The sequence below is a fragment of the Megascapheus bottae genome, chromosome 19, assembly GCF_031878675.1.
Source record: "Megascapheus bottae isolate mThoBot1 chromosome 19, mThoBot2.hap1, whole genome shotgun sequence".
NCBI classification, from domain to species: Eukaryota; Metazoa; Chordata; class Mammalia; order Rodentia; family Geomyidae; genus Megascapheus; species Megascapheus bottae.
In genome coordinates this window covers 28743639-28887817 of record NC_143527.1, presented here as the reverse complement: position 1 = coordinate 28887817, position 144179 = coordinate 28743639, and the positions used below count along the sequence as shown (strand labels likewise).

At 36.7% G+C, this 144179-nt stretch overlaps 1 protein-coding gene across 1 annotated transcript; it reads left to right on the top strand.

The window, feature by feature from the left end:
* Positions 1-93657: 93657 nt before the first annotated feature.
* Positions 93658-143878, top strand: LOC150049768 (putative Polycomb group protein ASXL2). The gene is made up of 4 exons (XM_090353274.1): positions 93658-93737; positions 125975-126057; positions 143486-143536; positions 143729-143878. The coding sequence occupies exons 1-4, from the start codon at positions 93684-93686 to the stop codon at positions 143850-143852; spliced, it is 312 nt and encodes a 103-aa protein (XP_090209400.1). The 5' UTR covers positions 93658-93683; the 3' UTR covers positions 143853-143878.
* Positions 143879-144179: the final 301 nt, after the last annotated feature.

Sequence of the window (144179 nt, the reverse complement as noted above, 5' to 3'; positions counted from 1 at the left end):
TGCATTTCTTTTATGACCAGAGATGTTGAGCATTTCTTCATGTGTCTATCTATAGGCCATTTTTGTTTCTTCTTCAGAGAAGACTCTCTTTAAGTCTTTGGCCCATTTTTTAATGGGATGGGTGTTACTTTGGAGGTTAGTTTTGGAGTGATTCAATTTTTTGAGTTGATATATTTTAGATATGAGGCCTTTGTCCGTTGTTTGGTTGGTGAAGATCTTCTCCCACTCTGTAGGCTTCCTGATTAGTTTACTAGCTATGTCCTTTGCCATACAAAATCTCCGCAGTTTAATGCAGTCCCACTTATCCAGCCTTTCTCTGATTTGTTGTGATTCTTGGTCCTTATTAAGAAAGTTTCGACCTGTGCCAAGGAGGCCTAGTGTATCTCCTATTCCTTCCTGTAAAGTTTTCAGTGTGTCAGCTTTTACCTCCAGGTCTTTGATCCATTTGGAGTTAATTCCAGTTCAAGGTGACAAAGAAGGATCCAACTTTAGTTTTCTGCAGGTGCTTAACCAGTTCTGCCAGCACAACTTGTTGAAGAGGCTGTCTTTCTTCCATTCTATTTTTTTGGATCCCTTGTCAAAGATTAGGTGGTCATAGGTCTGTGGTTCAGTATCTGGGTCCTCAGTTCTATTCCATTGGACTTCAGGCCTGTTCTTGTGCCAGTACCAAGCTGTTTTGAGAATTATAGCTCTGTAATAGAGTCTAAAGTTTGGAATTGAAATTCCTCCAGCGCTGTTCTTTCTGCTAAGAAGTGTTTTTGCTATACGGAGTCTTTTATTATTCCATATGATATTTTGAATTGCCTCTTCTATTTCTTTAAAGAATGCCATTGGGATATTGATGGGTATTGCGTTGAATTTGTAGATAGCCCTTGGCAAGATCGTCATTTTCACAATGTTGATTCTTCCAATCCAGGAGCATGGGAGGTTTTTCCATTTCCTTAGTTCTGCTTTAATTTCCTTTTTTAGGGTTTTAAAGTTTTCGTCAAAAAGGTCCTTTACATTCTTAGTTAAGCTAATTCCTAGGTACTTTATTTTCTTTGAGGCTATCGTGAAAGGAGTTTCTTTCCTGATTATTGCCCCGTTCCTCTCACTGTTGGTGTAAAGGAAGGAAGTTGATTTTTGAGTGTTGATTTTATAGCCTGCTACTCTTCCAAAGTTTTGGATCAGCTCAAGGAGCTTGGGAGTAGAGTCTATACGATTCTTTAAATACAGAATCATGTCATCTGCAAAGAGGGATAGTTTTATTTCCACTTTCCCTACTTGGATCCCCTTTATGCTTGTTTCTTGCCTTATTGCACTGGCTAGGAATTCTAGTACTATGTTAAAGAGTAGTGGAGAGAGTGGGCATCATTGCCTCGTTCCTGATTTTAGAGGGAATGGCTTTAGATTTTCACCATTAAGTGCAATACTAGCAGTGGGTTTCTCATACACAGCCTTTATTACACTGAGGAATGTTCCATGGATTCCCAGTTTCTCCAGAGCTTTTAACATAAAGGGGTGTTGGATCTTGTCAAATGCCTTTTCCGCGTCTATTGAGACAATCATGTGATTTTTGTCCTTGCTCCTGTTGATGTGTTGAATTATATTAATTGATTTGCATATGTTGAACCAGCTTTGCCTCCCTGTGATGAATCCAGTTTGATCATAGTGTATAATTTTTTGATGAGTTGTTGTAGACGGTTGGCCAGTATTTTGTTGAGAAGTTTTGCATCGATGTTCATCAAAGATATAGATCTATAGTTCTCTTTCTTTGATGAATCTCTGTCTGGTTTGGGGACGAGGGTTATACTGGCTTCATAGAATGAGTTTGGTAAGGAACCTTCATTTTCAATTTCGTTGAAGAGCTTGAGGAGTATTGGTGTGAGCTCTGCTTTGAAGACCTTATAGAATTCAGCTGTGAATCCATCTGGCCCTGGGCTTTTCTTAGGTGGAAGTACTCTAATTGCCATTTCTATTTCAGAGCTTGAAATAGGCCTGTTGAGTTGGGTTAGTTTTTCCTGGTTCAGTGTGGGTATGTTAATATTGGCTAGGAATTCATCCATTTCATCTAGATTCTCAAATTTGTTGGTGTAAACGTTGGAGAAGCATTCCCTCATGATATTCTGGATCTTGGTAATTTCTGTCGTGATATTACCATTTTCATCTGCGATTTTGTTTATTTCGATATGCTCTCTTCTTTTTTTGGTAAGATTTGCTAAGAGCTTGTCAATTTTGTTAATTCTTTCAAAGAACCAACTCCTTGTTTTGTTGATTCTTTCTATGGATTTTTTGGATTCCAAATCATTTTATTCTGCTTTAATTTTAATAATTTGCTTTCTTCTACAGGGTTTAGGGGTGGTTTGTTGCTCTTTTTCCAGGAGCTTAAGGTGAGACATTAACTTGTTGGTTTGCAATTTTTCCAACTTGTTGTTGTAGGCACTTAGCGCTATAAATTTTCCTCTGAGTACTGCCTTTGCTGTGTCCCAAAGGAGTTTGTATTTTGTGTGCTCCTTACTGTTAAATTTCATAAACTGTTGGATTTCTGTTCTGATCCCTTTGTTGACCCATTGGTGATTCAACAATGTGTTGTTCAGTCTTCATGAGTTACAGGGTTTTCGTTGGTGGAGATGTGTGTTCAGTTCCAATTTGATGCCTTTGTGGTCTGAGACTGTGCATGGAATAATTTTAGTGTTTCTGAATCTGACCAGGTTTGTTTTATGGCCTAAGATGTGATCTATTTTGGAAAATGTTCCATGTGCTGCTGAGAAAAACGTATATTGTGTTGGTGCTGGTTGGAATATTCTGCAGATGTCTGTTAGATCTAGTTGTTCTATATAGTTGTTCAGTTCTAAGGTTTCTCTGTTGAGTTTTTGCCTTGTTGATCTGTCCATAGGTGAGAGTGGTGTGTTAAAGTCACCGACAATCACTGTATTTCGATCTATGTATGGTTTCAGTGTAAGTAAAGTTTGCTTAATGAAGTTCGGAGCTCCGGGATTGGGTGTGTAAATATTTAGATCCTTATGTCTTCCTGGAGGAAAGATCCCTTTAGTAGTATGTACCCTTCTTTGTCTTTTCTTACTAATTTTAGTTTGAAGTCTATTTTATCTGATATGAGGATGGCAACTCCAGCCTGTTTATGGGGGCCGTTAGCTTGATAGAGTTTATTCCAACCTCTCACTTTCAAAAGATGATTGTTTTTTTGGGTAAGATGTGTCTCTTGAAGACAGCAGAACGATGGCTCTTGCTTTTTGATCCAACTAGATAGCCTATGCCGTTTAATTGGAGAGTTAAGTCCATTGAAAATGAGAGTTAGGATTGAGATATATTTATTCATTCCTACCATTTTTAAAAGCTTTTATTAGGGCCTGTGTATTGACAGTTCTTGTGGTCCTTAGATGGTATGCTGGTTAGGTGCCATTTCTTTCCCTATATTGCATTTATTTTGGTTTTCTTTGAGAATTCTCTGTAGTGTTGGTTTTGTTGTGACATATTGTTGCAGCTTTTCCCTGGAATGGAATGTTTTTATTGTTCCCTCAGTTATGAATGAGAGCTTAGCTGGGTACAGTATTCTTGGTTGGTAGTTATTTGACTTAAGAGCATGACATATATGCTTCCAGTCACTTCTTGCTTGCATGATCTCTGCTGAGAAATCTGGGGTTATTCTTATTGGTTTGCCTTTATAGGTTACTGAATCCTTTTCCCTGGCTGCCTTTAGGATCCTTTTTTGGTTTCTATTGATCAGTTCGGATTACGATGTGGCGGTGGGATGTTGTTTTCTGGTCAGGTCTGTTTGGGGTTCTAAAAGCTTCTTGTATCTGGATGGGCCTGCCCTTCTGGATATTTGGGAAATTCTCTGAGATGATTCCCTGAAGTATATTTCCCATACCATTGACCTCTTTCTCCACGCCCTCCTCAATACCAATTAGCCTTAAATTAGGCTTCCTAATTGTGTCTTGGACCTCCTGAAGCGCTCTCTCATTTTTCCTAGATTTGGATTGACTCATTTTCTGTTCTTTCTCTACAACAACTAAATTATCTTCAGCCCCAGAAATTCTCTCCTCTGCATTGTCTAACCTGCTATCAAAGCTATCTACTTTATTTTTCATCTCCCTTGCTTCTAATTGCTCATTTTTGATGCCTTCCATCTCTTCTTTTAGATCATGTATGGATTATTTCTTTAGCTCCTTGATTTCCATTTGAGTGGTTATCTCAGTAGCTTTATTTTCTTTGAACATTTGCTGGAGTTAGGTCACCTTTCTATTTGTGGATTCTATGAATTCATCCATCTTTCTTTGAAAAACCTTTATTATGGCCTCCTTTATGGCTTCTTCTTTTTCACTTATCACCTTGTTTATGGTTTCCTCTTGTTCAGCTATGGCTTCCTCCCTTATCTCTTTCTTTATATTTTCACATTTTTCATTAATGATGCTTATCAATTGCATTTGTATAGCACTTGGAAGACTCTCCTCTAGGTTTGCCAGTGACTGTTCCATTGTCTGTTTACATTGGGTGGGGGATGTTGTTTCTTGATTTGACATTTTTCTTGAGTTTCTTGTTCTGCCCATTTGAAAATGGGAGCAAGATTAATACTAAACATGATTCTAGTTTTTCAGATATAACCAACCTAGACCTCTGTAGCTGGCAGACACTAGATGTTCACAAGTTTTGATTGGTGTTTTCACTCTTTCTTTTTGTGCAGTTACAGACCAGTCTAATACATCCATTGATAAGTGATTTATACCCAAAACAATAAGCCTCTCAATCCAATCTCTATTGTCTTTAAGTCCCTCTGAGCCTAGAGAATAATTAAACACCTAGATATACAGTATTGCTCAACAGCCATCAAGTGTAGATCCATGCAGTATAAGGGTTGAAAGACGAGCAGAAGTCCAGAGATAGAAAAATAGAATGAGAGAGGTCAGGGGAGGTACAAGAGGATTAACCTAGGAGTGTAAGAATATTGTAGTAATGAAGAATAGGTATAGCGTAAGGATAACTGATCTAAGTTGGTAAGTAGGTAGCGTATTTGAGTACAAAGTTTGGAAAGTATTAGAATAAAACTTGTGAGTTGCTACATGACTAGTTCTTAGCCCAACCAGTGGCCTCACAGTGGACCATGGGGTGGATCTGCGAGCTTCCGTCTGAGCGAGGTTGGCAGACGTTTTCCTGTGCTGCTTCCAGGGGCGGCCCCAAGCCAAGGGTCTGGGGATTGAGAGTTTCCAGGGGCTCTCAGCAGGATCAGCAGGAGACCTCTCTGTTCCCAGGGGCGGGGCCCAGCTGAGGACGTGGGCTCCAAGGGCGGAGCCGCGCCTTTTTGATTCTCAGAAGGGGAGCTTGGCTGCTGGTGGGCCCTTCAGATCCCTGCTGTGTTTCCCCTGCTTTGTCAGAGTCTGTGACTGTGGGGAACCCCCTCGGTGCTGTCTTGCTCAGGATTCCCAGCTGGAGGATGCTCTGCTCAAGAATTGAGGGCGGGCAGATGCTGGCTCTATTTTCCTGCACACCCTTCCCGCTGTTGTAAGGCAGGGTCCCAGCACCCTCCACTCTGCAGATCCAGTGGCCTGGGAGAGGAGCCTGGTGGGTGGGTGGGAGCTGGGGCAGCTCTGGCTCCCCTGGTGGGGTGCTTAGTCTTAGGGTCCGCCCACTTGTCAGTCTCCAGTCAGAGGGCTGGGGGTTGAGCCCATTTGGCGGGTAGGAGTTGGGACAGCCCCGCCTCCCTTGGTGGGGTGCTGGGTCTTAAGTAGCCCGCCTGTCAATCTACAGTCAATGGCCTGAGGGAGGGGGCTGATGAGGGAAGGGACAGGATTCTAAATTCCTTGCCCCCCTGCTCCCGCCAGTCTTTCTTGGGCGGGGTGGAGGGGTCTGAGTTAAGTTCTATTGCTTGGCACCCGCTCTGCTTTCCCAATGTGTTTGGGGACGCACTGTATTACTCACGCGTCTGCGTCCATCTGCGGGTGTTCCACGGTGGTGGGGAGTCTTTCACTCCCCTCGGGTCTCCACCGCCGCCTGTGTTCTGCGTCTGGGTTCCACTGCTTGCTGTCTGGTTCTGCGTCTGGGTTCCGCTGCTTCCGCCGTTCGCTGGCCCTGTTCTGTGCTGGTTTCTGCAGCAGTTGGGCTCCCGGCCTGGACCCCTCCACTGCCACAGCTTTTCGTGGCTTGGAGGCGGCACCCGCCGCCGCCGCTTTTCCCTGGTCTACCTGTTTTAATATAAATGTTTTTACAAGTTTTCCAATTCCCTTATGAATGGGACAATATGGTTCTTTATGATGGAAGAATAGAACTTCACTGTGTATGGATATCACATTTTCATAATCCATTCATCCACTGAGGATCACCTTGGTTAATTCCATAGCTTGGCTATGTTATGCAATGATGCAATGAACATGGTTGTGCTGCTGGCTTCAGTGTGGTCTATTATTCTTCACTTCCCATGCCCACGTACTTCTATTGAGTGAAAAGTGCTTCTGGCTAAACAAGTAAATGACCAAGTAAGAACCGACAATATTGGATACTTAACCAAGAATTCAAGAAATAAGAGATTACTGTATTTCATACAGATACTTAACAATAACTCTAAGGAATCAAATGTGGTATCTCTACCCAAACAGGAACAGAAATTGGTTCACTTAAAACATAATTATGACCAAATACAAATATATCCAATATATCAGATAACAAAGTGATATACTGTAACAATATGAGATAACCAAGGGACAGCAAAAGAGATGAGAGATAATTTGAAATTGGATAGGGAAGGGGGAAAAACAAGATGAGGGGTAGGGGAGGGGGGAGGGAAATGGGGACCAAGACATGAGAAAGGGTATCAATGTATGTGAATTAATGCACCTCCTATCTGGCAAATATAATGTGACCCTTCTCTTAATTACAATAAAAATATATGAATAAAAACCATAATTATGGTACATTCCTTGTCAGAATAGGGGAAAAGGAAAGAGCACTGCCTATAGTATATGTTCTCTTAATTAGAAAAATGTTTTCATAAATTGAAGCATGCGCCCTCTTTGAGAAATACCTGCCTAAGAAAAGTTGTAGTCTGAAGCAAAAGTTAAGAAAGAAGGTCTTTTTTAAAAGCAATAGATTATCCTATCAACAGTGCTTATAACAGGAGTACTGTTAAAATAATATTACAGAACAACCTCTCCAAAATTTGTCTTATGATGAAATTGAGCTCTTAAAATATATACATACTTATATTATATATAGTTTATGTGTGTATATATGGGCATATTAGTATATCTGAATATACTAATAAACATAATCCTCCTTCAAGTGAGGAATCACTACACAAAGCTTTGAGTATGTGCTTTTTGCTAATTTATCCAGAATAAATGAAAGTCACAGATTCTTCCTCATATAAGCTAAGATTTGCTGTGGGGATACAGAATTATACCAGAAATTAGAATGCAGAGAAAACCACATGATAAATGGGGAATTTATGTCTAAGTCCAGGAAGGGCATGGTTATATAAGGTAAGAGAGAGAGGGACAAGTAAGAAATGTTTCCAAAGGAGTGGCCTCTGTTCTCAAGCCATGAAGTCTTGCAAGTGATGTTGATGTGAAATCCATTATAGGAGAACTTTCAATACTTCATACTAACATATGTAATTATTTAAAATTTAATCTTAAACAAAGTACTTGAATTACAAGTGTAGCTTTAAAACCATAGAGGTATTGAAGTCTCTTCATTTGACTCAACCTATAATCACCAAGGTAAAGTGAGGAATAAATCACATGTGAATCCTGTGCTCTTTTAATTTTGATTGTGCCCAAACATGAAAATATTTCATTCCTAGATAAATGTTTGCCATGTTCACAGATAGGCAGTTGTTAAATTGTACTCTTTGGTGTTACTTTGAATATAGCTACTATAATTTTGTTTGAATCAGTTTATTCAGATAGCACTTAATTAGCATGAGAATGAACTGGAGGCTATCTTCTCTGCATCATCAAAGAAAAAGGATTGTTTTACAATGAACTCTCAAAATTACTGTGGAAATTACAAAGGAAAGCTTCTAAATTTAGCAGAAAAAATGTAATTTGGCACACTGAATATTCTCTTGACTTTCTATCCATATAAGAATTAAAAATAAGCAATGTAAAGTATGTGTTGAAGTGATTCTGGAAATATAATTTTTGAAAAAGTACAAGGTGAAAATAAATGCTTTAGAAATAAGAAGACATTTTTACCTTAGGTTGTTCCTCTTTTTTTCTCAAATTCAACAGATAGCTTCAAAAGTATATCAATAGACTTAAATCAGCATTAACAGAATCTTCTTGGAGTGAAAGGAAGATAGCTCCCTTTACAGCTCAAAAACGTCAGCAAATTCTGCTGCTTAATCTTAACTATGTCGCTTGAGAAAGAAACACAGAAACAGCTTATCAGATGCTATAAATTGTGTCAAAAGAAATCTTGGCACTTTTACCCATCTGTTTAAGTTACCTGAAAAATGTGTTTGTAAGTGAAAGTGACCTTGATGAATTAGATTCTGAAAGAAAAATCAGTTGTACGGTGACATTTTTCTATTAAATAGCAATTTTCATGCTAATACAAGAGTAACCTATTTAGAAGCATACATATTACTGAGAAAAAGACCATAGTGCACATAAATTACCTAATGAGAGACTGTAGAGTATTTTTGTTAACTCAAAGCTTTGTCAGTTTTGTTTGCAAATGGACTTGCCAGATATAAGTTACCATGATTCTAAATAAGGGAAATTTTATTAGACAAATAAACAATTGATTTTTAGTATAAATGTATTATTTTAAATACATAGTTTGTAATTAAGAAGGCCATATACGTGAGGCTAAATGAAAGGACCGCCAAGATAAAGAAACAAGAGCCATATAAAGTGTGACTGTTGTTCTTTATGTACTATGTTATTTCTCATCTTACCTTGTTATCTAATATATTGTATATATGTTTATTTGTTTATTTGAAATAGGATATGGAAGGGGAGAAAAAAGATGAAGGGAGATGGTGGGGAAGGGAAATGAGGACAAAAACATGAGAAGGGGGGGCTGGGAGTTTGGCCTAGTGGTTAAAGTGCTTGCCTACCATGGATGAAGACCTGGGTTCGAGTCCTCGTTACCACATACATAGAAAAAAGCCAGAAGTGGTGCTGAGGCTCCAGTGGTAGAACTCTAGCCTTGAGAAAGTCCAAGGACAGTGCTCAGGCCCTGAGCAAACTCAGGACTGGCAAAAAAAAAAAAAAAAAAAAAAAACCCAACAATCATACAAGAAAAAAAAAAAACATGAGAAGGGGTAGCAATGATTGTTAAGAAATGTACCTTTTATCTGGCGAATATAATGTAACCCTTCTATTAATTACAATAATTTTTTTAAAAAATAAATTAAATAAATACATAGTATATAATTAAACAAATACATTGCTCCTTTATCTGAAATTCAAATTTAACAGTATCTGGCACATTTTGAGAAAGAAAAAATGAAACCTTAACTCTTTCATTTTTTTGCCAATCCTAGGCTTGAACTCAGGGCCTGAGCACTGTCCTTGGACTTTCTCAAGGCTGGAGCTCTACCACTTGAGCCTCAGCACCACTCCCAGCTTTTTTCTGTGTATATGGTACCAAGGAATCAAACTGGGGTCTTCATGCATGCTAGGCAAACGCTCTACCACTAGGCAAAATTTCCGTCCCCTAGACTTATTTTTTAAAACTGAAGTTTATGTCAGGATAATGTATAGAGGTGTTACAGTTATATTCGTCAGGTAGTGGGTACATTACTTCTCAAACCTTGATAACCCTTCTCATGTTTTTGTGCTCCTGTCCCTCTCCCACTCGCTCCCAATCATCTTGTGTTCCCCCAAGATCCAGAAGGAGATCATGCCTGTGATTGAACCTCAGGTTTACACAAACTGAGGGCCCTGCCCTCTGCCAGCCTGTTCCCCAAGATCCTTCTCCCTTGTAACAGGGCTCAGGAGCAGTCGGAGGGTGGGGGAGGCTTCTCTGAACAGCACAGGGGCCCTTACCAAGGGGCAGGAAGGCTGGAAGAGGCAACCTTCAGGTGGACACTAATGAGGTTTCACACGAAGCATGGAGGGCAAAGATTGCCTCCAATCCCTGACTTGTCCACTTGTCTTTACCCTGTTTGTAAACAAAAGAGTAAAATAGAGGAGGGAGGGGGTTAACTCATTGTTGGCGAAGTACTTATTTTACAGGTAGCTCAATGTGAATGTATTGCCATTAATAACTATGATGAAGTCAATGCAAGAATTGTGAATTATAATTCAGATGTGTTTACCCAGTAAAACACTGCATTTATTTTCTACCTTATAAACAGTAGTTCTAACAGTCAGGCTTTAGTTGCTAACAGTCGAAAGGCTTGCCACACATAGAGTAGCCAGAAAGAAATCTCACAACAATGTCAATAATCCTGTCCCTTGAAACTAAGTCAATTCAAGGGTTGCCTTACAGAACCACTTTACATCAGATGCACCTAGAAGTTAAGTTCATTTTTTGGCTGTCTGGACCACTTGTTATTAAGTATGACTTTTCTGTTTTGGCTAGTAGCCTCTTGGCAAGTAGAATCAATAGTCTAAAACAGTCCTATATCAGACTTAACTGTGGCAGGTCAGTCAGTTCCATGGGATTCACAATTACTGGGCTGAGTTCAATTCATCACACTCTAGTGTTCTAGCTCCTGAAGATTTTCTTTTCTATATTGATAGAAAATGTGATGGTGTAGCACAAAAGCTCTTAAGCAATAATGTAACAAAATTTAATCAATTCTGACAAGCTTTGTAGAATAATAGAACATACTACTATTGCCTTAAGAATGAAAATAATTAGTCCTCTATCACACTTCATATCAACATATAAATAAATGGTTTATATTACAAATACTTTGAATGAATTAAAGTGTTTACAGTATAATTAATTTGTCTTGTGCATGACATTTTTAGCTAAATGGACACAGATTCTTTTCTAGAAGATACATTATATTCAAACTAACTTTTCCAAAGCATACATGCCAGCAAAGCCCCCCCCCAAAATTTTCCTATTTAACGTAAGTGAACAGAAGGTAAGAGATCAAAATTTCTAAAGAAAGACAAGTCTTAGTTGAAAACTATCTTTCTTCTAGATGTCTCTTATTAGAATAAAATTTAAATTGGCTCACATGAGCAGATAGTATAATCCATTGCTATTGCTCAGTTATTTTGTACCTCTAAGAAAACTGATGGGGCAGTTATGTAGACTTCTAATTTCCTCTCATTACTTTTTCTTTTTCTCGCTCTCTCTCCCTCTCTCTCCCTCTCTCTCTCTCTCTCTCTCTCTCTCTCTCTCTCTCTCTCTCTCTCTCTCTCTCTCTCTCTCTCTCTCTCTCTCTCTCTCTCTCTCTCTCTCTCTCTCTCTCTCTCTCTCTCTCTCTCTCTCTCTCTCTCTCTCTCTCTCTCTCTCTCTCTCTCTCTCTCTCTCTCTCTCATTTTAACTCTAGGCCTGGGCATTATCCCTGAGCATTTCAGTTCAAGGCTAATGCTCTACCACTTGAGCCACAGTGCCACTTCTGGTTTTCTAGTGGTTAATTGGAGATAAGAGTCTCACAGACTTTTAGTGCCCAGGCTGGCTTTGAACTGTGATACTCTGATCTCAACCTCCTAAGTAGTTAGGATTACAGGCTTGAGCCTCAGGGGCCTCACTTACTTTATCATATTTACTCTGGAGAATGAAGTGCCATGAGATTTGCTAAATATATAAATTCTTTAAACCAAAGAAGAGTTACCCTAGACCTCCTCCTACAACAAGTGTAATTGACTTTATATGTTGTCAAAACAAAGACCAGAGATTCTATTTTCACAATCAAAATTAATGTGACAGGGGATCTTGCAGATCAAAGGTGACACAAAGCAATCAAATTAGAATTGTGACTGAATTATTTTACCTATAGTTTACTGGTTCATATTTAACCCCTCAATTTCTTTATTAAGAAAGATAAATTATTGTAAACATTTAAAAAGTTTAATTAAATATATGAATACCCTGCAAGTCTAGCTAATAACAACAAAAAAAATAAATATAATCTATCAGTATCAGAATACAAAGGTTGCATCACTAGAGGTTCTGTAGAAATCAGTAGAGTGGTAGTGGATTTTTTTCATATATTTTTATTGTAATTAATAGAAGGGTTATATGATATTTGCCAGATAGAAGGTGCATTAATTGACATACATTGATACCCTTTCACATGTCTTGATCCCCATTTCCTTCTCCCTACCCCCATGGTAGTAGATTTTATAAGCAACTTTAAGCTAATGATTTTGACCACATGGATGAAATGTTTAAATTTGGGGGGAGAAACTCTCCTTTTTGAAATAAGGAATCAGATCACCAGAAAGATAGTTTTGTTTATTTTCTCTTTCAGGCATTGAACAGACACAAAAGACTTTGCAGATATAGGAAAGAGAGAAAATCTTGAACTTAATTAATCTTATCTTTTAAACACTTTTTTAAAGCACATTCTTTATTAATTAATATATTTTATTCTTAATTTCAAATAGCATTGAAACATACTGGCGTATTTTCTCAATGTCTTTTGTATATATAATGACATAATCAAAAGATATTGCAACCTTAAATATTGCTAATTTTTTTTCTTGTTGAGATGATCTCATTATGTTGTCCTGAACTCAGAGGACCTTTCATGCTCAGCCTTCAGAGCATCTTGCATTTTAGGTGCATTTGCTGGCTTAGTAGAAATTTGCTTGATGCTGAATAATCATTAAATACTCAGTATAAAACCTCTGTTGAGTAGGTTCTGGGGTTTGAAATCAACCTTTTTGCTTCACTTTACCAGTTGATCCATGCCCTCTGGTTCATTTTGCTGTAGCTATTTTCTCAGATAAGGTGCCATTAGAGGCGGGAGCACTGGCCTCAGACACTAATCCTCTACCTCCATCTGGCATGTTTTCAGGGTAACATCTTGCTGTTTGCTTAAACTAACCATGAATCTCCTATTTCTGCTTCCCAAGTAGTTGGGATTGTAAGTATGAGCCATGTGCATCAGCCTGTGCTTGTTGCCTTTCAATTCACTGCTCTGATCCCAATTTGCATTTTACATAGAAAGTTTATATCTCTAAGAGAAAATCTCAGTGTCTCATTTCATTTTTTATATAGGGTACTGGGATTGTGTTTCTCCATTAACTAAAGCGAAAGGATTTCCACTTTCCTATATACACTGATCTAGACTAAATAACACGTATGTATAGAGAATATTGGAAATGCAAGTAAATAAATAAATACAGGAATTTATTGTGGGATATGTATAGCATTTCTCATTAACTAAATATTTGTGAAATAATTGGGTTATCATTAGAGGAAAAAAAACTCACCTCATGGCCATCATCATGTTTTCCAAGTGAAGGAAAGGTTTAAGCACACAGGAAAAAAGGATTTAAGTAGCTATGGAGAGAGGGTGAACAATAGCTTCTACAATATTTTTATTGTAGAAACAAAAGCCTTTCAAGGTAAGATGATAAAAAGTATGAAATTCAAAACTTTCATCCCCACACAAATAAATATGTTTTATTAATATCTTTAGGTAGTTGGACAAAGGAGTTTCCATTTGACAAATAGTGTATGAATAAAATATATTGTGATCAATGGCAACTCTTTCAACATTCTCAACCATCCTTTTCCTACTCACACTTTTCCTCCCTCTTCTTTTTTTGTAAATTTAATGTTATTGTCAGGGTGATGTGCAGAGGGGTTATATCATCACATGAGAAAGGTAGTGAGTGCATTTCTTCTTAATCGTTGTTGCTCCCTTCCATGTTTCTTTCCCACTTCCTCTCCCCCAACCCTTCCCCAAGTTGTAATTTTTGTAGAATATACTTTGTATTTTGACTGCATTTTCCTACCTCTTTCCCCTTGACCCTAATTCATTCCTTTCAAGTACCCTCTTCTTTTTGCTGAAGTTTAATTTTGGCTTTCTAAGGAATTACACTATCTGAGATTCCCCTTAAATCTACTTTAATTCATGGGCTGGGAGTTTGGCCTAGTGGTAGAGTGCTTGCCTAGCATGCACAAAGACCCAGGTTTAATTCCTCAGTACCACAAATATAGAAAAAAGCCAGAAGTGGTGCTGTATCTCAAGTGGTAGAACACTAGCCTTGAGGAGAAAGCCCACGGACAGTGCTCAGGTCCTGAGTTCAAGGCCCAGGACTGGCAAAAAAATACCTACTTTAATTCAGTCAATGCATTTGTATGCACTGCATACCATCCAACATATATACTTATGAGTTTATAAGCAAAATCTAGTTTCCAAATATAAGGACAAATGAATTCTTTGTCTCTCTTGGCCTAACTTACTTTACTTAACATTATTTTTTTCCAAGTCTTTCCACCAGATTTGGATTACCACAGAATTCAACTGTGGGTTAAAAAGAGTTTTCAGTGAATGAAATATTTGTAGAAAGGAGATGTGGTTAAAAAAAAGAACAAAAAGATGTTGGAGCAATGAGGAACCACCAATATATGACCAAAAATATTATCATCCTTTGGTTTGAAGGACAAGTGAAAAATGAATAGGTAGGTAAACTGATGATAATCTTGGTACCCAGTAAAAGCTGGAAACTATGGAGCAGAAACAGCTACCAGAACTGTATCAAAGCAGAGAAACAAGTTGAAACCAAATCTGGAGCTTCTCTTTCTTCCTTACACCTTGTGATAGGAATCCACTATGGTTTGGGAATTTATAACCATTGGTATTCCTTTATGTGGTAGGCTAAACCAAGTGATTTTATTCCAACCAACAGGAAACCACAAAAATATCTGATTAGGTACCAACAGATTATAACATATTTCTTGCTAGTTATCTCTCTCCAGTCCTGATTTGGATGGTACACCTTAATGCATAGATGGCCATGTTGCACAGATTTATATGACAAGTTGCTACTAGGGATCTACAAATAACCACCACAGAGAAGCTGAGGGTTTCTGTGCAACAGCCCAAGGAACTGCATCCTACCAAGACCATGTAAGCTTGAAAGTGGGGCCTTTCCTAGGAGAGCTGTTACCATCAGCTAGCTGGATGTTCTTTTTGTTCTTTTGAACAGGCTAGGACAGGTTCCTTGGTGTTAGCAACTCTGAGTTCCTGAGTGTCAAAGACTATCATGACAGGCTCAGAGATTTATAACTCCAGATCTTGAGAGCCATAAGCTTATGGCTCCAGGCTTCAAAGATAAACACTTACTACTCTAACTACCCAGGGCAGAATAAGCTCTTGGCTTTCAAAGCCAGTGTACTTACACAAATCCGTTAGTTTTGAGTCCCTGAAATTTGAGTGTCAGGACCCTCAGTTATTATCTCTTGGCAGCTGCCTGAAATGCTTCTGATGGCCATGATTTGCTGTCCTGAATTTTTGTAGCCCTTTGCCTTTCATGATCAGCTTTCCAGTATCTATCATCACTTTCGTATGTCACAGAGCATTTTCTGCTCCTGGACGCTTTCTAGAACTCTCCAGCTACCTTCTAGCTTGATACAGTTAGTACCTATGGCTGAATGCCTGGCATTTCCTCTGATCTTAAGTAGGTCAGACTACTCAAACTGATCATAAAGATTATAGGCAGATAAAAGACCATTTGGGAAAAGTACACTGGAGAATTCGACCACTCTGGCCCTCAAAAGACAGAAACAGATTACCTAGAAGCTAGAACAGGGGAATGATACATGTGGGCTTGGATTACAGTTTCTACTAATCACAGTCCTTCATGTACACAATTTCAGGTTCCACCAGACATAGCCTTACATATGCGCCAGTCAAATACTGGTGAATCAATCACAAGAAGTGCATGTACCAATCACAGATTTTTATTCTGAGTCACTAGGGAGGTACACCTCCTCTTATTCTGACTGAGAATACCTTTTGAGCAGGCTCATAGAGTTCACCTAGATTTAACTTGCTAGAAGTGGAGTCCTTCAAAGCTGGTGCCAATTACCTGCAGTTAGAAAGAATCCCATAGCCTGCTCCCAACAGTTTTTCTCAGTCACAGGACAGGAAACATTAAAGAATACTAAAGACATAGAAGATTCACATTCTTAATAGTTTAATGTTCATATCACCTAACCATATGCTTTTAGGAAAGGTTGGGTCCCTTTGATATGTCTCAGAGAGTGCAAATGAGTCTTTCAACTCTAAACCAACATTACCAGAGATAATGAAGCGGAGATTTATCGAGCCATGCCAGGTTATCTGTGTATATTTTATAGCTGTCAAATTTTGAGCTAAATTGGATACAGATAACTAATAGAGATTTTGGTACCTGGAAATGAGGTGCTCATATAGCAAATATTGGAATGGCAGAGAACCTTGGAACCAAGCAGAAGTTTTGCACTGTTAAACAAAAAAGCACCCTTCCTACCAGCAACAGATCAAAGAAAGAAAGAAAATCTTACTCAAGGAGTAAGTTCTACCCATGAGGGGACAAAAATGATATGAACATTTGTCCTTTGATGTATTTTACTGTTATTATAAAAGGAAATGAACATACTTTAAACTTGAACATATTTTAGATAAAAATTCTACCACATAAAAATTCTTATTATGAATGTCACATCTCACTCATTTATAAAGCATATTTGTCCAAGATTCCCAAACTCCTTATATAGCTATAGCATCAATCTAGAGGCTCATAATATCATAATACTAATCAGATCCAAACATAACTCTACAAGATATTCCTCTTTGGAAATAAAAATAGAATCTATCTGCCACCACGTACCCTGTAAGATACGGAAGGGTCACAATTTCAGAAATGCAATTTAGAAAAGGGGGAATGAAAGATACTATGTAGTTCCTGAGCTGCAACAATTCTAAAATCTACCCAAAGAAATAACTATCCATTTCCCTTATTCTAGGGTACTATGAACTTTGTCTGAATGAAGATCTGGGGATAGCAAAATTGTCTTTTATTCAATTTATAGTTTTGCTTTTGTCTTAGATACTTTAAGCCAAATTTTCTGAAATGTTCATCCTTCTATGAACACATGAACAGCTGTCATTGCCTGTTCTTGAATTTAAAATATTAGAGATCCAGGACCTTTTAGAATTTGAAATATCAGTTGGGCATTGGTGACGCATGCCTATAATTCTAGCTACTCAGGGAGCTAAGATCTGAGGATCACAGCTCAACGCTATCCCAGGCAAGAAAGCCCATGGGTCACTTTTCTCCAATTAAACACCAGAAAACCAGAAGTAGTGCTGTGGCTCCAAATGGTAGAGTACTAGTAGCCTTGAGCAAAAATTGCTCAAGGATAGTATGTAGGCCAAGTTCAAGCATCACATCCAAACACAAAAAGAAAAAAAAAAGGAAAGAAAGAAACATCGAAGCTGCTTCTAGCACAATTTTCCAAAAGGCTATGCAGGCTTTCTGTGTATTAGCTAATTTTCAAATTAAATTCAACTCAGACAAAAGCGATTCTTCTCAAAACAAGTTTTAAAGATATGTCTCCTAAATAAATGGAAATGCTAACTACTCAATTTGATCATTACACATAATATGCATTACTAAATTGTCTCAGTCTACACTACAAATATATATATGTGCACATAATTAAAAAATAAAAACTATAGCAACTATCTAATTAGATCTGTCCTTAGGTATGTTTTTTTATCATTATATCTTTGGGAACATGATATACATACAGTAGAAAGTAATTCCAATTTATCTGTAATGGGCCAAATGCAACCTATAGCTGGAGGAAGATCTCTGGCAGAGAACAGAAGCCTTGGTTGTGAGTTTGGGGTTGTGGAACAGAGGAAGAACTCTTCATAAACAGTATCCAACCAAGGAAGTGTACTCTGTACAAAGCCTTTTCACCACAGCAAGAATCACCAGAAAAGGCAAGTAGAGCCCTTGCCACCAGACAAACCAAACTATCACTCGAAAGTCTCTGAAATTCATCATTTGGGGCCACAATAAAAGCAATTAATCCAAAACCTGCACTCTAAACTCAGAAAATTAACAGTGCATCAAAATTAATTATTACAATGCTCCCCCCCTTATCTGACAAGGATTTCAATAAAAGTTACAGAAATGGAAATGTTAGAACTGGACTGACTGGAAAATATGACAATATTTGGTTTCAAACTCAAGTAGAGTTGATGAAGAACAAAATCAAAGACTTAGAAGATGGTTTAACAGAACCACCATATCTCAACAGAGAAGAAATCAATAGAACCTTAGGAACCTACAGAACAATAACAAAACCATTCAATAATATAATATATTTAAAGGAAAATGTTCTCCAAGTCCAAATTTACTTGTAGAAATAAACCTTGATTTGAGTGTCTGAACCAATGCCAATTAGGCTAAACAATAATTTTTAAAAACCTGTATGAAAACAAAACATACATTAGTCTTCTGAAAACTAAAATGGAAGAAGACAATTTTAGCAGTATCTGGATTCTCGAGATGACAGGCTGCCTGCCCATAGAAAGACACAAGTTCAGATGATTATGCGTTTTTTTACCCAAAACTGGGAAGAGTAATCAGCATATCATTAATGAAGCTAGTTCTCAAATTCATAAGTCTGTTCTCAATGGGAAAAAAAGATGGGCGAATATAGTCATAAAACTTAGTGTCCATATGTAAAAATTGACCTGGGAAACTTGAGGGGATGGGTGATGATGGGGTAGAAAGATGGAAGGGATGACAGTGATCAAGATGTATTATACTCATAACTTGTCATGTTTAATTGAAATGCCTTTGTATTACTACTTAAAACTATTGAAATAAAAATGTGTTCAACAGGCAGCAGAGAAGAGGCATGCCTGTATTTAAATCTTCCTGAGGAACAGGATAGGAAGTCTCTAACATTCAGAATTACAGATTAAGAAGACTAATATGGACAACTCCAACAATTAGAAAGCAGAAATTCTTAAATGGTCATTAACCAGCATGCTGCACAGGGAAAGAACGTAAGGAAGAGAGAATAAAAGGAAAAGAAGGCAGACAAGAAGAGGGAGGTGGAAGAAGGGAGGAGGGAAATATTTTTGTATTATATGACAGAAACACATTCAACATATCTTAATAAAATATTAATAATATCCCAAAAGAAGCCATCAGATTTCATGTTCTTAAAAACATAAACTTGAGGCTTTTGTATTTTTTATTATTCATAAGCTTTGTAGATTAGAATGACGATGCTTACTTATTGTGAATATTAAAATGTTTGTGACTTTAGCTAAGAATAATCATACCACACTACTGTGAAACAGTTATTTAATCTCAATAAAGAAATCTTTGGAGAATGAAAAACAAAAACAAAAACAAAAAAACATCTAATTTGCTGACAGGAAAGAACATTATGTAAGTATGACAAAAGCTGTCCAATTTGAGAAATCCCATGATTAAGAAGAGTGCGTGCTCCATAGAGAAAGATTCTTAAAGGATACAGCTGCAAAGTTCAGAATAGAGGAGAAAATAATGAAGTGTTCATTTTCTTGTAGCCCAGGTAAAACTCTCCTAAGGAACAGCCTTTCCTGCCTTCCTGTTTCCCATTCATTCTGGCTCACAAATCTTCCCTAGTACAAGAATGAGTTCCACGGAGGAGGGTGCCACCCTCTGTTGGGTGTCTGCAATCACAGGCCCAGCGGGAGGTTATAAGGCTGTTTACTGTCATCAGCTGTCAATGCCTGGCTGTTAGATGGTAGCTTATTTGGTCTAAAAACAGGGGAAATGCACACTCTGTGAATAATTTTCACATAAAGGACCATTCCTTCCAATACAGAAAAGCAGACAAAGGCTTTAAGCTTCAACAAAATTAGGAAATGGCATGATAATTCACTCATTGTGAATTGTGGCCAGAAATTATTTTTGTTAAGCTGATGTTCTTTTTTTCATAGAGCAACAGTGTTAATTATTCAGGAAACACAGGTATCTGATTTGAGCTGTCTCATCATGTCTCTTAATTAAACATGAATATGCATTTGTGCAATGTATTTTCATATCTCATGATTTACAGATGCTCCGCAAATGCTTGGAATGTAGTCTTTCATTAACTTTGCTGAGTTAAATGTCTTTTCAAGAAAGAAGCTTTTGAAGGACCAGAAGATGTAAGCAAAATGACTGAACTGTATTTTAATATGAAAAATTTGTTTAATAGAGATGATGACAAAATATTCATGAAGCACAAAATGAAAAGGTTCTTATTTAAATAAAATACTGAGCACTTGCTATTTTTACACACAGATGACAAAAAGGGAGGATAGAAAGCTTTTCCCTCTCAATATAAGCAATAAGGTAACTGCTAGAAATGTAAAAGAGTTGCCTTCATTTAGTTAAAGGAATTTGACATTTGGTAATGGAATGAAAATAGGAATTGGGGGGCTGGAATTCACATATACATTCAGCTACAAATTTCAGTTAGCTTAATGTTACTGTTTTTCAAAAAATGAAAAAGAATAACATGTCATTCATGCAAATTAAATATATTTGCAGGAGCTAGAAGGAAGGAAAGACTATTAAAGAGAAATGATGTTTTCCAAAATATTTTACCAATAAAAACTGTATGTAAGTTATGCAAGCTGTTATGATCATGCTTCTATTAGGTGATTATCAGGAATCCATTCTGCGAATCATCCATAGGCAAAACTCTGGGACACATGAAAATGGCTATATGTGCTCTCTCTATCTGGCTACTCACATCCAGGTGTGTATTCATTCTGTTCCCACTCAGGCTAGAAACATAGACTCAAGAAATTTCCTCATAACCTCTCCTAACCCCAATGTGTGGATAACCATCTAGTTTTTCAGGATCTTTTTAAGCCCCAGCCAGGTAACTGGGCAGAGAAATCCTTGCTGTAAGGTGTTAAGGATAGTAATAGCATGCTTGTTATTCTGTAGTTGGAACTGCAAGGGTGGCCAAAGCCACAGGATAAATCTAGAGCATTAGCATTAGCCCTAAGCACTTTCAAAATACATTTACAGATATATTCATGAGTGTTGCTTCATGAACCTTTTTAAGGACCGTGATACATTTTCTTGAAAACAAATTCATATTGAATTAAATATGATACATTCATCTGTGGAATGTCGTGGATTATAAATTGAGAACAAACCTATTTCATGACATTATATAGCTATTACTTAGTGTAAAACATTCTCAGCATTTTTGGAAAAGTGATCATGGGAAGATGAATCTGTAAGTTATAAAAAAATTAGGATTTTTCTTCTAGTGTTAACAGGAACAACATTTTACCTGTATCAAGGCAACAACTAAATTAAAATTGAGGGACCCAAATCTCCATTATAGTATCTGGCTAGAAGCTAAGCACGGTTAAACACTGCTGAGAATGTTAATTTCATGTTAAAATCTTTACTGCAAGCGTTTTTGATGATTTCAACAAGTAAAACTGTCTGGGAGAGTTGGCCATTTGATTGCAGCCAACAGACTTCTGCCTTGGGCCAGCTTGCCTTGACTGAGGAGGATTGCTGAGAACCCAAGGAACCCTTACTTTGGCAGTAGTGGCCACTCTCAGGAAATTCCAGTTTAGTCCCATGCACCACTGTACTCAACACTGCTGAGGAACCACAACTGCTGGAGCCTGTCCCAGTTAAGAGAAACTCTCCGTTTTGGCACATTTCACTTCCTTCCAGCTGACCCACCCTAGCTCTCCAGACCTGGAAACCACTGTTTTCAAGAAGAAGTGTGGGGAGCTAGCATTCCTCCCAGTTGACCCAACAAAAAGCTAATGACACACTGCTCATGAGAAGTTTGAGTCTAGGTGTAAACTGTGATTGGTTCTTATGGGAGGCTTGTGATTTCAGAGGAGACCTGTCTGATAGAACTGAAAGCCATATTTTAATTGATAGGATTACAATCCCAACTCAGGAAGAATGACCCTTTTATAGCCATATAAGCAAGCTGTTTATTAATCATGGTGAGTTGTAGTGGGAGATATCCCATCTAGGTGGTTCACCCAATAAAGATATCTCTTAAATGACATTTTGCCTGCCTCTGGTCTTTATCATTGGTAGAATAGAAAGAATTTGCTTACAAAAATATCTGGGGTTTTAGGTCAATGGCAGTGGAGCAAGTGTCCAAGAATTATAGAGATCCACTAAGAACTCAGAGCCTGCACACTTGAAGCTCTGAGCTGGGATACTAGGAATTAATTGAAGAGTCCCAGGCAAAATGTGTAAGAAGTTAAGACTGTGATGCATGGGAAGAGAAGAGCTAGAAGTTGGGACTCCTGAAGAAAAGGGGATATGAAGAGCTAAGGATCAGAATCAGGACTACGTGGACCAGCATCCCCTGCTGCTGGATGAGTTTAAGAAGGACTGCCAAGGCTTAAAGAACTCAGGATGCCAGAAGCTGGAGCTGTTGTTGCTCAAAGCCCAGAGCCATTAAGCTTTGAAGGCTTGAAGCCATAATAAGCCTTTAGTTCTCAAGACAAAAGGCCATGGATCTGTGGATATGAAACTACAGCATTTCAGGTTTTGGAACTCAGTACTATCACTGGTCTGAAAATTTCTCCTTTTGCCTTTCCATGGTTTCTATGCAGATAGAGCAAGAGAAACCCCAGCCGGCCATTTACGACCAAACTGACAATAAAAATCAAAGACATGCTTCTCTATCTCCCTATGAGAACACCCATACTCAGTAAGAGTGTGCCCCTGCCCTTCTGTCTCCTTATTTTCCATTTGTCTGATTGCCTGTTTGTTTATTTACTCAATAAAGGTCTGCCAAGGTTTCTTACAAAAAAATCAAACAAAGAAAAACACTAAAAAGTAATACTCAATAAAAATTGATTAAGAAATCCTAAGTAAAATGATTTGTCTCGTAAACACATTTAGCAGAATTAATGTACTTTGAAAGTACATATATTTTGATGTTTCATAAAAGAAAATACTTTTCATATTGCAATGAAAAAAATAAAAGTCTAAGAATCTGATTTGGGCAGTCTAGGGCTATGCTAATAATCCATTCAGTCTCAGCACAGTTCATTAAGTAGACTGGTCCACATGAAGATGAAGTCAGTAACTACAATGACAGAGAACAGCTAACTGGTTAGCATGTTTTAGCATAGCTGTAGTAAAGTGTAATTTTTCCCATTAAAATTTCACTTCATAGAACTCTACGGGACTACATGCATGCCATTTTTACAAAAATTCAGGTTCTGTATTACTTATGAAGGAAGGATCTGCTAAGTTGACAAGGCAAGGTCCAAGGAATATTTAATCCATTTGCAGTTGTTTTAAAATAAATACTGTAGTAGCCACTGGTAAGGAAGCAATTCCTCCACTACTTAACATGTGTACTTATTTTACTCCTTTGAGCAGAATCAGTAAGATTACTTCTTAGCAAGGCTTTTTACTTAGTTTAAACACAATATACTTGGAAGTAAAACTGCACATTTTTTTCTTTTTTTATTAGAGAATTTATTAACGTTGATTTTTACATCATATTTTAAATGACAAGTTTAACAAACAAGTGTTCAAGGAGGGAATCTCTATTTACAATCACTGGGACTTAGTATTTAGAACTTAATCAAAATTAGGCTAAGGGTTTGTATGATATAGAAACATTAACTTATGAAATAAAATATTATGTCTATAGAGTCATAGGTTTTTATGTCTATATAGTTAGTTTTATATTTCCATTACCATGTCCATAGCTTTGGGTATGCAGTTATTGAGTCCTCGCTCTTGTACTCTTTGGATTTAATAGCCACATATTAAGGATACCATGCGCCTTTTGTTCCTTAGGTCTTGACTTGTTTCATTCAAGATGATTCACTCTAGATTCATCCTCTTCCCTGCGAATGCCATTATTTTATCTTGTCTGTTGGCTATGTAGAATTCCATTGTGTATACAAACCACATTTTCTGTATCCATTCATCTGCAGTAGGGCATCTGGATTGTTTCCATCAACTGGCTATTGTGAATGGTGCAGAGATGAACATAGCTGAGTAGGTGTCCTTATAATATCCTGGGTCATGCTGTTCAGGATAGATGCCCAAAAGTGGTATGGCAGGATCATAGGGAAGGTCTATTTTCAATTCTTTAAGAAACTTCCACACTGCTTTCCAGAGTGGCTGAACTAGTCTACATTCCCACCAGCAGTGTAGTAGGGTTCCTTTTTCTCCACAACCCCGCCAGCAACTGTCATTGTCTTAGTTCAAAATGTTGGCCATTCTTGTTGGGGTAAGGTTGTATCTTAGGGTTGTGTTTTTATTTGCATTTCCTTTATGACCATGGATGATGAATATTTTCTCATATGCTTTTCTGCCATTTTAATCTCTTCTTCTGATAAGTCTCTTTGGTTCCCTTGCCCATTTAGTGAATGGTTTATTGGGTTTGGGGGGATTAGTTTCTTGAGTTCCCTGTAGATACTGGATATTAAGCATTTGTTAGATGTATTGTTGGTGAATATCTTTTCCCAGTTGGTTGACTGTCTCTCTACTTTTGCAACTATGTTTTTATCTGTACAGAAACTTTTTATTTTTAGATAGTCCCATTTATCGAGTCTCTCTCCAATCTGTTGTGACCCTGGGATTCTGTTCAGGAATCTTTGCCTGTGCCTATGAATTACAGTGTGTCTCCTACTTTATCATGTAGCAGCTTCATGGTTTCCCATCTGACATTGAGGTCTTTGATCCACTATAAGTTAATGCTTGTCCATGGCTTCTGCATGTGGCTGCCCAGTTTTGCCAGCACCAATAACTGAGTAGACTGTGTTTGTTCCACTGTATATCTTTGGCTCCTTTGTCAAATACAAGTTGACTATAGGTATGTGGTTCTATTTCTGGGTCTTCTGTTCTGTTCCACTGATCTTCTGGTCTGTTTTTGTGCCAGTACCAAGCAGTTTTTGTTATTATGGCTCTATAGTAGAGTTTGAAGTCTGGTATTGTAATACCACCAGCATTGCTCTTTTTGCCTAGAATTGTTTTGGCTATTCTAGGTCTTTTCTTGTTCCATATGAATCTTGGATTATATATTCTATTTAAGTAAAGAATGTCTTTGGGATTTTGATGGGAATTGCATTGAATTTGTATATCAATTTTGGCAGTATAGATATTTTCACTATGTTGGTTCTCCCTAGCCATGAGCGTGGGATGTCTTTCCATTTCCTAGCGTCCTCTTTAATTTCTTTCATTAGGCTTTTATAGTTTTCATTGAATAATTTCTTTACATCTTTGGTTAAGTATATTCCCAAGTATTTTATTCTTTTGGGGGCTATTACGAATGGGATCATTTTCTTGATTTGGCCTTCTGTTTGTGTATTGTTGGTGTACAAGAAGGCTACTGACTTCTGAAGGTTAATTTTGTATCCTGCCACTTTGCTAAAGTGGTTTATTAATTCCAGAACTTTGGGAGTGGAGCTTATCGGGTCACTCAAGTAGAGGATCGTCATCTGCGAATAGGGATATTTTAATTTCTTCTTTCCCTATGTGGATCCTTTGATGTCCTTTTCTTGCCTTATTGCTCTGGCTAAGGGTTCCAGCACCATATGGAAGAGAAGTGGAGAAAGTGTGCATCCCTGTCTAGGTCCTGATTTTAAGGCGAATGGTTCAAGTCTTTCACCATTTAGTATAATACTGGCTGTAGCTTTTTCATATATGGCTTTCACTATTTCGAGGAATGTACCTCTAATTCCTATTTTTTCTAGTGCTTTCAACATGAATGGATGTTGTATTTTGTCAAAAGCCTTCTCTGTGTCCAGAGAAATTATCATATGATTCTTATCCTTAACTCTATTGATATGACGTATTATGTTGATTGATTTGCGAATGTTAAACCAGCCTTGCATCTGTGGAATGAAGCCCACTTGATCATAGTGTATGATTTTTTTAATTTGTTTCTGGATTCTGTTGGCTAATATTTTATTGAGGAGTTTTGCATTTTTTAATTTGTTTCTGGATTCTGTTGGCTAATATTTTATTGAGGAGTTTTGCATCTGTGTTCATTAGAGAGATAGGTCTGTAGTTTTCTTTTTTTGTTGGGTCTTTCCCTGGTTTGGGGATGAGAGTAATATTAGCTTCATAAAATGAGTTTGGTATTGCTCCTTCTGTTTCTATTTCTCAGAAGAGTTTCAAGAGTATAGGTGGTATTTCATCTTTAAACGTCTTGTAGAATTCCGCAGTGAATCCATCTGGACCTGGGCTCTTTTTGGTTGGCCTTTCCCTGATTGCTTCCACAATTTCATTGTAAGAGATTGGTTTGGTCAATTTGTTTACCTCATCGTTGTTCAGTGTGGGTAGCCTATATTTATTTAAGAAATCATCCATTTCTACTAAATTTTCTTGTTTCTTTGAATATAGGCACTCGTAGTACCTGTTCATTATTGACTGAATTTCTTGGGAGTCAGTTGTGATTGTTCCCATGGGGTCTCTAATCTTGTTTATTTGAGTCTCCCCTTTCCTTTTTTTGATTAATCTTGCCAAGCGTCTGTCTATTTTGTTGACTCTTTCAAAGAACCAGCTTTTTGATTTATCAATTTTGTATATAGTCGATTTTATTTCAATCTCTGATATTTCTGATTTTATTTTTGTTATTTCTGTCCTTCTAGTTGTTTTAGAATTACTTTTTCTTGCTCCTCTAGGGGTTTCAGTTTTTTTTTTAAGGTTATTTACTTGCTCTTCTTCTGTCTTTTTAATATGCGCTCCTAATGTGATAAATTTGCCTCTTAGAACTGCCTTTGCTGTGTCCCATAAGTTCCTTTGTGATGTTTCTTGATTGTCATTATGTTCAAGGAAGTTTTTAATTTCATTTCTGATCTGATCTGTTACCCAGGAGTTATTCAGAAGTGTGTTGTTCAGTTTCCAAGTGATTGAATGTTTTTTGACTTTGACTGCGTTGTTCAGAATTAGTCTGACTCCTCTGTGCTCTGATAGAATGCATGGGATTATATCAGACCTCTTGTATCTGCTTAAGTTTTCTGTATAAACTATTATATGATCTATTTTAGAGTGTGTTCCATGTGCTGCTGAGAAAAATGTAAAAAGTTTCGCCGTTGGGTGGAAGACTCTGTGTACATCTGTTAAACCCAGCTGGACTATGGTGTCGTTTAAGTCGATGGTGTCTTTGCTTAATTTTTGTTGCATTGACCTGTCATTTATTGAGAGTGGTGTATTGAGGTCTCCCACTATGATTCTGTTTGAGTCTATCTTGTTCTGTAATTCTAAGAGAGTTTGTTTGACGAATTTGGGTGCTCCCGTGTTGGGGGAGTAAATGTTTATAACTGTAATATTATGGGCATGGATTGTACTCTTTACTAATATATAATGGCCATTTCTATCTTTATGCACTGATTTTACTGAGAAGTTAATTTGGTCGGAGATTAAGATTGCTACTCCTGCTTTTTTGCATGGTGCATTGGAGTGGAAAATTCGTTTCCATCCTTTCACTTGGAATTTGTTTCTGTCTTCGGCAGTGAGGTGGGTCTCTTGGAGGTAACATATGGATGGGTGGTGTTTCTTAATCCAGTCTGCTACTCTGTGTCTTTTGATTGGATTGTTCAGTCCGTTCACATTTAGGGCGATTATGGAGAAGTGGTCAGCGTCCATTGTCATTATTTATTTTTACTTCTAAGTTTCTTTTTTTCTTTCTCTTTTTTCCCCTTTTGTGTTTAGTAAGTTATAGAAGTTTGCTTCTTGATGGGGGTTCTTGATGTTCTACAATTTGTTCTTGATTAATTAGTATTTTTTGTAATGCTGGTTTAGTTTGCACGTATTCATAAAGCTTCTCTTTGGAGTGAAATATTCTTGTTTCTCCCTCAAATGTAAATGCTAGTTTTGCTGGATATATCAGTCTGGGTTGGCAGTTGTTGGTCTTCAGGACATCAATGATGTTTTTCCAAGCTTTTTTGCATTTAGGGTTTGCATGGAGAGATCTGCTGTAATTCGAATTTTCTTCCCATTGTAGTATAGCTCCTTCTTTGTTTTTGCGGCATTTAAGATCAATTCCTTGGTATTTGGGTCTAGTGTCTTTACTATGATATGTCTAGATGAGTTCCTTCTAGGATCTTGCCTGTTTGAAGTCCTGAACCTTCAATAATGTGAGTATTTTCCCTTTTGAAGTTGGGGAAGTTCTCTGCTATGATTTTGGTGAATAAAGGTTGCATTCCTTTGTCCTGAAATTCGGTGCCCTCGTCAATCCCTATTATACGAAGATTAGACTTCTTTGCTGCATCTGCCAGTTCCTGGAGCTCTCCCTGGTGTATTCTGGCTGATTTTTCCAAGGTGGCGATTCTCTGTTCCAGCTCCTGTGTTTTATCTTCCATTCCTGATGTTCTGTTCTCCATCTCCATCCATCTGCTGCTTAATGCCTACATTTTTGCTTGAAGTGTGGACACTGAGCTGTCTGCTCTGAGGATATTAATCTTTTCTTCCATTTCTCTTTTGAATTCGAGGAGCTCTTTGGTGATTTCCTGCTTATGTTTCGGAATTCTGTTTTTGGAATTGTTTTTGGAATTCTGTTTTAATCTCTTTAGTCATGTCCACAATCATCTCCTTGAATAGGGTCATGTTTCATGTCTCTTTAGGTGTCATTTCTTGGGATGGTGACATCTCTCTAGTCCCTTCGCTCTTGTTTCCTTTTGGGCTTTGCGTGGGACTTTGATTATTTATGTATGTCGTAATTTGTTTTTGCGCTCTCCTAGGTATTGAGGACTGTTCTTGTAGTTCACTCTGTGTTCGGTAGGTAGCAGCCTTTACTTGGATTGGGACCGGTGGTTCTGGGAATATGTGAATCCCTGTGGTTCTTGGCCAAATCGATCCCCAGGGGCGGGGCCCAGCAGAGGACGAGGGCTCCAAGGGCGGAGCCTTGCCTTTCTGATTCTCAGAAGGTGAGCTTGGCTACTGGTCTGCCCTTCAGTTCCCTGCTGTGTTTCCACAGCTTTGTCAGAGAGTTTGTGAAACTGCACATTTTTTAAGCAAGAAAATCTCTAAAATCATCTGGCTCCTCATTTCCCACCCAGTTCTCCACTCCTACAACAGCAGCCAAGCTAAAAGCTTTGTGGCTATATCACTAATTTATGAATCAGGCACTGCTCCAAATTCTATTCCTCATTATGATTGTTTCAAAAGAGAATCTCATATCATCTATAATTCAAATGTTATGCTAATTTGTTCAAATTTACCAAGCTTTACTACATGAAGGGAAAAATGTTTAATGGAATATTTGAAAGTAATAAATTAATGATTTTGTTCTATTAAACACTGTCAGAAGCAACATAGAAGAAAGAAGAAGAAATCAAGAAGGAAAGGGTTTTGAGAGAGAGAGAGAGAGAGAGAGAGAGAGAGAGAGAGAGAGAGAGAGAGAGAGAGAGAAAACAATTACAGTATGCTTTATTCTTACTAGGCAGCTGGCTTTACCACTTGAGCCACATCTTTTGTGGTGGTTATTTTTCAAATAGGCCAAGGTTGGACTGTAATCTTAATTTATACTTCCCACAAAGCTAGAGTAACAGGCAAGTGTTACCAGGCCCTGCTTTGATTGGTTGGCATGGAATCTTTCAAACTTTTTGTTCAAAACACCATCTTGATCTTTGATTTCTTTACCAAGCCAACAAGCTCAGCTTGTTTTATATTTTAATAATGGTTGTTATTTCTCTATGTACTATTTTTGGGAGTCTTTATGGTTTTCATCCAGAACGTTAACATGGCATTCTGAAAATCATATCCATGATGACAAATTTCCTAGAATAGTAGTAATGGATTTAGATGAATAGTTGGTATTCCTGTGAAGGTTGGTGTAATTTTGCAGGGTCAAATTTCCTTCTGCTGTAAGTTTCTTAATTTTGTGCCTCTTCTCTGTTTGTCCTAATTGAAGATACCTATTAAAGGTAGTAGAGAAAAAAGTGAATTTATGGCAGTGAAGAAAAATATAGAAAGGAAGGATCAAGAATGAGGATATGGAAAAATGGGAAGAGGAGAACAAAGTAGTAAACAGAATAGTTTACTATTCTGTTAAAGGAAAGAAAACAAAGAGGAAACCAGAGAAGGAAAGAAGGAGAGAGATGAAAACTAGATAAAATGGAATTTTGTATGGTCTATTTATAAGGAGTTCCTCACAGGCACCTGCTGAGGGGCTAAGGATCTAAAGTTGAATATTCCTGCTATTTTAGATAATGAAAGAGGATTATGATGGGAAAAGAACATATTATTCTTATAGGTGATTTCAGATTGTAAAAATACACCCAAGTGTACACAAAGAATGCATATGCTATTTTAATGTACATGTTATGCTTGGACTATTTGTTCCAAATAAAGCATGCAGGAGTGGAATGTAGCTCAGTTGCAGAACATTTTCCTAGCCTGTGTTAAGCCCTGGGTTCAATCCCTAGCATTTCAAGAAACAAAACTTTGCAAATCAGAGGAGCATGCATTATCTTCTATCTGTTTCAAGTTTTGCCTTGATAGTGTCACCCTGAAAGTAAGATCTATCAGCTTTAATATCAGATATGATCTTTCTGAAAGGAAAATTAGCACTGGATTACTATGTTTAGGTTTCCACTCTGGCTCTATTTCTATCACTACTTGATGTTCAAAGGCAAGCAACTTTAAATCATTGTAAGTGATCTTCATTTAACATTTTTATTAGGTTATGTAAGTTAGACAGAGAGTAAATCTTAGCCTTTTATTTTAAAGATAGACTGATGTGATATTAACTCCTATATATTTTTTGCAATAGAAGGAACACTCGATCTGATGTTTTCTGTTTCAGAAATAATTCATTTTAATTTCAAGGTGTTTCCTAAGAATTGGGATACCAGTTTATGTTAAAGCAAAACAAAATCAAACAAATAAAAATTGGTCTTGGAAATGAACTGAGAGTTTCACATGGTTTAGTGAACAGAGAGCAGCTGATTTGTGGTAAGGACATGTAAAGAGAATTGGAGCCTTGCATCTCCAGGAAGTAGAGAAGAAGTAGGGTTGTAATAAACTAAATTCTGTCCACACTCCTCAGTTCTGCAGCAACAATGGTAATTTCCATCTTTTATCAATCTTCACCCTAGTGATACCTCCAGGTTAGGTTATTCATTGTGTTTGGGCATTGTAAATTCCAGAAGCCCCCTTTATGTAAGTTGTGACAATCAAAATTACCTCCATCATTTCCAACTGTCTCCACATCCCCAATGAGAACTCCTGGCTTAAAATGAAGTAATGAATGCTAAATTAGAAATAGAAAGAACAGAGTGAATGAATACCAGGAGCTGAAACATGTCTTACCTTTGATTGGAATGTTGCAATAGCAAAGGAGAGCCTTTGGGTCTTTACAATTGAACACGTAGCATGCATAATGGGTCTCATGCAGATTTAGTGATTCAGCCTTCTAACAATTATGTAAATCCCCTATCAGTCACAGGAATTGTATTCTGAAGATAACTGTGGATAAGTTTTCATAAACCTTAGTAATTCTGCTGGACTTTATTTGGTTTGATTTAGTAAGAATGTAGCTTGTCTATGTAAGAGGCCTGATGTAAATTTTTATGTGTTTAGTAAAACCAGCTTAGCAGTGTCTAACATATAGTAAATACTCAATGAAGATTAACTCTGCTATCACTACTGCTTCATTGGTGAAAGCAACAAAAGAAGCCAAACAACCTTTCTAACGAATAATACTCTAAACAGGGACCTGCAAGAATTATTATTCTTTGTGCCATTACTTAACAGTGCTGCCTGGACTAATGGTTTGCTTTTATTAGAATGCCTATAAAATATTACCATATTCAGAATCCTTTCAATTTAAAAATTATGAACATCCACTATTTTTCTCCCATCCCTTCTTGTCTTTGCAAAATACAAGAGTAAACATATATTACCCAATATTACTCCCTCCTTTCCTCCCACCTGCCCTCCTTTTCTTCCTTTCTTCCTCCCTTCCTTTCTCCTTTCCATATATCCTTCCTTCCCTTCTTTCTTCTTTGACAATAAAGTCATCCGATAAAATGTGAAAACAGGAAAAAACAAAATTGCAATCGGCAGAAGATAGCGGCGGTTCAGTGTGAGTCGTTCTGAGCTCCCGCCAAGATACAAGTTCTGGCAGCGTAGGGGACAGTTCTTTACCAAAAATTGATCTGAAGTAAGCTTTAACGTCACAGAGATCTCAAGTCAGAGAGGAAAAAGGCAGAATACTGGCACGAAAAGACAATGTGGAGGGGTGCCAGCCGCTCGGCCGTGGAGACAAACTGCTCTTCAGACTCTGAGCAGAGACAGCGCTTCTCAGTGGCGCAGACCTGCTGGCTGCAGACAGAGCCACACAGAGCCTGCGCAAGCCCAGAGCCAACACCCAGCCGTGCACAGACCTGCCAGCTTCACGGAACCAGAGAATCCAGCAATTTGTGAGTACCACCTAGGAGAAGTTTCCACTTCTGCTCGTGGACAATGCCATCTTGACTGCTAGCAAAGACCCGGCCAAAGCAATTGGAGCCTGAGAGGTGTTGCTGGCAGCACCATCAATCTATAGGGCAAAGGATTTCCCAGAGATCCCTTAGCCGGAAATCTGGCCCCAGCACTGCTGAAGTCCATCTCCTGTGCCGGCCACAGACCTGATAAACAAAGCCACTCTCAGATCTTTCAGTTTTGTTTTCCCAATCAAGCAATCTCATCCAAAAAACCACAAAGCCAAATCACAAGAGAAAAAGACTTTGTGAAGTGTTTGGATCCCGAATTTACTGAAGACACAAGTTTCCTATCTTGTCCCCCCCCCACCAAAAAAACCCTGAAGAATACCCTTTTTCTTTTTTTTTGTTCTTCTACCCCTTCTCATTTGCATTTTCAGGTGTTCTTATTTTCTCTTTGCCATTTTACATAAAACTACACCTTTTTTTAAATGTTATGATTCATTCCTTTTTTTTCTTTTTTTTCTCTCCTCTCTTTTCCCTCATTCCTTCTGTCATTGTAGTCGTTCCTAGAAGCACAGTGACAGCTCTGGGTACAGTCTGAATAAAAATGATATCTATATGGATACAGTCACCTGCTTTTTAATCTCCTGATTCTGAACGCTAGTATCTCTTGGGTAAGAACTCACAATAGTGCGGAATTTCCCCTCACCTTTTTTTTGGGGGGGGGTGTTTTGTTTTGTGTTCTTTTGTTTCTTTTTTCTTTTCAAAATTTTTATCATTGAAATCTCCTATATCTACCTCCCTCTTTTCTCTATATATTCTTATTACTCTTCTTATTTTCATAAGTTTATCTAAGTTCATCTAAACTTTGTACTCAAATATTCTACCTGTCTATCACCTTAAGTCAGTTATCCTTACACTTTTCTTCATTACTAAAATAATCTTACACTCCTGCATTATTCTTTTCCTACCTCCCTTGTTCTCTTTCATATTATTTTTCTATCTCTGGTCCTCTGTTCATCCTTCAACTCTTATAATGCATGGATCTACATTTGATGGTTGTTGAGCAATGCTGTGTATCTAGGTGTTCAACTATACTCTAGGTTCAGAGGGACTTAAATACAATAGAGATTGGATCGAGGGGCTTATTGTTTTGGTCATAAATCGGTAATCTGTGGTTGTATTGGATTTGTATGTAAGTGAACAAAAAGAAAAAGAGAGTGATATTACCAATCTAAAAGAGTGAACATCTATTGTCAGCCAACTAAAAAGGTCTAGGCTGGTTATATCTGAAAAATTATAATCTTGTTTAGTATTAATCTTGCTCCCATTTTCAAATGGGCAGAACGAGAACCTCAAGAAAAATGTCAAATCAAGGAATAGCATCTCCCACCCAATATAAATAGGCAATGGAGATTTCAGTGGCAAATCTACAGAAGAGTCATCCAAGTGCTATACAAATACAATTGATAAACCTCATTAATGAAAAGTGTGAAAACATAAAGAAAGGAAGCCATAGCTAAACAAGAGGATACGTGGAAAAATATGTGGAAACAAGGTGATATGTGGAAAAGGGGAAGCCATAAAGGATGCCATAATAAAGGTTTTTCAAAGAAAAATGGAAGAATTCATAGAATCCACAAACAAAAAGGTGACCAAACTCCAACAAATTTCCAAAGAGAAAAAGCTGCTGAGCTAACCACAAAAATGGAAATCAAGGAGTTAACGAAATCCATACATGATCTGAAAAAAAGAGATGCAATTAGAAGCAAGGGGGTCGAAGAACAAAATAGAAAGCTTTGTTAGTAGGTTAGACAGTGCAGAAGAATTTCTGGGATTGAAGATAATTTAGTTGTTATAGGGAAAGAAGAGAAAATGAGTCAATTTAAATCTAGGAAATATGAGAAAATGCTTAAGGAGGTCCAAGATACAATTAGGAAACCTAATTTAAGGCTAATACGTATTATGGGGGGTCTGGAAAAAGAGGTCAATGGTATTGGAAATATACTTCAGGGAATCATCTCAGAAAACTTCCCAAATATCCAGAAGGGCAGGCCCATCCAGATACAAGAAGCTTTTAGAAGCCCAAACAGACCTGACCAGAAAAGGACATCCCACCATCACATTATAATCCTAACAGAATCAATAGAGACCAAAGAAAGGATCCTAAAAGCATCCAAGGAGAAGAGATCACCTACAAAGGCAAACCAATCAGAATAACCCCAGATTTCTCAGCAGAGACCATGCAAGAAAAAAGAGATTGGAAAGATATATGTCATGCCCTGAAGTCAAATAACTACCAACCAAGAATACTTTACCCAGCTGAGCTCTCATTCATAACTGAAGGAACAATAAAAACATTCCATTGCATGGAAAAGCTGCAACATTATGTAGCAACCAAACCAACATTACAGAAAATTCTCAAAGATGTTCTACACATAGAAAACCAACACAAATCTAACACAGAGAAAAAATGGCACCTAAAACTTATACCATCTAAGTACCACAAGAACTGTCAAAACACAGGCCCTAATGAAAGCTTTTAAAAACGACAGGAACTAATAAATATTTCTCAATCCTGACTCTCAATATCAATGGACTTAACTCTCCAATTAAACGGTATAGACTATTTAGTTGGATCAAAAAGCAAGAACCATCCTTCTGCTTTCTTCAAGAGACACATCTTACCCAAAAAAAACAAACATTTCTTGAAAGTGAGAGGTTGGAATAAACTTAATCAAGCTAACGGCCCCCATAAAATGGCTACAGTTGCCATCCTCATCAGATAAAATAAACTTCAAACTAAAATTAGTGAGAAAAGACAAAGAAGGTTACTACTTACTACTAAAGGGATCTTTCCTCCAGGAGGACATAACCATCCTAAATATCTACACACCTAATCCCGGAGCTCCGAACTTAATCAAGCAAACTTTACTTTCACTGAAACCATACATAGATCGAAACACACTGATTGTTGGTGACTTTAAAGCACCACTTTCACCTATGGACAGATTAACCAGGCAAAAACTCAACAGAGAAAACTTAGAATTGAACAATGTATAGACCAACTAGATCGAACAGCTATCTGCAGATTATTCCACCCAGCAACCACACAATATACATTTTCTTTAGCAGCACATGGAACATTTTCCAAAATAAATCACATTTTAGGGCATAAAACAAACCTGGGCAGATTCAGAAACACTGAAATTATTCCCTGCACTCTCTCAGACCACAAGGGCATCAAATTAGAACTGAACACCCATCTCTGCCAATGAAAACCCTGTAACTAATGGAGATTGAACAATACATTCTTGTATCACCAATGGGTCATCAAAGAGATCAGAATAGAAATCCAACCGTTTATGAAATTTAACAAAAAGGAGCACACAAAATACCAGCTCCTTTGGGAAATGGCAAAGGCAGTACTCAGAGGAAAATGTATAGCTCTGAGTGCCTACAACAACAAATGGGAAAAATCAAAAACCAAAAATTTAATGTGTCACTTCAAGCTCCTGGAAAAAGAGCAACAAACCAACCCTAATCCCACTAGAAGGAAGCAAATTATTAAAACCCAAGCAGAATTAAATGAATTAGAGGTCAAAAAACTATAGAAAGAATCAATAAAACAATGAGTTGGTTCTTTGAAAAAATTAACAAAATTGACAGACCCTTAGCAAATCTTACCAAAAAAAGAAGGGAGCATATCGAAATAAACAAAATTACAGACGAAAATGGTAATATCACGACAGAAATTACCAAGATGCAGAGTATCATGAGGGAATACTTCTCAAACCTTTAGGCCTAGAAATTTGAGAATCTAGAAGAAATGGATGAATTCCTAGTCAATATTAACATACCCACACTGAACCAGGAAGAGCTAACCCAACTCAACAGGCCTATTTCAAGCTCTGAAATAGAAATGGCAATTAGAGTACTTCCACCTAAGAAAAGCCCAAGGCCAGATGGATTCACAACTGAATTCTATAAGGTCTTCAAAGCAAAGTTCACACAAATACTCCTCAAGCTCTTCAATGAAACTCAAAATGAAGGCTCTATACCTAACTCATTCTATGAAGCCAGTAAAACCCTCATCCCCAAACCAGACAGAGATTCATCAAGGTAAGAGAATTATAGACCATTTCTTTGAAGAACATCGATGCAAAACTTCTCAACAAAATACTGCCCAACCGTTTACAACAACTCATCAAAAAAAAATTATACACTATGATCAAACAGGATTCATCACAGGGAGGTAAAACTGTTTCAACATACACAAATCAATTAATATAATTCAACACATCAACAAGAGCAAGGACAGAAATCACATGATTGTCTCAATAGATGAAGAAAAGGCATTTGACAAGATCCAACACCCCTTTATGTTAAAAGCTCTGGAGAAACTAGGAAGCCATGGAACATTCCTCAGTATAATAAGGGCTGTGTATCACAAACCCACAGCTAGTATTATACTTAATGGCGAAAAACCTAAAGCCATTCCCTCTAAAATCAGAAACGAGACAAGGATGCCCACTCTCTCCACTCCCCTTTAACATAGTATTAGAATTCCTACCCAGAGCAATAAGGCAAGAAGCAAGCATAAAAGGGATCCAAGTAGGGAAAGAGGAAGTAAAACTTTCCCTCTTTGCAGATGACATCATTCTGTATTTAAAGAATCCTATAGACTCCACTCCCAAGCTCCTTGAGCTGATTCAAAACATTGGAAAGGTAGCAGGTATAAAATTAACCCTCAAAAATCAACTGCCTTCCCTATGCCAACAGTGATAGGAATGAGGCAACAATTAGGAAAGTAACTCCTTTTGCAATAGCCTCAAAGAAAATAAAGTACCTAGGAATTAGCTTAACTAAGAATGTAAAGGACCTTTTTGATGAAAACTTTAAAACCCTGAAAAAGGAAATTAAAGCAGAACTGAGGAAATGAAAAACCCTCCCATGCTCTGGATTGGAAGAATGAACATCGTGAAAATAACAATCTTGTCAAGGGCTATCTACAAATTCAACGCAATACCCATCAATATCCCAATGGCATTCTTTAAAGAAATAGAAGAGCCAATTCAAAATTTCATATGGAATAATAAAAGACCCTGTATAGCAAAAACACTTCTTAACAGAAAGAACAGCACAGGATGAATTTCAATACCAAACTTTAGACTATTACAGAGCTATAATAATCAAAACAGCTTGATACTGGCACAAGAACAGGCCTGAAGACCAATGGAATAGAAGTGGGGACCCAGATATTAAACCACAGACCTATGGCCACCTAATATTTGATAAGGGAGCAAAAAAATAGAATGGAAGAAAGACAGCCTCTTCAACAAGCGATGCTGGCAGAACTGGTTAAGCACCTGCAGAAAATTAAAGTTGGATCCTTCTTTGTCACCCTGCACTAGAATTAAGTCCAAATGGATCAAAGACCTGTAGGTAAAAGCTGACACACTGGAAACTTTACAAGAAGGAATAGAAGATACACTAGGCCTCCTTGGCACAGGTTGAAATTTTCTTAATAAATACCAAGAATCACAACAAATCAGAGAAAGGCTGGATAAGTGGGACTGCATTAAACTGCAGAGCTTTTGTATGGCAAAGGACATAGCTAGTAAATTAATTAGGAAGCCTACAGAGTGGGAGAAGATCTTCACCATCCAAACAACAGAGAAAGGCCTCATATATAAAATATATCAACAACTCAAAAAATTGAATCACTCCAAAAAGTAACAACCATCCCATTAAAACATGGGCCAAAGACTTAAAGAGAGTCTTCTCTGAAAAAGAAACAAAAATGGCCTATAGACACAGGAAGAAATGCTTGACATCTCTGGCCATAAAAGAAATGCAAATCAAAACAACTCTGAGATTCCACCTCACTCCAGTTAGAATGGCCATTATTAAGAAAACTAATGACAACAGATGCTGGAGGGGATGTGGCCAGGAGGGATCACTATTACACTGTTGGTGGGAGCGTAAATTCGTTCAACCACTATGGAAAGCAATATGGCAGTTCCTCAAAAGACTAAGCATAGACCCCCACTATTACCCAGCAATTCCACTACTTGGCATTGACCCAATTGTCCAGAAACAAGGACATGCTAAATCCACTAGCACAACAATGTTCATTGCAGCACTATTCACCATAGCAAAGATATGGAACCAGCCCAGATGTCCCTCAGTTGATGAGTCGATCAACAAGATGTGGTATTTATACACAATGGAATTCTATGCTGCTGTCAGAAAGAATGACATCGCCCCATTTGTAAGGAAATGGAAAGACTTAGAAAAAATCATATTACGTGAAGTAGGCCAGACTCAAAGGAACATAGGCTCAATGGTTTCCCTCATTCGTCATAATCAGTAGAAACCTTGGGCTCTCCTAGCAGAGATTTGCAATAGAGCAAAATCTAGATACATAAGGCCATACAGTATGAAGCTAAAAGAAAGAACTCTAAGATATAGAAACAAAAGCCATATAATGAGTGATTGTTGTCCTTAATGTACTATGTTATCTCTCATCTCTTTTGCTGTCCCTTGGTTATCTCATATTGTTACAATATCTCACTTTGTTATCTGATATATTGGATATATTTGTATTTGGTTATTTGAAATTGGATAGGGAAGGGGGAAAACAAAATGAGGGGTAGGGGTGGAGGGGAGGGAAATGGGGACCAAGACATGAGAAAGGGTATCAATGTATGTAAAGTAATGCACCTTCTATCTCGCGAATATAATGTAACCCTTCTCTTAATTACAATAAAAAAATATATGAAAACAGCCTGTGTAACAGAATGGAAGTTCTTCAAGTAAGAATGACAGACAGTCTACAGATTGTAGGTACTATACACACTTTTATTTTTTTGCCAGTCTTAGTCTGGGCTCAGGGCCCGAGCATTGTCCTTGGATTTTGTCAAGGCTAGAGCTCTACCACTTGAGCAACAGTACCATTCTGGCTTTTTTTATGTATGTGGTACCCAGAATCAAACCTGGGTCTTAGTGCATGCTAGGCCAGTACTCTACCACTAGGCCAAACTTCCAACCCTAAAAACACTTAAAAGAGAGGGAGAGGGAGAGAAATAAATGAATGTTGTTGGAAAATGGTTCATAGTATTTGATCTGAAAAACTGGAGAATAGGTCGAACAAATAAAAATTGACCAAAGACTTAGAATTAGGAAAATAGTATGAGAGTTTCTATTTCAAAAGAAACCCACAATCATTCCAGAGCTTTTATCTCAGTCCTCAGTGTCCTTATGGCCCCTTCCTATTTGAGCCCTTGCAAGTCTTCAATCATACAATTTTCAACTGTGCTGTTACCCTAACAGGATTCTACTTCATCGAGACTTGTACCCATTCCTGAAGTCATTCTGCACATATTGAGTTGAAACCGTTCACATCTAAAATCAACAATTACCTTCACAGCAAAAATTACAATTTCTACCCTATTCAAACTTCATGATTACCTTTGGTTTTCTAAGAGAAAATCAGAAGCTTCCACTTCATTCCTAAGCCCAACAGGCCATTTATTACGTTAGTGGTAATTTTATCACTTGGCTATGCAACCCCCATTCCTTGTTATCAATAGAAGTTCTGGCACAATTTTTACCAGTATTCATCCAACATTATCCCAGATTCTGATTTATCCTTTCAATTGAACATTATTAAAAATCCATTTACACAAATAGTTATTGAACCCTTTGAATTAATATTTAATTACCAAAATCTATTTACACAAATATTCATCAGAAGCTTTGAATTCTTATTTAGCTATATACGAGATACATCATTCTCCTTTATTTCACATATTTCAGAAATGGTAGACTTATGACTAAAATCCTCTTCATCACTACCTTCAATCTGAATACCCTCTCCCATTTGCCACAGAAAATTTTTGCTCTGTTTTAGTGTATAGCTCGAAAAAAAGTTTTGGATTTTGTTGTTGTTCTTTTTATTTTTTCACTCTTAGTGCATATATAAGGTGTTTTAAATTACTTTATGTATTTTATTTAGTTGGTATCATATTATTTGTAGATGCCTATATAGATACCTGAGAGTTTGTATTTTAATTCATGGTCAGTATTCCATTAACTGTATTTGTTTTTATAAATACATTTTTGAAAAATATTCAGTTTGTTTAAATGCTTTCATAGTCCAAACTCACTGTATTAAATGCAGTGGATATTTCTTTCCCTCAGATACAGATATCAAGAATACAAGGTCATAAACTCAGAAAATTTATTTTAATGATATTTTCAAATTTCTTCCTGAAGTATATCAACATATTCATATCCTAAATATAGCTTAGAAAAGAACCTACATTTTTACTGGTTTCCACATTTTTACTGATACTTCTTATTACAAAATTTTGTTTGATGCTGCACAATGGTGAAAATGATTTTACTTTTGTTCCATGTATTTCCTTGATTAGAATAATTTAGGGAGGATGAAATGTTTTCATCATTATGAACATTTCCCCCTTTATGAATGTATCCAATTTCTCTGTTATTTACATCTATTTATATCACTGTACACGAGGAAAAATTGAGTTTACATGGAGAATTTTATCCAGCCCACTTACTAAGTTCTTTTTATTAATTCCATTATTTATCTATCCTCTTTTATGTTCTAGGAGCATCATCAGAAAATCTAAAGTCTTTTCCATACCCTATTTTAGTTTGATCTCTAGCTTATTGTTCTGTATGGTAAGCAAAATTATTATTGTGTCCTTCCTTATGATATTAATGGATATTTCTAATAATACAATACTGTATTAAATATGATGTTTGCATGGATATTTAATTAAATGATTTTAATGGAGTAATAAAGGGTTTTCTATTTATCATTGTTTGAGCTGTTTATTTTATAAACTCATTTATCAACATCTATTAGAAGAATCCCACTTCTCCTATAGTGTCTTAGTGTAGAGAATTATCTTGAATGAATTTTTTTATACTGATCCATCTTTACAATCAAGGGTAAACATTGTTTCACTGTTTCAGGTTGGAATTACATCTACCTACTAATAGCTATAATGGACTAAATACACAATAGCTGTGTCTTTTGAAAAGACAGGTCTATAGTAAACAGTTTCTGGCAATGCTTCAAGAATTTAAGAATATAAAAGAAAAAGCTTTCCATTTTCCCTGATTTTTCCTTAGAGTCCTAAGATTCCCAGTGTAAATCCAGTCAATGCATCCTCATCAAAGATAGAAAAAATTAATAAAAGCAGGATAAAGAAGCAATAATTTGCCAAAAGGAATAAGCCACAATGTCTTCTTCTATTTCATTAATCACTCAACCCCCAAATAAGGAGCCAACAGAAATATTTAAGCTACCCATGTGAGTAGATAAAAATTAGGAGTTTCATGGTTAATAAAAAAAACATAGTAGATGATGCCAGTTGTTTTTACAAACTACTTCATGAATAACTAATATTTTTATTTGTAATTATTTATTACCATTTATAAAATCCACACAGTTTAATCAGACTTCACCAATTATATAAGCACTTTGTGTTTTGCGATGTTTAGAAGAGGCACAGTTTGACTATCTAACAAAGCTTTCAGCAAGCATCATACTATTAAGACACTTCACTGCACCCTCACCTCAGGAATCCTCCATTCTCCTATTTACTGTCATACTGACTTAGGCTTCCCTAGCCTTTCTCCCAGTAATCACTAGTCTGTTCTCTATAATTATGTTATTTCATAAATGCTACATGAATAGAACTATGCTGTATATTCCTTTCTGAAAGTGGCTTTCTTGCTCAGCAATTTCCTCCAGGGTCATGCAGGTTATCACAAACTTCATTTATCTTTTTATGTTCCTCAAGACCATTGCATAGTATTGATTTACTTAGTTCTATTAACCCTTCACCTACTGAAGGACATTGGGAGTTTTCTAGTTCAGGGCTACTAAAAAAAACTGAAATGAGTATTCATGTACTTATTTCTGTACAAAATATGTTTTCATTTCTTGGGCATATTTTTATAGCACTGAAATATTATGAAATAGCTTTGTAAAGTTTGGTGATATAGTAAGTCCAATTTTTTTCTTTTAGTTTTAAAGAGAACTGACAAACTTTTGCTAAATTATTTGTAATATTTTATAATTTTACCACACTGATGTGTTGGAGATTGTTTTCTTTTCCTATCTGGACAATATCTGAAATTATTACTATTATTCATTTGGCTTGTGGTTTGAGCTTTGTTTACCTAGTGGCTGGTGATATTGAGCATATTTTCCTGTGGTTATTCCTCCCAGAGTGTAATATCTTTCATAAAATATCCTCTTATTTTTGACCAGTTTTTAAAGAGTTTTTTTTTTTTTGCCAGTCCTGGGCTTGAGCTCAGGGCCTGAGCACTGTCCTTGGACTTTCTCAAGGCTAGAGCTCTACCACTTGAGCCTCAGCACCACTTCTGGCTTTTTTTCTATGTATGTGGTACCGAGGTATCAAACCCGGGTCTTCATGCATGCTAGGCAAGCACTTTAACCACTAGGCCAAACTCCCGGCCCCTTTTAAAGAGTTTTGCACCTTTAATAAATTTGAAAATTCTCTATGCATTTGCATATGGATTATTTGATAAATACATGAAGTACAAACATTTTCTAAAAACTAAATGGCCCAAGCCAGGAGCAGTGGCTAACACCTATAACCCTAGCTACCCAGACGGCTGAGATCTGGAGGATAATGGCCTTTAATGAGCCTGGGCAGATAGTCCAACAGACTCCTCCTCCACTAACCAGTAAAAAAGCCAGACTAAAAGTGGTAGAACTCTACCCAGCAAGCAAGGACCATGGATGAGAGTATAAGGTCCTGAGTTCAAGTCCTGTCATATGTTATGAGGAGAGGGTGTAGACCATACTGAAGGCAATAAAGAAATGGATAAAACCTATCTCAGGGAAGATGGGCATGGTGGCTTGTGGCTGTCATCCTAGCTACTCAGGAAGCTGAGATTTGAGGATCACAGTTCAAAGCTACCCCAGGCACTAACGTCGTAAGACACTTACCTCCAATTAACCACCAGAAAACCTGAAGTAGTACTGTGGTTCCAGTGGTAGAGCACCAGCCTTGAGCTGAAGAGCTCAGAGACAATCCCCAAGCCCAGAGTTCAAGCCCCTTGACCAACCAAAAACAAAACAAAACAAAAATGGACAACAACAACAAAAAAACTGCCTAAGAAGACAACATTGAACTTACTCGAAGATTAAATTAGCTGTTTTAAATATTCTCAAACAACAAAAGAAAGTGATATCTGAAGAATTAAAGGTAAATATATACATATATGTTTTTATCTCAGATAATATATGCTTAAGAGAAATAGAAACTGAAGTGAAAGATTTTGTGAGTTTTTCCCTTCTCTGACTGTAAGTCTTTTGAGGAAGAACTGATTAGTCAAAGTCCTCTTAGAGTCAACTTGAACTGATTTAATTGGTTTCTCCATTTATGTTCACAACAATCAACCTTCTCACACATCTCACTTTCTGATGGAGTCATTGCTGGACTTGTGATAGTGTTGTCTAATTCATTCTTTCTTTATTATTATTTTTTCTTTCTTTCTTTCTTTCTTTCTTTCTTTCTTTCTTTCTTTCTTTCTTTCTTTCTTTCTTTCTTTCTGTGTGTATGTGTGTGTGCTCATTCTGGAGCTTAAACTCAGGGCCTGGGCACTACCTGTGAGCTTTTTTGCAGGCTAACATTCTACCACCTTGAGACATAGCACCAGTTCCAGTTTTTTGGTAGTTAATTGGAGACAAGTGTGTCATGGACTTTCCTGCCCATGCTGGCTTTGAATCTTGATGCTCCGATCTCATTCTCCTGAGTCACTAGGATTCCTGTTGTGAGCCATGGATGTCTGGTAACCAGATCATTTTTATTCACTCAATCTTAGAAGCCAGTCTGCTTGAACACATTTTTTTTATTCCTGTTTTCTTTGCAGGACTTGGGTAATATAGGGAATAGGTGTTCTGTAAGAATTATTGAACTGAATTAGTTATTTGGGATTTTAAAGATAAAGATATAGAAAAAAAAAGTCCATAAGAGAATTCTGTCAACAGAATTCAAGGAGTAAACATTGAAGAATCTCAAAGAGTGATATTTTCTTTTGATAAAATGAATGTCATAGTGATGATAAAAAAAAATCTAAGCAGATGAACTTCAGTGATAAAATGGTACTTCCTGATATAGTTCTCCAAATCGGTTAATTTCTCATTCCTGCAGTCTTTCCTCTAAAGCAGATTGGCCTCCACCTGCCCACACCAGGTGCTCGCCTCCAGCTATAGACCCTGCCTGAGCTCTGCAATCGCCTACCAAGGACTTGTTTTTCATCTATAATTGGCTCTTGTTGTCAGTGTTACCATGGAAGCCATGGAAGAAAATTGTATCACAACCACTCTACATGCTAATGAGAGGAAAAGTCTCCATTTACTTGTTATCTTTGTGTTTCCTAATAAGTACATTTCAATTGTGTATTTGTTTTGGTTTTTTTCTGAACTGCAATATACCATTAGGGTCAACACATAGGCATATAGTTAGCACTTAGTAGGTTAAAAACGAAATAATAAATTTCACATTTTTGTCTTCTCATGATTTCTTTTTCCATATTCATGGATCAGCTCTGCTATTTAGCAGAATTTTAGCATTCAATTAGTTATTGACATATTATGTGTATATCAATATATACATATCAATTTGTTATTTATATTATATATAATATTTACCACACATCCAGTGTGTGTGTGTGTGTGTGTGTGCACATGCACGCGTGTGTGTATCACATATCTCTCATATTTGGGTAATTTGTTCAAGTTTATTGTGATACAAGGACACAAATGCTTATTTGGTTTAAAAATACTTGGTATATTTTTAAAGATATATATTGATTGGTAAAATTGTTAGTACAAATAATTTGAAAAAACTCATTACTCATATCTGAGACTTCTAATATTTTGGTTTAAATCTCTGAACTTGTAACATTTCAACTGAATTGCTCTTTAATCATTCTGTAAAAATCATGACCATTAAAATACATTGTTGACTGTTTATGTTATCCAAAGAAAATGTGCCTCTAATCCTCCTAAGGTTTTTTATGTCTTAGATTTGCTAGAATTCTTTTCAGCTTCTTTATTTCCTATAGTCTTGTGGCACTTTGCTTTAAGCCTATATCTAGTAAATAAAATACAGATGGATTTTTACATACAAATAGGTAAGATACATAAAGCCAATTCATTGTTTTCTGAATTTGTTTTAAATTATTCCTAACATCTCATTTGATGTTGGACACTTACGTTTTCTTTAAAAAAAAAAACTTACCTGTTACTTTTCTGGCTATATTTTCTTTGTCACATTTACTTTTCTGTGTATCTGAAGCTTTAATGTGTGTTCCTAGAATAATTACTTACTTTAAGCTTTATTACAAATATAGGACAGGATGTTTTTTATGTCTATATTTGATGTCCTCTTGTTTCCCTCATAGACTGTTGGTCTGGCATCTTGAAGCCAGATGTCTTTCCCAGCTCTGAGAGGTCGCACTTCACTGAACTTTTGCAGGCAGATATTTTAGTCCTATGTCAGCAGTCATTTGTGTCTACCAGTTTGCTGTTCCAGCTATGCCTTTCAGTTCCCAGTGCTTGCTGATTTCATACTATGCTTGCTGATCTCATAAAAATGGAGTGATATAAGACAAAAATTTCCCACTAACTGGTGGAGTATGGACTCTGAGCCAAACCTATAGCAATTAAAAAGAACTCAGTATCTCCTATAGTGCCAGGACTTTACTATGGTTGTTGTACAAATATAAACAAAACAGGCAAGTGATGCTGATTGTCATCAAATAAGCACACAAGTAAATACATTTTATCAGGATGCACCATTTAGTGTTAAATTGTTATAGGTTATTTTACTCTTTTCCTTTGAGACAGATGTCAAAACCATAATAGAATCACACAAGAAAGCTCCTTCACCTCCCAGAGCAAGTTTACAGCCTCTAGAAGCCCTGAACTCATAACTTTGGTTGTCTGAAAAGTTAAGTAATTAGATCCTTTATTTGTTCTAGAAGTTGAAAACAAACAATAGTCTCATTTCTATGGAACAGATTCTCCGAACAGAACATAAAATTTTTATCTAGTTGGGCCAGGAGTTTGGCCTAGTGGTAGAGTGCTTGCCTAGCACACATGAAGGCCCAGGTTTGATTTCTAGGTACCACATATGTTGCAAAAAGCCAGAAGTGGTACAGTGGCTCAAGTGGTAGAGCCCTAGGCTTGAGAAAATCCAGGGACAGTGCTCAGGCCCTGAGCCCAAGCCCAGGACTGGCAAAAAAAAAAAATTATCTAGCTCCACCTAATCTCCATCTACTCTCTGAAAAAAAAAGTAAGTTCATCTGTGTTACCAAAGGTCTCATTTCTCACAAATGTACCTGATGCTTGTATGTTTGTGTGTTCTCTAGGTAAAATTTGCTATATCTAAATCCTTTAGAAATATTTACATTTGAAATATTTCCAAATGATAGGTTGAAAACAGAGCTGAATGCAGCTTTATTTAGAGAATATCAAATTAGCAAATTAGTGCAGTATGAAATAGTGACAGGTGGATTATGCCTTGTATTGATAAAAGACTTGCCTCCCTTAGGGGATTATGAAAAGCTATGAAAATGAGAATCATATATTTGTTGACATGAACAATTAATTAAACTAGTGCCATTAACAAATAATTAAACCAGGAAAACTAAAATCAAGTTCATTAATCATCTTAAATTAATTCTGACAATAAAATTAATAACAATTTTTGCATTTGAGTGAACATTATTGCTCCCACCCTAAAAAATGAATCTTCATTAGATGCCATGGGTTGGATACAGAACATGGCTCAAGAAATCATATATTACTTATAATAAGAAGTTTACATTATTTGTTTTGATATCATTTACTTGTTTCTTCAACTTTTTATTTTTATTCATTTATTTTTCCAGTCCTGGGCTTGAGCTCAGGGCCTGAACACTGTCCTTGGACTTTCTCAAGGCTAGAGCTCTACCACTTGAGCCTCAGCACCACTTCCAGCTTTTTTTCTATGTAGGTGGTACCGAGGAATCGAACCTGAGTCTCTGGGTTGAACTCCCAGCCCTACCGTTTTGTTTTTCATTTCTTTTTCCAGTCATGGAACTCTTGGCCTGGACAATGACCTTAAGCTCTTTTTGCTGATGACTAGTGCTCTACCACTTGAGCCACAGCTCCACTTCCAACCTTATATTCATACATGTTTCACAGACTTTTTTGCCCAGCTGGCTTCAAACTTCAGTCCTCCCATATCAGCCTCCTCAGTAGCTAGGATTACAAGTGTGATCCATAGGTTCTCCACTGTTTCTCCAACTTTATAAACATGATTTTTTTTGTGGTGGTGGGAATGGAATTAAACACAGAACCTTACATTCGTTAGGCAGGTACTCAACTACTGAGCCATTCATCCTGCTCCAACGATGTAGTTTTGAACAGTTATGTCTCTGTCATGTAACATTTTTTAAGTGTCTATCCTACATAAATAAGCAAATTTCTATAAGCTAGCGTAATTAAGAGGAATTGTAGAATGAAATTTCAGTGAAAGATGGCATGATAGATGTCTGCCTCCTGCAAGAATAACTACAGACAAAGCGAGTGGGGAAATATTCAAAGAAAGAGAAAAGCGCAAAAGAGTACTGCAATGTTGGAGGTGACTGTTTTGAAAATGTAGGTTTGAGGAGGGGTCAGTTCCTACAGAAGGACAGGGAGTAGCTGAGGTTACTATTGAAAGACAAGATATAAAAATGAGTAGACAGAGTTCTGTTTTAACTTCTTTCCCAACCCCATCCTTCTATGCAGCAGGTATTTCTAGGAGACAATTGTTTTGGGAAAACAGAACAGCTTTGGATTATTAAATCAGCCACGCAGTATCACAAAGGAGAATAGTGGAGCCTCAAAATGATAATAGCTTTCTGAATTTTGAAGTTCTGTGAAGTGGGAGGCACATGAGCTCAGAAAGAAGACAGAGTTGATATGTATACCATCACAGAAAACAAAGATATTCCTATGAAGAGTCTCCAGTGACCACATCAAGACTATTGAATTGATGTTCCATTTGAATGGTTTTGAGAGGTTAAAGCAATAGGTAGAAAATTCTAGCTTGGGAAGATACTGGGCCTTTGCTAGAGAGGTTATGTTTTCAACTAATACTTTGAATGGAAAGACAAAGGTAGAAAATCGTTCTATCTCTTATCACATAGTGGTTTCCTTTAAACACTTACATGATTATAAATCTCTTTTGCTGGGAAAAAAACTAGTGAGCAAAATAGCTAAAAGCAGCAATAAATTTTATCGCATTTTATAGGCTAAATCAGCTACCAACTTTATGTCTGAAACTAGTTTTTCAATAAACAGTCCATAATATAGATTATGAATACCAAAAGTCAGAGGTTATTAGAAATAGAAATTACAAAGAGAAGAAAATCAAATGTGCAAAGCGAATTCTAAAAGAAATGAAGTAGTGGCTGGGAATTTGGCCTAGTGGTAAGAGTGCTTGCCTAGCATGCATGAAGATCTGGGTTCGATTCCTCGGTACCACAAACATAGAAAAAAGCTGGAAATGGTGCTGTGGCTCAAATGGTAGAGTCTTGAGAAAGCCCAAGGACAGTGCTCAGGCCCTGAGTTCAGTCCCCATGACTAGCAAAAATAATAATAATAAAAAAAGAAATGAAGTAGTAGTTAATCACTGGTGGTTCATGACTGTAATCTTAGCTACTCGGGATACTGAGATTTGAATATCCTGGTTCAAATCGATTTGGGGCAGTAACGTCCAAGAAACTCTTATCTCCAATTAACTATCAAAAAGTGGTAGAAGTGAAACTGTGGTTCAAGTGATAGAGTGCTAGCCTTCAACTTATTAACCAGGACATTCTCCAAGTTCTCACAGTAAAGAATGCTTTAGGAAAAAAACCTCCCTCCTATTCTATATTCAGAGAATTCTCTATTGAATAATTAATAAATCCTACCAGAGATGGAGGTGTGGCTTAGAATAGAGCTTGCTTAGATATCCTGAGGTCCTGTGTTTGAGCCTACTACATTACTGAAAATGAAAAAAGAGAGAAAAGAAACCTTTTTCTGACAGGAAAAACACTTTTCCAAGCTTTATCTAACCCAAAAAAAAGGCAATCAAATAACTCCTACCCCTTTAGTTTTCCAGTCTCTCTCACAACAGAAAAGAATAAAGAGGCTGAGAAACATTTTTGAAAGGACTCTATACTACTTAAAATACTGATTTTTCATCCTCCAGGAGACGCTGTTCTGGGATTCAGGCCCAACAAAAAATGATTTTAGTCTAGCTACTATAAAAATATTTCATCTTATCCCTACTGCATCAACAAAACTATAGCATAAAAGCATTGAGCTGCAACCAAGCCTCTACAACATGCAAAATTTGCTTGAGAAAGATTTTCTTTGGAAACCTTCAGACAGTCATGAAGAATGAAACCCAAGCCATTAGAGAAAATGAAGTCTTGCACCTAAAGCTATAGCAAACATTGAAAACAACTCATTGATATGTTTAAAAATGATAAAAATGAGAAGGCTTGATCTAAAAAAAAAAGAGAAGAAATTGAGGGCACAATGAACAAAGATCAAATGTAATTAATAGAAAATACTTCATGCATGGTACATAGTAATCTAACTATATTAGTAGCAACTTCAAATATTAGTGGCCAAAATATCCCTACTAAGACAAAGACTATATGAATGCATTGAGGGGGGATAAGACTCTACTATCTACTGTTTGTTGCAAATAGTGGAATAATAATACTGAAAATGAAATTATTCATATTAAAGAATTACAAAAAAAGAATTACAAAATACTTGAGAGTAGGGATGGTACAGATGAGAAAAATGGAGAGTAACAAAGAGATGACACTGATTAAGATGCACTATAAAAATAACCTGACAGATGGAATTACATAAAGAAAGAACAATATACTATGGAAACTAATCAAAATAAGGTGGAAAAGTAGATTTCAGAACACAAAATTGTGTCAGGAAGGATGAAGGTCATTAACGCACATGAAAATACAGTGTTAAATTACATGTTTCAAGCCAGGTGCCAGTGGCTCATGCCTGTAATCCTAGCTACTCAGGAGACTTACATGTGAGAATCCTTACTGGACATGAGCCAGGAGAAGGAACTTCAAGAGACTTTTATCTCTAACAAAGTACCAAAAAGCCAGAAGTGGGGCTGTGGTTTAAGTAATAGAGTGATAGACCTGAGGAAACAAGCTCAGGGACAGCAAGCAAGCCCTGAGTTCAACAAGGACTCACACACACACACACACACACACACACACACACACACACACACACACACACACACACAGAGACCATAATGAAAAAAACCACAAAAGGAAAGAGACAAATCCACTATTTAAACGTAGAAATTTCAACACTGATCTATCCCTCTACTGGTGATGCTAAACATGAAGAAAATAAATAAGGACATAGTTGACCTGAATAGCACCATCAATCAACTTGATCTAATTGACAGTTATATAAAATTCCTTCCTATAACCGAAGAATGAAAGTTCATCTCATGCTGAAGTACTGTTCACAAATACCACATTTGGGGCTCTAAAAACATCTTGTCTAATATAATAAAGTAGAAATAACAGAAAGTGTATTCTTAGATTATAATGAAATTACACTAGAAATGAGAAACAGAAAAACAGGAAAAGAATATGAATTAAAATTACAGCAATAATATGGCAAATGATGAGTAGTAAGAACGTACAGTTCAAGTGTTCTCTGACCTGGGGTTAGGAAGTTTGAAATACTTAATAATTCATTTTATCAGAACCAGCAACTCATATGCTCTACAGTAGAGATCTCTAAATTAATCACTGAAAGAATAGTGAAAAAAACCATATACTCATTTTCTATTTGAGATAGAAAAATGATATAATCTCAATTTTTTACTTCAAAGAAAGATGAGATGCAGATTAATAAGCATAAAGAGACCAATCACCCTAAAGCCAATTGTGGAAACTATTGGTCCAACTGTATAAATAATTAAATGTAAACCAAACAGCTTTTCAATTAAAAATGACATTCAATTGTAAATGACGTAGTAATTGAGGAGATTTATAAGAACTCTTGTGAAGTAGAATATTTTAACACAAATGAGTCACATTACCTCATCACTAGGGTACATTTGAAAATGATTTTTTTAAGGCAATCTGTCGGATAGGCACCAAATTCTTGTTTACATTTATATAATTATGTATTGGAAAATCTACTTTACAAAACTGATGAGGCTAAAAGAACATTGACAACTCTTTGATTATAGCATATATTTTAATTTACGGTAGAACTATGAGGAAAGTTAGCTTTCTTAATTCAGCCTCTACTAAAAGACACAACTCAGAAATCTCATTAGTATTTTTTCAAATGAGGTAAAAGTTTCATTTTCAATCATCTGGACCACACTAAATATAGACCCTGCCAATTTCTTTTTCTTGGAATTCACAGAGCTCCATAATTTGAGTCTCACCTCTCGTATTCATTATTAGACAGGACATCTGATACCTCCATGAGGAAATGGCCTCACAGAGTAACATAACATTTAAAAGGAATATACACTTTCAAAGAAAACGCACACACACACACACACACACACACACACACACACAAACACTACAAAAGAGTTTTTCTGGAAACAATGCATTAGAACAAATAGATATTTTAATAACCTAATAAAACAAACAAGAATATCTAAGTTAAACAAGATACTTGAGTAAGAATATTTGAAAAAAATAATTCACAGTAAGGAGAACTAAGATCACATTGAGTTGATCTAAAATTTGGAATTGAGTAATGCATTAGTAAAGAAGTTATATGTATATAATATATACATTATATATTATATATAACTATACATATATAGAGAGAAGATTTGTTAAATTTAAGGTAGGAAGATGAGAATTAAAAAATAAATGTTTTTATATGAAAAAATAAATGTTTTTGATTTATAGAAATAGCAAATAAAATGCATGCTGATAATACAATACAGAAGGAAATATGTAAAGGAATGATGGAGAATTTTGGGAACTAAAATAAATGATATGGACCTTTGTCCTTTTTTACTCTTGTTATCGAGAACACTGGAAAAATAAAGGAAGAATAAAAGAGGGAATCAACAAACCAGGCTAAACTAAAGCCACTAGTACAACCATGTTCAGTGCAGCAATGTTCACCACAGCCAAGAAATGAAATCAACCCAGATGCCCCTCAGTGGATGAGTGGATCAAGAAAATGTGGTATATATACACAATGGAATTCTATGCTTCCATCAGAAAGTATGACATTGTCCCATTTCTAAGATAATGAAAAGACTTGGAAAAAATTATGCTAAGTAAAGTAATACAGATCTAAAGGAACAGGCTGCATGGTTTCCTTCGGTTGTATACATTAGACTGAGCCTACAAAACTACAGGCAAACCCATTTACACCTGGATGTGATTAATGAAACAGCAGTCTGAATATTCACATAGTGAGAACAAAGGAGAATATTCTTAGAAGAGGATTGCAAGGGCCCAATGGCTATGTGCATATGATCATATGAAATGATGCTTAACAAAATAAATGCCAAGAAATAGAAGCAGGTGGGTTTTTTGGTTTAGAACTCAGGGCCTGGGCACTGTCCTTGGGTTTTTTCAAGGCTAGCACTCTGCCTCTGGAGCCACAACACCATTTTCAGCTTTTTCTATGTATGTGGTACTGAGGAATCAAACTCAGAGCTTCATGCTTGCTAGGCAAGCACTCTGTGACTAGGCCATGCTCCTGGTCCCAGAGTTTATTTTTTTATTGTTATTACAGTGTTTTCAGTGTTTTTCCCTCGTTCTTTTCTTCTTTCCATATTTTCATTGGTTTATTCCCTCCTGTTCCTGTGTTGATTTCTGTACCCTGTGTCTTATATATAAATCAATATGATATGAGGAGGGGTAAAGGAAGCACAAAAATGGTGGGACAAAGAGGGAACTAATTCAACAGTGAAATCCAGTAGACACTACATTGGAAATGAACTATACGTATTGAAGGGGAGGAAAGACATGAGGGGAAAACCTAGGAGAAAATTAGAGGGAGTGACACTGTTCAAAGAGCAATGTACTCATTACCTGACTTATGTAGCTGTCTTCCCTCTATCACGTTTGCAATTATTTTTATAAAGAGAGGGTCAATATTATCAAAGAAATTATACCTAATTTAATATTTGTAAGTATTGTAATGACAAGTTTTGCTATACAACTTTAACATATACCAAAAAAATCTAAACGGAAAGAATACTGACTGAACTATAAACTGGCACTTGAACAGTAAACATTCACTTCTCACAATTCTGAAGATTAGAAACATCTAAGATCAAAGTACCAGCAGCACAGGGTGTGGTGAGGGCCTGTATCTCATATCCATGGTACCTTCTTGCTGAGATCTCAAGTGGTAGAGGGAAATCAAACGATTTCCCTTTTGTCTTTTTCATGGGGTCACTAATCTCATTCATAAAAGATATCTTCTTGTGATTAAACTCTTCCTAATGTCTTCATCTTAAAACATTAGAGCATTGAGGATTGTATTTTAATATGAGTTTGGGAAGGACTCAAACACTCAGACCATAGCAAAGCAATTCTTTCCAAAGGATTGCTAAAAGAAAGAAAGATGGAGAGAGAGAGACAGAGAGAAGCAGAGGGCGGGGGAGAAAGAAAAACATTCCTGTTCCTCAAATCTGTTCAAGCTGTGTTTTAGGACATAGATGCAAAAACCTGTGACCTGACATAATGTGACCATGAGGGCCTAAAGGAAATTGAAGTCTATGGTAAGAAGAGGCTGACGAACAATTCCTGGGAGATAGAGGCTAGATTCATAGAATGCTTCTTGATGCCAAAAGATAGAAATATTCCTTCATGTTTTATTGGCCATTTGTACATCTTCTTTTAAGAATTATCTATTTGATAGATACTCAGGAGGATGAGATCTGAGGATCAAGATTCAAAGCCAGCCCGGGCACAAAAGGACCTGAGCCTCTTATCTCCAATTAACTTCTAGATAAAAGGAAAGTGTGGCATGGCTCAGGGGTAGGCTGTTATCCTTGAGCTGAAGAGCTCAAGGACAGTGCCTAGGCCAAGTTCAAGCCCCATCACACACACACACACACACACACACACACACACACACACAATATCTATTTGATTTGTTTATTATTAATTGGGATGTCTCTTTTTTCCAGTTTTGGAGCTTTTTACAAGTTTTGAATGTCAGTCTTTTATTTGATGACTAGCTGGTTATGATTTGTTCCCAGGGTTATGTCTCTGGATTCTGGTAATTGATTCCTTTGCAGTGCAAATCCCATTTTAATTAGATGCAAACCCACTTGTTGATTCCTGTTCTGATTAGGAAGTAAGACTCCAAAAGTCATTGGAGTCCTATTCAAAAAATAATTTCCTATGCCTTTATGATTAGAACTCTTTCCTGTATTTTGTTTTATGTCATTAGCAAGTATAAAAATAGATCTAGATTCCATGTTAAAATAACCAGACTTAGAAAGTCAAATATTAGTTTTCTCTCATGTAGCATACTCTAAATCTAAAAATCAGAATGTTTACAGAAAAATTACATTGAATGTATAAACTAGAAAATAAAGCATCTAAAATAGTCTAAGCCTGCAATTTTAAAAGTGAAAAAAATTCAGCTGAGACAAGCACTTCAAAAGCAAGCCCAATAAAAAGAAAAATCATAACAAAAATCAGTGAAATTGAAAGCAGGAAATCAATAGCCAGAATCAATGAAACCATAATTGGTTCTTTAAAAACATCAAAAATATACTTTTTAGATGCGTGAGTTTCTAGTCAGAGTATCCAAATGAAAAGAATCTGGTGTAGGTGAGCAGCTATTTAAAAACTGTACTCCAGATGTATTAATATGTAGACTACATCTTCCTAACTTTTTGTCTGAAGATTATTTTGATCTGTAATCTAGTGAAGGAACTCCAAAGCAATGTCTTTCTGAGAGAGCTCAGTTTTGTGAGGCAGAGAAAATTGCAAGACACAGTAACAAAAACTATAGAATCATACAGAGCAAGGGCTGCAGAAAACCCTCAGATCTGTTCAAAGAACATTCGATAAAGGTGTAAACTGAAAATATATCCCACAGAGCTCACGCAGAGCTAGAAGATGGTGCAGCTCTATCAGACACAATAGAAAGTCTACAGAAAGCACCTGAAAGCTTTAGAGGAGGCCCTAGAACAGTTAGGCATTAGAAGGCTAAATTAGCTCCAGAGGAAAAGCTACTACAATGCACTCTTAAAGTTTAATAAATTTTCCAGTGGAGGTAAAAGGATAGAAAACATAAGTAGCTTTATATTTCTTAAACATTTGAATTCATAAATAAAGCAGTTTTGCTACAAAAGATGAAAAAGCTATCCCAGATGGCTTCAATAGTAAACTGTATCCAACATTTCATAAACAATAATGACTTCCTACACAAAAATGTTTTAGAAAAATACAAGATGCATTACCAAACTTAATGAAAGTTTTACCTTCCTACCCAAAGCTGAGGAAATGTATTACAATAAAAAGAAAATTAGTCACCTTGATTAACAGATGAAGAATGATTGACATAAGCAATGCTTTGTTAAATACTCAAGAGATTTGTTGTCTTCAGGCAAATCACTGTGCTAATAAGATTTTTGAGTGTGTGAAGAACTTTGTTTTTGTTTTTGTTTTTGTTTTTTTGCCAGGCTTGGGCTTGAGTGGTAGGCTAGAGCTCTACCACTTGAACTACAGCACCACTGCCAGCTTTTGTCTATGCATGTGGTACCAAGGAATTGAACCCAGGTCCTCATGCATGCTAGGTAAGCACTCTAACACTAGGCCAAACTCCCGGAACCAAGTGTGTAAAAAACTTCTGTGAAAATATGTAGTAAGGAAGAAGCAACAAGATGGGAGGAAATGGTGTATTTTGTTACCAATAATAAAAAGTTGCTGTTCTAAACTAACTAGTTATGCTCTACAAGTACCTTTCCTGCTGTTTGCCTGGGGTTTATAGAGTCCTAGAAATAAGATATAGTCTTTAGAGCTTAGTGTGCTCTCACTTTTACCTACTTTGTAATTGTGATTTATTTTCCCTTCTACTAGAATGTCTTTGATTGCAAGTATAATGAACACAAAGCTAATTTCATAAAGCAATCTTGACTGTAATATGATCTTGACATACTTGTCAGATGCCATTGTTACTTTGTTTTGTCTTGCAGATTTGGCTCCCCATCTGGCTAGACACTTACCTAAGCATGTTGTTAGAATATTGCACCATATTCTTCCAATAAAATTTTCATGCAAGAACTTGTATCATGATTCCTTAAGGATAGAAGAGTGAGACTTTAATAAGTCTAAAAAATCTGTTGTTTAGTGTTTTTTATGCTTGTCTGCTAAAGATATTTAATTGTGGTAGAAATTGCCTGAAGAATTGGTTGGATAATAACAGATAACCTGGCAGAAACATTGTAAGAGGAGTCCCTAAATTCAGGTAGTATGCCTGAGATTTTTGAAAAATGTCATGATAATTGCCAAAGTTCCTTGGCTCAATTGAGTTCACATCTTTTTAAGACAAGCGTAAGAAAACATATTTCTTTATTTCTTCTCCCTGACTTCCTTTTTCCTATCAATAGCACTTAGATATTCCAGATGAAAACTCATAGACACTCCAATGTATTTAGTTTTCATTAGGCAGATAGTTAATGGGTTTTTTTCTGAGCTAAACAGTTTATCCTAAAAATAGACATAACATTTCAACTACTCATTGCTAGAGCTCCTTTTACTGGAATGCTGCAACAAAGTAACAATATCTTACATATTTTTAAATACATTAATTTAAAACTTAAAGTACTTAAGTATTAGTACAATCAAATTAAAATGCTGATTAATTATATGATTTCCCCCCTGGCTATCACTTTGCATAATGATCTGCTCCATCAAGTAGAAATCAAGAATGTTTGGTAGGTAGAACACATACCCTATCTTTATTTTTTTCATCTTTGCAACTGTAATCTTAGCTGCTAGCACAAGTTCCTTGGAGAGTTTGGAAACATCCATCAGTTTCACAGCTGGAGAGAGAGTATGTTCTTAGAGAACAATTTTTTAAAAGAACAGGCTTTGTCATTTTTGAAAGCACACAAGGAGTTAAATAAAAGAGATTGTAAAAAAAAGTTTTTCACTCACAACTGACTTGATTTGAACAGGGGAAACAAAAAGAAACAGTAGGTGAAGTAAATACTTACCTGGGTTTTTCATATCACAGTCTTTGGAGGCAGCAGTGAACTGTGGTGAGAGCCACCAGGCAAGCTTGAACAAAGAGACAAGATCATTATAATATGCCATCTCTTTAAGGTTGTAAAGTTTAAGTCTGAAAAAAGCATTGCTTTTTAATTTAGATTTCAGATTATGTTTTATTTACTTTTCCTCTGAACTTGTCTGTTTTTATTCACATGCATAAGTATGTAAAAATAACATAATTAAGAGTCTACTTATAATTTACATGGAAGTATTTATTATAGTTCTTATTTTAGTTCATTTAGGAAGAACATGTTACTCAGCTGTTATGCTCTTTAAATTTGGAAGGAAAATATATATTTTAAAGTAGATAATTATTTGACATATATAATAAAACTTGCCTCATAGAAATTTAGTAGTTATTTTTCTTACCAGTATTTTAAGTAGGGTAATTTTCTTCCCTGTGTCATTGTCACAATATTTTGATGAATATGCAAAAAAAATCAGGGGATACATTTACTCAATTACAATGAATTGGAAAATGTACTAATAGGAAGGCTCCTGCATTTCTTAATTGAATTTTATTGTCAAGGTGATATATAGAGGGATTACAGTTACATTTGTCAGGTAGTGGGTACATTACATCTTTTTTTTTAATATTTTTATTGTAATTAATAAAAGGGTTACATGATATTTGCCAGATAGAAGGTGCATTAATTCACATACATTGATACCCTTTTGCATGTCTTGGTCCCTATTACCCACCCCCACCCTCCATCTTGGTTTTCCTCCCTTCCTTATCCAATTTCTAATAACCAAATACAAGTATATCTAATATATCAGATAACAAAAGTGAGATACTGTAATAACATGAGATGACCAAGGGACAGCAAAAGAGATGAGACATAACATAGTAAATTAAGGACACCAATCATTCATTATATGGCTTTTGTTTCTATATCTTGGAGGTCCTTTCAATTAGCTTCATACTATATGGCCTTATGTATCAAGGTTTTGCTCTATTGCAAATCTCTGCTAGTAGAGTCCAAGGTTTCTACTGATTATGACAAAAGAGGGGAACCATTGAGCCTAATTTCCTTTGAGTCTGGCTTACTTCACTTAATATAATTTTTTCTAAGTCTTTCCATTTCCTAACAAATGGGGCGATGTCGTTTTTTCTGACAGCAGCATAAAATTCCATTGTGTACAAATACCACATCTTGTTGATCCACTCAACAACTGAGGGACATCTAGGTCGGTTCCATATCATTGCTATGGTGAATAATGCTGCAATGAACATTATTGTGCTAGTGGATTTAGTATGCCCTAGTTTCTGGATTGTTGGGTTAATGCCAAGTAGTGGAATTGCTGGGTCATAGGGGATCTCTATGTTTAGCCTTTTGAGGCACTGCCATACTGCTTTCCATAGTTGTTGAATGAGTTTGTACTCCCACCAACAGTGTAGTAGTGATCCCTCCTGGCCACATCCCCTCCAGCATCTGTTGTTATTAGTTTTCTTGATCCTGGCCATTCTAACTGGAGTGAGGTGGAATCTTAATGTTGTTTTGATTTGCATTTCTTTTATGACCAGAGATGTTGAGCATTTCTTCATGTGTCTATAGGCCATTTCTTCAGAGAAGACTCTCTTTAAGTCTTTGGCCCATTTTTTAATGGGATGGTTGTTACTTTGGAGATTAGTTTTGGAATGATTCAATGTTTTGAGCTATTGATATATTTTAGATATGGGGCCTTTGTCTGCTGTATGGTTGGTGAAGATCTTCTCCCACTTTTTTATTATATTTTATTGTTGGGATAATGTATAGAGGGGTTACAGTTGCATTCGTCAGGTATTGGGCACATACTTCTCTTGATACCCCTTCTTATGTTTTTGTCTCCCTTTCCTTCCCCTCACCCCTCCCAATCATCTTGTTTTCCTCCTTCCCTTTCCCACTTCAAATAAACAAATAAACATATATACAATATACCAGGTACAGTTACTGTATCTGACATTACTTCTTGAACCTTGATAACCCTCCCAATGTTTTTCTCCCACTTTCCTTCCCTCCATCCCCTCCCAATCATCTTTGTTTCTTCTTCCCTTCCCTATTTCAAATAAACAAATAAACTGTATATATGCAATATACCAGGATCCAAAGTGAGATACAGTAACAATATGAGATAAACAATAAGGGAAAAAATGAGAGAAGAAATAACTTCACATAGTATATTAAGAACAACAATCACAAAATAAACCTCCTGTGTCCATATTCTAGAGTTCATTTAGCTTAGCCTCATCCTATATGGACATGTGTACATAGCTTTTGAGCTATTATGATCTTCCACTAGGATAATCCTGTTGATTTTTGCATAAGAAAAAAATACCAGGCTGGGAGCATAGCCTAGTAGAGAGTTTGCCTAGCATTCATGAAGCCCTGGGTTCAATTCCTGGCTATTGCAAACACTTAAAGAGCCAGAGTGGTGTTATGGTTCAAGTGGTAGAGGGCTAACCTTGAGAAAACTTGAGGTCAATGCCCAGACCAAGAGTTCATGCCCCAGCATTGGCCAAAAAAAAAAAAAATACTACTCTCTACAATTATTGCATGTTTAAAAATGAATTCATCTGTTTGTAAAACTGTATTCATCTATGGCAAAATATGTAAATAATAACATGATGCTTAACATTTAATTTCACCTAAAGATTTTTTAATAAAGCAGGAGATATTTCTGAAACAAAAAAAATGTATCAAGCTTAAAGAAAAAAGAATGTTATTTTTGTCATATTCAATAACTCCTGAAAACACAAAACATTATTACCAGTTATAAAGTTTAATTATTGTTAATAAAATCATTTGAAACTCCATTTTGACTTCTCTCTTGTAAATAGGAATCCACAACTGGTAAGGAGTCAAAGATGTCTCAAAGGAACAACTATGGTAATTTATTCTTCTGATATTTTCTCTTCTGATATTTGATGACTAACTTAAGGTTTTAGACTTATTACTTTTTACCCAAAATGTGTTAGCCAGAATTCTCCTAAAACGTCAATATACTATTAATATATTCAAATAGTGTACTTTTCCTGTTAACAAAAATACTACTTGAATTGGAAGCACAGCAGACTAACAAGTAGGGATGACAATAGAGGAAGGCATGAGAAACAGGGAAGGACTTCCCAAATGAAATGGGATTAGTTCATGAATGATTCTGGAAATTTCATTTTTGACCACACAAACATATCATTGACAGTAATGACTGTTTCCTGAATTCTGCTTGTAAGAAACTAGAGATCGCGATCGGGTGGCTTGGCCCAAATATTGGCAATCCGTATACAGACAAGTATTTTACTAGCATGCAAGATCAGATCCCAAAGCATCTCTGATAACTTTTGGAACACACATTTTGATAGAGTATTTCCAGACTTTTCATCCTTTACGCCCAATACCACACCCTGAGCTTAGGTGTTCATTTTAACCCCGTGATTTCCCAATAATGCTCTCACAACAATTCCCGTTCTGCCTGAGTTATCCTTTGCTCTCCCTTCATCTGCTTGTTCATTCACTTATGTATGCGTCCGTTTCCCAAACTCTGAGTAGAAAAGACACACTAAGAATTGTTTAGGCACTGGGAGTAAAATGTGCGCCAGAGGAATGCCACTCATTCCTTGTTGGAATAATCATCTAATAGGATCTGGGAACTATCCTAGAGAATATTCTAATTATAAACATAATACATATTTAATTTAAAATAATGCTTTTATTCCCTTATGTCCATCGTCAATTCCCTTCAAAGCTATCTTCAAGGAAAACAAAATATAACATCTCTAAGTGTTTTATTATTCCACATTCTCAAGAGTGCAGATACCATCTGAAAGGAAGTAGGGGAGACATGGGAAATAGGAAGAGGAAACACTATAATAGGACTTGGAAGGCAGTTTTAATCAAAAGAAGAAACAAAGATGGTTGCCTGAACATGGTTGATCAGGGATGAAATATAAAGCAAAAAGGGACTGAAGATTTTTTTAAGAAAAGGAAACAAATAAGAGTTCTGATTAGCAAAATAATTTGTTTCTCATTCCTCATTCTTTAAACTTCCCAAGAATGGAGAAAGTCCATAAGGCTCTCCAAATCATTTGGTACATGCAAGACAGACACATGTGCTTCTTGTCAGTCAGCTTCCCATGGAGCCTCTGCCTGTACTGGTAATTCTCCATGACCTGTGAATGATATTATAAAATCCAAATGGTACTCTGCATAAAAAATTCCTAACATTGATACCCCTTAAGATAACCCCCTCATGCCTTACTTTTTGCAGAATTCCCATATTCCCTAGAATTTTGTATGCCACAGAATGTTGTTAGTCAAATGGAAATTGGTAGAAAAGAGAGGAGGTATCATTACATTGCCGTAATGTGATTTTAATATGTAATACTGATAATTGAGGCCAATTGACACCTGCATATAAACCCATAGCCTCTGGCTTCCATGGTAACCAGTGACCTGAGGGATCAGTTTGTGGCTTTAAACGCATAGGCTTATTTTCTGCGGCAACTGCACAAAGTCTATTACAATGATCTTTCTCTGCCCACAGAAGCCTTCTGACTCCAAATGAGTGTGGTTTCTTGTCACATCACTAACCGGTTCTCTCCCACTCTAACTGGGTGTTCCACAATTTAGTTCAATTCTAACACTAATTGCCTAAAATTGGCTTTAAATCCCACAAGTTAAGGATTTAGTCCTACGAGATTGCAATCAGTTGCAGACTCTGGACCACCAGGACTTCTGGCGTGGCTATAAATTCAAGAGGTTCCCACGACTCTCTCTTCAAGGTCAATAACTTGCAAGAATGACTAACAGGACTGAGGGAAATATATCTACCCTCAGAAAAAGATACTTGAAGGAATATAAGTAAAAATCTAGGTAATGCAAAATTTGGAGTGAGGTCCAGAGTCCCAAACATAAGAATTTCTGTGCTAAAGAGTCAATGTGTGCCAGCCTCTTGAACAGGAATCTATATGTTAATTGACCCACAGTTCACTAAACATTATTTAAGAACTTTTGTGGTCTCTCAAAACATAAGAATCAGCCAGATGCAGTGGCTCACGCCTGTAATCCTAGCTACTCAGGAGGCTGAGATTTGAGGATCAAGTTTCAAAGCCAGCCCAGGCACAAAAGGATCTGAGACTCTTATCTCCAATTAACCTCAAGAAAACAGGGAAGTGGGGCTTGGCTCAAGGGTAGGGGTGTGGCCTTGAGCTGAAGAGCTCATGGACAATGACCAGGCCCAGGGGTCGGGCAGTAGCTTTGAGCTGAAGAGCTCAAGGCTAGTGCCCAGGCCAAGTTCAAGCCCCATGACCAACAAAAAAATAAATAAAATTAAATTAAATTAAAATAATTTTTTAAAAAAACATAAACATCATTAATTCAGTCTCCAGAAGATTTCTTAAAGTTTGGAGTATCATAGGACTGAGTGATCCCAGCTTCCAATCAAGGCTTGGTCCTGAAGCTATTTGGAGTCCTACCAAAAAAAGTTGTTTCATCAAAACAAAAAGAAAAGACTAGTACCATCCAGAAAATTCCAACAGATTTATGAAAAATAAACTTTTTAATTGCTCTTGTCATTCCCATGCCTTTGCAGGTGTCAGGGTCTCCGCCCTAGGAACTGGGGTCAAATATGTATTTCTTATTACATAATATCCAAATAGTAGCCAGTACTGACTTAGCCAAGATATTTGAGCTCTAGATTAAACAGCCAAACGTGAATATATATAATCTGAAATTTTATAACTCGTGACTCACACAAGTTCTTTCTTGTTTCTTTAAAATGCTTCAGATCTTCCATACACTATCTGAATACTGTGGGTTTGAATTCTGCTGGTCACTCAACCCACTCACCATTCTTCTTTAGGAAGAATTCACTCTCTGTAGTCTCCACTTTCCTGCACCACCACAATATGTGCTTGGTTTCTGCTCTTTTGAATTTTAGCATTCTTTACATTTAGCACCAGGCATAATCATTGCCCTTCATGATATTCAGTCTTTATCACTAGACTTGTGAGTTGAGGCTTACCCTTTGGTTTTGCCTGCTCTTGGGTCGCTTTGCATGTAATATAATTTTTAATCCTGCATACTGGATCCTGAAGAGGAATTATATTCTTTTAATGCCATGAAGATATGCATTTTTAGTCTTACCACTGTGTTAGGTTTTATTCTTCTTTCTCTCCAAGGATTAAACTCGGAGTTTTTTTTGTTTTTTTTTTGTTTTTAAACAACTCAGGTTTCAGTCTTGTTCCCTGTATCTGTTCAGGTTCAGCTTTAGCTATGATGTCAGTTTGAACAATTGCTGTTGGGATCTTCTCAGATTTTTTCATTTCTGATCCTGAGATTCTATTCTATAGAACCTTCTGAAAATATCTCAAAGATCCGCTGACTTTCAAATTGATAGCTTATAAAGTCAGAGTATATTTGGCCAATCCTCCCAAGGAAAACCTAGCAAAAGATATAGAGTAACGTCTGCTATTTTAGAAGTATGTGAATATGAAGTTCTGCTCTTGGAAAGTGCTGGCTGTTTCCACATAGATGGTGCCTGTGACCTTCAGATTCCTAAAGGACATAACAAAAATATTACGTGTCATCTCCCTTATGACTGGTTTATTGAGTCAAATATCAATCCCAATGTTGTTTTACGTAATTGTCATCATTGTTTTCTCCAGGCTTGCAAAAATTAGAAAGTTAAGTTAATGGAGTTAGTACACATTTACCCAGGTTAAAAAAAAAATCTTTGGGTCTCAAATATCACCTACAATGAATACTTAGGAAAAGACTTCATCTGTGAAGACATTTTTACTTCAAAGGGAAAGTAACAAGCACAACTAAACTTATCCAAAGGAATCCTGAGTTCGGAATTCCAGAATATCATTGTGTCCATTACCATATTTTAAAATATTCAATTTGCTGCCATAATTATGTAAATATATGTCTATGTATGAATGTATATTTCTTTATTGCCTGAGGGAATGGCATGTATGTTATTCCACTGAATAAATGCATATATAACTGTGTTTAGAGAGGAACAGAAGAACATTTGTGCAGAAAAAAAGGAGAGGGCAATCAAGGGCAAGTGTGACTCTCTGACCTGAGATTTACAGCCTCCTCTTGATGTGGAGACATCATGCACGTAAATCTTTGTTCACTGTGAAGTGAATCTATTCCCTACGCTCTGTGTTAGAGGGAGAAAGCAGCTCTCAGCAAGAACAGATGTGGCCATTCGCCCAGTTGCCCAATGAAAACAAGTAATTGCCATGGCAACTAAAAAATACCATGTGGGACATGAACTGACCTCTAAGTCACAGGGTGCTTTACTCTATAGGAATTGCATATGTATACTTTCTTGTAGTCTAGAGTTCCTTCCTAATAGTATGCTCCAATGTTAAAAAACAATTTTCTGTGTGTGCCTCTGTCTCTTTCTTTTTCTCTCTTTCTCTCTCTCATATTCTTTTTCTTTATTTCTATTTGGAACTGACCCCAAATGAGGAAAACGCAGTTTTTGATATTATACTATAGAAGGTACTCTTAAAGGGTGTAAATAAATACTAAACCACCATAAAAAGATGAAAGAGCTCCTACTTGCAAGTAGTTGGAAGAAAAATAATGCAGGTGGTGTTTGAAAACATTTTTACTGCCCCTCAAAATAGTTACACACTGATCCAAAGTTGTATTTATTTATATTAATTTCAACCATGCACCAACCACAATTTTTCTCAACTAGCAAAGTAACAAGGTTGAATGAAAGAAATGACTTGTGGAACTAATGGATGTGTATGCATGTAATGTCCACACATCAAATAAAAGTAATTAAGTATCTCCAATGTTTAGTGTTCTCCCAGTTACAGGAACTGTTATAAGCCTGGGACTTTATAAGTATAATCACAGTGTAATTACTTTGTGGGTTAACGTTCTCCTTAACATGAACAATTCCAGAAACTTAACTGTTGCATGCAGAAAAATGGGATTATTTCAAGCTTTGCTCAAAATTTTCTAAGTACAAGAACAGTGTTCTGCAAAGAAAACCTGGTGAACTATTTCAAGTCAGAGTCATTTCCATTTGGTTTCCCTGCCTCCTGCAGAGCACAACTCCAGGAAAGGGCCCAGGCATGGTGAGTAGACACATTTGTTTTTCTCCTTCATTTTCTGGTTTATAGAGCCTACTTTAATAGGTCTGGTTTTTATCCTATATTAAAGAAAGTGAATGCTATCCAAAATCTAAGTACTATTGTTACTTATTTCTGAAAGGAAAGGGAGTGAAGAGAGTGTGCCAGACAGAACTAAGATTAACTTTTGCTTTGCTTTGTTTGTTTTGCCATCCTGGGGCTTGAACTCAGTGCCTGGGCATTTTTCCCTGAGCTTCTTTTGCTCAAAGTTAGCACTTTACCACTTGAGCCACATTGCCACTTCTTTTGTATGTCAAGTTTAGAATGAGAATGATTGGTATTATAGGTTTATAGGCATCAGAAAACTGTTGTATATATTATATGTAAATATATATGTAACCAATAATCAAACTGAAAAGTTAAGCAACATATTCAAATATATCTGTAACATAGAATGTGTATCAACCTAGTCTTTGAATGTAATTGCTCAGTTAAAGGAAGAGAGAAGCTGAATTCTATGAACTTGAGCATGGCATGAAAAATTTCTAGGGATTGGTACCACTTCCATTGCTTAAGAAAAGATAGACAAAAAATACTGTCATCGTATTTGGGTACTGAAGTGTTAAAGCAATGTTCCTAGATGTTAAGCCCTTTCAAATAACCTAAATAATGTCTGTTAAAGGAACAGGGAAAAATTCTTATACTTTGATAAGAATAATAAGGAGTGGTTAGGAATCCATTAGAGAATAGTTTTAAAGCTTTCTGGCTTTCAGATCTCATTCTCAAAAAGAAAATACATTTTCAATAGGGTAGGATTTTAACTTGTTTGTTGTTCTGAAACCCAAACCAGTAGCCTCATTGCTTCTATGTCTTAATGTTTTTCTCTGAACAAAATTAGTCCATTTACAATAAGTACATTTGTCTATGAAGGACCCGGTTTTCAAGTGTAGATCTGAAAAGAATAAACATAAGCTTTTCTTAATTGGAGCCAGCCAGTGCATAGAGAAAAAACCAGGGTAAAAGGAGGGAGAGGAAAGTTATGGGGCTAGAACAAATAAGGAGATGGGAAATGAAACTAGGTTCAGATAAAACAGAGATGGTTTGCAGAATTCTATGCAAGGAAGAAGTGAAAGAATCTGGGGGAAAAATGGAGAAAGAAGGGCTAAGTAAATCTAGATTTGCTTGACTATGAGTAATTAGGAAATATGGTTTCTTAAACGGATGCCATTAATTATATTCAGGAAGAGCTCAATTCAGGCAATCATACATGCGGCAGAGAAATTTTATGCCAAAAACTAAATACATGATAGCTAGCAAGTTATGAAATAAACCATAGAGTAACAAAGATTTAACATTAAATATGTTAAATGTGTTTCTTCATGCTTTATTAGACATAGAGTAAATACATTTCTAACATTCTTGAAATTCAAACCTACCTTTGCCTGTGTTTAAAATGTGAAATAATGGGGCAGATTGGTTTGAAAAGCTTGGAGGACTGGGGGTTTTTCTCAAGGGAATGGGCTTATCCTGGGAATATTCAGTTATAGAAGAAGTTAAACATCTCAAAATAAAATGACATTTGTAGATTTTAATTAATTTAGAAGAAAAAAACCCACAAGTTTTCTAAATAAACAGACAGAAATGTCCAAAAGTAATCTACACACACCATACCACAAGACCTTCTCGGCACCTTAGGATCAATTGTGAAGGTGAATTTGTGAGCTACAGAGAATATATATATATATATATATATATATATGTCACACATCTTGAATTATTGTAGAAGCAATGTGCCAGGTTCCTCCCATGTGAGTTTGTGTGACACATGCAAACAAACACTAACTCCAGAGAAAAATCAAAGTTACTCTATTTTAAAGACCACAGAGTATTAACTTGAGTGAAGAAAAAGGAAAAGCAACCTGAGATCTCAGAGGTGAATGTCAGATAGGTTGGCAGTTGGATGTTTATTCCATCTCAGCTTTTTCTATAAATACCAGCCCTTTAGACCCTTATTGAGTACTTGTCAATAAATCCTTATCTCTAGAGTATAGGTCACTGGAGGACAAAGAGCAAGTATACTGTGCTTTAATATTTCACCATAGTTATAATTAAGTTCTAAGTGTGAAAGGGAAATACTAGTTATGAAATACAAGATTTCTTTTATTTATTCAAACTCTGAAAGTATGAATTATAGACCACTGTAGGCCATTGACATTTCCAACGGCACAATGTTGACCACATTCTTAGCAAACTTTTGACCTCAGAGCTTCACTTCTGAATGTTTTCTGGTAAAATGTGCATGGGAAGTGTCCATCTCTTGCTTCTTACAATTTCTTTACTATTAATCTGGTTAATAGAAGGGATAAATAATAATAAGAGACCCAAGTAAGATACAAAAGATCATCTAAATCCAAATACTCAACTATCCATTCTTCCAATGCTGTTTTCAGGCCCTTGGAGAATGGTGGTAATTTCAAGCCAATAACTTTCTGGGACTGCTGTGTATTAGCTCTTAATAATCCATGATTTTGCATTTACATGGAAAGTTCTAAATTAGCCACAGTGCCACTAATTAAAAAACAGAACAGACAAATTCTGCAAACCAACACTCTTGATTTCTGCTTCAAACTCACCACATTTGGTGAGCATATGTTTCTAGCAAGTCAACAAGACTCTGGATTAATTGCTACAAACAATCCCCCATGGTTTCTTATCTGAATCCAGAAGAGTTATAAAATTTGGCAAAGGACATGTGTACTCTCATTAATGTATTCTCAAGTTGGACCCACCGAGAGAGCTATTAACAAAGTAAAAAAATCTCTCCCCTGAAAAAATTATTTCCACAAAGTATTGATACATTACTTAATTTTAAGCGGCCAATGTCAGGTATTCATTTTATGCAAGTAACAATTTATCCTCAGATTTCTTGCTGAATAAAACTCTTCTTACATTTTTATGTCACATAAATACAAAGTTTCCCCAGGACTATATTTCAATCATTAAAACAAAGAAGAATATCTCTTCTTGATTTTAAGTTGGTTGTAATTAATAATCAGTTGAGGTAACAGATGTGTAATTATAGAATAAATGTTAGATTATGTATGTTTTGGTGTGCAAGACACTTCTATAATTCACATTTTAAAAATAATGTACACAAAAAATACATTTATGAAACATATATACATCTATAAGAAATTAATGTATTCCTATCATAAATAGGGAACCTTTATTCTGCCAAGGCTATATATATATATACACATACATATATATACATAAATAAAAATGCATATATATACATACAAACACATACACACATACCATATATATATTTGTCAGTCATGAGGCTTGAACTCTGGGCCTGGGCACTGTTCTTGAGCTCTTCAGCTCAAGGCTACCACCTTACCCCTTGAGCCACAGGGCTACTTCCGTTTTTCTGGTGGTTAATTGGATGTAAGAATCTCATGGTTTTTAGTGCCCAGGCTGGCTTTGAACTTCGATCCTCAGATCTCCGCCTCCTAAGTAGCTAGGATTACAGGCATCAGCCATCGCGCCTGGTGCCATTTAGATATTTATAGCATCAGCCATGGCCACACAAACAACACTGAAGCAAGAAGGTTGCTGCTGGTAGCAGTGAGGAGCACATGGGTGTCCTACCACAAAACAAATGATTTCCCAGGTATCGTATTGTCCATAGAAAGGACATCTCCTCCCTGTAATTGGCATTATTTGTCTGCTGGTTGGTTACTCTAGATCTCTACTTGGGAAAGTTATCTGGGAAAATGGGGTGTATGAAGTATTATGCTCTCAATTTTTATTTTCCTCTATATCTATTATGAGCCATCATAAGCTTTAATAGCACATTTATATCCTATTAACATATGGTTTAAAGAGATTAGAGAATATGCTGCTTTAATAAACAACAGATAAGATAAATTTAGCAACATAATAATCAGGGGAGCAGGACAATGAATAAACTAATGATAAAAGTTCATATTTTACTTGAATAATTTCAAAGTAGTTTGCAGTTGGTAAAGTTATCCACACTTTACTACTTATTGTGTTTATTTTCTTCCAACTTGCCTCATTTAATGAACAAAGCCACTTACCTTCCTAGCAAACGTCGTTAAATTAACTCTACAATGTCTTGTTAGAGGTAATTTAGCCAACAAAAAGCTCAATGTAGTATTCATTAACACTCATTTATTTCAAGACTGTAGTGGATTTACTTGTAGGCTAATCTAGAATATGTAGCAGAGCTCCACTGACAAAGCAATAAATTGATCAAAGGGCTAAAGCAAATAAATTTGTTTTGAAAACCTGAATCACCTAGCCAATTAGCATAAAATTAGGCTGTGACTATGACTTCTGCAATCAAATGATTCTCATTTCAATTTGTCAAAAGATAAATTTGCCTGAGGCTCAGTACTCTGACTATATAGCTACACTCAAGTGGAATTCAAATAATGAAAGCTCGTCTTTTGCTCAAAGCTACCACATGGGTAATTCAATAAAAGACATAGTCTATGAGAACGATTATGACAAGAAGTCTGAATGTTATGAAGCCAAGAACTGTTTTTCATGTATCAGGGATATGAATTGTTAATTGTAGATAATTTTCCCCTGTGGATTACCATTTGTTCTTAGAGACTTTTATTCCTGCTTTGCCATGCAAAAACATTTTGCTTTAGAACCACACTCATGCCTGTTCTTCATGTTCTCTCTGTTCATGACTTATCCTAGCTATTTAGGGGGCAGAGATATGAGGATTTAAAGCCAGCCCACTCAGAGACTCTTATGTCCAATTAACCAACAAAAAGACAGAAGTAGAGCTGTGATTCAAGGGGTAGCCCAACCAATCTTGGGCAGATAAAGCCAAACAAGAGTACGATTCTGAATCTAAGCCCCTGTAATGGCACAGACATTTTTTTTTACGTAGACAGAGAAGAATTTATGAATTTTGAGATGTTGCATCTGGATTTTAACTTCTATCTAGAAGTCTTTTCTTCTGTATCCAGAGTTTTTTGTTTTTTTTGTTTTGTGCCTCCTTTGAACTCTGGGCTTGATTGACACCTGAGCTTTCTTGCACAAGGATAGCACTTTTCTATTACTTGAGCCACAGCTCCACTTGTGGGGTTTGGTGGTTAATTGAAAATATGAGTTCCATGGACTTTCCTACCTAGTCTGGGGTTGGACCCTTATCCTCAGACCTCAGCCACTTGAGTGGCTACGTTTACAGGCTGTGGAACTTCAGTGCCAAGCTTGCACTAAGTGATTGAGGAGCATGCATGTTAAAAAACAATAAGATTTATTGTTTTAATACGGATTTTAAAAATCTGTATTTGCTCCAGTGATTTCCTATGCCATATTATTATAAGATTAACTTCCATTTGCCTTGGTATCTGTTTGAAAATTTCTATTCTCTTTCGGTCTATCTGTGGGCCAAAACTATAATGGTTTTGTTTTAGGAGTTATTTCACTTTTGCTGTGAGGTAGTCTCTTGGGAAGTTATCTCCCATGGCTTCTCTGTTTCGTTGTTATTCTAGCTACTCCTTTGTGATTATTTTTCCACATTAAATTTACTATCAAGTTTTCTGACTGCATAAAAGTAGTTTATTGATATTTTATTGAATTGTGTAAAATTCACAAATTACTTTCAGGAAATCTGGCATCCTTATGAGGTTGGTTATCCTGTTGAAGAACAAATATCTGTGCTTCCTTTGCAAACTGTTTTGGTACCTTTTAGCAATATTTTAAACTTTGAAAATCTTCTTTCTTAGGTTGTATTCATCTTCTGTATAGTTTATTTCTAAGTATTTTATTTTCTTGAGCAATAGAAAATGGAATTTCCTTTACTATTACTTCTGTTTATTATAATGTATGAAGGATTATTGATTTTTATCTATTATGTGTATATCCTTCAGTCTTACTTATTATATTTGACCTTATTTTCATTGATTCTTTCAGGTTTTCTGGGTGTAGTTCTTTGTCTTTTGTTAATAGAGAATGTTATGCTTCCTTTATAATTCATGTGCATTTATTGATTCTTAAATGACTTGGAAAAATAACTTTCAGTAAAATGTTAAATACTAGAGGGAAGGAATATTTGCCTTGCTCCTGATTTATGTGTGTATAATTGGGCTTACATTATTTTTTAAAATCAAGGTATCCTATCTATCTATCTATCTATCTGTCTATCTGAATGAATGAACATGAGAGCAACAATTTTGAATTCCTGAAAAATATGCTTTTATATTATGATCAGTAGTATTTTCTTTCTTAATTTTCCAATTTTTTCTTTGTGCTGTCTTCATGTGGCCTAATTAGCATTATTGATTTGCTTAGGAAAATGTTGGAGCATTTTTTTTCATTTACTCCACTCAAAACACATTATGTGGTATCGCCATTATCTGTTCTTTAGAGATTTACTGGATTTCCTATGGGAAAGGTACTGGGCCTGAGCTTAATTGCAAGATTTGCTTTAATAATTTTAACTTTCTATTCTACAGAAATTGGCGTATTTAATCTTTCTCTAATTGGACGAATTTTGATAAAAATCACTTTCGTGCAAATTTATTAATTTTGATGATGTTTGTAAAGTATATTTACCTAGAAGTTTTCAATGTAAAATTACCAAATATTTTTCTAAATTATTTCTTCTACTTTAATGTTTTAACCTTCATGCCATTTGTTACGTTGTTTTCAAATTGCCTTTATTAAATTATATAGAAATTTGAATTTTCATTATTTCTCAAAGAACCAGTTTTTATATATTATAGCTATTGGTTTTTGAGGGTTTAGCTTATTATTTTCTGTTTTTATGTTTATTATTCAAATCTTGCCTTTATTGTTGATTTTCTAGTTGGTTTTTGTTTGGTTGGTTTTTGGTTTGGTCTTTTTTTTTTTCCCAGACTTCAACTTGAATTCAGGCCTGGGCTTTGTCCCTAAGCCTCTGTGCTCAAGGTTAGTACTGTATCACTTGAACCACAAAGCCACTTCTAGCTTTTTCTAAGTATGTTATTATAGATAAGCGTCTCATGATGCTTTGAGCAGTGATCCTCAGATCTCTGCCTCCTAAGTAGCTAGGATTTCAGGCCCAGCATCAGCACCTGGCTTTTGGTTCATTTTTAACTGGACATCTAAATTCTTTATTTTAATCTTTTATTTTTTCTTGATATGAATAATCTTAGGCTTTATTTTTCACTCTTTCCCTTGAGGTTTAATGGACAGTTTTTCTGGTTTTTATTCTTTTAAAAATTTCTATAATACTGACTTTTATTTCTTTTTGACCTAGGGGTTGTTTAACAGAAAGTTTTTCTATTTCTATGAATAAAAGTTCATGTCTTGTATTTAAATTCTGTTACTAATTTCCACTTTCATTGTGTGAAAATCTGAAATTGCTCTTCATAAAACATCATTCAGAAACTGATAACATATTTATTGATCAATAATTTTTCAAACCTTTAGCTAATTTGATAAATTTTCTTCATTATTAGGATGGTATCGATATTGATATACCCATAGATATACCATTAATTACCAATTATTGACTCTTGTGTCCTGACATATTGCAGTATTAAATTATGAGTTATGTGCTTTAAATCTCCTAGTACTTCTCTTCTTATTTTCTGATTTTTAAAGGAGATTGTCATGAAGTACAAAGTTCCTAAAATTACAATATAAAATATGGTCCTCAAAATGAAAATATACTTTTCTTTGCCATGGTTTATTGTTGTTGTTGCTGCTGTTGTTTAGTTTTGTATTGCTTTTTACTTCTCCATTGACATCCCAGCAGCAGACAAGAGGAGCAGTTGTACGTGAGGGTCCAGGTACATAGATAATTTCCACGGGCACTGAAGAGATGGGAGAAGTCAGTTGCATTTAGTCTAAATAAAGGTCCTATGTCCCAACTATCTTTTCTATACAGCCTTGGCTTGGGAATGAAAAGAAGAAGGGAAGTGGAAGAAGTTTCTGGTGGCCTGTGCCTGTGTTTCTAACTACTCAGGAGGCTGAGATCTAAGGATCACAATTTAAACCCAGTCAGGAAAAACCATAAGACTCCTCTCCAATTAACCACCAGAAAACCAGAAATAGTGCTGTGGCTCAAAGTGGTGGAGTGCTTGCCTTTTACGAAAGGGGCTCAGGGACAGTACCCAGGCTTACAGTTTAAGCCCAATGACCAGAAAAAAAAAAAAGAAGAAAGATAAACTCATTGTTGTCAGTGAAGTGAAAGTTGGGTTCTCAAGCCATTTCTTCCCCTTTAGGGTATTAAGCAAGTGCAACACAGTTATTGTATGAAGTGTTGTTGCACGCACACACCTGATATGTGAATACACTTTGTCCATCCTTATTGGGTATGTGAGACAGAAAACAAAACCCAGAGGTTTCATCACGATGTGATTTCTTGCTCTTCCAAGAGGAGGCAACTTGCCTCACCTCTACCTTTCAGTCTCCCTATGCTGTCAGTATATAATAGCCAAAGCTTTTACTTGTACTTATAAGAGGAAATAAAGAATATAGCTAATCTATCCTCTCTTCCCTGAAACGCCTTCTTCAGAACTATCTACTTTATTGAATTAATATGCTCAATGTAAGCCTAGTTATGTGTTTTGGATTTTGTTTGGGTTTTTTTTTTTTTGGTCACTTGTAGGGCTTGAATTCAGAGTCTGGACCCTGTCCCTGCATCTCTTTGTGCTCAAGGCTAGTACTCTAACCTTCAGGCACAACATTGCTTCTGTTCGTGAGTGGTTAATTGGAGATAAGGGTCTAAAGGGACATTTCAGTCTGCTCATTATTATTCATATTCTCAATGCCTCAATATCCAATGAGTTCAAATATTTACATTTACAAAGTAACTAGCTTTCCAGGTGCCAGTGGCTCATGCCTGTACTCCTAACTACTCAGAAGGCTGAGATCTGAGGAAGCCAGACCAGGCAGAAAAGTGTTAAGAACTTGAAAAGTACTATACTTAATTTGGGGAGGAAAACCTATGGGGTAGAGATTTTTTTCATTTTACCTTTGTGGTAACTGGGGCTTACAATAGTCACACCCTTCCTTAGTTCACACAGATGGCCAGTGGTGAAATTTTATCCTAAATCCAGCTAATAATCTGCAGTATTTTATATGCAGTAGACCAGTGGAAATGATAATTGAGTAGATTAAGGTAAGTACATCAGCTAATTATATTGGAATGTACACACTGAATATAAAGTAAAATACTCTAAAGGAAGAGCAGAAGCTACTTAACATGGAAGGACTGACAACAGCCTTCCAAATTATTAAATAAGGTAGTTTTTCAGGGTATTGGGAAGGAATATTTTCACAAATATGTGATCCTGCATGGTAGAGTTTTTTTATAACATTTAGAAAAGAAGTTGGGAGTAAAATGAAAACCTTTATTCAGAAACATTTAAGATCATCCAGTGTCAAAATATTACAATATCAAAAGTCATTGAGCTTAAAGATGAGTTACATGCTTTTAACAAAAAAAAAATCTGTTCCAATTTTGTAGGTGTTTCCTAGGCTAATACATGTCTATCAGCAAGAGGCAGAATGGAAATACCATTGAAAAAATAGACAAGTTAGTTGTACTTTTTAAAGAACCTCTGGGAATATAAAAATAATAAGCATAAACATTTAAATACATATTTGATACCATGTGTGGTGGCTCATGTCTGTAATTCTAGTTAGTCTGGAGGCAGAAACTAGAAGGATCATCATTCAAGCCCAGCTCCTAAACAAAAAGTGACACCAGATTATTCAATAAGCAAGTTAGAGGCATTATATGCACGCTTGTGGTCCTGCTATCTAGTGACCATACATCATGAAACCCTACCAGAAAATAGCTAAAAGCCAAAAAGATGAGAGGGGGGAGTTGTTGCTCAAGTAGCAGAGTGCTTGCTTGTCAAATGTGACTCCTGAATTCAGTGTCAATTACCATCAATATATGTGTGCAGTGTATAGTGTGTGTGTGTGTGTGTGTGTGTGTGTGTGTGTGTATGTAGGTTTGAATTTTTTTACCTCATTGTGAAATTTTCATTGCCAAAATGATAGATATATTTCAATACTAAAAGAATATTTTCATATTTGATAAGATTAAAAAGACTTAGATGTTTGATTACTAAATATAGTTTCAATCTTAGAATTTTCTAAATTGTTATCTTGCAAAAAATTTCCAGTAATTTCTTCTTAACATATTTGATGAGATTATCAAATCAAATATCCTGCAGTTAAGTTTGCTAAAGCAAATGATTATATAGGAGGGAAATGTAAAAGGTGAACTTCAATAAAACCTATGCGTGATTGGTGTTTGTGTATTTAGTGTCTGTGTATATGTGTACTGACATCTGTGTGTATGTGTACTGACATCTGTGTGTCATACATACATATCTTTATGAAATACGCTTTAAATAATCTCTACTCCCCAGGAGAAGCAGAATTTGGAATGAGACTAATTTAAAACAAAAGTAGCTGTCAAATAATTTAGTCAATTCATTCATTAGTGTAGTAGTACATGAAGTTTCCAAAGAGAAACTTTAATTATGATGTTTTCATAATACTATTTCATGTTTTAGTGAGATGAAAATTGTTTAGCATTGCTAGTAAATTAAATGAAATGAAATTTTTAATGTTTAGCCCATTACAATTGAAGTTCCAGGGTTTGATAATACATACTTCTACTAACACAGTATAGCATAGTAGAACACATAAACGGGTTTTGACACAGAATTTTAATACTTTGTGCAGGTGAACTTGGGAGAAATATGTGACCTGGTAACTACTCTCCAAGTCCCCCGTTATGTTAATTACACCTTGGAACTTCTCACCAAAGTGAACAGGAGGAGAAAAAACTCTTAACCATGAATTCACAAACTTAGAGCCTGGTAATCTGCACATCAATAAATATATCCACATCCAGAACAGATATACAAATGACAGTATATTAACAATGATGTGAAATTTGAGTGGAAAATATATATAAATATAAAGTTGTCATTCAACTTTATTGAAATATGTTTACGATAAAAAATATATGAGGAACAAAGACCTTGGTTAGACATCTAGTATAAGTTTTTTTGTTATGGAAGTACTGGAGATTGAAATTAGTGTCTCCCATGTGCAGCATAAGGCCTCTGTAACTTCAGCCCTGTCCCTAAATTGCTAAATTCTTTTGTTTTTTAGATAGGATCCCCTGCTTTTGCCTAACCCACCTTGGACTGGATCTCAACTTTCCTACATCTCCCTTCTGGGATCAAACATGCCCCAAAATATACACTTATTTTCAAGGTAAGCTATCTATAACTTTGTTCAGACTGACTTTGAATCACCAACTTCCAATCTCTGCCTTTAAAGTAGCATATGCAATTGTGCAAAGTTAAATGTTCAATATTAATGAATTTTCTAAATACCATATCTATTCAAGTAGTAATTATCAGGATTCTATTAATATAAAGACATTTACTGGAAAAGAAAATTTTATGGTACTTTAACTTTCCACTTCAATTTTTACACACACACTCACACCCACACTGAGGAAGTGTGGAGGCCATTAGGGAATTATTACAGTAGTCCAGGGAAATAAGAATGAAAACACATTCTGTATTTTAAGTGAAATCTTCACTTAGTAAGAATTGTCCAAAAAAGTTAGTTTTGTTTTATTGGTATCACACAGCAATTCCAACACATTAGCTATTCTAAGACTGGATTTATCTTTGGCAGAATGCTTTCTGCAGAAGCTCTGCATATTCATTACATTTTCATATTTTCTTTACCAATTGATAAACAGAAGCCCAGATTTGGGGTGAGAGAAAAGAAGAAGATGAAACACTCAAAAGCGGGTCAATGCCGATTAAAAAGAAAGGGGATAAATATTTTCACCATGGGAACCATGCAGAATATAACCATGTACACAATTTTGAAAAGAACTTTCAAATTTGCAGTGTCATTAATTTGGATTTTATCAGTTATGCCTTTGGCATAGGTATAAACTGAGACGACAAGCCATGTCCAGGAAGGAAGCTTCTGTACATGTATCAAAGGATTTTAAGGACATTATAGTAACCAACAGAGTAGAGCTGGGGCAATTCCTGATTATTTTGAAATCTTAAGACATTTCCTTTCTCTTATAAAATGTTAATGAAAGAGCTGCCAAGCTATCAGAATTATTATTTTTTTGTTTTTGGAATTCTTTTTAATCACAGAAAACCCAAGCCATTCAATAAATGCCAACTATAATAAAATTTAAGATTATAAAGAATGAATAGTATACACTACAATATATACTCTTAAATATATGCATTGCCAAAGGTACACGCCTAAGTGGACATGGTTTAAGTTAGGAAAGCGTCCCTCTTTTCCAACCTTTACTTTCTTTGAGGCAGTATTACTATTATATAGCCTGGAGTAACCTCAAATACTGGATATTCCTGCCTTAGTCTCCTAAATGCTGGAGATTATTGGCTTTGAGACACATTGCCTATCTTTTTTTTTTTTTGTCGGCTGAGAGACTTGAACTCTGGGCCTGGTCATTGTCCCTGAGTTCTTCAGCTCAAGGCTACCACTCTACCACTTGAGCCACAGCCCTATTTCCTATTTTCTGGTAGTTAATTGGAGATAAGAGTCTTACAGACTTTAGTGCCTGGGTTGGCTTTGAGTAAGCTATCAGAATTATAAAGCAGCATATCTCACGAGAGGAGTTTGGAGACATTGATTTGGATAGCAAAATGAACTCACACTTATGCATGTGCTTACGATTACTGCTGTGGTCATGCTGTACTTAGAGAAAAGAGATAACACTTTCAGAAGCAATCATCAATGTAGGCTTTTTCATCACTCAAAATTTTCAAAGCTATGGGCTAGGGCGGAGCCCTAGAGAGGAGTGACTCATTTGCCCAAACAAGTTAGAATTGGGCTATACTGCTTTGCTGTGAAGTGTTTGTGACTTAGAATTCTTCCTTGCTGCAGAAATGGCATGGTATGGTATTTTTAAACTGGAAGAGGAATTAAAAGGATACCTAATGCTGATCAGGTGTTGGGGTCCTTCTCGGACGTCTAGGAGGGGGGTAAGATGGCAGCGAGCCCACGAATAATCCCAGGAACACAGACCCCAGAGACCAGACTCTCGGTGCAGATCTAACTTTATTTTACAAAACGTGCTCCCTAAATACAGATCTAGATACATCATCAAATAGGGACATCCCTGAATGCTACCATCAGCCAATGGTGTTCTGAGATACGCCCCACTTGCTCTAGGCAGATGAGGCTAGGCGCCTTCTGGCTCCTGACTGCTTGCCTTACTGGGTGTGTCCCTGCTGAAGCTCAGGTGGCAAGCAGCAGGGTTCCTAGAGCTTCCCCACAGTTCCCCCTTTTTCTTTATTTATGGACACTCATAATGGAATATAGGATGGGGCCTAAAGGGCGCGCAAAGCCTGCTGCTTTGGAAATGAGCTTGGTGGGCAAAGAGGACTAGGGCTAGGTGGGTTTTCTGGATAGGTCAGTGTCCTGGCCTGTACTGGTGAGGTCACGAAGGTGAAGGCAGGACTCAGATCAGCTGGCTGCGGCTGGCAGCGGTGTCGCTGAGAGGCCATTTTGTGGTGGCAGGAACTTGAAGATTGACTACTCCTTTTACAGCATAGGTTTCCATTTTCCTGATGTGACGTGCTCCACATCTCCCCCTTATTTAGCAGGTGCTTGCCTTACTCGAGAGTGTGCCTGTCTTAGGTTGTCCCCCTCTGTGGATCTTACCCATCACTGACTACCACCCTAGCTCTTCAGGCAATTCACCTTTAGGGTTGGCAGACCCAAATGGAGATTTTAAGTAGGGGAGATGGCGGACATCCACAAAGGAAACCCTTCTATCCTCTGGTCTACACCTGTACATCCTGGTGAGGGCCGGGGTCAACCTCATAGGGTTCCCAATCTGCATCTTGTTATAATGGCACACATGAGTCAAACCCTCGCCCCATTGTTAACAGAGGGAACGGCTCCTGCCAGGTGTTGGGACAAGGGGTGGGGGGGTTGGGTGAGAAAGCATGGTGCCCCAATGCTTATAAGCAGGGGAAAATCCTTTAGAATCGAAAATTTTTAAAAGTTCAATGTAGATAGAGCATCAACAAGCTTATCTTGAGGCCTAATGCCTTAGGTACCTGTATCCTCCCATTTATATTTGTTTTTTAAGGGGGCCTATGGCCAAGAGTAGGCTAGCTAAAGTCTCAGGAGTGGAATCTGGGTGAAGATCCATCTTCTGTAACTTCTTCAAGCTGACTCAGGGGCATTGTCTCTATACTTGGCCAGGGACCCTAGCTTAGCCTATTTTACAGATTGATAGGCACCTAGCCTCAGGTTCACGAGCTTCTGTCCTGAATTTGTAGCTGGTGTCAACCCAAAATCTGCTCAGTTAGGACTTAGAGCAAAATTAGGATTGTAAACTATCCATAATTTTGACAACCTTAGGTTTTAACTACCCACTATTATACTGATAAGTTCCTGCCCAGTAACACAGGCATTAGTAAGGCATGCTTACAAACTATTTACTAAGCATGATCTTACCTGGAACTTAGTAAGGGCCAAATTTACATCTGAATAAGGATCTGCTGTTCTTTTCTGTGGGCCTACTGGACACTGTTACAAACAAACTTACAAGGGCGAACTGCTCAAGACTGTTACAAACAACATTTTGTTTGCCCTAATTTTGCTTTTTACTCTTTTTAAAACCCCTTTTCCCAATTTAATACATTTTAGGGGGCAAGTTTAAGAAATACTCATCACATCACCCACTTTACCATCAGATTTCTAGTGTCAGTCTGCAAGGGAGAGGCAGAAGCCTGACCTTTCTAAAAAAACAGATAGGCAAGGTTTTTGAAACTGATAAATTCACATTTAAATTTCTGATACTTATCTCCAAATTTAAACTCAAGGAAATAAATTCCAAGTTCCCTGATGCCTTTTTGCTAAACAGAATGCAATGTTTATGATGTAAACAGCTCTATGCACTAAAGTAGTTCCTCTTTAAAACAATACAAGTCCCTGAGACATCTGACTTTGCTTGGAGTTTAGACTTAGATTTAACCAACTACTCCTTTTTATATGTTTGTTTCAAGTATAAACTTGTATACTTGTATACAAGTATAGTCTGGAACATGTTCGCTCACACACATTCACACATACACACTCAAACATCTAAAAGCATGCAAAATTACTATCAACCATACATTTTCTGAAGTTTTCAAGAGATTCAAATAGATAATAAAGATGTGCATGTACACACACAAAAACCGCAAGGATCCATATTTAGGACTGGTACCAATTTCAAAGGCAAAACTGGACAAGAGAAAATACCCAAGGAAAAACATGACATGGACAAGACAGAGGAGCAGAGACTTTTAAGTAACCCCCAGACTTTTAATGGCATTCCTGGCCTTCAACTATGAGAGTGACGGAAAAGACCACGGGGCCCTGAACTCAGGGGGCGCCTCCTCAATGGAGATCTCCATTCACTGGTAGCCGACCAGCGGAGGCCATTCTCAAGCAAGAGGGAAAACAAAACAACAAGAAAATTCGGCTTGGTAGATACCCTTAGACATGTCTTGCCAGTGGAACTTGAACCCACATGTCCTCTCAGACGCGCCCTGTTATCGACAAGAACCCTAGAAGGGGTGGGTCAATGCATCCCTCAACCATAATCTGTTTTAGGCCACAGTGCACTTTTGAGAAAAACACAGAGGTCTTTGCTTTTAACCTGGGCGTCTTCCAAAAAGGGTTGTAATAGGAGGGGTGATAAAGGAAGACCACTGCTTATAGAAAAAAGCAATCCTTTATCTTAATAGCATATACAAATTATTAAGAATTGATGAAAGACTTGGGAGCCCTGATTGCGTGGCCCCCATGGGCATATTTCCTGCAGGAAATCATGAAGAAGCCTGTATTTGAAACCTGTATTTGCCTGGCCCTTATGATAACAAAAATGGGGAATTCTGAAGCTGTTAGTAGCTCCAATTGCTTTTCCTGCCAATAGGCCACTACTCCACCCATAGGGAGTCTTGAGATTTCCAAGTTAACTATAGGGGGAAATGGAAACCATGGGAAACTGTGGCCCCTAGAATTGGGGGTAGTTTTATGCCAGTTTTCTCATAGATAATGCAGTCAGTGTCTGTCTGACTGAGGATAAAGGAGACCTGGGGAGTAAGAATTACAGGGAATGCTTACAGAAGGCCATGTTGAGGGTTCAACTTGGCCTCAAATAAAGGAAGCATGGGAGAGGATTACTGGGGCTCCCCACCCCAGGGGATTCCTGAGGAGGCCAAGGGTCATAAGGGAACCTCCATGGAGGACCCGCCAGGATGTGGGGGAGGTCTGCTTTCATTTTTGAGCTTGAGATCAATCAGGGATGGATAAATTTGCTGGCCTGCTCCTTTTCTACAGGGGCAGGTTGGCAAGGGTGGGTGGTCGGTCCCTTATCTATGGGTGCCACAGCCATCCTGGGTGAGGCCACGCCTTTATTTACAGGGGCAGAGGAGCATTCTTCCAGGGGGGCCCCAGTCTCCATGACTGGTGCCACAGCCCAGGTGGCTGAACCCTGGAGGCAACTCAGAATGGCAGCCACGATGGGGAAGAAATTCTGAGCCTGCCCTTTCCCATGTGGACTCATCCCATATCCTGACTGCAATCCCCCACAGGCAGAGAGACAGAACAGCTTCATAAAATTGCTCAAGCTTTCTATCAGAAAAGTGAGGTGCCTGCTCTCCAAGATCCCTTTCCACATAATTGCTTGAAGAGATCCGCTTACCACTAGTCGTGCCCCACGTCTGGGTGCCAGTTGTCGGGGTCCTTCTCGGAAATCTAGGAGGGGGGGTAAGATGGCAGCGGAGCCCACGAATAATCCCAGGAACACAGACTCAGACTCTCAGTTCAGATCTAACTTTATTTTACAAAACATGCTCCCTAAATACAGATCGAGCAGTGGCTGCCACGTCATCAAATAGGGAAGCCCCTGAATGAGACCATCAGCCAATGGTGTCCTGAGACACGCCCCACTTGCTCCAGGCGGGTGGGGCCAGGTGCCCTCTGGCTCCTGACTGCTTGTGTCACTGAGTGTGTACCTGCTGAAGTACAGGTGGCAAGCAGCAGGGTTCCTAGAGCTACCCCACAACCAGGCACACTTTTAATCACTGGGTAGTATGGTAAAAATTGCCCACAAAGTTTAGGATGAGAAGTTGACTCCTAAGTGCAGGGATTAGAAGGTTCTAGAATGAGTGCTGCTACTTCCCCTTGGCATATGCTTCTTCCTATCTCTCTTTAAAAATCTTCACTAGACCATCATGGCATCCCCATCCCTAGTTCCAAGCATAACAGTAATGAACTTCAATATTTTAAGAAGCAAAATTCAGTTTACAGCAGGAAAAAAAATCACCTATTTCCAGTGTGTTTTGGTAAGTTAAATTAATAGGGCTCTAATTCAGCACAAGTTGACCAATCTCTCCCCCCCTTTCCCCCCCTCTGTCTCTTGGTTTGGTTTTGTGTTTTATATAAGCATGTCAAGGAGATCAACAGTTTTTGCAGGAAGTCCCTTGTATTGCTGGGTTTTACCTGAGTGAGTTACTTGGACTATTAGAACCTTTTCTTCTTATAAACTAGTGTGCGTCTGCAAGTCAACAAACAGAAGTAAAATATGGAGATGTCCCAAACACAGGTACACATGACCAGAACATAACATAGTTTATACACATTCAAATAAATGGTGACTTATTAGCACTATCTTCAGACTTCACTACAACCATGTCATGATCTTTGGCAAATTTCAAAGACACTTCAATGGATAAGAATAATATATATGTATGTATGTATACATACAGAATAATATTGCTCACCCATCCACCTCCATCTCTACCTGCTTCCATGGGCCTCACCTCAGACTTCACTCTTTCAGCCTAAGATCTAAAGAGTCCTCATTATGAGGGATGAGGAGCCTGCCATTTCCCTCTTCAGCAGTCATGTTCCCCTTCAGCCATGATGAAGTAAACTACACACAGACACACATGACCAAAACTTTATGTTTATATGAATTCAGATCAATGGTGAATTTATATTACTTATATTAAGTAACTATATGTCAGGATCTTTGACAAATTTCAAAAACACTTTAATGGATAAGAATAATACATATGTTGGCAGGCTTCGCTCTCAAATAAAGCCTATTGGTCTGTTGAGTAAGCTTTCTGCTCTTTCTTTATCTTGCTACCACCATGCCTCCTTTTCCGTACAATCACAACACCACAGTACTGATGAAAAGAAAGCATTATCTTTTCCTTAGTCTGTCTCAGTCAATAAGAAAAATAGGGAGGGATGTTCACTAAATACAAAAGACCTTTGGCTGGGTGCAGCTACTCAGACCTGTAATCCTAGCTACTCAGGAGGTGAGATCTGAGTTCAAAGCCAGCCTGGGCACTAAAGAATGTGAGACTCATTTCCAATTAATCACTAGAAAATAGGAAGTGTGGCTGTGGCTCACAGGATAGGGTGGTAGCCTTGAGCTGAAAAGCTCAGGAGTAGAGCCCGGACGGAGTTCAATCCCCATGATCCACAAAAAAAAAAAAAAAAAAAAAGGTAAAGAAAAGAAAGTACCTGAAACATTTCCAGATTTGGTCAGAATTATAAATTCATAGATGTAAGAAGCTAAACAAACACCAAAAACAGGGAACAGGAAGCAAAGCACATGGAGAACCATGATAACAAAGTTGCTAAGATAATTAAAATATGTTAAAGGTAGCTAAAGTGGTGTGTAGGGCAAGACTCATTTTGAACAGTAGGACAAAGATAAAGATGACTGCAGATTTCTCTGTACACAACACAAGCATTCTTAGGGATGTTTAACAGCTTTTCCCTTCTCATTTTTGAGAAGAAATGGGCAACTGATTCTAATATTAATCTGGAAATCCAATGATGAAACCTCAATATCTGTTAACAACCTCAAAAAGGAGAACAAAGTCAAGGATGTCACTCTGATCTCATAATTTATAATGTACTACAATAATCAAAACAGTATGATACTGGCATAAGAACAAACACATGTATCAACAAAACCTAATACATAGTTCAGAAAAGCATCCATATAATTATGGGCGAAAATTCTGACAAGCATGAAGAGACACTTTAATCGGGGAAATGGATGATATATGTAAGAAAGGATCCAGGAATAACTGAATAATACTATGCCAAAAGTGATATATTGATATATTTTTCTCATACTAAATACAAAATTCATTCTCTAAGATCAATCATAGACATCCATTTAAGAGTTAAAACCAGAAAACTTCTGAAAGAAAATAGAAGCAAAACATCTGGACTTAAGCTAGGCAAAGTTTCTTAGATATGGCACTATAAGCATATATCATGCAAGAAGAAATTGACAGGGAGAGCTTTTTAAATCAAAGCCAACCGTGCCTTCCAATGACACCATTAACAACATAGAAGGCAGCTTGGAGCTGGTGGCTCATGCCTGTCATCTTAGCTACTCAGGAGGCTGAGATATGAGAATTGAAATCCAAAGCCAGACAGACAGAAAGAAAAATCTGTAAGACTTTTTATCTCTAAGTAACCAGCAAGAAACCAGAAGTGGGGCTGATAAAGCGCTTGTGTTCAAAATATATGATGGATTTAAAAAAACTCAATAATAAAGCAATTAACAAGCGAAATGTTTGAATATATATATTTCACTGAATAAGTGGTGCTAGTTGAGAAACATACATTTTTTAAAAAGATACATCAATTTTAAACATAAGCATATACTTACCATAAGTTACAATAATTGTACTTGTGGGTATTTCCCAAGAAAAATGAAAACATATGTCCTTAGACAGATTAGTTCACAAAAGTTCCGAGTATTTTCATAACAGCACCAAACTGGAAACATTCTAAATGTCCTTTCACATTGATGATGGATATACAAAATATGTTTGAGTCATAAAATAAGATAATAGATGGCAGTAAAAAGCAAACTAGTTATATATAAGATGGAAAAATGTAAAATTGATCATGCTAAGTGAAAGAAGCCAGATATTTAAAAATACACATTTGTAATTCCATGCATAAGAGCTGAGGGTTGGGTTTTACTTCAAATGGGGACATGGCACAAGGATTTGACAGGTAGAATAAGGATATGGCTGTACAACCGAATAAATGTACATTAGTATAAACCTTGGCCTCTACTAGCAGAGGTTTACAATAGGGCAAAACCTAGATCCATAAGGGCATATAGGATGAGGCTAAATGAAAGGATCTCCAGGATACAGAAACAAGAGCCATATAATGTGTGACTGTTGTTCTTAATGCACTGTTATTTCTCATCTCTTTTGTTGTCCCTTGGTTATCTCATATTGTTACAGTGTCTTACCTTGATATATTGTATATATGTTTGTTTATTTTTAGGATAGGGAAGGGGGAAACAAGATTGTTAATAAGGAAGAAGGAAAACAATGATTGTTATTACAATCATTAATTAATTACAATAAATATATATATAAAATCAACATATACTTAACAGTATCAAAACTTGTGTTAGACAAATTCTGTTAATCCCTAAACTCCAGTAAAACTTTAATGAATTGGAACTCAGAAGGGAAAAAAGAGAGAAAAAGAGAGAAAACAAATAGCCCACATATATAACAGAAATTACATTTGCTTTCAAATGAAATCAATGGTAATTATTTCCCTTAAGAGAAAATTTTCATTTCAGCAAAGAAAAAAGGAACAAATTTTCCAACTTACTTCATGTGCTTGTTGATACTGTGAAATATACCTACATGTCTATATATCAAATAGATTAGTCTTCCTGAGCAAAAAGACAAAAATCATTAACAAAATGCTTTAAAAATGCATCCAGCAACCTACAAAATATACTCAAAATGATCCATGGAGTTTTACCATTAAAAAATCATTTAACATTCACAGATCAGTTAAGATGTAACACTGTATTATAGAAATTATGGAGAAAAATATATATATCTCTAACAGGATGTAGAAACACTTTGTAGAATGTAAAACTACTCATGAGAGTGGAGAGAATTGATTTCTAGGAAAAGAACTTTATTTTATCAGAGTACTGCAAAAATCAGTTAATATTATTATTTTATTCCTTTACAACAAATCTGGGAATTTTGTATGTTTCCTTCTCCTCTTATTCTCAGAATTATTTAGAACTAACCCAGAACTCATAGCTGTATAATAAGAAAAAGAAATAAGATGTGGTAAAAATCATAGAAGAAATATAATATATAATTTCTACACAATATAATTTTGGGAGTAGAAATTCTAAGACTATGTTCAATAAATAAATCAGGAAAAATTATTAAGTACACAAGGCCCAAATTTTAAAAAATTACTTGTGTACTATATCTACAGATTACTATCAAATAATCCCCAAATGAAACAACACTGCTGTTATGTTTATTTCAAAACTAGTCTGCTGACAGAGTTAAACAGTGGTAGTCCACAAGCTGAATTCATCTATGGTAACCAGTCACTGGAATTGGCACAAAGAAAACTCAAGGGTGATGGAAAAATTTATGTATCTTATTTTGAAGCTACTGGACTGTCGCATATGCTTATCAAAAAGTTATCACACTGAACCCAGTGACTTAGGCAAATTCTGTTAATGATACCTCAGATTAAAAGACTAGAAACAACAAAACAGCTTAGAAATTTTGCCAACATGAAATATGTCTTATCTGTATAGAGAAGACAGTGAAACACATAGGGAAAGAAAGCATGGGACAAGAGAGTCATGCAATAGAAATGAGTAAGTGATCATGGATTGGTAGCAAGATTAAGATTTAGACATTTTGGATGGATCCGTATCTTCTCTTGGCCTACGATGAAGGAGTCTCCAGGAAAAAAAAAAAGAATTTTCTCCTTAAAAATATGTGCATTTATCAAAATTCTTACCAGCAATCGAAACCAGATATTATTGAAAGGCATGATTCATTATTTTGACATCTACATGTCATAACTACCTTTGATTCTTTTCCTTGGGGATACTTTTCTTTAACGTGATAAAGTGGTAGTCAAGGGGATCTTTCTATTTTTACAGAAGAGACAATTATGTGTAGCTCCACGCTACATCAGCCTTACTAGGGCTATGAAAATCCTAGGCAGATTTCAGACACTGCAGGGTCATTGTTCCTGTTTCTTTAGGAAATAAGGTCCTGCTGTTTTTCCTCATTGCTAGGTTGGTCTCATTGGAGGGTGAAAGGCAATTCCTGTGTCCCTTGCACCTTCTTTTTTTCTGAAGACATACACCAATAGACAATTGTGTCACATTTTCTTGGCCACAATGGACTCCTAAGAGATCTCTTAGTTATTCTTGCTAATTAGCTAATCAATCATGTCATGTCATGGTTACTGGAAGTGTGTTGGCTAAGATGATCTGCCATGTCTCCTGCAATAAAACTCAATGGGAAAGCAATAAGAATTCTTTGGGTACAAAAGGAGCCCTATCTCCCCATCCCTTCCATCCAACCTTGTAAATGCTGCAGAATTGCCTTGCATTTTCCTTTGAGCATGGGGGAAGGGGGAAGACTGGAATAGAGAGGAAGTTACAGTACAACTTAAAATAGCAACTAGAAAAGGACTAGAATAGATTATTTGTCAGTGATCTCTTTGAAGTTCTCTTTATTTTTGGGTGGGATCTCAATCAGGAAAGGTACACTGTTTTGGTAAATACGGAATCTTGAGTAAGGAAAATCAGTACCACAACCAAAATTCCATGGAAATATAATATCAGAGACTGTAGTGTTAATTGAAATTCTAGTCTTCTTCATGAACTAAGAACATTCTTTTCACATAAAGATGAATTTAGCAGCATGTAATTTTCCTTCTCAGCCACTAAATGTGGGATTGAATTAGAGTTTACCTAGAGAAATCTAATTTGCAGTTTTGAAAATAAGCAAAAAGCTGTTAGACTGCAATGTTGAAATTCTGATCGCATTACATATGCATAAGGAGATAGTATCAAGAAAAGCTTTATTTACATTTTCTAAGTGTTTTTTAATTTTGTATAAACTAATGAGTGGTGCTGTTAGGGAATATGTGTATCCTTCTTTGTATAATGGATTAAGTGTGAGTCCTGTTAAACACTAGGTCATAAATCACACCATGTTCTCTCTGCCTAATTAAGGGTTTAAAAGGGGGAAAGGTAAATTCCTGAATGAAGGGCTCTACTCACAAGCCCAGTTTGTTATTGCACTGAGGAAGTAGAGAGATAAAAAAGAAAAGAGAAAGAGCAATTTAAGAAAGTGAGTAAGAAGAAAACCATGAAAATCTTTGTAACCCTTTTCTTTTTTTCTGTTTCTCTGTTTAAAAAAGCACTTTAGCTGCTAAGGACTTGGACACATTATGATTTTTTTTTTAATGAGTATGGTGAGAAGTAGTAATACAAGTTGCTCAGAAAAATAAAAGCCTCAAACTATCTCTAATTTATTTTAAAAAACATATACATAGAGGAAACAATACAAATAAAATCAGTTATAGAAAATTTTTGAATGAAGTAAAATATCTGTAGTTTTATTATTTCTATCCGTATCTCCACAGATTAGCAGAAATCTTGAAATTTAGTTTGTTAAAGATTTCGATTAAGCTGGACATGGTGGTTCACGCCTGTAATCCTAGCTACTCAGGAGGCTGAGAGCTGAGGATCTCTGTTCAAAGCTAGCTTGGCCACTAAAGACCATCCATGAAACTATCATCTCCAATTAACTACTAGAAAACCAGAAGTGGGGCCCTGTGGCTCAGGGGTAGGATGATAGCCTTGAGCTGAAGCACTCAGGAACAATAATGCCCAGGCCCAGACAGAGTTCAAGCCCCACAACCACTAAATATATGTATATATATATATGCATATATATATTTCAAGTAAAAATAAGATTCCAGTTAGTACTCTCATTTTTGTAGTTGAATGATTATCCCATTAAGATAAAATTAGTCTCAGATAATATTGTATCAATCTTCCCCGAGTGCAGTTAATGGTTATATTCATGGAATAAGCCAACTTAAAGGGAACTACCATGCAACTTAGAAGTACATGCACCGGACAAACACTTCCAAATTCATTAGTCTTTAGGCATATCATTCAGTAATATCTTACTATTCATAATTAACATCACTGATATTTGGCATGATATCACTTTATGTTGTCTTAGGCCTGAATTGCTCAGGGAAATACAAGAGAGAAAAAAATGATTATCAGTAACAAAGACTGGATATATCGTGAGTCACCAGATTTCCATTGTATTCACAATAAAAGGGATCCATTTACTACACTCCCAATAGCTTGCTTTTATTCACCAAGTAATGGACACCTAAAGGAATGGTAGCTACATACACAAGGACTTTGAATGCCCAAACAGTTCTAGTCTTTTCTTCCTACTGGAAGCACCAAAACCTTGTTGTGTTGGTGAAGATTGTGGTGAGACATGACACAGCAGCCATTGTCTCCCAAATTCTTTTTTTTTTTTTTTTTTTTTTTGCCAGTCCTGGGCTTGAGCTCAGGGCCTGAGCACTGTCCTTGGACTTTCTCAAGGCTAGAGCTCTACCACTTGAGCCTCAGCACCATTTCTGGCTTTTTTCTATTTATGTGGTACCAAGGAATTGAACCCTGGTCTTCGTGCATGCACTCTACCAGTAGGCCAAACTCCCAGCCCCTCCCAAATTCTTATGTCTCTCTGCCTTTGGTTCTGCCATCTTCTAAGAACCTAGACATTTTTTCTAGGACAAGACCAGCTCTATTTTATCTCATGTAAATTGACTTTTAGTACTTTGTGGTTTTGATATTTATTGAATGTACATTGACTTAAACACTAACATTAAAAGGGATGAAACTAATGAGGAGAAACATGGATAGGAGGAATTTTAGTTGTTTAATACAGAACTAATACTAAGGCAAAATAGAAGGAAAGTAAGATAAAGGGGGAAAGGTTCTGTTACGTACCAAATTTGAATCTGGGATAACTCCAGTTGTTATAGAGTTGGATTGAAGGCTCAGAAAATGGAGAGTTTATAGACAGTTTTAACTGCTTTGAGGGCTTACTTCTTTCTCCTAATTTAAAGAAGGGTCTGGGAATACATATGATTTGGTATTAACTGAATTTTAACAGCTTTTGGTAAATGTTATTGATCTACTTCAATATTTTTCTGGTTGTTAATTGTCCTCCCTTACCTTAATTATAATTGTTTTTGGAAAAACTTTCACCATACCTACAAATGTATAAATCATATGCATATCTTCAACCCCCTTTGCATTCTGTTGAAAAGCTCTTCATGTAGTTGACCAAACTATAATATTTCTGCAATATATATATATATATATATACATACATACATACACTCCCTCCTGCTACACACATTCCCCTAAGGAAATGTAATGGCTGACTGTGCTTGGAGAAATGTAGAAAAACTAAATGTGACGAGTGGAATGTGAAATACTGGCCTATCTCTAAAATACATATTTTGGCATAGAATCTTCATCAGCCCATTAACTAGACGCCTCTGCTCTGAGTTATTTTATACTGAAGAGCACAAAGAGAGATGGAGTCCAAAAATCAAATCATAATATTGATTATTTATATTCTGTTCACTGTCATAGAATGAATGCATCAACAACAGCTTTTTAAAACATCAACTTACAGGTGTTAAATGGGGCCAATATATTTTCTCTCCTTTCATATTCAGAATTTGTCTTACCGTGAAATAACTGATTATGTATGCACTCCAAAACTTATTAAGCACTATTACATAGAAAACCAGCAAATTACATGTTATCATGTGGCTGCTTAAAATAGGCATTTTTGAGTAGAAGAAAAAAATAGAATATATATCAATTACCTTAGTCCCAAAGTTTTCTTGAGAATAAAAGCAGATGTGAACATGATGCAGACTTAATGCATTTAAAATGTAAACGGGAAAATATAATACACCTGGTTAGAGTTATTCAAATTGCCTGGGTAAAATTTTCCTCGAGGGATGACTTCAATGTGTTCTGAAAAACAATTTTTTTTTTGGTAGGAAAGAACAAGTGGAAATAGTCTGCATATTTCCTTACACTGATGTAGGGCATTTTCATTATCCTAAGACTTTAACAAAGCAAACATTTTAAAGAATTAGCATATATGGTTCCTCCTAATTATGAACTGTCTGGGCTTAATTTTTGGTACGCAAACGATTTTATTACTCTAGTCTTCTGACAATGTCCTCAGAGGAATTCACCTTGCCATAATTGGTCTCATTCTTAGGCAAATGTGTTTTCATTCGATTTAAGTGTTCATTTCTTAGACATGAGTGCTTTAAATCACAGTAGTACACAATAGTGCCAGCAACAGGAAACAGGGTCAAATGATTTGGATTCAATTCTTAAAGCAAATTTACTGAAAAGAACGTGAATACATTATGTGTTTGAGCTTCTTCATTTGGAACATCGGAGTGGAAAACAAATGCACGCCCAGCCGCCTTGTTTTAAGGATGTGACGAGATAATGTATAAAAAACACAACACAAAGCAACAAAGTACTATCTGCATATCCTTGTTATTAGATGCAGAAAATAATTTTCGATCGATAATCCGGCAAGAATGATCTCCCCCCACACCCCCACCTTGACATAATTAACTCGGGAGCATATTTTCTATTTTTGTTGTTGTTGTTTAGGAATCACACAGTGAGCCTAAAACGTGTCTGCAGCCCTGCGGTAAGTTTTAAGTCTTGACACAAACTTTTAAGTCCCTGACACATGGGAGGTAACGTGTTTGCTAAGAGGAGTCTCCTGGAATTCCGAGCTCGGAAATGATCGTTTTGGGTTTTGTGGTGGTTGTTTTTAAATACTCGGAGGTTAGGTGCCGGGCTGTGTGCACCAGGCGTGGTGTTCGCGGCGGGGATCGAGGTGGAGTCGGTGTGGCCGGGCCCGGGCCCGGGCCGGAGCGGCCGCTCAGGCCGTGGGGTCCGGCCTGGGGGAAGGCGAGGTCGGCGGTGCAGGCTGGGCTCCAGTCGCAGGGTGGATGTGGGTGTGTGTCAGTCAGCGCAGGCTGGCGCTGTTCCACCAGACCCGGGGAATCCACCCGGCCCGGCAGATCCGGGGGGAGAGGAGTCCAGCAGGGGGGAGTAGTGCAAAGTGAGAGTGAGGTGTGTGCGCGCGCTGTGCTCAGGACAGAGGCCCCGGTGGGGACGCGGAGTCCTCCCCAAGTTCCCAGGGCCCCCGGGACCCGCCCTCGCTTCCCCGAGCGGGCAGCGCCCCCCGTGGGTTTGGGAACGGGGCTTCCAGGAGAGGGGAGGGGGTTCTCGCGAGGGTTTCAGGGTGTGGCCGCGGGGGGGGGGGGTAAGGGAGCGCGCAGAGTGGGGAGGGGGAGGACTAGTGTGTGCGCGCGCGCGTGGGGGGGGGAGCGGGTGTGAGCGCGGGGGGCGAGTGTGAGCGCGGGGGGCGAGTGTGCGGCCGCGTCGCCATTCCCCGTGACGTCAGAGTGTATTGTTGTGAGCGGGGCCGAGCGAGCCGAGCATCCCCGGAGCTGTCACCGCGGCGGCCGCGGCGGCGGCGCAGCACGAGCCCCGCACGAGCGAGCCCGGCCGGGCGCCGCCCCCCCGCGCCCCGTCCCCCCCCCCCCTCCGCGCCCCGTCCCGGGCGCCGCCGGCGCCACCGCCCCCGCCCCCACCCCGCCCGCCGCGCGCCGCCGCCGCCGCCCCCACCCACCCTCCCCACCCCCTCGCCTCAGCCCTCCCTCCCACCCGCCGCCGCCGCCGCCGCCGCCGCCCGCGCGCCTCCCCCCGCCGAGCGAGTGCGGGTCACCGGGTCACTGGGTCATTGTCTCCGCGCCCGAACCCCGAGCACCCCGTGGAATCCCCGACGTCATCGGCAGAGCCATCAATGAGATGCAAACATGAAAGACAAGAGGAAGAAGAAGGACCGCACCTGGGCCGAGGCTGCCCGCCTGGTACGTACCGCCCCCCGCCGCCCGCCCGCCGCCCGCCCGCCCGCGCGTCCCGCCAGCCCCGCCGCTCGCCCCGCGCCGGCCGCCGCCGCGCCGCCGGAGGATCGCCACTTCCAGCCCGAGCCGCCGCCCGCCGGCCGGCCGGGCTCCGCTCTTTGTTATTCCGCGGGAGTGGGCTCGCCCAGGGGCCCCCCGAGTGTGTGCGTGCGCGCGCGGAGGGGCGCCGCGAACGTCCGCGGGAGCCCCGCGCCCGCCCGCCCGCCGCGCCCGGGACCGCCCGGGACACTTCGGCCGGTACTTGGCGCTCAGGCGGGGGAGCGGGGGCGGGCGGGGGGGGATCGGCGCCGCGGGCTCCTGGGGCTGAATTCCCGAGCGCCGGGCGCCGCTCCGGAGACCTTTGTGTGGCAATTCCCACTCCCTCCCGGCCCCTGCGCCCCCCCCGGAGCCTCGTCCACAACTCTGGGCACGCTCTGGGTGTGTGTTCGGCGTGTGTGAGTCCAAACATTTTACACGTGCGTGCGTGCACGGCGAGTGTGTGTGTGTGTGTGTGTGTGTGTCCCCCACGGACTTGCGGGGCGTGTGCATGTGGGGCTCCCGTCGTCGGCGCGTCTGTGTGCCGCGTCGTGTGCATTTCGGTACGCGCCCCGGTACGTGCGTGTGGCGTGTGGATCCGCTTCGCCGTGGCCGTAGGTATTGTGTGCACGCCTTGCGCACGTGTGTGTGTGTGTGTGTGTGTGTGTGTGTGTGTGTGTGTGTGTGTTGGGTGAAGTTAAGTGAGTGCCATTTGTCCTGGCAGGTTAAGAGTGAGTAGCTAGGTGTGTTTTCCTCCTGGCTTTCCGGGGCGGCGGTGTGACTTGGCGGCTGTTCCTTTTCTTTTAACCTTTCCCAGCTTAACGTTTTAATCATCGAAAGAATGTCTCTATAGAAAAGCTGCCTGGCCGAGGGGCGTCGGCATCTGTGGTTAGATGCATGTATGTGTACGTGTGTCGTCGTCTTCTTCCTCCTCCTCTTGTTCTTCTTCTTCTTCTCTGCCCCCCCCCCAACTCTGTCCTTTAAAGGACAGCTGGAAACGTTTCTTGTTTGTTTGTTTGTTTTTTTGGGGGGGGGGTTGTTTCCCTGCCCCCCTTAAGAATATTCCTACACAGTCTTGTCTCCTGGGAAAGCAGGGCATTACATTTGAGGCTGAGCTTTTCGAGGTTTTGGCTGCATAGATTAAATATTTATTCACTAACTTGCTGTTATAAATTGGCCAAAAGGAAAGCAAGCTGTATGCAGTGTGTGTGTGTGTGTATGTGTGTGTGTGTGTGTGTGTGTGGACTCGTTATTGGGTTGACTTTGTAAAGATTGTTTTACTCTAACTGTAGTCATTTAAAAAGGCTTTTGAGTAACTACATTATGCTCAAGGACAACATTTGTCAAAAGTAATTATCCGAGTTTCCTTGAAGGGCCCTGCTGCTGTCTCTGGATTCTAGCAAAGGGTTTTAGATAATTGGCCTTAGTGCCCTGCAAAGAAGTGACAAAAGTCTTTTTTTTTTTTTTTTAATGTTAACGTGGTTATTGGTAGCAGGAGTGGCCTGGCCCTTGTACTACTTCCCCTGTTAATTTGTTAGTGGTGTAAGTTATCATTTCTCTCCTTATCTGTGATTGTGTTAATCGCTAAGGCTAAATCACTCTCTTTGTGGATGAATGGAAAGGTGATAGTCTTTCTCTAATGAACTGTGTCTGGGAGAGGAAACTTGGTGTTGGGGGTGTGTGTGAGAAGTGAACAGTAAGTGTTAAGTAGAGATGAGATTGATGTAAGCACATTTTTTTTTTTTTTTTGCCAGAGCAAGAGTGTATTTACTTATTGTTTGCTTGGCCATTAATTCAGAATTATGTGGGGGTGTGTAAGGCATCTAAAAATGTGTTATTCGGGCTCCCTAGAGTAACAATCAAGTACTGTTATGGAGCCTCACTGTATATATTTTAAACAAGTGAACAATACGTTGATTTATAAATATTTAAAAGTAATGATTCATGAATTAGCCATTGCTGCCTGCAGAGAATAATTTAATAAATAGCATTATCCTGATGGAATTTAAAGCTTGCCATTTGTATTCGATCAGTAGATGATACTCAAAAGGCTGGGCTTTATTTTGTTGAATCATGACGTTTTGATATTAATGTATCGCACTAGATTTCTAAGTTTTGTGTGTGTTTGTGTGTGTGTGTGTGTGTGTGTGTGTGTGTGTTGAAAGTTGAATGTGCCTCTTACAAAGTTCATTAATGAGAAAAGTCACCCTAGGAGTCATCAACACAAAAGAATTAATGATAGACCAGATGTCTCTATTTTAACCAGACATATTGAACTAGTAGTTATGGTAATTTTTCAATTTGGTTCAAGTTATTTTTCCCCTGGTAGTTGTACAAATGTGTATGTGTTCAAAATGTGTCAGTAGAAATAAAAGGCTGAATGAAATAGCAAGTCATTGTACTGGAAATATCATTTTCTGAAATTTGTGATTTGTAAAAAGGAGTTATGACAATTGCTAACTTATTTTATGAATAAAACAAGGGATCTACATGGGTAATGGCCACAGTTTTTAAGGCTCTTTATAGGATTAAATGAATATATATGGGCTTGAACTCTTTTAAACTTGCATGTGAAAATACTTTTACTTTTATACATGAGAGCATTAGTTCACACTCAGTGAAAATTGAATTTTAAAGCAGGGAGTATATAGGTTTTATGGTACTGCTGCTATTTAGGACTTTTATCCTTTTTTTTAAAATCAAATATTAAACTAAGTAACTGATCTTAAAAGTAGAGAATAAGGATCTAGCTGTATGTGATTCTTGTGCTATGTGAATTAAGAGATTATTCAAATTAACACTAAGAATAATCTTCCTATTCATACACACACACACACATACACACACACACAATCTGCTGGTATGGATATGTGTGTGCCACTGTATATGTGATTTCTTTACAAAAGAACACAGGAGAGAGAAAAATTCAAAATAACCAAAAGCTTATCAATGTAACTTTGCCTTCATTTTAAGAAAGAAATAGATAGGAAGAAGAGTAATTCTTTCTGGGGTAAGAATTTCCATACGTCACAGAATTCTTCTTTTTCTTTGTCAGGAAAGTGTACAGTCTCTAAATCTGCAAACTCTTTTAAGTGGCAACTCCAGGGGTGGGGAAAGAGGAGCAATTTTGATGGAGTTCTCACTACCATTTTTTTCTCACAGAGTGTGAAGTGCTTGTAATGTGGTGGGCTTGCTCAGCTTACAGAAATATTGATGGTATAATTTACCCGTAGTTTTCAGGAATGCAGTGATTATGAACAGGCTGCCATCTGAAAACAGTAATACCACACTCCCACCCCCACCCCCCTTTTCTGGCTAGCATCAGTTGCACAATTTCAGCCTTTAGCCTCCTCCCCTCCCCCAGACAGCCTTCTGCAGTTGTAGTTGTTACTTTGCGCATTGCCATTTAATATGGAGTCTGCTCCCAAACCCGGTACATTTTCATCTGTTTCATGTGCTCTTCTGAGGGTGGAGAGTCTCAGAGGATCCCGCAATCAAATGGAAGTATCTTCTGTCTTAATATTTGTAGACCACAATAAGAATAAAAATCAAAACCATAACTCATGTCGAGCTGGGGCTTTGACTTTAATCCTTTTGACTTTTATCCCAAGTCTTCATTCTGTTACTATAAATACAGTTTAAACCATTGTGAAAGGATCTTCATGCTTCTTTGTAAGAAAAAAATGAGGATTTGACAGGACTTTGTTTTACTGCACTAAGGGGTTTCTTTGTTACTGGCTTAACAGAACATGCTGTTATTTATATATTTATTCTAGGCTAATTCTTTTTTGACATGCAAAAACTGCTGTTGCTTTAAGATTTTTTTTAATAATTTCATCACTTTATTGTATCTGTAATGCTGCTTTGAGATAATGACTCAGTGTACTAATTGGTTCCCCCAGAGTTTCCTTCTATTTGTCTTATTCTTTGCAATCTTTGTTTAGTCTCACTGGCACCTGAAAATAAATCTTAGCATCTCAGTTGCTTTGTGCTTAGCAACAAGACTGATTTATTTACTAACAGTGAAGATACATTCATACAGATAATGGAACATCCCATTCATTTCATCTTCTTGCTTTTTTTTGTAGTTCAAGGTGACCTTTGGAAAAAATTTAAATAGCAGATTTACCTCATTTTTGGAAGAAAATAGGCATCTGTTCCATTATATCACAACAGCATTTTACTGAAGGTTTTAAGTAAATTGAAGTTTGATAAATAGCAGTATATTAAAAATTAAGTAGGAGGGTTTATTAATTAAAGGAAATCTGTGTGAATGTTGCTCAGCAAAGAGTGTTTTTGCATAATGCATGACATTCTAAATAAACTATTAGGGTTTCAATAAAAGAAAACTGAATGGTACTGGTAGTTATTAAAATAGAAAATAGTTCATAATTGTTAATTTGCTGGTTATTTTTTGCCTTTAGCCTTGATATTTTGGAACTATCATTTCTCGAGAATGTAACCATGAAGAAAGGGAGAATGTTGGAATTGTTTTTGGCATTTTTCTCATTGTGTTAGTGATGCTTAAATTTGAGGATATAGTCAAGCCTCGTTCAATAGTTAATATATTTGGAATTGTTATTTGGTGTCACTCCAGTGGTACACATGAGCATAACTTTAAAAAATGTTTCTTGCTCATGAGCCTGGATAATCTGCTTCTACAAATGAAGTTTTATTTTCAATCAACTAAATTTCACTTGCTTTGATTCAGCTGATTTTTCTTTTTCTGAGATCCACACTTAGCATCATGTCTTCATGTCTGTATCTCATCATCTCTTCTTTCAAATGTGGAATGTAAATTTACACTTTGCAGTTTGAATCATAAAAAAAAGTTTAGTGATCTCTATGTGCCAATTTAGAAAGTAAATGAGTTTCCAGTTTGCAAAAATGTTTTTAAAATGATAAGTAATGGGAAGTTAGGCCTCACATTTAGGTTGTTACTTTCTTTTCCTTCCTGACAGGAGAATAAGTTTTAAGAACTGTTTCCTTTAAGTATATCTCTTTGATATATTCTTTGGTAGCAGATGACAAAAGTGGAATGGATATTTTCTTAGCATACCTGAGGCCTTTAGAGCTGTTGAATTTTACCTGTAAAGGAATTTCATTACAGAAAAGCTCACTAGAAAAGGGATTCAATGCAACAGTTACAAAGGTAATAGCTGGAAAAGTGAAATACAGCCCCTAAATATCTTATGGGGTTATGTTTAGATGGTTCAAATGCTGTGGAGGGGGGAGAATATAAAGATGTATCCTCAAGAAGTATAAAGTTCATCAGAGGATCAAGAAAAAGTGGAAGATGATTTAATAAATATGGTGTGTATTTACACACAGGAATGATTAAACAAATGGTGGTTCACCAATTTGTGAGAGAAACTATGTGGTATGGTACATGGGAAGATTGGCATGCTTTGTGGATTAGTTGAAACCATAATAGATCTTGAAATAGTACATTTAAACTGGTGATGAGAAGAAAATGCCCTGAGAAAGCTCTGTGGACAAGGGGTCAGGCAAGAGGATAGGTTCCAGGGAGTGAGGAATAGATGAGTTTAGAACTATCATTCTAACTGAAGACTTATGGAAGGAGTAGGCCCCAAGATCCAAAGATAAATTGGGATCAGATTAGAGAGGAGCTTGGAAATCACTTCAAGGTAATGAAATGAAGCATGGACTAGAGGGGCAAGGTAACTGAGGGAGAAGCAAAACACCCTGGCTAGCCACTACTCACAGAGAAGCAAAAACAAGCGCTATCACTATACATGGATTCATACATGGCGAGTGAGTGAGGGCACTGTCCTCTTTGGAGGTCACTTTGAATGCTCCTATTAATTGGTAATAAAGAGTCCAAACAACAGAGTTAAATAATACAGGCTCATTCGGTTCTACATTCAATTCCAAATGAGGCAAGGTAATATCCTTAAACAACATGTATTACATTTGCAAAAGACATTTGTTTTCTAAAACACCCTCTTGAAATCAGTAGGTAGCTGGAATTATCTCAGTAATTGTCTTTGAGGGTGGTTTAATGACATGTCCAGTATCCTCACTATGTCCTTAAGGAATAGTAATAAATAGGATCTTGATTTTATTATAGCCTATCCTACTCCTCTGTGTGTGTGTGTGTGTGTGTGTGTGTGTGTGTGTGTGTGTGTGTGCGTGTGTGTGTGTGCGCACACACACTTTAACTGTTGGGAATTTGACTGACTACTTGCGTGCTGGCTTAGACAGTATCCAAGGCTGCATCACACTGCCTTTCAGCTTGCCTACTTTTTTCTTTCTTTGCTTTTTCTCTCCTTTCATCTTTCTCTGTCTTTCCTTTTCTCTTCTTCCCCTTTCTTCTCTCTTTGAGTTAAAAAAAAATCTGTGTGAAGTTCTGTCTATTCTAATTTGATATCTTCCCCTTTCCCCCCCCCCCCCCAAAAAAAAAAAAGAAAAAAAGCTGAGGAGTCCAGCTCTGGGCTCCTAGGTAGTAAGGCACTGGGAAGTACAGAACCACTTTCTGCTATTTGCCAGCTCTGAGTGCCTTGATTGTTCTCCTTTTGTCCCTTCACAGTTGGGAGCAGCTGAAATCTAGCAGGGACTGAAACTTTCCCTGAAGAGCCCTTAGGGAACAAATAGAAACATTATATTATTAGCTGCATTGTTTTCATTATTGAACAAATCTACATAAAAGGGCGGCAATTAACAGCTTTATCTGCTTGAACTTAGACACCTTCCACTCTTCCTCAGTATTTCCACTTGAAGTGGTGACAATTAACTGTTGCTGGTTTTAATGTCAGCAACTGACAACACTAAATCCAGAATAGGCACTTCTCTTGCTTGATTGACATATAGCCCTCTGACACATTCTTATGTCAGGTTAAGGCAAATTCATGGCCTGAGGTCAGAGCCAAAGGGCTTGTCAGAACATTGACTTTAATAGCTGAAATATATAATTTAAATGACAACTCAGACCTTAGCTTTGGTAGAACTTTTAGAACTTTGGGAATTCTTTAAGGTAGTACAGTTCCTACTTTGTGGTTAAACTTAAAAATGATACAATTTATCTAAAATATACATGCATAAATGTAGTTATCTATCATGAGCTTGTTTTATATGACTAACTGTACTATTAATTAGACCAGGGAAAAATAGATCATGATTTTGCAAATCTGTAGTTGCCAATGAAGTAAATACTTCATTGTCCTTCATGCAACTGTCATGCAAACATTGATTTCTTAATGAAAACCAGTTATCAGTTAACTTAAAGAAGGAAATAAAACATACCCTCTTCACTTGTTATTGGAGTTTGCTCTTGTTTTCTAGCTTAGTCATGTGGAGTCATGACACAGTGAGGGTACTATTCATTAAGTATTTATAATAACTCTTTGTGTAATAGGTCCCAATATCAAAACCCCTTGGCTATACAAACAGTTAATTTACTCTCTGGCCTTTCTGTTTTCTTTATGACCCTCCACATTCTCACCTCCTTCCCCTAGCCAATAACACTTAGAAATACATTGATACGAAACTTGCAATTTAAAGAAATTTACTGCAACATCTTTGAAACCTTGTAACCAGAAATTATTTTAAAGTCCTCCCTCAATGCTTTCCATTTAGTTTCTTCTCTAAATGAACCTCAGTATTTTAATAAAATATTACTGATGCTGTCTATGCTTTCTTCCTATCCTTCATTCTTTCTTCCTCAATGGAGTGTGATGGTCTCTTTCACATTTCAAAATTCTGTCTATCCCACTATTCATTCTCATTGCTGTCCATTCCCTTACATTTCCAGTTACCCTAGAGGCAATTTTGTCATCAGGGAAATGCCATTCCTGATCTTACCCTGAATTATAGATTTGTATCAGCAGTTCTTAGTGTTTGTTTCTAGACACTGTGGATATTTCAGCTGATATTTATTAAGTTCATTTAGCTTTTATTGAACACTTCCCATAAATGTATCTTGCATTAGGCATGCCAAGATGAGGTGACAGCAAAAGGGACCCATCAATGTATATGTAGCTTGGATCTTTCTATTAGTTTTTGTCTTTTAATTTCTTTTTCAGATTAGTTAGTAAAGCTATATGTCTCTCTAGTACAGGTCAAATCTTACTGAGTCATTCTCTTTCTTAGACTTTGATAGGTTACTTTTAAACTGAAGGCTACCAGGCCAGGAAGAATCCTTTTTAATATAAGCAGCACTTTTAAAATAAGTGATACATTATTGTTTTCCCTAATAATATGCAAAATTTATTAGTGTGTTCCATCCATTACACACCCAACCTCTCTCAACTTATAGTAATTTCTCTAGCTGTAAGGGACAGCAAAAGAGATGAGAGATAACATAGTACATTAAGGACAACAGTTACTCATTATGTGGCTTTTGGCAAGCTATTAATTTTAACATTAGTATACTAAGTTCATCAGTATATTTTATCAACCTTGTATTCACTTTTATTTCTTGTGCTCTATTAATTTCCTCTAAATTGCCAACTTATGCAAAGTCCTTTGGGTGTAAATACATAGTCTTGTTTATCTAAAATATGCTTTCACTTTTTACATGACTGTTTTGTTAAACCTTTTAATTTTGCATCCTAGACCCACAGACATTATGAGAATTAGAAATGGAAAGGGTGAATAGATGGCCATGATTCTTTCCTTTCATCCTTCCTTTTCTCATAAATAAAGTCTAAACATTATTGTGGTTTGATATAACGTAGTTAAAAGTAGCTGTTTTGAATCATTATTCTCTAAATGTATGCCTTAAAAATACAATCTCACCACAAAACTGAACACAACGTTCATTTTAGAAAGTAGAGCAACAGAGTATGAGAATCCATGCTGTCCTCACATCTGGGTGCTAATTTAGCTAGTTATAAAAATTTGTTGACTTGCCTTAGTATTTTGGAAATGTTTAATTTTTATGCTTATGCACAAAGCCATGTGACACCTGGTCTACTGTTGGTTAGTTGTTAATTGCAATTGAGACTTACATGCTCTTCCTCCTTGACATCAGATGATTTTAGTATTCTTGTGTCAACAGGGCTGAGTAGATTTGTCTTTATTCTACTTTTGATATTAAGGATAAGTCTTTAATAGGCACCATTTTAATCTCTACCATGTGAATTATATTGTATGGAACATACTCATTGCATTGCATCCTTACATGACTATAGATTCTTCGAAGGCTTTTAAGAATTCCCTGAACTTGTAATAAATCTTACATCTATTTGTCATTAATGGGTTGGAAATTGTATGAGAACAATTGGAAAATGACTCCTTTAATACTAAACAGGATAAAGCAATGAATGTGTTGATCTTATCGTTTAGAAAGATGATTTGCAAGAAACAGAAAGAAACTTTTGAAAAGTTGGAGAGGATTTCTTTTTCCTTTTTTGAGGCTATACAGCCTTTCATGTAATCATCATCCAGAGAACCAGGCTTGACAAATCCGTAAAGGTGGGGCTGCAAAGGTATGCAGACTAGTTTGCCTTTGTAGCAATTCTCTTCAGTGATGATCACCTTTGGACTTCACTGCTGTCATGAGGCACAGTTGCTGCCAGTATCTCATAAATGTGTCATAAGCTGCTGCCTTTGCATTCCATGTTCAAGATTCCATTACACACACAGAAGTATCTAGTTGGCAGACTCTAGGTATCATATCTATTCTTTATCTGCTGGAGAGTCAGACACAGGAGAATAGAGTCTCTGTAGTAGGAGAAAACATTTCCATTTTCCTCACAAGAAGAGATTCCACAACACTAAAGCTGAATGTTGCTTTCCTTCCCCACCATTCTACAGCAACTCTCTCATCCTTTCTTTCATCATTCAAAGTTCCTTCCCTGGCTCCACAGTTGTTCCAACTGCAAATCTTTTGTCTTCATTAATTCCTTCTCTTATTTTTTCTTTTTATCCAGTGGATCATCGAATTTTACCAGTGTTATCCCTTCTTGTTTAACTCTTGAAAGTCTTATGTTCTTCCCTACCTCCATTGACATTTACCATACTTCAGTATGTCGTTCAAGGAGATCATAGAGTTTTGTTGTTTTTTTTTTTTTTTTTTTTTTTGCCAGTCCTGGGCTTGAGCTCAGGGCCGGAGCACTGTCCTTGGACTTTTTCAAGGCTAGAGCTCTACCACTTGAGCCTCAGCACCATTTCCGGCTTTTTTCTATGTATGTGGTACTGAGGAATCAAACCTGGGTCTTTGTGCATGCTAGGTAAGCACTCTACCACTAGGCCAGACTCCCGGCCCGATCATAGAGTTTTGATGATCCAAAAGGGAAGCAGATTTGCGTTGGGAGTACAAATACTTCTACTATGTGTTTCTTGAGTAATTTTTAAAAGTTTTAGTTTATTTCTATTAAAATTTATTAATGTATCATTGTTTATTAAAGTATAATATCTACCTTAGAGAATGGATAAAGTGATATGTATATGTGCAATTAGTACACTGTGTTATGAGATAGGATTCCACTTAATAACTTCCTATTTCATCTCTTCAAATTGCTACAACCACTTTGTAACTTTTTTTCACTGACTCAAGACTTGTCTCTATTAAACTAGAATAATCAAGAAGAATCATTCATCTTGCAGCTCTGACCACTTATGTAAAAGAAACATTGGTTCATAGATACCTCACACAAATCCAACTTATTCCTTGCTGGAAAGAGATGACCTTGGCTTAAAGGGATGACTGAGAACGTTACGATGCAATAAAAGAAACCCTGAGGTAAATCAGAAAATTTTTACAGGAAACTTTTATAAGAGACTTGAAGCACAGAATTGAGGGGAAAAAAGGAGTTTTACTCATGTCAAGTGAACTGACAGAAACTGTGGCCTTAACTGGCAGAAGAGAACCTTCATTCCTTCCATGAGAAACCATGGAGACTCTTCGCTTCTGCCATTCTCAGCCACCAGTTAGTGAGGAAATTAATGGGACACAGAAGTAGGTAGAGAAGAGTTGATAGTAAATCTGGAAGTTGCTTCTGAAGACTGTCCAAGGTACCTCTTTAAATACTCCTTAGCAGCTTCCCATTATTTCAAGTGTATAGTTCCCATATGTTTGAAAACTTGGACGTCTGTTTTCTGCATAAGTCTTTGGTCTCATTGCTTAATGTCTTTGGCGCTGCATTGCAAACTGTAGTCTTATTACAGTGCCAATAGATCTTTGAATGAACCATACTGTCTATCCCTTGCCTTGACTTCATCTATGTCATTCCTTTTCTACAGGAAATTGTCTTTCCCCACTGTTTTTTCTTTTTTATAGGGTAAATTTTCAGACTTCCTTACAGATTTCAACTTCATTTGAGAAGATTTCTTATTCTCCCACAGCACTTTTTAGTTGCTATTATATATTATAATCTTCTATTTATTTTGTTGTTTCTATAATTTTTTCCACTGGTACTACACTAAGCTCTCTTTTTCTTTCTTTCTTATGTTGGCTTTTAGTATACCTGAATTAAGTGAACAAACCAAAGAACAATTTCAGAGCAGGAGGGAGAGCCAAGTTTTAAAATGTTTTCCATAGATCTGAAGAAAGGGAGGATACGTCTCCATAAAACTCACATCTTCTTAATTTATTTCTGTGAGTCACTGCTGAATTGTTACTGTACAGTGTAAATGGATGAAATTTTCTCAGAATTAGATAACAGTTTTGAAAGACTATATATTTTCAACCTACTACTGGCATCCTTTATTTCATTGGGATAATACTTTGTTAGTTATAATTAATTATACTGAGAAATATTCAATTCGTCTCCTTAATACATTAGATAGGATATGAATCAAATAAGATAGGGGCCTTGACATTTGGTAATTAACTTAAAAAAAGAAGACCTTGGGGTCAGGAGTTTGGCCTAGTGGTAGAGTGCTTGCCTAGCATGCACGAAGACCCGGGTTCAATTCCTCGGTACCACATACATAGAAAAAAGCCAGAAGTGGTGTTGAGGCTCAAGTGATAGAGCTCTACCCTTGAGAAAGTCCAAGGACAGGGTTCATGCCCTGAGCTCAAGCCCAGGACTGGCAAAAAAAAAAAAAAACCCTCAAGATCCAAATGAGATTCTTCTCTGTAAATTTAAATTTATGCAGATATGTAAAATACAGTAATCTAAAAATGATTCTCTTCTCTTCCTTTTCCTTCCTCCCCCCATTCTTTTCTTTGTTTCTTTGTTGTTTCTAACTTTCTTATCATTTTGTCTTCCTTTTTTTTCCATATATTTTTATTGTAATTAATAGAAGGATCACATTATATTCACCAGACAGAAGGTGCATTACTTCACAAGCATTGATACCCTTTCTTTTGTCTCAGTCCCCATTTCCCTCCCCCACCCCACCCCCTCATCTTCTTTTCCCCCAAGAAATGGTTTTTTTTAAATTTTTTTTATTGTAATTAGTAAAAGGGTTACATGATATTTGCCAGATAGAAGGTGCATTAATTCACATACATTGATACCCTTTCACATGTCTTGGTACCCATTTCCCTCCCCCCCCACACCTCCCACCCGTCTTAGTTTTCCCCCCTTCCCTATCAAATTTCAAATATCCAAATACAAATAAATTCAATATATCAGATAACAAAGTGAGATACTATACCAATATGAGATAACCAAGGGACAGCAAAGGAGATGAGAGACAACATAGTACATTAAGGACAACAATCATTCATTATATGGCTTTTGTTTCACTATCCTGGAGGTCCTTTCAATTAGCTTCACATTATATGGCCTTATGTATCAAGATTTTGCTCTATTGCAAATCTCTGCTAGGAGAGCCCAAGGTTTCTACTGATTATGACGAATGAGGGAAACCATTGAGCCTAAGTTCCTTTGAGTCTGGCTTACTTCACTTAATATGATTTTTTTCTAAGTCTTTCCATTTCCTAACAAATGGGGCGATGTCATTCTTTCTGACAGCAGCATAGAATACCATTGTGTACAAATACCACAACTTGTTGATCCACTCATCAACTGAGGGACATCTAGGTTGGTTCCATATCTTTGCTATGGTGAATAGTGCTGCAATGAACATTGTTGTGCTAGTGGGTTTAGTATGTCCTTGTTTCTGGATGGTTGGGTAAATGCCAAGTAGTGGAATTTCTGGGTCATAGGGGAGTTCTATGTTTAGCCTTTTGAGGCACTGCCACACTGCTTTCCATAGTGGTTGAACGAGTTTGCACTCCCACCAACAGTGTAGTAGTGATCCCTCCTGGCCACATCCCCTCCAGCATCTGTTGTCATTCGTTTTCCTGATCCTGGGCATTCTAGCTGGAGTGAGGTGGAATCTTAGAGTTGTTTTGATTTGCATTTCTTTTATGACCAGAGATGTTGAGCATTTCTTCATGTGTCTATAAGCCATTTTTGTTTCTTCTTCAGAGAAGACTCTCTTGAAGTCTTTGGCCCATTTTTTAATGGGATGGTTGTTACTTTGGAGGTTTGTCTTCCTTTCCTTCTCTTTTGGGATATCAGTTCTGGGGCTTTAATACTGTCCTAGAGCTTCTTCTTTTTTTTTTTCTCAACTCAAGGCCTAATTTTTAGGGGTGCTTAATTGGTGATAGGTGTTCATGGATATTCTTGCCCTGGTTGGCATTGAGGTATAGTCCTGTGATCCCATCCTCCTGAGTAGCTAGGATTACAGGTGTGTGAGCCACAGGTATCCAGCCTAAAAATGATATTCTTATGTGTTTGATTTTAATAAGATACAATGATGATCTCTCTGCAACTTTGCTATGACTTCCCAAAGAAGAGTTATGTAGTACAATACAGATTAGAAATGTGTACTAAATAGATAAGTCTCTTTTATACATGTAAGTGAAATATTTATAAGCTTAGTGTTAATACTTCTTTTGCATGTATGGAAGTGATAGGGATGAAATAGTCTCCCAGTTGTCATAAAATAGTGCTGTTAATAAGGGATAACAGTACGATTTGAATCTAGAGTACCCCTGAATGGTGTATGGGATGAATGTTTGTTCCCTGGTGTACTACTCACCATGCCTTGCCATGCAGTGAGAGCCAGCCAGCTACACCAGCATGAAAAAAAACAATTGCATTGTGTTCTTTTTCTACCCCCCTCTCTCCCTCCCTCCCTCTGTCCCTCCCTCCCTCTCTCACTCTCTTTCTCTCCCATTTGTTTGTCTTTCTATCTCTCTCTCTCTTGCTCTCTGGCTCTCTAGATCTGTTCTCTTGCTAGTTCAGTCCTTTGTATTGTTATTTAAATGTCAATCTCAGGAAGACTTCACTTCCTCCCTTTGTCCTTACTTGGTTAGGCTTGTTCTTCATCCACAACAATGGCCACAAGACCAAAATACTAACATTCCCTGCCAGCTTGGAACAGAAACTCTCACAAAGCCCACCAATATAAGGCAAATGGGAAGCATGCTAAGAAAACAAACGGCAGCCCTTATTGCTTTTCTTACATAAAAGGTCTGTTAACTTTCTAAGCCAGTAAATGGGACATGAATGATTAAAATCTATGTCTGCCCAACTCTAGCACTTTGGAACTTACGTAGATACTTTCCCATTTATTATTTTTTGTGTTACTTTTATATTTTATACCTGAAAAAAAATGTTAGAGCCAAGGCACTCACTGCAAATATCCTAAATATTTCTTTGGTCTGTCTCTACTGAAAGCTACTTTCCTAATTTAAAGGCCAGAAGTTGTTGTCATGGATGATTTGTTTTATTTTCCTCCACAGACTAGTTTCTTCTGAGTTATTTACAAATAGTCTGTGTATAGTATTTATAGCACAGCTTAAAACAATTTGGCACGTGTTCTATGTAGGTACTGAAATGTATATTTCTACATGAAGCTTCTAGGTATTTTCTGAATGCAAGCCAATGTTTTTATCCAATATGTAAAATGCTGTTTTCTTCCCTCAGTTGATCATTACCCGTAGTGAATGCTAACTTAGCCCAAAGAGAGCAAGTGTGCTAGAAAAAGTCTCACTCATTACCTTGAACGCTGAGACAACATCAGCTCAGTTAGCTAATGTAGTCTTGTTTCATGGAAACTTCTCATTGTATTGAAGCCATGTCCTGCTATTTATTTAATAACATATCTCTTTTTCTAGAATCCAGATGAATCAGACATAGATCTCTAGAAAATGTCCATCTGTTCTTTCACTTCTTTATAATCATTTCCCTGAGGTTTGTGGACACTGGAAGTTTACTCACATCTCAGGAGATAGAGGTCTGATAAGCTCATTATTGTTCACACTCAGCTTTCAGCAGCATACCCCAATGTGTTTAAAGAGAAAACCACATTTAGCCAGTTATATCAGAATTTTTTAAGGAATAAAATACATGCACTGTTCAACATAAACAAAATTGTCATCTTAATATCCACCTGTCTCCAGTTTTTATGTGTTTTTATATGTCTTGTCACTTTTTGTTAATGCTGTCTTTACCAATCATGTTCCAGGAATTAAACAGGAATAGATGGTCTGTTGGAAACCGGAAAAAGACAAGTCAGTGAATACATTGCATATTCTTTCTAACTTCATGGCTCTCCTTTATGATTTTCAAAGCTCACAGTTCACCAAGTTCACTTTCACATTATGAAATGCATTCCTAAAAGATAAATATTATTTATTTATTAAGGTGCTGGCAGAGGCTGTACTCCTTTCTCAGTTGACTGCATGTATCTTATCTTCTTGTGGACTTTTCTCTCTCTAGGTGTTAGTGGGAGGCAATTTTTGAGAAAAGGAAAGCAAGTGTAAGTACATGGAAGCTGTTGTGAATGATGGAGAAAGAGGAGGACTTCAATGAGCTTAATTTTTTTTTTTATTATTTCAGTCTCATATGTCTGTGCATATGTACACCATTGCATTGATAAATAGCACCCATGGGGGGGGGGAAGATTGCCTTCTGCTATGTCATTATTGTTTTCTGTCTTTAGTATGTAGAAAACAAGGTGTTTTTTTTTCTTATAGTCTATATATTGGTGCACAGTTGTTTTATTTTTGCCCCCTCAGATAATGAATTGTAGGGTCACAAACACAGTTTCTATGCTGCCTTGAATTAGGTTGTGCCACACCATTTCTCTTGTTACCTCTGGCTTGAAACTCTTCAAAGCCTTTGTTTGATTTAGCTCCTTCTTCCCTTGGCTTTGTTGATCACAAAAGCTAGAAGCAGGCTAGACTTTCAGTTAACCTGATGCTTTATTAGATATATAGATATTGTGTGAGAAGTAAGGATTTCTTTTAATCCACTGAGATTTGGGGTTAGTCTTTACTCTTATACATTTCTGTCAATCCCTGACAGATACAATCTTTGCTGCATGCCAGGTATTTTTATTGCAAACCCACTTTTACCTTTGTTTATGAGACACTAAATGTGTAATTACATGTTTAAGTGGTAGATTAAGCAAACAACCTTAAGGCCCTCCCTCACTTCTGTACCACATTAAGTGGATTTATAAAATCCTTCTGTCTATTTTATGTGCTTTGATATTTTAAACTAGTAAACAATAGAGGATTTTTATTGCAAGGAAAATTTTGTGCTCCATCTTAGATAATTCTGTTTATGTTTTGTCTTTATTATAAAAAATAATGCTTTTCCTCTTGGCTGTTTACTAAGAAGGAATATTTTCTAACTAGCATAAATAGAGCAATTACTGCTAATAGGAATTGAAATTCCAAGATAGGTGAAGGGATAGAAAAAAACGGGCATCTGGACGTTTTTAATGCATTCAAATTTTCAGTTGAGATAAATTGTATTTTGTTAAAAAGGTATGGCCAGATTTCTAGGGCACTGGAAAGTAAACATTGACAGATTTCCCTTCCTTTCCCTTCCTTTCTCTGCCTGCCTGCTTGCCCTCCCTCCCTTCATCCCTCTATCCCTTCATCCCTCTCTCCCTCCCCGCCTCTTTTTTTCTTTTGATTTTATTCTTGTTTTTTCCTCCATCCTCCCTCCCTCTCTCCCTCCCTCCCTCCCTTCCTTCTTTCCTTTGGACTCCCTCCTTCCTTCCCTCTCTTTCCCCACTCCCTCACTCTCTTATTTCCTTTCTCTCCAGTTTCACTACTCCCTCCCACCTTTTGAGTTCTGGTTAAGAAACACTGGCAGATTATATTTCCTGCCACATTGTCTCAGAAATCCTCATCTAAATTTCCTGTCCAGTGAGAGCTCCATCCCCCTCAGGCTATTTCCCACCCATCCCCACTCTTCTCTAGATAGAGGATACAGTAACTACAGTGGGATCACACACTCCCCAGTGAGCCTGAACCCCTTCATGGAGGAACAGCAGGGTAAAATGCAGAAAAGTAGTTTTGAAAGCTGCAGACTTTCACGTCATAAGGAATATATTGGTCATCTGAATCTAGAGTGAAGTGCACAATCTTTAATCCTCCATCTTACCCGTAGTCACTGTTCTACATGGCCAACTGAAACCTCAAAACCAGGACATTTCCTGTAATTTTCCACCAATCATTTCCTCAAAGAGAGATGGAATTGTAAATTCACAGTCTCTGATTTTTTGAATCATTTGTTTTTAGTCTGGCATAATTTATCTGCCTCAGTCCTTTCATAGCAGATTTCCTATCTCCCCAAATTTTAGCTATTATAGATTAGTGCAATCACTGAATCATAATTATTATACTTAAGGCCACCTATGAAGAGCTAAGGCCACAAAACAGAATTTCATCGCCTTGTTTTAATTTGCCATAATATACAGTAGATACATTTTATGTTTATAGATGGCATCGTTTGCAATCCATACATGTTAGGCGCTGGCTTGTCATTTTATATATCCTCTGTACCTGTGAACTAAGCCGCAGCTCTAGTTATGTGTTGAACTTGAAAGCAAGGGTAGATAATAGCGGGCTCAACACTTTTTAAGGTAGAAGTTTACATTGCGAGGACTGATTTCTTGGGAGCCAATTGCCTGCTTCTGTAGTTGAGTGAATATAAGAGAACAACATCTGGTCTAATTTATCTTTAGATGTAATATAATAACGCTGAATGATGACCTCTGGGAACAATTTGACTAAGACTTTATGTGAGTGGCAATTTAGAGTTGGCTAATAGGTAACTCTGTGTATTCTTTCTTTCAAACGAATAGACATGTTGTTCACATCAAAGTTAATCATTTATTTTAACTTCAAAATATGGCATCATACAATAGTGAGTTCCTAGCCTGGTTGTTAGCACAAAAGGCTAGGAAGCAATATGGACTGTTTGATTTCATAAAGCATCTTTTGTTGACAAAGCTATTTTTAATATTTCATTTCCTTTGAAAAGAGACCTAGCCTATATTTCATATAAACAAATATTGACTTATTGAACCCAGTTCTGCTTGGGTGCCCTGATGAATGCAACCTTCTCTCTCTTCTAGTGTATGATTTAAGAGGAATAACTAGAATGTGGAACATCATGGAGGAAATTTGGCTGGGCAATATGGTTAGTGCATATAAAAATCATTGCTATAAGAATTTATAGGATCAATCACGATGCAGATACTTTATCATAATTACTTGAGTATAGTAAATCAGGGTGAATAAACCATTATGGTCAATTTTTATGCATAGCTCCAATTAGGAAGGGATCACAATATCACATTAAGCCTGCTAGTCTAGAGAAAGGCCTCTGGGTCATATTTCTAAAATCTTAGGACACCTGCTTTATATTTTCAGAATGTTAGACTTCTTTCTGAGGCAGGGAATTCCTGGGAAGCAGGAATTCCTTCAGCTACTATTCATCAGATTTAAGTTCTAGGTAAAGACATTTTGCTATTAGAATTACATATAGCTTTGTTTGGTGAACTCCCACTACTACTATAAAGTCATTTAAAATTTTAGATATCACCTCTGACTGGATCAAAGAATATATTTAACTGTGCCTTTTCAACATTTTAGTTCATTAAGAATTTGAATTGCATGATAGAGATTTTATCAATAGCTTTACTGTTCATTTTCAAAACAAATGAGAAAAAACTAGCAGCTGAGTTATGTGTTTGTAAAGTTTTAAATCTATTATTACTATATTTTTAATTATTATTATTACTACTGTGGTGTGGTGATAGTGACTAAACCCAGAGGGTTTGAAATGAACCAATTATAGTCTTAATACTTAGCACAACAGACAACTTGTTCTTGGACATTTGTTTGTCTAACCAACTGATAGAAAGGATAAGTTACAGGAAGACTGTTATACTCAAATGACAGTACAGGATACTGGAATATCCTAAGTAATACCTAAAGAAAAAGGAATTAATATGTTCAGGATACTCTCAACTGCTTTGCTTCCCACCGCAGTAGATTCATTTTCTGAGCTGGGTTTTCTCTACATGACCAGTAACATGCTTCCAGCAAATCTCAGGACTTAACTTTTTCACACTAAAATGGTCTAGAGTACTTTCCAGAACTCATCAAAGAGTATATACACAACCAGTAAATTGAGTCCACTAAACATTTTTATCATTTATCTTGCTTCCATCCATTAAAAAATCCGTATTAGGTGCTTGTGTCTGAAAACTAAAAACATAATCACACAAATACAGGTACTATGATGCCTTAAGATTTAAATTACAATACCACTGCTGGCAATTCAATAGGCAGAGGTCATTTTTCTGTGTTAGCTAGATTAGCATTTTGAATAAATTGAAAAAAAAAGACATATGGCTTTCTTTACTTCCTTTACTTTTAAATCTAATTCTGTGAATTACAATTGCTGCCCTCCCCTCCCCTACTGCAGTTAAGCCAGGGAAAGAGTATCTCCAGAGATGGGTGAGGATGATGTATTATATTGTATTGTTGTATGTATGTGCTTGGTAAATATTATTAAATAGATGAGTTATTAGAGGGAGGCAATGCTATTGTCCAAATAGTCATGTTGCTACTAATTGTGACAAAATAAGAATCATTGTCATTCTTCAGCATTTAGTAGGCAGAACCAAGTAACACATTTCAAATTTTACGTCATTCCATATAATCCAATCATTTTATATAAGTTCCTAAGATATACTTTACAACTAATTCCTTCTGTATCCTTCTTCTGTATTATATCAGACTAGTTTGTGACAATTATGAAACTTTTCCTGACTTGTATTGAATAATTATTTATTAATGTTTGCTTTAGAAATAAATTGACTCTAGGGCCAGAGCATGGCCTAGTGGTAGAGTGCTTGCCTAACATGCACTAAGTCCTAGGTTTGATCCACTGGAACCACATACCCAGAAAAAGGACAGAGCCCAGGCTCTGAGGTCAAGCCCCAAAACTGCCCCCCCCCAAAAAAAAAGGAAAAAAAAGAAAAAAAATCCAGTCTACCTATATTTTTTTCCTGTATATTTGATAATATAAGGCACAAATATGTTGTTGCTGTTGTTTTTTTAAGGTGAGTATTCATTTTTCTTTTGGAGTTGCTTTAGCTTGTTCATTAATTTATATAACAAATGCATCAGTAATATAACTTTTATAATGTATAGATATTGTATAAGTGTACAGTTAAAAGATTACTAGAATTATCTGTGGTTTTAAGTACAAAAGCATAAAATAACCTGAAATTTCTTCCTTCTACCTTTTTCTACCACATTGCAGTGTAGTCATTTTTAACTTTATATCCTTTTATGTAATGTGCATGGGATTTGTTGGCATTTGTATATGAGTACTATATACATTGGAATTTATAATTCTCCTGTACATATTACTCTTGAATGTTTTTACTTGTCACTTTCTCATAGATATTCTTTCATGTAAGTACATATTTTCTTATGCTTCGCTTATTCTGTATAATGGCTATGAATTATTTTATGATGCACATATCCCTTTAGGTATTTATGCACCATCATTGCAAGTTAACATTAAAGCTGTAGAATAGGTGTGTTTTTTTTTACAGATACGTATATATCTCTATATAGGTACCCTTGTAGGTATACATTAAAGTGATAGAATAGGTTGTGCTTTTTATAGATACACATATATCTGTGTACAGGTACCCTTATAGGTATACGAAGTTTGCATCTTCATGATACTGAATTATCTTCTAAATGAGTTTGCTTGTTTCAACTTAAGCTAGTTTGTTGTGATGGCAAAACACTTGGATTGGGAGGGGCACGGATTTAATTCCCAGCTCGGCTTCTTAAAGAGGGGATTGACTGGTCTAAGTCAATTCATGAGTTGGTGTCTCCGTTTTCTTATTTCAGAGAAAGAATACATTCCTTAATGGATGCATGGGAATTAAATTTTTGACATAGTCAAGTTCGTAGAAAAGTGCCTGACCTATGTCTATGATGAAATACTTTCAAGTATTGTATAAAGATAAGCTGCTATTATTAACACCCACTGTCTCTAGTGATGACTGCTTTAGAATATACTCTCTAGAGGATGCTGACAGCTCTGACTGCAGATGCCTTGCTTACCACAGGCACACACCGTATCCTGTGTACACAAAACTATACAATAAGTGCCTTGATTTTCTAAGATTGCATTAAGCCTGCCACTTACCAGTCTAATTTACAGAGCTTTATCTATAGTAATATCTAAATGGATAACCTGGATTTAATCTTATTAGATGTTGGGGAGTTTATCTACCTAGGATATGTTTACTATTCTCAGAGACATGTTTGTGTTATACTTAGAGCTCTTTCCCCCTTTTTTCCATATATTTTTATAATAATTAGTAGAAGGGTTACATTATATTCACCAGATAGAAGGTGCATTACTTCACAAACATTGATACCCTTTCTCATATCTTTGTCCCCATTTCCCTCCCCCCACCCCACCCTATACTTAGAGCTTTATGGAGGTTTCACCCCACAACTTCAAAATATTGTGTGTATTTCATGAAAGTCTCACTGAGGCAACTCTCTCACCACCAGTGAGGGCCAGAGAAGGGGACCTGTTAACTTTGATAATTGAGAGAGTTTGACAATTAAGATAATTCTCTTAGTTTAGAAACAGGAATCCCGTTTTTGTTTCCATGTATTTATTGATTTTTATCTATTTTTGTGCTGGTCCCGGGGTGGTTTTGAACTCAGGGACTGGGGTACTGTCCCTACCCTCTTGGGCTTTTTTTTTTTTTTTTTTTTTTTTTTGCTCAAGGATAGCACTGTACCATCGGAGCTACACACAGCTCCATTTACAGCTTTCTGGTGATTAATTGGAGATAAGGATCTGAGGGACTTCCCCACAGCATCTGGCTTTGAAGCTGATCCTGATCCTCACATCTCAGCCTCAGTGAATAGCTAGGATTGCAAACATGAGCCACCTCCACCTGTCTAGCCATTTCTAATTTAATTCATCAATTTTTTTTAGCTGTGTCAGGGGTCAAATTCAGGGACATGGAAATCCCCATGGTATGTAAGCACTCTATCACAGAGCCTCTTTCCAGCTCTGGAAGCAGGAAACCCTTATTATTCTCAGACAAACTTAACTTTCATTCATTAAGTTAGTTTGAGATAACTAATGCTACAGAGTTAAACTACCATAAAATTAGCACAATGTTCTAGATCAGTCAGAGCAATTTTATTGTCAGACACAATTTCTCATTTTTGAAATATTTTGTGATGTATGTTTCCTTTTGAATTATTCCTTCTTTAATCAAAACAACTCTAAGATTCCACCTCACTCCAGTTAGAATGGCCAGGATCAAGAAAACTAATAACAACAGATGCTGGAGGGGATGTGGCCAGGAGGGATCACTACTACATTGTTGGTGGGAGTGCAAACTCATTCAACCACTATGGAAAGCAGTAGGGCAGTGCCTCAAAAGACTAAACATAGAGCTCCCCTATGACCCAGAAATTCCACTACTTGGCATTTACCCAACCATCCAGAAACAAGGACATACTAAATCCACCAGCACAACAATGTTCATTACAGCACTATTTACCATAGCAAAGATATGGAACCAACCTAGATGTCCCTCAGTTGATGAGTGGATCAACAAGATGTGGTATTTGTACACAATGGAATTCTATGCTGCTGTCAGAAAAAATGACATTGCCCCATTTGTTAGGAAATGGAAAGACTTAGAAAAGATCATATTAAGTGAAGTAAGCCAGACTCAAAGGAACTTAGGCTCAATGGTTTCCCTCATTTGTCATAATCAGTAGAAACCTTGGGCTCTCCTAGCAGAGACTTGCAATAGAGCAAAACCTTGATACAAAAGGCCATATAGTAGGACGCTAAATGAAAGGATCTCTAGGATATAGAAACATAAGCCATATAACGAATGATTGTTGTTCTTAAGGTACTATGTTATCTCTCACCTCTTTTGCTGTCCCTTGGTTATCTCATATTGTTACAGTATCTCACTTTGTTACCTGATATATCGGATATATTTGTATTTGGTTATTTGAAATTGGATAGGGAATGGGGGAAAACAAGATGAGGGGTAGGGGTGGGTGGGAGGGAAATAGGGACCAAGACATGTGAAAGGGTATCAATGTATGGGAATTAATGCACCATCTATCTGGCAAATATCATGTAACCTTCCTATTAATTACAATAAAAATATATAAAAAAAGAAGGAATAGAAAATGATAAGACAGAATTTATATGGACTAGGGATAGGATGAGACATGAGAAAGTGTGAAGTTACCAACAGATCACTGAAAGAGTCTGAACTGAGGAACAAGAAGTATTGTTGATAGCTGTGGGAATGCTCACAGCAGAACAAGAGAACCTTTATCCGGAAAACTTAGGTCTAAATCTTGGTTCTATCTCTTACTAGTTGTGTAACAGTGGATGAATTAAGTCTTTAGTCCCTTAGTTATAGAGTGGTTATGAGGAATAAATGATCTCATGTGAGTCATAAAGTGAGAATGTAGAGTCACAGCTGTGGAAGTGTTATTATTTTTAAAAGGGGCAACATTCTGCAATCATAAATCATTGAGCTTTATCTTAACCCCCGAGTTGAGTCTATTAAGCAGATGACTGTGAGCATTTAGAAATGGAAGTTAAGATCCCTGGAAGGCATTATGGGTTCTCTCAGTTAATTTATGTCAAACTAAATTAATTTACTTTTGATAAGATTATTAAACTTACATATCAGGAAGATATGCTTGTTAGAGCCAAATTTCAGCCAGTTATTTGACAGGAGTCTAAAGTGGAACTCTTTTAGATGTGATGGACAGTTAGGAACTGTTTGATAGTATCATTAAATTGCAGCAGATTGAACATCTGTATGCATGGAATATTGATTGAGCAATCACCATCAGTCTGAGGGAATATCCCACTGGCAGATACAGGGTTTGTTTTCCATTGTCTGTTTATCTCTCTCAAGAATAAACTGGCATATATCAAAATTTTGCTTGCCAGTTATGCAAGCACACAGAATAAAGTGGGAAACTGACATAATGATCCTAAAAGAACTTCAACAAATAGCCTGCAGTTAAAAAAAAAAGATAAAATTTACAAAAAAATCACACCTCTCCTCCTCCTCCTTGTCCTTGTCCTCTTTCTTTGGTAGGCTTTATTTCTGGGGTATGTAAAACTCTAAGAAAAGAGGTTTTTTGGAAGGACTTAGCACTTAAGTATTTGTGATTAATAAGATTTCAGAGGTCACTCAAAGCATATTAAGAAAGACATATTTATATTTGGCAACTTTGCAAAATAGATCACAGCATTGTCGTAATTACAAAGAAAATGTTTTTTATTGAGTGACAGTGTGAGATGTCTGATCAAAAGAGCAGGTGTCATCTTACTTTGTATTAATGGATTCATAAGAAGGAATTTAATAGGTTTATTGTGTTGCATTTTGTTTAAGCTATAGTTAACATATTTACCAATGGTATTTAGTTAATATATTTAAATGGTTATATAGACTTTTCAGGTGTTTTTTTTAAATTACATGTGAAGTTGAAGAATATTCAGAGATGGCTACTTTAAATGGTAGTGTCTGCAAGCTATTTTCTTTGATGATTGATGAAAGAAACTGGTTCCTTTAGCCTGGAAACAAAGGGAGATTTGATATGGATAATGTTAAAAATATGTAGCAACGTATCATGTGGTTAACGCAGGAGACCCAGTTTTAGATATTTATGTAACAGCAGTCTTAAGATCACATAGTAGGACAATACATATAATTTATTATTAAATAACTTATAACACTCAAAGTGAAAAATTAGAACTACATGGTAAAAAAAAGAAGGCAAGCAAAAGACATGAGATGTACAGTTACATTCATCAAATAGTGGATACATTACTTCTTGAACATTGTTATACCTTCCCATGTTTTTCTTCCGCTTTCCCTTTCCCTGCCACCTCCCACTCAAAAAAGGCATATTTGTGAGCTTTTTTTGACCAAGTAGTGGAATTTTAGTGGACTCAGGAGAAGGGATTTCATTTTTGAGACATATCATTTATCATTTTAAATGATTTTTTCTTTTAATTCATGGCATTGGTATGTTTGGCTCTCTTTTCCCATTTTCTCTCTATATTGAAGTAGATTGCTGACTGTAATGACACTAGGTGTTTGTTGTATGGTTTGGATTTACTTGAGAATCCACAGTGGAATAGTTTCTCTGTGGCCAGGAGAGGAGGGACAGAATGGTGATAAGCAGGGAGATGATGTCAAAGGCTCAACGTATTCCTAACCCCCTTTTCCCCATATTGAGAAGTTTGTGCTTTTGGACTGAGAGTAAAGGGGGCTTCTAGCCCACAGGGCTATTAGCTAATGTTTATTACTCTCATTACGTAGGCAGACATTTGGAATAATAAGTGCTTTACCTTCACTATCCCACGTAGACCTCTAAACATTTTTTTCTTTTTACAGACATGGGTCTTGAACTCTGGGCCTGGGCGTTGTCCCTGAGCTCTTCAGCTCAAGGCACCACGTACCCTTGAGCCACAGTGCCACTTCTGGTTTTCTGGTGGTTAATTGGAGATAAGAGTCTCCAAAGCCTGAGGTGGTTTTGAACCGAGATCCTTAGATCTCAGCCTCCTGAGTAGCTAGGATTACCAGTGTTAGCCACTGGGCTCAGCTTCAAAAGATTTTTTGTGAAATGAAAAAACAGAATGAAAGAAGTTAGGTATCTTCATAAATAGCACACAGGATCATCATATCCCCCCAAAACTTCAAACATTGAGTAAAACAAAACTTCTGTGGAAATTACCTTGCTGTTGGCTTCCTGAAACCTGGTTTCCCAGCGCTCCAGTGGCAGTAGATGTGAATGAGTCCTGAAGTCCTAGACCTCATGAGGCTTGCAGGGTAGCAGGATGAATATCATGAAATGGATTGCAGATGCTACCAAGGGAACATACAGTTTAAACCATTGTTTGAATGTTTAAGAAAATGTCTGTTCTTAACTGTGACATTGTTGAAGTGGGATTTGTTAGATGGAGCCCTTATATAGTACCTTTACCATTGGCTTCTGTTTGTGCAGAATGCCTTGTGTTCCTGGTGTAAAGTGGCTTAGCTTGGTAGAAAGAGATTTTTATGTTGGATGGCCTTCCCAGCTATGTAATCTTAGGGGCACTTTCTCTTTCTGGAATTTGCTCTTGTGTGATATAGGGACAACTCTCCAGCTGTATGGTATTCCCATGTTTTAAGTCACACATTCATGATTACTGTGATAGCATGTAATTTTCCCATAAAATGCTTTCAAACAGAATAAAAAGTAGTGTGATCTTTAACCCCTTAATTAGTGAGCACATGTGCTAGTTGAGTTATGAAATCTGGGCAGTTCTACCAAGGTGCGGTCATTTATTTTTCCTGTGACTCAATTTCCTATCTGAAAACTGCTGGTGATAAAAATTCATATTTTAACAAAATGGTATTGACCTTTGAGCTTTGTCTACATTAGTAGATATAGAAACATTAAATACAACCATTCTGTTGTAATAAGGTAACATTCCTGGCAAGGACGTAATTCACAGGAAGTATCTGATAAGCATTGTAAGTATTAGCTGCTTTTATATTTAAATTTTATCATCATCAACGATATCATATACACAAATTTTGATCATTTCCTTGCTAATTTTATGTCCGTGAACCAGTTAGTTAAACTCGGTACATATCCAAGACATTTAAAAATACCTCTATGCATTTCACAGAGTTCTCTTGAGGATCAACTAAAATAACATGTTGTGTGAAATAAACTGAAATACTATCCATTATGTGAAAGCACTCTATAATTGCTGAAAGCTGTATAATGGTGGATTGTTGTTACAAACCCATAATGATTTAAACAGGACATCAGGCCTTAAGCATCTCAACCCTGTAATGAACTGCCAGTATGGATTTGGAGAACATACTTTAATGTTAGAAAAAGGGAGGGCGCCTGGTCATAGATACCCATCTGGGATTATACAAATGTAAACCTTGAAATGATTTTTAAATTGTGGGACTTTTTTTCTTATTGTAATGAAATAACTCTCAGAAAGTTTTATTGAGGGCCTGTAGGGCCAAAACTTAAACCTCTGAGTAAACAGTGGTCTAATGTGTTTATCTTAGGGATATTTAAAGTCTATTTTGTGTTTGAGAGACACTAAAGAATTCTTAGGTGAGCCTTAAAATGTCTGCACCAGTGTTCTTGAATTAGAAAGTAACTGAAGGCTTAGCCAAATACATAGAAAGACACATTCTTTACATAGCCAGTGGCTACAGTTACTTGCCTCTTTTTTGCTACATGGCTGACTCTCCTTTACACCCCCTCCCCCGCCCTGCCCCTGGAGCATGAAGGAAGAAATATCTGGGACAACATTGTCTTGTCTCCTCTCACTTGCATACATTTTAATGTCTTTGAGTTAGGCTCTAATACTGTTAGTCAAGATGGTCAAATCCAATGTTCTATTTGCCCTTTCTCCATGGTTGTTTACTTCTGGTGAAAACTGATGATCTGTCATTGGAAAGTAGCTGATGCCAGGTCTTCTTTGTGTTCTTGGCAATGGAGAGTGCCCATTTTGAAATAGAAAGCATTTGTACAATGGCAATGTTGAAGTAAGTTATCTTGTTAAGCACTGAGAGTTTTTGAGGAATTTGTATCAACTGTTGAAGAGCACACTAAAAGTGATGTAGAATCACGAAGTTAGTGATGACACAGGCCAGTCATCTCTTTCATACAAAAAAGAAGGGTACTAATGCAAGGATTGAGCACTGGAACAGATTCTGGTGCAAAGAGACAGGAGAGTTTGGCCATTGGTTCTTATTTTCACTCTTTTTTTCTGGTAGTGTTAATTCTAATAATTCTAGTAATAGATATTTTCAGCAAAAACACAACAGTGTTAGTTTCCTGTGTTTAGTAAATAAACACTAAAATAGCTTCAATTTTCAGCACACAGTTTTGAAATGAATTAATAACAAAGATAATTTTTACCCAAAATAAATGTAGGAAGAAGAAATAAAATAGAAATACAAGAAAAAGGAGATGAAATTCATATTTCTAAGAAAACATGGGTCTTCACTATTGTATTATTTAAGCCATTAAATTTGTAATTAGCTGTACACAGTTAGTAATCATCATGCATTAAGAATGATATGTGAACATGTATAGAAAAAGTTTACATAGTTGCAACTGAACACATGAAGTAATTAAAAGATTATTACAGGTTTAAAAATAAATCTTAAATGGCATAATTTGTGTAAATTCCTTCCAAATTTAATTAAGTGGTTCATGCAAATCCAATCTCAATTTCATCTGGAACGATAAATGAGTGAATAATTAGAAACTTAAGAGGAATAATGAGAATAGTGTCCTGTTCGGAAAGTGAAGTCTATTAGAATGATATAGCAATTAATTACAACAGTGTGGTGCTGGCACAATAATTGAATGAAAGATCAGTGGAGCCCCACAAGTCCCCTAGCCCAGCTCCAAATAGTAGCTTGCAGTTCAGAGCTCCTCTTGATTCCCAGATGTCCCTTTAGCTAGAGGGGCTCTGATCTCCCTCATCTTCAGCAGCTCAAAACCTTGACCTCCACCTATATCTTTTACATTGGGCTCCACATTTACACATAGATGTTATGTGGTAGAATATTTTCATTGTATACAGTAATGGAAGCCTCATTAACCACGTGTGGCTTCTAAGACAAATAATATTGAGAAATAATGGCTTATCAATGGGAAATGTAGGTTTTAGTCAGTATTTTATCTTGGTGCAAAATTAGCAGTTTGAGTAAATTAGAAAGGAAAACAAGTATATAAAAAAACTCAGAAACAACTTTATGCTGGATCAAAGGCACTTTTAGTGCACTAATAAAGTAGTCGAACCTAGTGAATAGTCTGATAGAGTTGTTTCTGCAAAAAGAAGACTTTCTGTCATTGAAAAATTTGAGACTAGTGAGATAGGCAAGTACTGCCTCATGGCTATGGACTTGTTTTTATAATGAACAGATAGTACTCCATCATTTCCATCTCTAGTTTAGGATGGCCTATGTCTTCTCTCTCTGATGTTTTACAGCATGGCTGTGTGTCTGATACATGTCTCCGCAATAATATTTTGAGGACAACAGTGATTTTTTTTTCCTGTGAAGTTCATGTCTCCCTATCTTTTGCTCTGCCAATATCTGCATAACTTCATCAAACCCAGAAATCTCCTTCCCAGTCTCATTTTTTGTCTTGAAAGAATTGAGGGCGGCTTGCATGTTCTGTGTGTGTTCAACATTTCCTTCCTCCCTCTTCCATTTCATGATGATATTCTTGGCATGTTTACTTCCTTTGTAGAAAAGGAAGTGATGTCATGGACAAGGGTCCAGGGCTATCCAAATTCTCTCAGTTGTTAGGAAGAGCTACCCAGGAGTGCCAAGGAGTCTGTACTCAGGAAAGTGACATAGGTTATCCTCCACAGTAAATAACCCCATTTTCAGGTGCTCCCAAATTTCTGTTAAAACATTGTCCAGTACAGTGGAGCTTCTTCATCGGCTCTTTGTAGAGATGGAATCAGTTTTCCCTTAGACAGTTCGAGTTTAGCACTGTGTTCCTTCTTTCTATCTCTTCTCAGCATTCCTGTTCTCCCACCATCTTTCTGTTGCTCCCTACCTGTCTCTAGCATCCTTGCTTGTTTAGGGTCCATGTGTGTTTCACATGAGATTTTTTTTAAAATAGTTTTTATTGTAATTAATAAAAGGGTTACATGATATTTGCCAGATAGAAGGTGCATTAATTCACATGCATTGATACCCTTTCACATGTCTTGTTACCCATTACCCTCCCCCCCACCCACCACCCACCCCCCACCCCCGTCTTGGTTTTCCCCCTTTCCCTATCAAATTTCAAATAACCAAATACAAATAAATTCAATATATCAGATAACAAAGTGAGATTATCAGATAACAAAGTGAGATATGAGATTTTTATTGTCCCAACATTGCTTCCCTTTTGGGCAATGAGCTCCTTATCTGTAGTCCATATAACATAGTATCTCCTTCCCATAATTCACTGGAAGGACAGTGGAAGTAATGCGCTGGCAGAAACAGGTATAATAGTAGCATACTGTAGCAATGCTCTTACTATAACACTGTAACAATGATATTACTGTTGCTGTAACAGTATTATAGTGACACTATTCTACCTAATCTCCTTCTTTACAAAATTTTCAACTCATTTTTCCTGATCCTGTGATTCTGTATTGCCCTCTCTCCTTTCAAAAAATGATATACTTTCCTTATTTCCTTTTTCCACAGTACTTTAAATTTTACTCCGGTTATCTACACAGCTATGCCTGTTTTTTCTTTTTCTTTTTGTTTTTAGTTTTTGTTTTCTCCCTTCCTGTATCTTCTGTTCTGCTCTCCAGTATACTGTTCTGTAAGGCCATTTCTTTCCTGCTGACTTAGTTATTGACCTGCTTTTTTTTTTTAGTGTGGCTGTTTTTTGGTATGTTTGCCAGTACTGGGACTTGAATTCGGTACTTGGCACTGTACTCAAGCTTTTTTACTCAAGGCTAGTACACTACCATTTGAGCTACAGTTTCACTTCTAACTTTATGGTGGTTACCTGGAGACAAGAATCTCAAAGATTTTCCTGGCTTTGAATCTGTTGTCCTTAGATCTCAGCATGCTAGCATGCCAGCTAGAAAAACAATTATAATCCACCAGTGGCAACCTTGTGTAGCTATTTTTTTTTTTGATATCAGCTATGAGCAAGGGACTGATTAAGACTGGGACAGTGGGGAAATTGCTGGGAACTGGGAATATGAGAGTAGGAAGTAGCCTAAATGTGGTAGGTGACACATTATATGGCATTCACTGGAGCTTTTTGACAGTGTGCTAGTTTGGATTCTGTCTTTGACAGCAGAAGAAATCACAGAGCTACTTTAAAAAAGATCAAGAAGCCTTTTAAAGTGATCTTTTTAATGTGTAAAATTATGAGCCTTCTTGTAAACAATCATCATTTAGAACTTTTACTACTTTAAAGTTGCTTGGGGCCAGGACATAGAATACTTTTTTTAATAGATATCATCTTCCCTCAGAAGTCATTGTGAAATAACCTGTCCACTTTTTTCTATTACCAACACTTTATCCCTATGGCTGAACTGTGTAGGCTGTGCTCTGTTTAGAGTCAAGGGTCTGGACAGAAAAAAGGGAAGGGGGTGGTGGTCTAATAAGTGTAGAAATATTCAACCTTATTTCACATGTCCCATACCCTTTGTTGAAGATAAACTCCTTCTCATTAGTAATACAGGGTAAATGAGGAGATAAAGAAAATAGGACTGAGTTCATAGAGCTGTTATGGGCAGAATAGAAAGAGGAAAGATTCTATTTGCAATTCATTGGAAAATGTAAAGGAAAGGAACTAAGCTGAACTGGAGGCAATAGAGCCATGAGGAATGTTGGCACCCGTGTGCTTTTCACATCATTTTACCATGAAGGTTTTATTTTCTTTCCCATTTTTCAAAAAAAATATGCAAGGAAGGTTAATTAAATTAACACACTCTCAAGGCTGTTTTTTGTCCAACATTCTGCTCCTGGTTGTTGATGACATTCAGATTCTGTGTTTCCTTGAAACCGGGAACTTTAGAAGCATTTAAAAAATACGGAGACTTATTTAGACTGATAACTTATTATCACATTTTGAAGTAGTTTCTCATTTCCTTTTTTTGGGGTAAGCATGTTTTGTTGACTTTTTTGCATAAATTGTTTAAAATTAAAAACACAAAAACCCATCACATTTTCCATTTGGACACCTGCACTGAATTTCGATACAAAAGCCCATTCATCCTCCTGCAAACATTTAAGAATAGACTGCATGAGCCACAGACATTTTCTTGTTGTATGTTTCTATGCAATAATCTAGGAATCTTAAATTTATGTCTTATCTTTTTTAGGCACTAGAAAAGCATCCCAACTCACCAATGACAGCAAAGCAGATACTGGAAGTTATTCAGAAAGAAGGATTAAAAGAAACAAGGTCAGTATTCCTACTTTTAAAAACCTTCTGTTTTCATTGATTAATAATCATTACTAGTTGGAAATCAGCAATCATATCTAGATTTGGAAATGCTAGTTAATAGTGAATGACGTTAGCTACGTGAAAATTCTTTTGTGATTTCAAAATCCTTAGATGGCTTTTCCTTGGAATTGCTTGTTAGCTTACATGTTTAGGTGGGCTGAAGCAGAACCTAGTTTGTTAACAAAGAACAACACAGTGTGAGTTGGCTTGTACTCACAGTTATTCCTATTACTCTTGTAAAAAAAAAACAACAACAAAAAAGATGGTATTTCTGAACAAAGCAATAGACACAGATACACATTTTATGGGCTTGATAGATCCCAGGGAATAAAGATGGCCAGACACTGGTAAAATAAATAGTGCCAATAAAATGTGGCTGAAAATTTTGTTTTCCTACATTTAAGAACTCTACTTGGAATGTCTTTTATTGACTGTGGAACATTTTATTTATTTTTTAATAACTTTCTTGATATAGGATCACAAACTCTAAAATTTGCTCTCCTAAAATGACAGCTAAGTACATTGTATTATAATCACCAATCATCACCACTATCTAACTTTAGAACATGTCCATCACTAGATGAGCCTGGTGTCACCAGCCCCCATCCTCCACTTTCCCTGCAGCCACTAATCTTTATTGTCTCTGGATTTGTTCTTGTGGGTATTTCATATAAAAGGAATTTATGAAAAGAAGTCTCGTGGCTATTTCCCTTAGCATAATGGTTTCAAGGTTTACTCGTGTTGTAGCATATATCAATACTTGACTTATTTTTGTTTTCCAATTACCATTCCTCTTACTACTTACTGTCGATAGTCTTTTAGTTGTTTTAGGTGTTAATCTTGGAGTTGTGGCATTTATTATCCAGTAGTTAAGGACCATATAGACATTATTGGTTATTGACTTCCATTGCTAGATGAATTACTTTGATGGTACTTTATAAATATGCCTATAGCCATGTTGCAGAGAGTAGATTTTTCTACATGGCTTGGATTATTTGCAGGCCATTGAACTCGCTACATCATAGTTATGAGGTGGTAACCTGGTGTAACTTAAATTTACTGAGCTACTGAATGTTTTAATGTAGAGTAAGAACTGCTGAGAGGAAGAATGCCCTCAAGAGAACAACTTTTCCTAAAAATAATTAATTTCACCTATAACCTCAGTAAACTTTGGAATGTAGGCAACCTTAGATTCCAGCTGTTTAAAAATGTATCTTTAAAAGATTTGTGAACACAATTGTATGGGCCATAGGATACTGATCCTCAAATATTTGTTGCTATGTGGGAGCCTTTTTCCTGCTTTCTCTGAAGAAATATCCTGAGAAACTATAACTATACTGTATAATAATGTCATTGAAAATGACTATTCTAGGCTGCTTGTAAGTGCAAGGAATTAAGGAACAAAATGAGAAAAGATGGAAATTAATTTTTTCTTGCCACCTGTTGATAAGCCTAAAAATATTTGATGGTGTTTAGAAAGCATTGAATATCCTTGTAGTACAGCCAAAAGGAAGGAGGGAGTATATCTAAAGACACTAACGCCTGTCAAATGGAAGCTCCATGCCAGAGAAATCTGCCAACACAGACATGAGACAAAACTCAGCAGATGTTTGAGTTTTGTTCATTAAGATATATTTCTCCACAGGAATGACTCTGCTGCTCTCAGTTTTATTTTATTTTTTTATTTTGTTGAGGTGGAAACGAGCTGTACTAGGCTGAACTGGGACTTACTAAGCAGATCTTAGGCTAATATGAGCTCTCCCTCCAGTCCTGCTATCAGTCTTATAAGTAACTTAAGATATACAATTCATGTATTCCTGTACTGTGATTCTTAGCAGTAATTTAGTTACACTTATAATAGGAGCATGGTTTCGTTGTTTTTAAAAACTGTTACTACCAGAAAGGCCCTTGAAAGGTCTTCAACTTTAAGTAGTTTCCAAAAACAAATGAAATTGCAAAATGAGACTTTCTGAAAGGAATACTTTAAGAACACTGTAATGGAAAGAACAGCCTCCTCTTCCTCTAAATGTACTCCTACTGTATTCTTTCTTTCCTTTTTTTTTTTTAGATGAATTGTTTGTTTCACTTTAAATTTAAACATAAATTCTTGGAACATTGGAGAAGAAAAGCACTCCTTCATAGCAATTCCATAAAATTCATTCCAGTTCATGAAATGTTTTCATGTCTCTTAGTGTAACCAGCAAGCTTCATGAAGGGCATTAATACTGGACCCCCTCTAAAGTTAAATGCTGCTATATTTGTATTGAATTGATAGACAATGTCTTATTACACTGTTTTACATCCTATCTTTCTGTAAGGACAGGAATGCCTTCAGGGCCTGGTTGCTGTCCTTGAGCCAGAGCTCTACTTTCAGAGTTTTAGTGGTAAATTGGAGATTAAAGTCTCATGGTCTTTCCTGCCCAGGCTGGTTTTGAACCACTATCCCCAAACCTCAGCCTCCTGAGGAGCTAGGATTATAGTCATGAGCCACCTGCAACTGGATTGCTTAGTTTTATTTAAAAAATAATATCTTATTTTTTAATTGAAAAAATTAAATGTATACAAATTTCAGCTCATCTTTAATTTTATTAGCCACATATAAAAATTTCTAATATTCAGAGGAATATTTTTTATTTTTGTTATAGTTATTATTTATGAACTTCAAGTGAAGTTCGTGAACCATTCATTATGTAGGATTTTGTTGTTATTGTAGCTCAATTAGATCATTAACTTTCTCATATATTATAAAATACTGATTAATTATATAAATTTAATGGTTGTTCAATACTGTTAAAGAAATGGACTAAATGTGTTTTAATATTTTGTGAAAAAATACTTATGGGCTGAGTACAGTACCTGGGCATATTCCTGCAGGCGATTTTAAGGAAGAAAGGGGAAAGGCAAAGAAAGAGACTGCCTGTTTTTTTTCTTAGTTCTCTTGTGTACATTAGTTCTATTGAATGACCTCAGATAATTTTTTCTTTGTGATCTGATTTATTTTCACTTTTTTAAAACCTTTTCTCCTTCCATTAGTTATGGCTTGTTACTTTTAGCCTGCAAGTCTCTGTTCACTCTTCACTATTCTCTAGTGCTAGTTTGCTTATTAAAGTCACTTCTGAAATCAGCAGGTGCTGACATTTATTTTACCTACATAGTGCACTGTGTTGCTACTTTTCTGGACTCTCAAATGTTTTCCAAATATTTAAAATAGCAGAGTAAATGAAGTGTAGCTGTATATATTTTTGTTTCGAAATTTCCTCATCAGAAGGTCAAGTATTCCTGCTTAATTTCTAGTTCATCAATAAGGATGCGTGTTTAAAGACCTGCAGATTAGTGGTGTGGTTGAGTAAATCAGGGAAGTGATGTAGCTACTAATGTGGCCATAGCCACCTGGTCCCTATGCCTAAGAGGCAGTGTTAATGGTCTGCAGGAAAGGCTCCACCCCATATCTCGCATTTGTAAGACAGGGAACCTCAGGGTCTTTATTGTTCATCATTGCAGACTGAGTTGTATGGGGAGCTTTAGTTCTACTGTGTGCCAGGCCAATCTCCTTTCAAAATGTCCTGCTATGCCACAATTTTACATTCTTGTATTTTCCCTGCTATCTGTTAGCTCTTTAAAGTGAGAGAGCCTAACACTCTTGACATGGAGTTAGAAACTCAATAAACATGGTTCTTTGATGAGTTTTACATGCACTCAGAGTTAGAAGTTTCTGTTAACGTAACCTGTACTTGTCATCCTCCTCAGTAGTAGTTGTTTTGAAACCAAAAGGAGCCCAGTGATTTTGTGGCAGTCTAATTAAAACATTCATAGTGATTGTCTGTAGCAGATTATTCCCTGAACAAGTAAATGTATTTGTTGTTTGTGCTTAAACATTTGTAAGAGCCACTGGTTTAAATTTGTTGTTTCCAATGTTAAAAAACTGACTCAACACCAAAAATTTTGACAAAGCCAATGTGGATATTTGACTGCATTCAGTATATGTGATACTGTTAAATGATTTGATTGAGATGAAGTTCTTGACGTTTATTCAGTCTTTTCCTTTTTAAGTGACACTTTCAATTACATATTTTATGTAGACATGATAAAAGAACATCTTTTCTACATCATCTTCATGTTATTGATGAAGTATGTGGAGTGTGATTAAATTCTACTTAGAAAATGACAGAATAAAATAATTAGTTTCCATGTGGGTTTTACAAAAGGTATTGAAATAAATGATATTAAAGTAAAATAAATTATTATTATTATTATTATTATTATTATTGTTATTACTTGGTTAACAGCATAGCTGTAGTAGTTTTTTTTCTAGATTTGGTTCTTTTATGGAAAATGTGCATGGTCAATTTTCCTTATACATTTTATAATGAATTTATCAATATAATTCAGTAAATATGTGGTCCTTCTGTGCTTTTTACTTTATGAGGGTTTTCAAACTTTTGTCCCTGTGGATGCATGGTTGTTAGCAATTGGTCAGGCTTAGTTGTCTGAAATGTTTCTGAGATCATCTGAATCCTGCCATTGCTAAAAGAGTCCTGCTGCTTCGATGGAGGGGATGGTGTGTATATTGTAGTCTGCTGCTTTTGTGAGTGGATGTTTAATATTCTTGAGAACTGCTTACCTAAACAATTTCAATCCTCAGGGAGATAGGCTGCCACTGTAGAATATGTTTTTGTCTGCAGCAACACTATTTACATAGAAAAGAAGAGAAACTCCATTTACCTTGTTTGGGGAGAGAGGTATTCCAGGTGCACTTTTCTGGTTTTGATTTTCTTATTCTGAAGTTATTCTGTTACAAAGATGAGGCTGAGACATATTGGATGCTTGGAGATATGATTTCTCTGCCCTATTTCATGCAGTCCTTACAGTGACCTTCCAGGGAAGTGTGCACTGTTTGATGCGAGGGTTTGCAAATTCATGGAGTACAATTTGAGGAAAACAGTCATTCATCAGTGGGGACCCATTTTTTTTCTTAGGGGCTAAGTATTGCTGTTATAAGATACCTGACATTGATCTGCTGTCCACTGTGATTCAGTTTTTATATTATTTAATAGATAATAGTTAATACTCTTAAGAGGGTAAGCTGCTCATAAACAAAACAAGCAATAAAGAACTTGTTAAGTTAGAAACATGGCAATAATTATAATGTACATTTTTACAATATTGTTGATGTCTTACTCCATAAAAACCTGCTTTGTTTTACCAGATGTCTACAGAGCTACAGCCTATAATTACACACCCCAGTAGGGTCATTTTAAAAGTTTTATAAACAATCTCATATGATAAGTTTTATAGGCAGTCTTATTGACATATGTTATTTAGAAGATAGGCATATTTTACAGTTTGCAATGTGGAACATGTACTTGATAACCCAAGATTTTCAAAATTATTCTACTAGGCATGGTATTTATTTTTTTATTCTTGTGACAATTCTTAGAATAAATTTGCTTTTATGATTTCTGTTTTGGAGTCTCTGAGATGATATACTAGAAATTAGGATCTCCAGTTTAAGCTGTGCCATATGAAAAATGTTTCATTTCTTTAAGAGGATAACATGTCAGGAATTCTATTACCACATGGAGTGACAAACAATAAAATCTTTTGGCATTGCTCTTAGTGAGATTTACTTTGCTAATTAATGCTAAAAGAGATTTTTTTTTTGGTAGCGGCTGAAATGTTTTGTCAAGAGATAAGACAGAAACACAAATAATTTCTATTGCAAAATCAATTCTTATCTGCATTCTCCATGCTGGCAGCCCTCCTTTCATAAGGAAATGGTGGTCTGGTTTGTTTGTGTTGGGGCATTTTAGAATTACAGTGTTAGCTCACAGTGTCATTCCTGTCATTTGTTAACATCTAATTCTCTCATTGTGTAAGTAGTGTGCGCAGTCAGCTACTGGGAGAGGGATGTACGAGACAATGGCATTATTAAACAGAAACATAGGGCAATTTGCATCTAGTTAACTGTGTGTGTGTGGGCAAGCAAACCTTTAGAATTCTCTAGTTCTAGGTTGACATAAAATTTTACTTGTCATCATTGCACAGATTAAAAATCTCCATTAGAGTTACTCTGAACTTCTCTTGTGAAAGTAGAGCCAGATGGTTTCTGACTAGTGCCATTTCTCCATCTTGGGCACATCTTTTCTGTGTTCCACTTTTTTTTTCACTATTCAAGTTCTTATTATTTCCTTCATGGATTATCGCACTTTCTTCTTATTTGGACACATTATCCCATTAACTCCTTTTTCAAATCTATATGTCCCTTAAATGGTACTCCATAATATCCTGGAGCAAAGGTCATATTTGGCTAATTATGAATCAGAAAGTACTGTAAGTTATATGTTGTGTGATAATTAGATGAAATTAGGTATGGTATTTTAATCTTTATATGGCATTTTGATAAACCTGTGCCATTCTGAAATTATAAGGTATATTATATAAATGAAGAAACTATATATTGTACTTTGCATTTACATAAACTTTGGAATTTCTAATCTACTAATATGCATACATATGTGTGTACATATATAGTTCTTCATATTTTATCATTTATAGTATTATTAGTACTGTATACTTTCTTGCACAATTAGTTCATTTTAATTAAATGGCATATTTATTATATAGTAAAAGTTTATGCATAATCTAACTGATGACTTAAAAGCTATTATAAACTTTAAAGATACTTTTTTGAGACTTATGACCAAAAAATGAACTTCTCATGGAGGACGATAAGATTATCTCTCATGATGTGGGGAATTACCTTACAAGAGTCCCAAAAATTACTTCTCAGCACAACCATAATCAACCTGTATATGGGCCTCGGTAGAGACTTCATGTAGTCAGGCATTTGATTTTTATAATCACTGTTGATTATTTCAAGCACAGTTTTAGACTGAATGCTGTCATCTCTCCCAGGTTTGACCAGCATCCCTGAATAAGATTATATTTTAACCTTTAAGGAGATGATTAAGAAGGAAGGAGGTCCTGATCTGATAGGATTATTGTCATAAGAACTGTCAACAGAGAGTTTTCTGTCTCTCTCTGGAATGTACTGGGGAACTAAGATTTATTCTTTAGTAAGAATTGGGCTATGCCTTGAAATGTACTAGTTAGAACCCAGAAAGCATTCATGAAGTGTCTTGTGTGTGTATACCCATATTCACATACACTTCTGGCACATAATATATTTTTGATGAGTTTGGTTTGCTGAGTAGAGTCAAGATATTTGTCACATACAATGTCTCAAAGTGATTAATAAGTTTGCAACACAGTTCTTTCTTGTTTCCAAATCAGGGTTCTTAATAACCATAACAGTCTACTTTTGCTGCCATAGCAAAAGACATGAAGTTGGTGGAGACTTAGCCAATGCAAATATATTTACCTCATAGTTCTAGAGACCAGCCATACCAGATCAAGTTCTGGTAGTATGAGTTCTCCCTACTTTCCTCTTGGTTTAATACTGCCCACTTTAGGCCTTCACTTGTGATGCTTGAAGAAAGATAGCTTTGCTTCTTTTAGGAACACTAGTTATCTTCCCACTCTCGTTTCATCTTAATCATCTCAATACAATCACATTGAGGACTGTAGTTCAACACAAAAATTTTGGATAGCTAATAACATTTGATCCATAATAGCGATTCCAAGTTTGGAACATTTCCAGAATTCCCAACACTTGGAAAGTATGTGTTTGGAACATATGCTTCATACAACATCTTGTTTCCATTTTGTATTCTGCAAATAAGGGTTTTCCCCTGTTATTCCTAACATACTAACTACTGGAATTACTTGGCTTAAAACATTTTATGTTCAAGTATAATGTGTATATTCCCACAACATGAATTAATTGGATTGTATTTGAAACCTTTGGTAAAAATACCCCGGGTGACTGCATCAATATCTACTAAATTGTACAATTACAGCTACAAAATGGCCACTGTTTGATACATCTTTTTATTCTGTCAAGTTTTCTTTTTACTATCTTCCAAATAATTGAATAAAAAAGTAATTTAAGTGATTTTTGTTTTACCAAGATCTCTAGTTATAATTTACTCCAGAAACACTGAGAAGTCTATAAATATTTCAGTGCAGAAATGGACATAAAATTACACAGTGCATACGTCTTTTTAAGTATCTTGTGCAGGTGAAAAATCTGTGGTGGGTAGGGGGGTGCAGGCAGGGGAGCAGTCATTTGACTGGAGAGATTTTATTTAAGATGTGGAAGTGGTGCTTTTCTCGTCATCTCTTGTTTCATTGCTTATGCTCTTAATTGCCACATGCCTAAATGATTTTAGTTTTGCTTCATTGTTTTGAACTTGACAGCATAATTCAGATGCAAAACAGTGTTGATATGCTGACATGTGGACTTCTTTTTATAGTGGATTTGTTTTCACAGGGAATAAAATTTAGGATGTTTGATTGAACCAGGTTTTCTAAAAGCTAAAGTGCATTATTCCTAAGAATAAGTTTTAGTTCTTTTAGGGAAAAAATAGACAGCTAAGTTATCCCACATTTCCTGATACATCCAAGCAAAATCAAACTGATTGTTGCTGGCTGGAATCGGTCTGAAATTTATTTTTTTTAACAAATTAATACCTGTGCAAAATTTTGTGTTTAGTTTTTGGTATGGTCAATCTGTTAATATGCATGTGCTGAGATATGGTTTTCAGTATGCAAATTTCTATGTCAAAGGTACTCAGGAGTCAAATTAGAGGGATGTGGAAGAAATTATTAGAGGATATCAGTGAAGTGAAAGTTGTGGACATATTGATTAATCAATCAACTACCTTCACAGTGTTTCATAAGATCCTGGAGACTTTGTGAAAGCTTGAATGCAAGTATTCATTCCATTAATATTTATTAAGCACATGCTAAATTCTTGAGACTAGAAGTTGGTGTTAATGCACTACCTAATTATGGTCTCTGCTTTGGGACTTTTGTGGTTCCCGATTAATTGTTTTCTTCTATTTAATTAGATATTTCCAACTTCTTCTTCGTGAAGCATGTCTTAAACCTAGTGCATGGTATTTCTTTGTTTTAATTTTTATACTTTGGATTTTCTAAATTGTTGAATTATTTATTAGTATATGATGTGGTAACATATCAGCAAAAACATAAACAAGAGACTTGTACCTTTGTATCCATTAGGTTTTTGGCAAGCAGTGAGATTTTATGTACTATGCCAAACAAATTAATGAGTAAAAGGTTTCATGATAACAATGGTATCAATTTTTATTGAGTCTTTATGTTATGTTGAATACTAAGGCTTAACAATGAATTATGGCTTAAGAAATGCTTTCAGGTAGATGTTCTAAAATTTCCCATTTATAGATAGAACAGCAGCAGCCTTTAAAGTTAAGTAACTTGAGAAAGTTTATTCAGTAGCAAGTGATAAACCTGAGATTTGATGTCCTGGGGTTTAATGTTACAGCCAATTGTTCTTAACTCTTTTAAACATGTGTAGCCTGAGTCTAGTAACAGTTTGATTTAAACAATAGTGGTATGTTTTTATTAAATAAATCCTTCTCTATTTTACTGAGCAGGTTTTTTTTTTTTTGCTGCATTGTTGATATCCAGTTATATTGATCACCAAAATTAGAGTCTAAGTTGTAGAAAGAGTTCTACTGAAAGTCTTTCTTGTAGCTTATGTTTAATAGCATGAATAAAAAAAAACAAACAAAACCTCAACAACCTATTTAGATTTAGAGGATTCAAGTCTTAGTTGAATATTAATTATGCCTGTCTAACATAAAGAGGGTGACTTTGAGTGAAGATTTGGGCTTTGGAGCAGCAGTAAATGTCCCAAATGCACCTTTTTACCATTTGTTTTGGAAGAGAATGCTTTGAGAGCGTAAAACATATTCCAAATAAGCAGTAAACTAAGAACTTCACTTACTGGTTTAGTGTTGATTTAGATTTACAAATTGAAATATTTGCTTCTGGTGACCTGACTAAGGCCAAAGCATAATTACTAGCAACATGCAGATAATCCAGAAGACAAATACAGGCCAAGGCAGACAGCATTTTTATGGGTATAATTGAATGAAAATAGCAAGTATTGTTAAAATATTTTATTTTAGGTGAAGGTGAAGGAGGCTTGGTTGTGAATATTGTTACTCTTGTGAGAGCTGCGAGTAGAAAAAGAAAAAGGAAGTCCTTAGGCTTTTTTAAGGCTAGAGCTCTACCACTTGAGTCACAGAACCACCTCCAGCTTTTGTCTATGTTTGTGGTACCGAGGAATCGAACCTGGGTCTTTATGCATACTAGGCAAGCACTCCACCACTACGCCAAACTCCTGGTCTCATACTGATTTTTAAAAATTGTGATTATTAACCATTCTTAGGCATCTTAGTTTTCAGAAATGTATAAATTGTTTTACATAGTAGAGATTGTGGCACCATATTCTTTGCTTTCTTCCTAAGAAAGGGATGGGAAATTTTGAAATGGTTACAGAAGCATTTTGAGTAGCTCAGAGCAGATCATCATCTAAAATTTAAAATGTCGTCTTCCTTTACCCAATTTATATTTTGATTTCTAAAGCAGTTTCTAGCCTTTATGTCAGAAGTATGCCTTCTTGGTGACAGAGTAAGAAGTGCTGTGTAATTCCCATCAATTGGAGCGATATAGTCTTTCCTCAACAGAAGTCAGGATCAGTTTTCACTAAAGATTTGTGAGCTCTTATCAGTCCTCCTTTATAGGAGACTTTTGAGAATTGATCTGAATGAAAACTCTTTTTGAAATCAAATCATTTAGAGAAGTCTCTGCTGTGATTGGATGCGAAGCTGCCAATCAGCCTTAATTTAGAATGATAATGTTTTATATCTGTTAAGTTCTCTGAAGATCATATAAGGCTGTTGTATTACAGATCAATAAACTGAGACTTAGGAAGGTACATTTCCTGGAGCTAGAATGTATTTGACCCCTTTTTCAACTTAGAATCTGATCATTTTAGAATTTGAAAAAAAATATAGAAAAGTCCAGGAGTATGTGAAATCTACTTGATATTAAGATAAAAAAAGATACAAATCTTATTCTAGGTGGAGGAACATGTCTTTTGATTTTTTTTCCCCATAAGTAATAGGCTTACATTGATCCAATCATCATCAATTACCTGCTTTTTTTTTTTTAATCTCCCAAAGTAAATATTTACAAAACTGTTTGGCAGGAGGTAGGGTTATAAGAGGGATTTACTATAACTAATGCTTTAAATAGTGATCAGAGTTGTTGGTTCTAGTCTCTGGCTTCTCATGCCATCAAGATATGGCCTTAGGGAAGACTCTCAGAATAGGCTGCCTCACATTACATGTGAGCCAATGGCGAACTTAGCCAGGCTCGGTGAACAAATGAAAATGGAACAGATTATTTTGTAGATGGTTCATGTTTGTTATTCTTTGTATTGTTTATGAGGAGAACATGCATAGGGCAAGGTGAAAAACTTTGCTGCAGATATTTTGAAAGGTAAGGGTAGTTTGGTGTCATGATTTTCTGCTTTTCCATGTTTTTCCCCATGTAATTGCAACTTACTGTGTTTTCTTATGTGTTCATATCCATAATATTAAACTATTTATTTTGCTTATTGAATTTTCATTCTATTCTGTACAAAAATATATAGAAATTAAGTATTTAAATGTAATCATGACAAAATTATATTCGTTTATAGAGGTAGATACAAAGTCCAATGGGTAGAAAAAAAATCAACTAAAATGAACCTATAGTAAAAATCAACTTTATTTATTCATTCTTTGTTTCTGGTATTAATAACACATTTACCTTTTCCAAATGAATGGGTTTTAAATATTAGTGCTGTGTGGAGTTTATGTAATGATTATTTTAACTGACTAAATGAGGTTAAATTCAATCTAATTTTGGGCTATGAAATCCCTTTTGCAATTAATTTATTTTATGTTGTTTTCATTCCTCATTTTTGAGGCATTGATCCTGCCTTTCTATTGCATGAAGCTGTTATATAGATTAAAATTTAAAAATAAATTTAAAGGCATGTTAAGTTGTATGTTGCTGATTTTATTAAGCCTTTCACATTTTAATTAAATATTTGCAGATTTTTCCATTTTGAGAATTGACACCAACTAAATTGCTTGTTATTGACACCATAGCTGATTGCTATGTAAGTTTGTTTCAGTATTAGTCATAATAAGTAGGTGACTTCTTCAGATGGAAGTTCTTTTCCCAAGTTAGCTTCTGAAGAAGTGATGAAATAGCTTTTCTCCATGAGGATAGTCATGGTGACTCTGGTCTTATTCCCGTGATGTAAGAGCATTCAGAGGTAGAAGATGGAACATAGGTAAAGGCTTGTACTGGAAGCTGAATAAACTGTATTTCCGTATGTCCTATTGGCTTGAAACATAGTAAGCTCAAAGAGAGGGTTGAAGTTATCACAGGAAGCAATCAAGCAAGGATCCTTATTGGGGAGAAATAATAACAGCCTCTTCCATGTTTATTTTTAATTACATCTCATGCTTGACCTTCATTTATGTAAAACATGTATTAATTTTCAACATTTTTTTCATGTATTTTTATTGTAGTTAATAGAAGGGTTACATTATATTCACCAGATAGAAGGCGCATTACTTCACAAACACTGATACCTTTCTCATGTCTTGGTCCCCATTTCCATCCCTTCACCGCCGCCCCTCATCTTGTTTTACCCTCTTCCTTATTCTATTTTAAATAACCAAGTAAGCATATATACAATATATCAGATAACAAGGTGAACTACTGTAAACATATGAGATAACCAAGGGACAGCAAAAGAGATGAGAGATAACATAGTGCAGTAAGGACAACAATTACTCAGTATATGGCTTTTGTTTCTATATACTGGAGGTCCTTTCATTTAGCATCATCCTATATCATTTTCAACATTTTAAAATGTATTGCCTGTGTACATAATCTGGACATTTCATATATTTTTAGGTTTATCGGACTCTATTCAGACCACAGTGAGCACTGCCCTTTCTTACCTCCCCAACCCTGTCTTGAAGGCTGAGCTCAAATGTCATGTCCTACTTCCTCCGTGAATAATCCTTTAACACCTTTAGTTTCTACTCATCATGTTATCCTTACTTCTCCGTGATAACACGATAACATGATAACTCACCATGTTATCCTTGCTTCTCCATGTGTTCCTGTGCTATGATAGCTAATAATCTCTTTCACATTTTCTCATTTCTGTAATAAGACTGCAATTTCCTTAATAGTGGTGTTCATGTCTTGTTGACCAATCTCTTTCCTGCAGAGACCTTACAATTGATAGAATGAATGGGAATTGAAGTCTTAGCTTTATTTCTGCTTTTAACATAATGTGTTATCCTGGATAAGTCACTCAGTCCTTTTATAAAAATCTTTCCAGTAAAATAGAGAAACTTCAAACTTTATTTGCACCATAAAGCTGTAATAAAATAATTTGGAAAAGTTTTGAAAATGTGCTGCCAATTATGAGGTATTTGATGTGTTGGAGATTTCACTGTTGGCTGCTTTATTATCAATTTGGAGATAGTTAATCAAGATAGAGTGAAGCCCAATTTCTATTCTGAGATATTTTATAGTAATATTTTGGTACACGGGTGCCAAATGTATCACGTTTCAATAAAAATACTTATATACTGTTTTTATAAGAAATGTGCTCAGTTGTTAGAAAAGAGGTTCTAGTAAGGTGTATTAGGTCAGATTCTATGACATGATTTAAAACGACCAACACCATTTCATCATGTAAAAGAGCCAGAATTATTTTAGAATGCAAGTGGTAAATATTAGGATGCTCTAAGGAATTTCCCCAGATTATAATGTATTAGTTAACTAATCATTCTTTATTAACCAAAAGGCCTGTTGAAAACTGTTAACACAGAGAATACATTTCTCACACTTTAGCCACTTCAACCATTTGAATGTCTGATGTAGATTCTTACTATTCTGCCCCTCTGTTAGTTGTGTATACATGCATGCGTGCTTGCATGCGCACGCCCACGTGTGTGTGTGTGTGTGTGTGTGTGTGTGTGTGTGTGTGTGTGTGTGCATGGTAGTGTCAGGGCTTGAAGTAAGGGCCCAAGCACTGTTCCTTAGCTGTTTTTTTCCCCCAAGTCCTGGGGCTTGAACTCAGGGCCAGGGCACTGTCACTGAGCTTTCTGAAGGCTTGAGCCATGGCACCACTTCTGGCCTTTTCTGTGTATGTAATACTAAGGAATCAAACCCAGGGCTTCCTGAACGCTAGGCAAGCACTCTACTACTAGGCCAAACTCCTAGCCCTGTTTGTTAGCTTTTTCACTCAACATTCCCACTTTACAGTTTGAGCCATCCCTCCACTCTGGCTTTTGCTGGCTAATTAGAGACTTGTCTAATGGAGTTTACTTTCCCAGGGCTGGCTTTGTACCATTATGCTCAGGTCTCATCCTCCCAAATAGCTAGGATTATAATTGTGAGCCACTATCACCCTGTTCTGCTTATTCACCCCTCTGAAATCATTCATTAATATGTGCAGTGTCCTATCAGCATTCCTTCTAATTACCCCATTGATATATTTCTTCACAAATTTGTGTTATGGAGTCCTATATATTAACACTATCATCTATATTTTGAGTGAAAGAATATTATCAAGCACTAATGTGCAACATAAAATGTTACACAGTAGAATTTAGAAATCCATTTTCCTATTTCTTAGGGGATCTATCATTACACCTGGAGGAAGTAATTAATTCCTTGTGAAATCTGTGATATTATTTGTGTCACTGAATCTTACTCACAGTTTATATAATATTTATTGAATGTTCCTAATAGGCTAGGACTTTTCCACTATATAGAAGTAGTTTTAATCCATGATAAAGTAAGAATGACGTAGAATGTGTATTAGAGATGAGTAGTGAACTGATTTTCAAGATTCTTCTAACTTGCATATACACGAATGCCTTAATTTGTGTTGGTTTTTACTATCAGTCACTCTATACCTGTTGATAATTTAAGATGCTATTTCTTGTCTTGGAAAACACTTCCAGTAATACCTAGCAGAAATATAGTTTCTTTTTTGAATTCAATGGAAAGGTTTTACTATATTAGTATGGAAGCTGCTTATTTACATGCCTTTCTCCTCTGTGCATTACTAAATAGTTACATGCTTTATTCATGCTTGCTTGTTTTGCATGCTTTGCTTGTTTTGGTCAGTTCTCATATCAGAGGGAACATGCAGATATTTGACTAAGTGTATATTACTTACAGATATCTTTAGCCAATATCTGCATTAGAAATGCTTTGAGCAGATAATATTTGCTGTATTATAGACAGATCTCTTTGTATAACTAGGTATCAATATATATCAAACATGTGGAGGAAAAGCATCCATCAGCATTAAGCAGATTCTACCTTTGAACTAAGTTAACAATGTACCATGCTTTTATATATTTATTTATTGTTGATTGCAGGGCTTGAACTCTGGGCCTGGGCACTGTCCCTGAGCTCTTCAGCTCAAGGCTAGCGCTATATCACTTGAGCCACAGCACCACTTTTTTTGGTGATTAATTAGGGATAAGAGTCTAATGGGCTTTCATGCCTGGGCTGGCCTTCAACCATGATCCTCACATTTCAGCCTTCTGAGTAGCAAGGAGTATAGTCATGAGCCAGTGGTACCCAGCATGCTTTTAATTTTTATATCCCTATGAAATTTTAAATACAGTTTTCTGAGTTTTTTTTCTTTTTTTTTTGCCAAGGCAAGTCATACACTCTGCATGATCACTAGTGAAAGATATGTCACTCTTTATGAGATGTAGCAAAGTTAGTGGAGACTGTCTAGAGAAACATAATGAATATTATATTTAGTATAAATCACAGATCCAGATCTGTCTAAAAGATTTCTGGATATTTGACATCAACAGAATAATTGAGTTGAGAATGAATGCATATAGCACATGGATCGGTAGGCAGTATAACAGATGGGCATTTCCAAGCCTTTTCATTTTCATATAAACTGAATATTACTGACAAGGATGGAATCGGGCTGGCTAGGACAGCCAGGGAAATGGAGATGAGAAGACAGAATTCTATTAACTTTAAATGGAATCATGTACAACGGGTAGTTTTATAGATAGCTATTTGCTTGATGCAAAAAATCATTTAGGGTAATTGTATAGAAAATAATGCTGCAGTGATTTTTTTAACTCACTCATTTTACTTTAAACACATACCGGGAATAGAGAAACTGGGTAAAATTTTATGGTGGGATGGAAGTTTTAGTTGTCAGTCCTTTATTATTTTAGGTGAAAGGGACAAACAAAAGAATAAACTTCATTCTTGTGATAAGGGGTCCAAGAAAATAAGAGCAGTCACTTTTCTAGATATGCTTTGAATTCTCAGTGTAGTTTAGATTAGTTCATTTCTAAAAACTTACTCTTTAAAGAGGGGAGAGGACAATACTACTTTAAAAAATGATGGTTTCGCTGGGCAAAGTGGCTCATGCCTGTAATCCTAGCTACTCAGATGTTGAGATCTGAGGACCAAGGTTCAAAGCCAGCCCAGGTACAAAAGGACCTGAGACTCTTATCTCCAATTAACCTTGAGAAAATGGGAAGTGGGGCTTGGCTCAAGGGTAGGGCGGTAGCCTTGAGCTGAGGAGCTCAGGGACAGCACCCAGACCGAATTAAAGCTCCATGACCCACAAATTTAAAAAAAAAAATGGTTTCATTTTTTTTAATATTCTGGTAGTATGATGGCTCTTGGAGTTCTATTGAATGTTCTATAGTTTACTAAATTTGAAATTTTTATGTGGCCAGATGCCAGTTACTTAGACCTGTAATCCTAGCTACTCAGATCATGGGATCTGATAATTTCTTCCCAGCCAGGTCATAAAAATCCATGAGACTCTTATCTCCAATTACCCATCAAAAAGTCATATGTGAAAGTATGCTTCAAGTAGTAGAGTGCCAGCCTTTGGTGAAAAAGAGACTGCTTACAGTCCCTGAGTTCAAGCCCCAGCTCTAGCACATACACACGAAATAAATGAAATATAATATATTAAAATGAAGGAAATGAAAAATAAGTTGTTTATCATGGTCCTGTGGCTATGATAAGTGGATATAGTCAGTCTAGAGCATTTTTATCAGTAGAAATTAACAGTTTAATCAAGATGCTCATGGCTAGGATTATAAAAGAAAGGTCCACACATGAGACTCAAGAGGGCCTAAGGAATGTTTGGTTAATCCCAAATAGAGCCTCAAGAATTAATTTGGCACTGCTAGTCTATCTCCAGAAAAACCCAAGGCTTATGAAAAACAAAACAAAACAACCACAGCCAAAACCAGTAGAAGAATAGTTTGATCTTGTCTATCCAGATTAGGAGAGCAGTGTTAGAAACCAACATTGTACATTGTGTTTTCTCTCTTCCCTTCAGGACAAAATATGTCTCATTTGGAATTGCTTCAACTACCTTACCAGGCAGCACCAGTTCTTCATATGCTTTAAGTTTATCTTCTACCATGGAAAGAATCTTTCCTTGAATGTTCACATTTTCACCTTGAGAAGGAGATCTATAGAGGATGGATTTAGTTGCTATAAATAAATATGACAAACTAGAAGAGTGGTTTGTGGGAGTTTTACTATATATACACATATATAATATTTTCCAGTCTGGTTTCAGACCCCGGCATGGCTTGGAGACAGCGTTGGTGTGTATGAAGGATCTTCCTCGAATGAAGGATTTGGGACAACTTTCCATGATGATTATATTAGAGCCTCAGCTGCTTTCGTGTTGGTCATGAGGTGATGCTGAACCGAATGCTTGAACTAGCAGGAGTGGCTGGGATATCATTGGAGTGGTTCCGTTCATTCCTTCCGGGTAGGTACCAGTTAGTGATGTGGGTGAAATGGACATTGAGGGTCTTCCCATATGGAACCCCGGAGAAGTCACTCATTCCTCAGTTCATGTTTAGTAGATCATGAGAAGACAACCAGGTACCCCAAAGCCAGACAGTGTCAGCTGAATGAATGGGCCAAAGATTATGAAAGGGAGTCCCTGATTGGATGTCACTTGCATACATGATTTCTATTTTGCCAGTGTGACAGGACAGACTAGAAAGGAAACTGAG

Bases quoted from the DNA above. Each gene is read 5' to 3' on its own strand.
- LOC150049768 (XM_090353274.1), top strand. From the start codon at position 93,684: ATGAAAGACAAGAGGAAGAAGAAGGACCGCACCTGGGCCGAGGCTGCC. The intron at 93,738-125,974 runs GTACGTACCGCC...TATCTTTTTTAG, and splicing joins GGGCCGAGGCTGCCCGCCTG to GCACTAGAAAAGCATCCCAA. The intron at 143,537-143,728 runs CAGTTCTTCATA...CCAGTCTGGTTT, and splicing joins ACTACCTTACCAGGCAGCAC to CAGACCCCGGCATGGCTTGG.